Source organism: Myotis nattereri, assembly GCF_964212035.1.
Source record: "Myotis nattereri genome assembly, chromosome: X".
In the NCBI taxonomy this organism is placed as follows: Eukaryota; Metazoa; Chordata; class Mammalia; order Chiroptera; family Vespertilionidae; genus Myotis; species Myotis nattereri.
Window position 1 is genome coordinate 103,648,655 of NC_138078.1, and position 144,179 is coordinate 103,792,833.

General features: G+C 41.0%; 1 protein-coding gene and 1 pseudogene across 2 annotated transcripts; one reads left to right on the forward strand and one right to left on the reverse strand.

Annotated features, from left to right (window-relative positions):
- Positions 1 to 11,430: 11,430 nt before the first annotated feature.
- On the forward strand, positions 11,431 to 11,908 carry LOC308511779 (large ribosomal subunit protein uL23-like; annotated as a pseudogene). Its single transcript has one exon. The product of its transcript is annotated as a large ribosomal subunit protein uL23-like (transcript).
- Positions 11,909 to 22,259: 10,351 nt separating this feature from the next.
- Positions 22,260 to 71,128, reverse strand: AMOT (angiomotin; the record flags this gene model as incomplete). Its single annotated transcript, XM_081081974.1, has 11 exons — positions 22,260 to 22,357; positions 22,713 to 23,357; positions 24,454 to 24,686; positions 25,522 to 25,644; positions 32,181 to 32,371; positions 33,120 to 33,269; positions 50,270 to 50,415; positions 52,888 to 52,980; positions 53,672 to 53,816; positions 57,887 to 58,376; positions 70,260 to 71,128. 11 exons carry the CDS (start codon positions 71,126 to 71,128, stop codon positions 22,260 to 22,262), a joined length of 3,183 nt encoding a protein of 1,060 aa, XP_080938100.1.
- Between the last annotated feature and the right edge of the window lie 73,051 nt (positions 71,129 to 144,179).

The window sequence follows — 144,179 nt, forward strand, 5'->3', positions numbered from 1 at the left end:
ACATGGCACTTAAATGCAATATGCAAATGGCATATTCCATTTCATTTAGCTCAATATACTGCCTCATTGTTCTAAACCTGAAAGCAAGTACACGAAATTATTCATTTCACCTTAAATATCAAGCTTCTGCATGAAATAGCTGCCTTTTTTTCAAATCATGGCAGCCTGAGGGTCTAGAACTGAACTAGGTAAAGAAAGCTGTGATTGGCTCTGGTATAGCTATGTTCACCTCTTAATTTTTGAGGCCTTCTAAGGCAAAGGTTTTCAATGCTTACAGTGCATCAGAATAACTTATGTTTATTAGATATACAGATACCTAGGTCCCTTAAAAGACCTACTCAATCATATCCTTTGGCAACATAGTTCCAAGACTGTATTTTTAGACATCTGCCCAAAGGTATCTAAAGCAGTGCCTTAAGGATAGTCAAGATTGGCCAGTAGATGTCACTGAATCCTTCCCAGCCTACCTGCCTGTTGTCCAACCTTTACACACTTGTTGAAAAACTGTCTATAGCAAGCAGCTCTGACCATATCCCAGATGCATCCATAGCTCAGGTCACATGGAGCATGAAAGAGAACAAGGGTCCTGTCATACATAACATCTGGCAACCAAATGTTTTCCTGGGCAGCTTGGTGAAGCCTATGCAGGAAGCAGTCCCCAAGCTTGTGGTGTTTTTCATTCCAACTTGATGCATTGACTGCTAAAGTGATATAGTCTGAAGGAGCCACTGTTCCTTCGGATGTCTGGAAATAAACAGATCTGTTAAATGGAGCACAGAATCAGAAGCAGCAATACCAATACTTTTTTAAAAAAGGGAAAATAGTTTAATTTCTAAATCAACTCCAATTTTTAATTTACTTCTAGTTCTAAAGAAACAAGGAAAAAACATAGGAAAGAAGGTGCAGAAATAATCCCATCTGTTACAGAAGGCCTCTACAGAACTTGACCACTAAAAAAAGAAACACTGCTCCTTGCTTCAACAACTCAGCTTCTCACAGTTCAATCAAGCCAGCATTACCACAGAAGGATTCAGCAATTTGCTCAGAAATGTGGCTTATTTTAAAACACAAATGACCCCCTGCTGGAAAAACAGTTGTTAGTTCCACCAACCCAACATTGAATTTCAGTTCTTCTTGCCTGAGGATATAGGCATCACTCATTCACACACCATACACCAATGAAGCCAGCCCCACCCCCCATGTTTAGAGGCCTTAAATCAGGGTGGAGTCTCTGTTCTCTGATTTGTAGTCCTTTCCTCCATGGCCCCTGTGTGAAAATCTGTGGTGTGCCTGAAGTTTGATGACAAGTGTCGGGCAGCACAGGCTGCCATAATAAATAGTTATGCTTGCTTAAACAACAAAAAATTATTTTCTCATAGTTCTGGAGGCAGGGAAGTTTGGACTTCCAAGATCAAGGTTTAGCAGGTTTCGGCTTCTGGGGAGAGCTCTTTTTCTAGTTTGTTAGACAGCTGTCTTCTCACTGTGTGTTCACATGGCCTTTCTTATCATATTAAGAAATTAAGCCACAAATCTTATCATAGTAAGACACCATTCTTACAATCTCATTCAACTTTAACTACTTTCTAAAAGATCTACCTCCAAATTCAGTCATATTGGAGGTTTGGGTTTTTAAATATGCATTCAAAGGAGGGGGGGCACAATTCAGTCCATAGCAAGAAGGCAGTATAGAAAAACTAAAAGCAGACACCTAGGCCAGCCTGCAAACACCTTTTGGAAAGGCCCAACCAAGAAAGAGAAACACATGTCCTACAAGGGCAAGAGCCCAAACTTAGCTGCCAAAGAGCTAGTCTGCACTCCTCACCACTCACCCACCACCTCAACCCTCACCTCATTACCTTCCTCAATAGCTAGATGTGTACACTTTGTTAAGGTGTGTCCACTTTAACCCGCATTTCAACAGGTATCCCAGCAAGTAGATTTATGTTCTCTAAGGCTCAGTTATCCTCCCTCTAAGACGAAGCAGAAGGGGAAGCTGGAAAATTGGGTACCAATTATCATCATGACGAGTAAGGAAAATAAATATTAGCTATGTATCACAAGAGTAGAGATATGAAATGCTGGTATAATGATGATCATAACTGCATTTGTAGAATATGATTTCCTCTGACTAAATACATTTAGAACTTTATACCATTTGATCCTCAAAGTAAACCAGGGGTTATTATTCCCATTTGACAGATGAGAAAACAAATACAGATGAGCTATGTCAGTGCCCAAGGTCATAAATCAAGTTGCTGTTGGAATCAATAGTGAAGTTTTAAAGAATATCAGCAGTCACTAATAACATAAAAGGACTATACTGGCCTCCTAGACACGCAAAGTGCTGTTATGTAGATAGCACCAAAAAATTTAGCACTGAGTTTCTTTCCTATTATTTCAAATACATTTATTGGGTCTCCTTGAATTGTAGGTTTCTCAAAACCAGGGACTTAGGTTTGTATATTATTGAATTGCATATAAAGCCTAGCATAGCACTGGGCCAAGATTATGAACTCACTGATAATACTTAAATGTTGGTATAGCACTTTATAGTTTGCAAAATGCTTTCACGTATATTTTATTTCATCTTTATGGCAACTACCAGAATGCAATTTTAGGAAAAGTAATTTTGTCTTTTTCAGAATCATAGTGCTAATTACATTTTAATGTATTTATCTTATGGAACATTTACTGATAACTTACCATTATTTTTATTATTAATAACTAACAATGATTGGGCACATACTATGTAATAGGCATTGAACCAGGCACTGTGCCAAATGCTAAGAATACAAAAATAAATCATATGTTTCCGAGCCCTGAAGGAGCCTTGTGAATAAATAATTACAATGCAGTGTGGTGAATGTCTGTTAGTGATCATTTAGCCTCTAGACTATACATTAGATGAGGATCTAATGATCCTCTAATCAGATAGTTCTAATAGAAAGCTCTTCCTCACCTTCATAAATCTTCCCTTTGCTTCTGCCTCTTGCTCCTAGAACTAGCCCAGGGGAGACATAATGTAAACCTTCCTCTTCACTTAAAAACCCTTCAAATATTTAAAGGAACCATTATTATCAGTCACCCCTCCTTAACTTCCTTGTCTCTGCCTCTGCCACATCAACTCCCCCATAGCTGGACCCACTGATCTACTCCAAGGATTCAGCCCTATCCCAGTTTTCAGAGCAACCAAGACTTGGGTTTGGAAGCGTTCAAGTGGCTGGCCTCAGCCTCTTGCATTTCAAATTCCAATAATTGGGGATTTTCATTAGGGAACTCTACTTCATCTGTTAGTTTCTGAATTCCAACTTCTTTCCCCCAGCTCTGTCCTAGTTTGTAAAACAATAGATGAACCTGCAGCTTGAGCACATTAATTCAATCTGGAGGAGGAACCAGGGAGGAGGGGAAAGGTTGCAGATAAGGGAAAGAGGGGAGTTCATGTGTGGATCAAAGTGCCCAGAGAGATGAGGGTAAAGTCCAGAGAAAGGTGTAAGCAGTGGTGTCAATCTTGACGTGGAAAAAGGATGCCTTATCATCAGAGACTGGAAGAAAAAAGATGAGTTGAATAAAGCTGTAGGTAAGTTTGCTATTTGAAAAGGCTGGAAGTTAAGGTTGTTTCTAAGGGTGATTTTGAGCTGATTTTACAGACAGCTAAAATGATTTCTGAGTGGTAAGAAGCAGTGCTCTATCTATTGCTACATATATTCAGGGTGGGGGTCACTGCTGGGGTGCCTGGCCAGTCTGGGTGAGTGGCTGATGGCTGTTTGCAGGCTGGCCACTAGAGGCCTGGTGCACAATTTGTACACTTGGGAGGGTCCCTCGGCCTGGCCTGTGCCCTCTCGCAGTCTGGGACTCCTCGGGGAATGACTGCCTGCTGGTTTAGGCCCACTCCCCGGGGGATTAGCCCTAAGCTGGCAGTCAGACATCCCTCTGGCAGCCCGGGAGCCCTCGGGGGATGCCCACTTGCCAGCAGGGAGCAGGCCTACCTGCAGTCGGACATCCTTAGCGCTGCTGAGGAGGCAGGAGAGGCTCCCACCACCACCGCTGTACTGGCAGCCATCAACCTGGCTTGTGGCTGAGCAGAGCTCCCCCTGTGGGAGCACACTGACCACCAGGGGGCAGCTCCTGCATTGAGCATCTGCCCCCTGGTGGTCAGTGTGTGTCATAGTGACCAGTCATTCCCAGTCCTTCTGCTGTTAGGGTCAATTTGCATATTACCCTTTTATTATATAGGATAGAGGCCTGGTGCATGGATGGGGGCTGGCTGGTTTGCCTAAAGGGTGTCCTGGATCAGGGTTGGGGTCCCGCTGGGGTGCCTGGCCAGCCTGGGTGAGGGTCTGATGGCTGTTCGCAGGCTGTCCAAGCCCCTCAGCGGGAACCCTTACCCCATGAGGGTGTGGCCAGCCTGGGTGAGGGGCTGATGACTGTTTTCAGGCTGGCCACAGCCCCTTCAGGGTGGGGGTCCCCACTGGGGTGCCTTCCCAGCCTGGGTGAGGGGCTGAGGGCTGTTTTCAGACTGGTCATACCCCCTTTGGGGGGGGGGGGCGGGGGGGGTGATGCTAGGGTGCCTGGCCAGTTTGGGTGAGGGGCTGATGGCTGTTTGCTGCAGGCTGGCCAAGGCCCGCAGTTGGGACCCTCACCCCATGAGGGTGTAGCCATCCTAGGTGAGGGGCTGATGGCTGTTTGCAGGCTGGCCACAGCCCCTTCAGGGCGGAGGGTCCTGCTGGGGTCCCTGGCCAGTCTGGGTGAGGTGCTGATGGCTTTTTGCAGGCTGGCCGAGCCCCCAACAGGGACCCTCACCCCATCAGGGTGTGGCCATCCTAGGTGAGTGGCTGATGGCTGTTTGCAAGCTGGCCACAACCCCCAGCCACCCAAGCTCACAGTGGAGGCTGGCTGGAAGCAGGTATCTGGGATTTATTTAGCTTCTATAATTGAAACTTTGTTGCCTTTTGCGGAGGCCACAGCCGGCCAGAGCAGGCGGGAAGCTTGGCTTCCGCTATTGCCTGGGCAACCAAGCCTCCTGCTTGCTCCAGCTGCGTGGCTGCCAGCTGCCATCTTGATTGGGTTAATTTGCATATAGTCGCTCTGATTGGCTGGTGGGCATGGCTTGGGCATAGCGAAGGTATGGTCAATTAGCATCTTTGTCTTTTATTAGTGTAGATATATATATATGTATAAATATATAGATACAGGTAGATGATGAGAGATATAGATATAGATATAGATATAGATATAGATATAGATAGATGATAGAAATAGAAATAGAAATAGAAATAGAAATAGAAATAGAAATAGAAATAGAAATAGAAAGATATAGATATAGATATAGATATAGATATAGATATAGATATAGATATAGATATAGATATAGATATAGATATAGGTATAGGTATAGATATAGGTATAGGTATAGATAGATATAGATATAGATATAGATATAGATATAGATATAGATATAGATATAGGTATAGATATAGATAGATGATAGATAGATAAGTAGATAGATAGATAGATAGATAGATAGATAGATAGATAGATAGATGTTTTATATATATATTAATATGAACCTTGGGTTGCCAACTGAAAACTGCTTTCACATTGAAGTGGAGTTGAGGTTATCTGTGAGTGAGGGAGGTGAATATTTACAGGTTGTATGAGAAGAGAGCTCTGTGTGGAATACTTTCTGGGGAGGGGTAAGAAACTGGCCATGGACAAATACAGAAGTTCCCAGCTGAAACTGGAGCCTCTAGCATATTTAGCATCACCCATCTACTCATCTTTCTCCAGGAACCACAATAGCTCAGATACAGAAGTGGAGAATGCAGTTTGCTGGATTTATCACTCATTCATTTATCAAAACAAATAGTGAACACCTACTTTATATCAGACACTATTCTAGGCTGTGAGGCTATAATAATGAACAAATTTACATAAAAATGGCTGCATAAGTCAGCATTTTCCTTTTCACTTCTTAGAAATCATGTAAAAGCAATAAAGGGATTGAAAAAAGCCTACAAGCTTCATTCTATCTACTAAACAGAAAAAAATTTACAGACTCAAAAATAAACTTGCAGCTGCCAAAAGAATCTGAGATAGGGGAAGAATGGGAAAAGGGGATGGGAAGTGAAGAGACGAAGCACTGAGAGTGTAGAAAGGGCACAAGGATCTTAGGAAGCTTCAACAAAAATATACTTCCTGAAGGTGATGGGTACATCCTGAGGTGTCAAAGCTATTTCCCTAGTTTGGAACAACAGGACCAGGAATTGGGATGAGTAAAGCAGTAATTTTAGTCCAGATGTCATCCAGGACTAGGTTTGGCTCAGAGAGACTGATGAGGTGGGACTACACAAAGTACCACACAAAGGAGCCATATTTGCAGTAAACTGTATATCTCTCTGCCTGCAGGGGATAGAGTTTTTGGACAGTGGAGCATGGAAGAAGGCTACTCTGGCCCATTTTCCATCACTGGAATCTCCTTCAAATAGCTGAGACAAAATAATCCAAACCATTCAAAAATGGGTAATAAAAAGGAAATCAACATGGTACTAATAAAAGTACACTACATTTTACTTTCCTCACCCAATGATATACATTTTGTTTTGTTTTAGAGAGAGAGGAAGGGAGAGGGAGAGGTATAGAGAAAGAAAGAAACATTTATCAGCTGCCTCTGGCAATCAAACCCGTGACCTTTCGGCACACAGGATGATGCTTCAACCAACTCAGCCACACTGGCCAGGGCTAATGTACTATCTTTTAAAGGGTGGAAAAGTGCAACAAAAACAAACCCCATACAAAATATTGCTACTGAGTAGATGAAAATTGTATCCAAACATTCCTCCATAAAATTAAAAAAATAATGAGATAATAAACTCTGAATGAAAAACACAAAGCAGAGAATAAAATATGGAAGAGTTGGTGATACAACAGAGGACGGTGAAACTAACAGAACACAGTGGAAAAGATCAGATTCTGGGTATATTTTGAAGGTGAAACTAATGGGATTTGCTGATGATTTAGATGTGAAATATGAATTGCATGTGCCCATTGTCCATTTCATAGTAGTGTATTTCTATAATATTTACAAAATTAGAAGAGCTTAACTTACCGGTTAAGATTGGATAAGATTAGCCTAGCCAGCATTGCTCAGTGGTTGAGCATCAACCTATGAACCTGGAGGTCATTGTTCAATTCCCCGTGAGCGCACATGCCAGGGTTGAGGGCTCAATCCCCAGTGTGGAGCATGCAGGAGGCAGCTGATCAATGATTCTCTCTCATTGTTGATGTTTCTATCTCTCTCTCCCTCTGCCTTCCTATCTGAAATCAATAAAAATACATTAAAAATAAAATTGGTTAAGACTACTGTGATTGCTAGCTTTATGTGCCAAATAGGCTAGGCTTTGGGACCCAGTTGTTTGGTCAAACACCAGTCTAGTTGTTGCTACAGAGATATGTTTTAGATGTGATGAACATTTAAATCAGTAGACTCTGTGTAAAGCAGAGTATGGGTGGGCTCTACCCCATCAGTTGAAGGTCATAAGAGCTAACACTGAAGTTTCCCAGAGTAAAAGAAATACTGTCTCAAAGTGTCAGACATGCCAACTTCTATCCCCCAATCTGTCTATCTATCTATCTATCTATCTATCTACCTACCTAATTAATTGTTTCTCTGTAGAACTCTGATTAATGTAATTGCTATCTCTTTCCAATCTTATTTCTCTCCAGTACACTTTCTCTGATGTTTGAGATCCAGCACAGGGGGAGTTCAATAGGAGATATATTTCGTTTGTGTTTAGTGGCACATATATATGTGGTTTGCAGTCACTTCTGTGTATAGATAAATCATTGCTAAACTGTTCTGGTAAAGAAATGGCTTCCAGAAATACACCTAGCGCTCACTCTGCTGGCTTATTCAACATGGCTATGCAAATGTGCAAAGCCAGAGGTCTTATCACTATACGAATGTGTCTTATGGTACTTGGTACTGAAAGTATGTGGGTACTAAAATAAGGTTTGAAATGTATGGGCCCAGAAGCTAATCTGTGGAAAATTCCTTCAATAGCCTGATGTGCAAAATGTTATTCACAGTATTCAGTTCTCCCTAATGCCTAAACACAAAGTTCTCCTCGGCTAGTAATATACTCAGTAATATATTATAACTCAAAAATACTCAACTATGCATATATGTCTATTTATTTGGCGATGGGAATTGCATAAAATATAATTTATCAGAATTCTTATGTTTATACAGCACAAACCTGAATAAGTTCTACAAGCATCAGTTCTACTTCAAGTGTGTGAAGTTGCATACTTTCTCTTTCCAACTATCAGTAAGAAAAAATACATTTTAATCAGTCATGCTAGTGGAAAGACAAAACATTTGTCATTTAAAGAAGCAAGCAAACCACATATTAGGACACAGGCTAAGTCTCTATAAATTCAAGAAGATTGAAATAATATCAAACATCTTCTCAGATCACAATGGTATAAAATTAGAAATCAATTACAATAAAAACAATCAAACACTTGGAGACTAAATAGCATGCTATTAAACAATGATTGGGTTACCAAAGAGATTAAAGAAGAAATAAAAAGCAAATGACAATGAAAACACAACAATCCAAAATCTATGGGGCACAGTGAAAGCAATCCTGCGAGGGAAGTTCATAGCACTAAAGGCCTACCTAAAAAAAAATAAATAAATAAAACAAAAAAGCTGGTAATAAGCTATCTAACCCTGCAACTTAAAGAATTAGAAAGAGAGCAACAACCAAAAAAAAAGCCCAGAGTAAGTAGAAGGATGGATATCATAAAGATCAGGGTGGAAATAAATGATATAGAGCACAAAAACACAATACAAAAGATCAATAAAACCAAGAGCTGGTTCTTTGAAAGGATAAACAAGATTGATGAACCTCTAGACAGGCTCACCAAGAAGCAAAGAGAGAGGACCCAAATAGACAAAATCAGAAATGACAAAGGATTGTAAAAAAAAAAAATACTACAAACAACTCTATTCCAATAAACTGTACAAACTAGATGAAATGGACGTATTCCTAGAAAAATACAACCTTCCAAAACTCAATCAGGAAGAATCAGAAAACTTGAATACACTGATAACTACCAATGAAATTGAAGCAGTAATTTAAAAACCTCCAGGAAACAAAAGTCCTGGACTGGAGGCTTCACAGGGGAGTTTTACTAAGCATCCAAAGAAGAACTAAAACCTACCCTCCTCAGACTATTCCAAAAAATTCAAGAGGAAGGAATACTTCCAAGTCCTTGCTATGAAGCCAGCATTATCCTAATCCAAAAACCAGATAAAGACACCACAAAGAAAGAGAATTGCAGGCCAATACCCCCGATGAACATAGATGCTAAAATCCTCCACAAAATATTTGCAAATCACATCCAGCAATACATTAAAAAGATCATACACCATGACAAAGTGGGATTTATTCCAGGGATGCAAGGCTGGTACAATATCCACAAATCAATAAACGTGATATATCACATAAACAAATTGAAAGATAAAAATCACATGATCATATCAATTGATGCAGAAAAAAACATTTGACAAAATACAACACCCTTTTTTGATAAAAACTCTCAGCAAAGTGGGAATAGAGGGATCATACCTCAGAATAATAAAAGCATTATATTAAAAACCTACAGCCAACATCATACTCAATTGGCAAAAACTAAAACCATTTTCTCTAAGAACAGGAATAAGACAGAGATGCCCACTTTCGCCACTTCTGTTCAACAAAGTACTGGAAGTGCTAGCCATAATGATCAGACAAGACGAGTAAATAAAATTGGAAAAGAAGAAGTAAATGTCCTTATTCATAGATGACATGATATTGTACATAGAAAACCCTAAGGACTCCATCATAAAACTACTAGATTTAATAAATAAATTTGGCAAGGTAGCAGGATACAAAATTAACACTAAGAAATCTATGACTTTTTAATATATAATAATGAACTCACAGAAAGAGAAAATAAAGAAACAATTTCATTTACTATTGCAACAAAAATAATTAAGAGACCTAGGAATAAACTTAACTAAGGAGGTAAAAGACCTGTACTCAGAAAACTACAGGATGTTGAAAAGTGAGAAAGAGGAAGATAAAAACAAATGGAAGAATATATCGTGTTCATGAATTGGTATAATCAACATCATATAAATGTCCATACTACTCAAATCAATCTATAGATTCAATGCAATCCCCATTAAAATATTAACGGCATATTTCACAGACCTAGAACAAACTCTCCAAAAATTTATATGGAATAAAAAAGACCCCAAATAGCTGGAGCAATTCTGAGAAAGAAGAACAATATTGGAGGGATCATAATACCAGATATCAGGTAATATTACAAAGCCACTGTTCTCAAAACTGCTTGGTACTGGCACAAGAATAGACATATAGACCAATGGAACATAACAAAGAATCCAGAAATTGACCCCAGCCATTATGCTCAATTAATATTTGATAAAGGAGGCAAGAGCATACAATGGAGTCAAGACAGTCTCTTCAATAAATGGTGTTGGGAAAATTAGAAAGATACATGCAAAAAAAATAAAACTAGACCACCAACTTACACCATACACAAAAATAAACTCAAAATGGATAAAGGACTTAAATGTAAGTCATGAAACCATAAAAATCCTAGAAAAAAAACCACAGGGAGCAAAATCTTAGACATATCTCATAGCAATATGTTTACCAATACATTTCCTAGTACAATGGAAACAAAGGAGAAAATAAACAAATGGGACTACATTAAAATAAAAAGTTTCTGTACAGCAAAAGAAACCACCAACAAAATAACAAGGGAGCCCACTGCATGGGAAAACATATTTGCCAATGTTACATCTGATAAGAGTTTAATCTCCAAAATTTATAGGGAACTCATACTACTTAACAAAAGGAAGATAAACAATCCAATCAAAAAAGGGGCAAAGGACCTAGACACTTCTCAAAAGTGGACATACAGAAGGCCAATAGGTATATAAAAAATGTTCAAAGTCACTAATTATCTGACAAATGCAAATTAAAACAATAATGAGGTACCATCTCACATCTGTCAGAATGGCTATCATCAACAAATCAACAAATGACAAGTGCTGGAGAGGATATGGAGAAAAGGGAACCCTCGTGCACTGCTGGTGGGAATGCAGACTGGTACAGCCACTATGGAAGACAGTATGGAGTTTCCTCAAAAAACTAAAAATGGAACTCCCATTTGACCCAGTGATTCCTCTTCTAGGAATATATCACAGGAAATCAGAAACACGTCAAAAAGAATATATGCACCTCTATGTTCATAGCAGCACAATTTACAATAGCTAAGATTTGGATACAGCCTAAGTGCCCATCAGCAGATGAGTGGATTAAAAAAAATGTGGTACACCTTTTTATGAAAATGGTGCCAAAAGCTAAGAAGGAAGCCCCTCCTTCTCCCCAAGCAGAACCAAAGCAAAGGCTTTGAAGGCAAGAAAGCAGTGCTGAAAAGGCATCCACAGCCACAAAAAAAAAAAGAGAAGAAGATCCGCACTTCAGCCACATCCCAATGGCCAAAGACACTAAGGCTCCAAAGGGAGCCTAAATATTCTCAGAAGAGCACACCCAGGAGAAACAAGCTTGACCACTATGCCATCATCAACTTCCTCCTGACTACCAAGTCAGCCGTGAAGAAGACAGAAGGCAACAATACACTTGTGTTCATTGTGGATGCCAAGGCAAACAGGCACCAGATCAAACAGGCTGTAAGGAAGATCTATGACATTGATGTGGCCAAGGTCAACCCCCTGATCAGGCCTGATGGAGAGAAGAAGGCATATGTTCGACTGGCTCCTGACTATGATGCTTTGGATGTTGCCAACAAAATTGGGATCGTCTAAACTGAGTCCAGCTGCCTAATTCTAAATATAAAAATTTTACACTGTAAAAAAACAACAACAAAAACAACACTTGTGGTACATCTATGCAATGGAATACTATGCTGCTGTAAAAAAGAAAGAACTTTTACCATTCACAACAGCATGGATGGACCTGGAGAGCATTATGCTAAGCGAAATAAGCCAGTCAGAAAAAGATAAATATCACATGATCTCACTCATTTGTGAATATAATGAACATCATAAACTAATGCACAAAAATAGAGACATAGAAGCATCAAACAGACCATCGAACCTCAGAGGGAAGGCAGTGGGGGATTGGCAAGGGGAGGGGATAAGAGATTAACCAAAGACATTGTATGCATATAAGAATAACCAATGGATACAGACAATAGGGGGGTAAAGGCCTAGGCTGGGGTGGGGGTGGGGGAGGGCTGGGAGAGACAATAGAGGAAGAAGGGGACATTTATAATACTTTCAACAATAAATATTTTTTTAAAAAAGAAGCAAGCAAAAAATATGAAGCCAAAATGTAGAAAACAGGGAATATGGAGGTGTTTTGGGCAATTAATTAATAAAAAATACGGTTTCTCTAGTATTGTCATGTTTGTGTATTTGTAAGCTTTTCAAAATTCATAGTTAGTTGTGATATCTAAATCCTAAATAAACAGTTTAATATCTGGTTTTGTATTCATAATTTTTAAAAATTCTTTTTCATAAAGAGAGCCTTCTAAATTGTCAAGGCTTCAAGGCCCATAATATGTGGATCTGCCCCTGGATGTAAGAGAAAAACAAAAGTTTTAAAAAGCACATGCATTTTCTTTTTGATCTTTTACATTTGTTTTTTGGGAGGAATACATATGTAATGTGTTTATCACATAACTAGTTTCTAACACATAGCAGGTTGCAAAAATGTTATTTCCCTTTTCCTAGCTCTAGTTAGTACCATAGGTATCATGGTGGCTCAGCAACTGCCATTCTTTTTTGCCACCTACTGCAACATAATACATATCTTGATTATTTCCCATTTATCCTCCCTTGTTGGTGCTACTCAGACCAGTATAACTGGATAAATGCAAATAACCATAGATTCATGTTTTAAAAGAAATGTTAACTGTCCTTCCTTTCTCTATTTTTATCTCCTCATATTTTGGGGGGAAATTCATTTTTGGGGGGGCGGGGGGAGTGACATGCACTGTAGGAGAATGGAGTAGGTATTGCGAAGATAAGAGACTAAAATGTCAAGTGCAGGCAGAACCAGTTTGAAAATAATTGAAACTTGATGAGTAGATCTTAGGGTTGTAGAATATTTCAGTATATTGAGATTTTAAAAATATCTTTTATCTGTTCCACATAGCCAATTTTGGATCCATGTGAAAGAATTTCTGACCTCAGTGGTTGTATTTAGTATCATGGAATCAAAGAATGTAAGAGCCAGAAAGCATATTAGAGATCATAATCCAGTGACCTCATATTACAGAACAGTCATTAGAGCTAAATGAATTGGCCAAGATCATAAATATGGTAGTGGTCGTTTCAAGGACTATAAACCAAAAGTAACCAACATGTCTTGTTTGATCAGAGCATTAAATTCAACCACTTAAGAGTCATATCTGGATAAGGGAGAAAAAGTCCTATCTGTGGAGAAAAGGCATGTATTTTACCGTAAGTACTAAGGGTTAATGAAGAAAATAAAAATGGCTACCTACTGAAGTAAGGGTGTGTGAAAGCTAATGTCCAAACTGGACTTATGAAATTTACTATGTGCAGTTGGGAGTCTATTATGTTTTATGAGAAGTGAAGAACAAAAGTAAGATAAATGCCAGAAAATCCTTGGTCAGTGTGTCTCAAAGTATGTAGTCTCAGGATAAAGTGCATTAAAACTCCTGGGAAGTTTGTTAGAACGCAAATTTCTGGGTTTTACCCTAGAATTATAGGATAAACTTCTCTAGGGCAGTTGTCGGCAAACTCATTAGTCAACAGAGCCAAATATCAACAGTACAACGATTGGAATTTCTTTTGAGAGTCAAATTTTTAAAACTTAAACTATAGCCAGAACCGGTTTGGCTCAGTGGATAGAGCATCGGCCTGCGGACTGAAAGGTCCCAGGTTCGATTCCAGTCAAGGGCATGTACCTGGGTTGCGGGCACATCCCCAGTAGGAGATGTGCAGGAGGCAGCTGATCGATGTTTCTCTCTCATTGATGTTTCTAACTCTATCTCTCTCCCTTTCTCTCTGTAAAAAATCAATAAAATATATTAAAAAAAAAACTTAAACTATATAGGTAGGTACATTGTTATTAACTTAATTAGGGTACTCCTAAGGCTTAGGAAGAGCCACACTCAAAAGGTCAAAGAGCCTCATGTGGCTCGCGAGCCGCAGTTTGCCGACCATGGCTCTAGGGGCAAGGTAAGAGACTGCATCTTATATAATAAAGAGGGAATATGCAAATTGACCACCACTCTGCCACAAAGATGGTGGAGCCCACAGCAGAGGCAGGGATTTCCGTAACACAAGATGGCTGCACCCACATCGGAGGCCAAGTTCCCGTAATAAGCCTTAACAACAATCAGCAGGTACCTGAGGCTGTGTGACACTGCCCCCCCCCATGGGGCTTGACAGGGGACCTCAGGCCATGACCCCTACCTGGTGGGGCTTGACAGGGTACCTCAAGGTGTGCCCCCCACCCCAGTGCTGGGCTGGGGGACCTCAGGCTGCTCCCCTTGCCCTGGGCCAGGGGACCTCAGGCCATGCCCCCCACCCAGCTGGGCTGGACAGGGGACCTGAGGCTTTGCCCCCCTCCCAGCATCGGGCCAGGGGAGCTGAGGCTGCTCCCCCCAACAGGCAGAGCTTGATGGGGAACCTCAGGCCATGCCCCCCGCCCGGTGGGGCTTGACAGGGGATCTCAGGCCGCACCCCCACCCGGCGGGGCTTGATGGGTGACCTCAATCCATGCCCCCCACCCCAGCACTGGACCAGGGAACCTGAGGCTGCATCCTCCGCCTGGGGGGGCTTGACAAGGGTGGGACCGGCCGGGTCTGGATCTAGCCCAATGGGGCGGGGAGCTGGCCAGGTCTGGGTCTCATGTGATTTTGAGGCACATGAGGGTGGGTGGGGACTTGACTCTGGGTCCCATGGTGCGCTCCAGACTCTGACAGGATGAAGATTTTTATATACATTTTACTAATTTTCTTTCATCTCTGACACTCCTATTATAGAGAAAGGGCAAATAGCAATATTAAAATATTTCCTCTAATTAATCCCCTTTTAATGTGCATGAATTTCATGCAATGGGCCACTAGTATTATATAAATACCTGAGGTGATTCCAATACAGATGTTTTGAATAGGACTTCAAGAAGTACTGTTCTTGGTTAATAACAGAGAAAATAATGATTCCATGCCAATAATGTCTCTTAAGCATAAGAAAAATACTTAGAACAAGGCATGATAATGATTCTACTATAATAAGAATCCAAGATATCTGAGTTTTAGTTTCAAATCCACAATTATCAAATTTTGGGTTCATTGTTTTACCTCCTGTGTTCCCATTTTATCCTCATTCCAAGGGTAAGTTTGTAAGCAAGGGAATGACATGGTATTAATTATATTTGTTGCTGAATAAATATAATAAAAGCATAGACCAAGTTAGGGGCAGATCAAGTTAGGTGAATATGCTATTGAAACAGTCTAGGTAAAAGATAATGCTAACTTAAAATAGGCTGTTGACAGTAGAACTAGAAAGTAGTGAATGGGTTTTGTGATTTATTTTGATGGGATCAGTGACGGATAAACTATAAGGGAGAGGGAGGTGTCAAGGATGATTCATGAGTTTCTGACTTGTGATGAATGGTTGAGGTTTTAAGGGATATTAATGATTTGAGGGTTCAGGTATTTGAACATGAGGTCAGATCAGGTAGGTCAGGGCTAAATGAGTAGGAGGAAATGGTGCATTAAAAGACTAGAGGTCTCTCAGAAGTCAAAGGACAAATAGGGTCAGAGTAGGAGAACTGGGAGGATGGCAGACTGTGGCCAGACAGTGAGGTACTGGCATATCTGATTTCCATGGTGGAGCAATTCTATGTGATGGCCAGGTCTGGGTTAGCCCTGAGAACAGCAGGCTGATGTGGAAGTCAGTGGAGTTGGAGAGGTTGATGAACTTGATAGGTCAGGATGCTGATTGAGTCATTTGGGACTGGAGTGGACAACTGTGATTCAAAGGCCAAAAGTTTGGGATAGTGACCAAATCAGTCGATGAGAGAAAACAAGAAATAGTTGGATGACCAAATGGAAGAGGAAAAATAGCTTAGAGCCTGTACTGGAGTGCCTTTAAAGAAAATATCTTCCCCTTTGATATCTGGGTTGTGGGGGAATGAACCCCTCCATATTTGAGAAAATATGTTTTGGTTTAAGGCAAAAGATTAGGTTTTTAAAAAAAAGCCTTGTAAGCACCAGAGCACAAACATGCTGTTTGTTTGGTTGGTGAGTTATATATTTTTGGTTCCAGGAAGAGCACTTCAAATTTGTCATTATAAAAAATTTATATTCATGAATACTGAAATATGTCTGGATTAAATGCTATGATGTCGGAGATGTGCCTCAAAATAGTAGAGGGTGGATGGGTAGAGGTGATAAATGAAGCAAGATTGGCCAAGCATTGATCCATTGATAATAACTTGAAGCCCCCAGCAATGGACACATGGGGATGCCTTACACTATTCTGTTTTTGTGTATGTTTGAAGTTTTCTTTAATAAAAAAAAAAAAAAAGTTCATCTTTATAGATTTGGCCCATTGTTTGGACTGGCATCTTTTTATAGTCTCACTTTGTAAAGATCTCTTGTCCCCTCTCCATGAGGTCCATAGGGATATATATTTATCCTCATTTTATTGATAAAGCTCTTTGATCTTAAGGAACTTGTTCAGGAGTAAATGTCTGCTTAGAGGCTGACGTAGGACCAGAACTCCATGTTCTTTTGCCTTCTGGATCAGTATGTCAACCACCTGAGTGAGTTTGTAAGTTTCCATGATGAGGATGTTAAAATTCAGAGTAGTTCTCTAGGGTCTTTGATTTTGGAAACATAGTCTTCATTTGATTGCAACTCTGACATAATGAGATTGCCTTTGTACATATTATTCCTTTTGCAAGGAATGTTTGTTCCATCTCCTAGTTCACCATTTTAACTCCTACACATCCTTCAAACTCAGTCCCCCCACACATACTCTCTGTGCCATCCCAGCAATCATTCCCTTATTTGCATTTGTTCTGTATCTTGTTCAAACTTTTTCCATTCATCAATCACAATGAATTTTAAATGTGTGCATGTGCACGTGTGTGTGTGCAATTTTCTCTAATAAACTAGAATCATGGACGTATTTTTTTAAACTTCAGGGCCTTTTACATAATGACAACATGTAATATGCAGCTATTCAACAACTCACACATGCCTGAAACTATCGGTCCAAGGCAAAGGCAAGTGGAAAAAAAAAAAAAAAGGAACCAAAATAACTGCATCTGAGTGAGTACTTATGATGTGGTATGAAAATCTGGGGTTGTAAATGTTTTCCTTTTTGGAAACTAAGTCACTCAGAGGTCTTTATTCAAATATCAGGGTGAAGCCAATAAATGTAGAAAGTGTTCTAAGATTAAATCACTTAGAGTATTTTTCCTGTAATAAAAACCCTCCTGTAGGATAAGATGGAGGTGGAGAAGGTGGGAAGCAGGGGTTGTTTGTTTTTGAAGTTGTGCAATTCATAGACTGTGCAAATCACTTGTCACAGCAGAGTAGGCCCACAGGAAGGAAGATGAAGTCCCACACAGATAATCACATCAGTTATAAAGCTGGTTAATATCTAGAAAGGCTGATACAGAGTGATCTTTTGAAGGAACACTTGTTTATTAAGAACGGGGCACAATATGTATCTGAAAGGATTGCTTCACAAAGCTTTGTAAGAAGGTGTGCATTAACTTAAGACGATCTTCTTTGTCCTGAAGAAGAGGAGTGGGCTTTCACACATATAGTTTTCAAAGTGCTACTCGTAAGTATGCAGAGGAATGCAGCCCACCTTAATCAAAAAGTAAAATTTAGAATGAGTTCTATACCCTCTCCCCATTTATTTTGCAACACACATCAAGCTTATTTCACTGTGAAAGTGTCATTTCCAAGCCTGCAGGGCTCTTATCTCCCAGTTAGGCTGGGCATCAGTGGTAAACAGGAGGCACAAGGAGGGCAGTGGAAAGACAGCTTTAACATTTTCAGTGAAAAGAGCCAACTTGTATGTGGTACTGATTTGCTTTTAATAACAAGCTTCCGCAACCAAAACTGATTAATTGGCATAAGAACAAGGGTACAAAGGGAACATCAAGGGGCCTTCCAACATGCTAACCAAATGATGAATTCTCTGTTTTGGGTGGCCATCATTTTATCCCTTGGAACCAGGAGATAAAAAGATGCAAAGCTCTTAATATAAGCTGCCTGAATATATAAAGAAACCAATGCAGCCAGTGGTGTTGTCTTAATACTTTATAATTACATTCCATACTTTAAGCAAATGCAAATTCTGCATGCTGCCCTTGAAAGTCAATTTCACTGCATACTAAATTGAAAGCAATCACTGGTACAAGCTCAACTAAAACATCTGTCGGGTAAACACCAAAGCATTTTCCACACAGTACTGCATTTTAAAATAGCTAACTTTATTGTCAGTGAAAAGATAGGCACAGAGTGGATTCACACCTGCTTAATTTTACTGGAACTAGCTCCGTTGATTACAGAATGGGGTCTTAATCATTATAAGGCCAAATACATTTCAAACCAAAGGTGATTCTTCTCTAGCCATCTGCCAACCTCAGCTATTCATTTTACAAACACATGCCATTAATCACAAGGGAGGCCACAGAAGGAGGGTTGAAGGCTTCATATAACCCATCGTTGCTACCAGAAAAAAACAAACAAACTCCTGACACTGGTCAGACTGATGATGGATGGCACTTGGAAGATATATTCCAAGGATCATGCCAGGCTGAAATTGGTGGCAATTAGCCCATAGCTAATGCCTTCCTTTGAAAACATGTTCAGTAAGAATGCACACATTTTAAGTAACAAATTCCATATGTGAATGAGCAATTGAGATAACAGGAGATAACAGACATGAGAATATAATGTATAAGAGTTAGTGCATATGTATACACTTGAAGTTGCTACATTGTTAGTTTTTAGGCTCTTCATAAAAAGTAGTTTGCACAGTAAGTTTGTTCATTTTCCAATCGTTGTGCATAACCAACTGTGTAACAAGAAAAAGAGAATGTGATGGGTCTCCCAGTATGTTTCCCATGGCAGGTGATGGCAAATATTTCAGGTTCCTACTATCCTCTCAACCTAAAGCTCAAAAGCAGCACTGAAAACAAATCCTTCATTAAAACAACAATTAAGATACATGATTTTATAAGAAAGCTCAAGCTACTTTTATTTAATAAAAAAATGTTAATAAGAATTTCATATCAAGTAAAGTTTGTTCTAATGAAATTTTTCTGTACAAGGGACATTGAAGTACAACTGACTTAGAAGGTCCCCAGAGACCACCATGCAGTACAAGTTAAGACAACAAGGTCACCTTCCTGTTCTGAGGTGCCAGTAAAATGCATAGATAGCTGGGAGTCCAGAAACATCCCCCAAGTGTTACATTGACACAATTGTGAAAAGGTGGCTACCTTGACATTTCTCCCATAAACCTGAATTTTAAAATGTCATCTATTAGGGATCTTCTGAAAAGGCTGAATCAATCTTCTTCGTAAACATAATACACTGACATGGACTTATTCCATCTCTCAAATGTACAATGTATTTGAGTAAATTACCTGGGATTAAAAACTGAGCCAAAAGGGAACCCCGCTGGTGTGAGGGGGGGCAGAGATGTTGTGGAAAGTTCAAAATAATATTTAGCTAAGAACTTCCTCCTTTCCCAAAATACATGAGCCTAAAGAGATGGCTGCCACACAGTGTGGAATGTATGACATTTGTCACCTTACAAAATGTAATTAAAACCATGGCTCCCAGAGCTAGCAAAAATGCTGGCAATATGTTATAAACATGAAAGGAGTAAATGAAAGGTTTACTTTTCTATTTATTTATGAATTTATTTAGACAGGAAGTAGCAGTCCTGAAGTTTGCTACTTGTTGCTTTTACTATTTGAGTTTTTTTCTATGACTAAAGGGTAATATGAATGAGCATTAACACAACTGCACTTTTAGTTTCTATTTGGGATTCACTAAATAACTAAGTACTAATGTGTGTGATAATCACTTCATTATTAAAAATGTCAAGACTGCCTGAAAAAGCACATCACTTTCCCTCTTATCTCCTCCTTCCCCTCACACAAAATAATTCCTTTGGAAGGTCGCTGGGAATGACACAAGAATACTGTTAAGTAGGCCATTCCTGTACTTACAGAGGAACTCTGTAAGGTGACCTGAGACAGCCAATCTCATAGCAAGAGAAGAAGTGAGGTTGATATTTTAGGGCAGATGTCCCATGTGACTCCATACTGAAATCAGAATCAGGAAAGGAAAAACCTTGCAAAAGGCACTGCAGGAAAGGCAAGATAGGAACTCAGAACCCTGTACAAATTACTGAAGCCAGGGCTATTTTACAAAATACATATGCCCTGGACTGTGAAGATGCCTTTTCTTAAAATGGGGCTTTTTGTATATAAGTGTTTCCCAAAATAAGCACGGTATTTGGCAGAGTGGGAAGCTGTGTTGTATGATCTTGAAAAAGTCACTTAAAGTCTCCAGGTCTCAGATTCCTCATCACTAAAATGATGGGGTTGGGCTATTGTATTGCAAAAATTCCTTCCAGCCACTATGCCTCACAATGTAATATATCAGGCCTACTCTTCTATTAATCTGATTTCTAACTAGCATATCCCCAAACCTCTACCCCCCCCACCCTTACATAACACTCCCAATCCCCTCACCTCCCCCCAAACCCCTGAAAACTGATATTAATGACTTTGATTGTAGATTTATCATCTTAATGAAGGGTAGATAAGTGACACAGAGCAGGGACCTATGGCAATGAGCAGCCCTTCTGTGTTCCTGGAGGCAGCCCTTAGGCAAAACTTGGAGCCATGGCCTCCTTGGTCCCTGCCCACATGTACATTTCCTGCTGCTCTCCAAAAGCATTCCAAGATGGAGTCACTGGCCATGAAAAGAGGTAGCTGAGGACTCTGCTGCAGCCCACCTCTCCCCTGACTGCAGCATAGTACTTTGGGTTTCTCATGCTTTTCCCTTGGAGGTGATAGTCAAATACGTCTAAGAACTTGGGAAACAAAATGAGTTATTTCAAAGTAGTCACCAGAAATTCAAAGCATTCAACCTGTCACCACAAGTGCTTCCTCGTTTTGCAAGTAATTGACAATTTGAGAACTGGTGACACAGCCAGTGAATTTGTGCTGAGGAAGAATTAGACACTAAGCAGATTGGTCTCAGGAAAGGCAAGCAAGCTGTTCATGGCTAGACACAGACCACAAAGGTCTACATTCTGCAAGCACCTCGTGCAACTCTCCATCAAGGCCTCCGGTGGTCTAACTCTCTAAGAGAGCGGAAGTTTTAGCTAATTTAACTTTCTTAGTGGCTGAAAGCAATATATTAATTACCCAAATGCATAAATTATTCCAGAGTATATATATGAATGTATGAACCTCCAAGAGGGAACCAAAAGAATCAACTTCCAAAGCACCACTGAAATGAAAATAAAAACAATCCCCTGGCACAGGGTAGCTGGGAAGTTGGAAGGGAAAATTAGCTCCAGCACCCTTCCACACCCCACTACTCCCTACCTTCCCTCCAGTTTACATGGCTCCAAAAACTATCCCCTTTCACGAGCCCGAGGCAAGAGCTCTCTCTCTCTGGATGCTGCCTAGATGGTAACTCTGCAAAACATCACATGTGCAAATTCTCTCCAGCTTCCCATTTCTGAACTACCTTTTACACACTGTCTTCCAAACATACTGTGCTCTTCAATAAAAAATGATCTGGAATATGGAAATGCCAAAAATTTTTAAGCACATTATAAAACATTGGTGAATATCCAGCTATTAACAGTCCCAGTATTTGTAGAAATCCAATAACCTTTAGAGCACACTCTGATTGATTTGTCTTTAGAGGTACTCTCTAAGTGCACCAAAATAGACTGGAGTTCATATGGCATTATGTAAGTACTATAATGTCAAAATAAAAAGTCCCTTTAAAAAAACATTCCCCCAATCCCTTTTCCTCACCCTCAAAATAACAACAAAAGGGAAAAATGATTAAGAGCATTCTTGCTGATAAACTGCAGCTCTTGATTAGGCCGTTTAGATGAGATATTCCACCATTTCTGCATCAGGCTCTTGTCCCAGGATCTGAGCAGCAGCTTTTCGCTCCAGAGTATTGGAGTGGAAAACGGGACCATCTACATAGAAATAAGGGATTAGAAAACACTTAGGGATAACATAAAAACACAAATTTCTAGAAATGGACAGCTTTTAAAGCCCCTATGAAGTCAATGGCCAGGTGAGACTTGCTTGTCACCTGCCCTGTTCCTCTGAACATTTATTTACTTCTACTGGGAGAAAGGCCTGGACTCATTTCTGTTCCCATCTTAGTGTCAGATGTTATTTACAGACTCTCTGCCCTCATCTTGCCTGATTAATCCTTTTTAGAATATGAAAAATCTCCCTCCAAATGACCAACTGTGCCCAAACAGCAGGTACAAACAAATCTGTAATGAGGACAGAATCAAAAGCTACCTGGTAGAGCATTATTACCTGTCTTGTCTGGATTACAGGCCAAATTTGGTATAGACAAGCGCCGCGGTCCAGAAGCAGCGGCTGGAGTTGCAGGAGCATCAGCCTGAGCCAAAGATGGAGTTGGTGCTGGAGCTGGAGTAGCAGCTGCAACTGGAGATGGAGTCGGTGTCTGAGTCAGAGCTGGAACAGAAGCCTGAGCTGCTGCTGGAGCCGGAACCGGAGTTGGAGCCTGAGCTGGAACCGGAGCTGGAGCAGCTGGAGCAACCTGAACAGCAGCAGAAGCAGGAGCAACAATAGTAGCAGCAACAGCAGAGGCAGCGGCTGGAATCTGAATAGCAGCAGCTGGAGAAACAGCAGCAGCAAGAGCAGCAGCAGCTGCTGCTGGAGATGGGGCAGCGGCAGCAGCAACAGCCACTGGAGCAGCAGCTACCATGGTGGTGGTGTTGGTGGCAGCATTGGCAGTGATGGCGGCAGCAACTGTAGCAGGAATAGAGATTGGAGTAACAGCTGCAGTTTTGTTTGCTTCAGTTCCCCGTTCCGTTTGGGTGCTGCAGTCTCGGCTGCCCGTCTTAGAGTGAGCTGAGAGCAGGGGAGTCGAGGGCGGCACAGGTGAGGGTGTAGAAGAGACAGACTCTGCACGGTAGTCTCCACCCAGGAGAATGCCTACAAAGGGAAGCGGGAAAGAGGTTAGAAAACTATACTTTCTTCAAATGCAGGCATCTCGTTACCTCTTCTTTGTAGGAGGTTCAGGAGAAATATGAATGGGTCTAATTCTTTACTTTGTCCTCATTCGAACCCAGAAATCAGTTTGTCACGCACTTCCCGTCATGTCTAAAAGTTTCTTTCAGACTTGGTAGACCCCTTCTGGTTCTCATTCTCCAAGCCCCAGCACATCATATTAAACCTGAAGTGTCCTGGGTATGTGTTTTGATTTATTTGTCCAGTGGTGATTGATTCCCACCGAGCTATCAGAATGCTTCTACTTGTTTCCACCTGTAACCAACACCATCCATACTAGACAGCTGGAAAGGATCGGTGGAAGAAGTCTGTGGTCACAGATGAATGTGATAATAATTGTGTGATCTAAGGTTCTAATCATGACCATGGTCCCAAAAGTGCCTGCTCTAACTAAAGGGCACTGCTAGTGTCACAGAACCAAGAAAGTTATTAGAAGCAACAAAAACAGCTAAAATTAAAATATATACAGCTTGTGTCCTCAGGCTCTAACCAAGTGCCTCATGGTATCACAAATACTTCTGAGGTTTTGATTAGAAGGGAAGCAATGGACAGGGAAGAAGTGAAAAAGTACATTCTATTCTCATCTCAGAACATTATGGTAACAAAAACCTGTCACCCAGCTCCATTTAGCTTAATTAGAACTCTGAGTCCTTGAATTTTATGGGAGAAAAGAACACAGAAAAAGCTGAAATTTTAATTTTTTTAACGGCACAAAGGCTACATGGGCTGTGAACAAAAGGTCCCATGTGGTAAAGGCCAAATATGAGAATTTTTTAGAGGAAACAAGTTGTTTTCCTTCCCACCCAAATAGAACTCAGGATTCTTATCTTCTAAGGCCGTGGCTTCAACCAATGTTGTCTCCGTGAGACCTCACAGCTAGCCTCTCAGGAGGACCCAACCGGCGATATCTTCCTGTCTAGAATCGGGACCATCACTCTTTTCCCTTGCTGTGTGGGCACATAGCTAAGTCAGGGCTCTCCTTAAACATGTCACTTTAATCTTCCTTATTTATTGTCATTACCTAGGCTCCCTTTCCAGCTCTTATCATCCCGCTTCTCTTCCATGATGGGGGTGCCAGTCAGGGTGGAAGAGTGGGAGAGCAAGCCCGATCCAGCATTGGAAATGGACATCAGAGACTTTGCTGGCCGCATGGATGATAGCTGCTCTGTCTTACTAGGCTCCTTCCGGGAACGTTGCTGGAGTACTTTGATCATGGCATCCTTCTCAATAATTTGGGCATGGAGGGTCTTAATCCTAGGAGTCAAAGACAAAGAACATATAAAGATCTTGTTGCCATCTTCATGTTCTACTCTCACTGCCTACATGGACTTGAACTTCCATTACCTTTTTGACTAAGTGGTGGTCTAGTTATTTCTGAGTTGTGAGACAAGGGACAGTGCTACATTTTCAAAATGCCTTTTTGTACCTCCAAATGGGTAGAACAGAGCATGTAGGAGTTGTTGCTTAAGTTTTAGGAATCCAAAGTACAATACTGGTGGGGGGGGGGGGAAGGCCGTATATGAGAGTAAACCGATATAGTGAGTGTTATAGTGAAGAATCTGAGGCAACAGAAATGAAGTCAGTGAAAAGATGGGAACTTCTATACATGGGCCATAACCTTCAAGTAATAAGTAAATGATTATGAGTTTATAAGAGACATCAGGTACAGCATGACTAGATGTTCTTTTACTGAGCACTGTGCAGTATAACAGGGTTGTGGTACAGTGCTAGAAAGAATACCCCAGAGTGCAAATACCAAAGGGTCAGTTCTGGCAGAAGGCAGATGGAAAGCAATTACCAAGGCCAAAGGGGAAAGCAACACTACTGGAATTCCACAGTGAGTGGAATGATCAAGGTAAAAGTCATTGCATCTCATATCCTAAGTAACAGGCTGGCAGGAGTGTAGGGGTGGGAGAGGCTACATTATCAGGTTTCCCAGCTGTGAAGGAAGATGCTCACCCTTCCCTGCTGATCTATCTGGTCTCCACACCAACTCGGGGTCCAGATCAACATTTTTTTTTCTTTTTTTAAAATTAGTTTATTTATTTTTTGGTTAATCCTCCCCTGAGGATACAGATCAACATTTTACCTGCCCTCCATATCAAGGCAACGCTTGTTGGCCATCAAGATTTCTTCCTCCTCTTTCTGGATGCGAGCTTCGAGAGCTGTGTCATAGCTGGTGTTAGGAGAGTGGCTGATGACTGTTGTGTCCCTGGGAAGGAAATGACAGTATGATAATGAGAGGATAGCAAAATCAATAAATCCTATCCCCTTCCTAAGTAAAAGATATTGCTGGGAAAGCCCTAAATTGAAACTAAACTTATTAGGCAAGATTAGTTTCTGGGTGGCTAACTGATAAGAGCTTTCAAGATAAGAAACTCCAACTTTCAGAACTAGAAGAGGTGATTGGCCTGGAACTAGCTGCAAAAGTCAGTGAGAGATTCTATGAGAAGTGTGCACGGTTTGCCTTCAAAACTAAGTGGATATCCTTCCAAAACATTCTGGTTTTCACATTTTGGCCAGGCAATAGGTGGATATTTATATTTCCACTTTATATTATTTATATTATATATAAGATATTTTATATTTCCATTTTATTCTCATGACAGTCATAAAATGAAAAAAGTTAGATTTTTAATGTGACAGATGAACAGCATTAACTACACCTGAGTGCTAGAAACAAACTATAGACATGTCAACAGGTAGGCATGTGAGCTGAGTGAGAAGCAGGGTCTTTGAGTCAGTGCCACGTGAGTCCTATCTAACCTGCATCTGAAAGGTTCTGGTTCCAAACCATTGAGTCTTCCCCAACTAAATGACTGTTCTCTTGCCAGAATCCCAACTGCATGAGGGACCATCATGTTCCATCTGAAAGTGTCTCAGGCCATTGACTCAAAGACTAATTAATAAGAAACGTGTGTATGTGTGTGTGTGTGAGAGAGAGAGAGAGAGAGAGAGAGAGAGAGAGAGAGAGAGAGAGAGAGGAAAGAAAGAAGAGGGTCTAATGGGCATGGCTGATGTCTAATTAGCACAAGTCAAAAACAAGGGAATCCTTTATTCTGTTGATAAGTGAGGTCATTGCATCTTTCTTTAGTTCACTCACAACTAGCAGTAGAGAAAAAGGGAAATGGAACGAAGAAAACTGGATCTTATTTGAGTAACGTGGAGGGAAAGAAAAGAGATTAGGAAGAATATTGATGTAATTATATTGCACTTTAAGGAAATCAGACAATAGGCTGGGAAAACAATGAACTGGCACTGCTTCATTATATTTCCTATGAGAACACAGATCTGTGGGAGAACTCCAGACATATTTTCTGCTGGCAGCTCGCTCCAGCTGTGTTCTCTTAGCTTAGAGATTGTGACCAGTGCAGCTGGGAGCAAAGGGGCAATGGAATGAAGAGGCAGAAAGTTAGTATTAAAGTTGGGAAATTTTGGTGTGTTTTTGCAAAAAAATACTGTCCCCAAAACACTTGCACCTTCTATACAAGGCTGAAACAACTTATTTGAATAGGGAAATAATTGGAGAGCAAGGAAGGAATAGATTACAATGGCTCTCATCATTTGCTAAATTCAAAATATTTTAGTATCTCAGAATTCTACACTTGCTCTAGAGCAGTTCACTTGCTTGAAGTCCTACTGGGAATGGCTCCAGTGCTCCAAAGTACCTAAGAAGAAGTGGCACTGTACAGTGGTGAGAGCACCAGCTCTGACTATAGACCACACCAGGGTCAAGCCCCAGCCTTTCTAAGTTCACTGCCACTAACAAACTCTCTGAGCTCAAGAAGTCAGTTAACTGCTCTAGGTCTCAGCCTCTTCATATGCAAAATGGAAATAATTGTACCTATATCTCATGGGATCTTTAGGGGATAAAATTGAAGTATGCATGTAACATAGTGCCAGACTCAGTAAAAATACTCAACAAAGTTATCTATTATTAGGAGACAAAAGTATAGGTAGAAGGAGAATAACATTAAAGAGATTATGACTATAAAGAATTCCAGTTCTTGGTATAACCCCGGAGGCATTTCCTGCAGTACAGAGTTTCAGTGTGATGGCTGAGGCTTCAGAGCCAGACCTCTCTAAAAAGTGCATGGTATCTATGGACACTGGGAACTTGAGCATATTGGTTTGTCAGTAGGGGAGCCACTGCTGGCTTACTGCCACATCCACTGCATAAAAGACCTTTCGGGGGACTCAGAGCCCTGCCAGCTAATTGATATGGACACTGTGAGCTCCTCACAGGAATGGAGCCTGAAAATGTGGGGCACTTAGTGAATTCCTACAGAGCTGCCAGGACGGCCTTCAATATCAATCTTCTTTCTAGAAGCTGGGCTACTAAGCCCATGGTTTAGGCAAAAGCAAGCAAGCACAGTGTTTGAAGGAGCACCTTGACCTGTTAACTCCCAATTCTGTGAAACGATTCTTAAGCACATTCATAGAGAGATGCTGAGCTTGAAAACACAACCTGCAAATAACAAACCCTAAATCCATGAATTTGTCATGCCCCATCTCCAATTCTTAAGTTATCTGTTTCTGGCAATTGTCTTTTCGGCCATCTTCTCTCTCCTTCCTTTCTCCAACAAAGTTATCCCCATCACATTACTTACATTGCTTTCTAGAATACCACCCATGACCTCCAAATTAAAACATCAAGTGGCCTTTTAAACTTCAAGTCTATCTTTTCATATAGGTAGCATCCTTTTATTTGTTAATTATGTAAACTCAGCCATGAGTACAGCACTATGTTTGAAGTTACTACGAGGCTGTAGAGTGGCTAGATATCAGTAAGACTAGTTCCTGACTGCAGGAAACTTGTAAGGGGAAACAAAAAAGTTAATAATTAATGATTACAGAAATGAGTTTGGACTTTACTCCAATAGGCACTGAAAATAATTAGAGCTTTTCGAGAGGATTGCAATGATCCCAGCTGTGTGTTAGGACGATAGCGTTCTCTTACTGAAATGTGATGGAGGGATTAGAGGAGCATTAATACTAGACACAGGCAGACCAGTCAGAAAGGTTATATTGAAATAATCCCAGCAAGATATAATGAAAACAGGAACCAGTGAAATGGCAAGGGAAATGGAAACAGACTATAGAAGGCAGAATTGCTAGAACTTGGAGAATGCTTAAATCTGTGTTAAGGTGAGGGAAGAATGAATGAGAACTTTGTTGTTTCTGATTCAAATGACTAGAAGAGATGACATACCACTCATTTTCTAAGACAGAAAATGGAAGAGAGATTTTTTTCCCCAAAAACACAATATAATGGATTTTTATTTTAATTACATTGGAGGTAAAGTATTTTACAAATAGCCATATAACAATATCCAACAAGTTGTTGAAATTTCTAACTTTAATTTTAGAGATGTCGGAGTTACTACTTGAAGCTGTAATACAGAACAAAATAACTAAGACAATGTAGAATGGGAAGAAAATTGAGGCTGGAAACTGAGAAAGGCCTACAATGAAGGAAAAGGTAGACATATGTAATGTGTGTGGCCAGCTTCTATCTCCTGCTTCCCTTTCTTCCTTCTTTCCCAGATTTACTTTGCCCAAAATAAGAATGAAACTTGCACATTCTGAGAGGTTGATCAGGTGTTTTATCTTTTTATCCTTTCGCTGCTCTTCAGAAATAATTCACCAACTGCACTGCTAAATAGCTCTTCTGGGATTGAATTCCTAGGTGGTAATTTTCCTCATCTATATTAAGCATCTAGAGAGGAATCAATCTCTAGGGACACAAAAGTATGAAATTATAATATAGGCCCTATTAGTGTGATTATTTATAATACTTTTTAGTCCTCAACTGATAATGTCTTTTTATTGATTTTTAGAGAAAGGGGAAGGGAGAGGAAGAGAGAAACATTGATCAATTGCCCTGTATGCACCCTAACCGGGGATCAAACCCACAACCCAGGTGTGTGCCCTGACCGGGAACTGTACCAGTGACCCTTCAGGGCACTGGATGACACTCAACCAACTGAGCCACACTGGCCAGGGTTATTTATAATATTTCTAAGTGAGTAAATAATAAGCCTCAAATACTGGTAGTAACTCTTGAACAGGTAATAATCCCTATTTCATCATCTTTGAAATCATGATATCTGGGAGGTAGCAGAGTATAGTGGCTAGGTGTCAAAAATGTAGATTTAAATCCTGATTCTCCTGCCTCATAGTAGCTGTGTGTGATCTTGGGCAAACTATTTACACTGTGCCTCAGTTTCCTTATCTGTATAATGGATAATAGTACTTATCTGAAAGAATTATTGTGAGGATGATCAATAATTTTAAAGTGCTTAGAAGAGTATGTTATACATTAAATACTCAATGTGATTTCTTGCATTGACATCTTTCACTTTGACAAGAGGTGTTTCATAGAATCAAAATGCTGGAAGGAATATAAATAGAGGCACAGTATAAATAGTTTTCCCAAGATCACACACAGCTACTAAGAGGCAGAAGAAATCAGGATTTAATCTTCATTTTTGACACCTTAATCTCTGTACTCTGCTGCCTCCCAGATATCATGATTTCAAAGATGATGAAATAGGTATTATTACTTATTAAATATGTCTTCTAACTTGAGGAGAGATAGTTGTCTAGTCTTATGTTAAAATTCTGTATTTTATTTTTCACAAAGGCTAAACACTGGAAATAATCCAAATATCCATTATCAAGTGAATGGATAAACAACTGTGGTAAATCCATACCATGGAACGCTACTCAGTGACAACTTCCTTACTATCCTGCATCTTGACCTAGAGTCTTATTCTGAAGTCAGTTTCAGCAACGAACTTCCCAGTACCAAGAACCCTGGCTTTCTAACATTTTCCCACACTGCATACCTTCATGAGCTGTATCTTTCTAAGTTTATGCGCAAAGACAACAAAATTACCTTGCATCTCCCTTACAGTGCTAGGGTTTCCTGAATAAAATCTGAACAAGTGCTGGGCACAGGTGTTTTCTTGGGAGCGTGTAGCTAAATTTAGTATTAATTCTGCTTCTAATCTACAAAGTTCTCGGCCATCCGAGTAGCACAGCTGGAGTGTCTGTGCACTTTATCACTACACTGGCATGTACTGAGCAGACTTCTCAGAAAACAAAAACAAGTAAGCTTAAGCCCATGGGGAATTCAAAGTCCAAACACAGGCGATTCTAATCGCTTTAAGGCAGTGGTTCTCAACCTTTGGGTCGCGACCCCTTTGGCAGTCGAACGACCCTTTCACAGGGGTCGCCTAAGACCACCCTGCATATCAGATATTTACATTATGATTCATAACAGTAGCAACATTACAGTTATGAAGTAGCAACGACAATAATTTTATGGTTGGGTCACAACATGAGGAACTGTATTTAAAGGGCCAGAAGGTTGAGAACCACTGCTAAAGTTTATAGGGGACACCAGGAGGCAGGCAGAGAAACATAAGATGTCTTCCTAGAGAATTGGAAATAGGTTTACAAACCACCAGTCCAGCTCTTAAGCATTGAACTCCCTCTGATTTAGCAGGAGAAAGACTCAAAACTAAAGGTATCAACTGGCCCCTCCACACAAACACTCCAGCTCAAAGTGTGGCAAGCGCTTCCAGACTCTTCCAGTTCACCATGTTTAGGAGAATCTTAAAAACAACACTGTGGTTTTTAATGACTTTCTGGATAGAGACTGTGCTGGGTGCAATATGCTATAGGCCACCTTGAATACCCAGCTCCAGATCAAGGCTCTGCCTGTATCTCCACAACACATGTCATCTCATTATTTGAATTTAGTGTTTTTGAAATACGTTTTTATTGATTTTTAGAGAGATAGGAAGGGAGATGGATAGAGAGGTAGAAACATTGATGAGAGAAACATCATCGATCGGCTGCTTTCTGCATGCCCCCTACTGGGGATTGAGCCCGAAACCTGAGCATGTGCCCCAACAAGGAATAGAACCAGTGACCTCTTGGTTCATGGGTCAATACTCAACCATTGAATCACACCAGCCAAGCACGAATTTAGTTTTGTCATTGTTTCATTCTTTCCCAAATGATGAGTATGACTAGCAGAGAGCCAACAAACTGGATAAGAACAGTTTCCTCCAAAGATCAAAAAATTACTGTTTATAATGTGAAAAGGGGAACAAATAAGCTGAAACATTTTTAAAATCCTCCAGCCACGTTCCTTTATCAAGTAGAACGTGACTGCTTACATGTGATAGACTCATGGACATAGAGAATGTATCCTTCAAATATAGACCTTCGCAAAGGGCAGGGTGGATTCATGTTAAGCATAGCCTTTGGCATACCTTGGACAAGCCAGAGGTATCAAATGGCAGCAGCCACTCCTGAGTGACATTTAGTTTCGGAGTGCATTTTGCTGGAGAGTCTTTCACTCCAGCGTGGGGGCTGAACAAAGAAACCTACACATCTGGCTGAAAGACACTGTGGCTCTGGCGATGTAGGTGTGCAAATGGTTCAGTTGATTCCATCTGTGATTGTTCTGGCTTCTGAGGAAAGCTGAACTATGATTCCAATAAGTTTATAAATAACTTTCATTTTCAAATCCCTGATCCTCTGCCCCCACAGTCATTCAGTCCCTGCATAACCAGATGAAAGAAAACACACTTAAGTAGAAAGTAGGAGGGGTGGAGAACATTAGAGAAGAAAAAAGAACACACTGGAAAATCTATTAATTAGTCACCTTTTTGTTCTCCTACCCCCAGCCCCATGCCCTTCAAGGAGTGACTGTACCAGCCAAGGAGTTACCTCTGAGCAGCTACAGTTGCAGCAGCATCCAGAGCAAAATGTCTCATCACGTTCTCCTCTAAGTACTTTTGTTCCCACTTAGTCATATCAGCTTCGAGGGCCAGAATCCGTTCCTCCTTTTCACGAAGGAGCTCCATCAGTGCAGCAGCATTGTATTCCGAAACGTTGGTGGGCTGAGAGCTGCCCTGGCGCTGTTGGGGGAGATGCCGACACCCCTCAGATTAGTAGGAAAAGAAGTGTGGTAGCCAAGTCCCATTTGAAGAGTCTCTATATTTGGAAAGAATTATTGCCCAAGCCACTTCAGTTTGGATTCTGATTCTGAAGCAAAAAGGAATTCAGATTTCCTCCTACGGCCACAGGATTGTCTATTTTGGGCTTGAATCTGAGACTCCCTTGATTAAGAAAGGAGCGTGCCATATCCAATTGTCATGCTGCTCAGAAAGTGGATAAATGTTTTACAAACCACCATGCTTGCCTGCCTGCATGGTAGATGATTAAAATTGGAATCACAAATCTAGGCTTTGGTTTTTACCTTGCCCCTAACTTGTTGTTTGGCTTTCAATAAGTCATGCAACTTTTTCTAGGTCTTGATTTACTTTCATGTAAAAATGAGGGGTATGGTCTGATAATTCTAAAGACCATTTCCAATTCGAAAATGATTAGGAATCTACTTTTATAGCATCTTCACTTCTTGTTGGGTCTACTGTTTCTGGGGTTCATGTGAAAAATAAAAGGTGCAAGATAATAGGCATTAAGGATTTTGCTGTGATAGGAAGCTAAGTAAGCAAGCTTTGCCTTTACAATTAAGAGGTACTCTGGAGTAAGATCGGGTGAGGCAAAAATCCTAAAAATGAGCATGAGTCTGTTTTTGTCTTCATGTCAAACACCAAGGGAAAAATAAGCAGTCAGGAATACTCCTTTTCTTTTAAGTTCACCAACCTGTTGAATTCTGAGGGATTCCAGTTCTCTCTCCAGTCGTGTCCGGAGACGGTGTTCCAGCTGCTCACGCTTTTCACATGCTGCCTGGAGCTGTACAAGGGCCTGCTGCATCTTCTCCACCTTATCTACATACACCTGCTTCTTTTTCAGCTGAAAAATCAGGTTGAGACAGGTTGAAGGAAAGATAACAAGATCAATTATGCACTCCCCCACAAACCAGCCCTGTTTAGCTCTCTTCCAACTTTAAAAATGAGTACATTGTGAGAAGGTTCTTCATGATGAATAGCAGGCTGCCTGGCATTTATCATACTGAGAATGCAATAAATGACAGGAATGAGAAGCCTTTTGTAATCTCCTTCCCCCCTCCTTATCTCTAGGTCTTCCCCAAATCTATTTCCATGAGTAAAATCAGACAGACTACGATGGAAGTAACAGTAGATGGCAAACTCTTAAAATTCCTGTTTTTGGATGTCTTCACCTCTGCTCTTCTTCACTCTAAACTGGAAAATACTGGGGGAAGGTATATCTCACTTTGGTCATTACAATAGAGAAATGCTAAAAAATGCAGGGGCTCTCCAGGGGAAAAAAAGCTTAATTTGGCATGGAAAGGAAGCGGTCTCCCTTTATGCAGGTCAATTGCTGAAGGTACAAGGAGTTCATAATTGTCTGTTTGAAGCCCACAGTCCTGGAAATTACCTTTTATTAAAGGAACAGAGAGTGCGTGCAATTTCTGCATCACTCAAGAGTTTGAATTGATAATATTGGACTGTAATCTCTCAACTTTTGGAGGGGAGACCTTTAAAGATCCCTAAACACTCAAACTAATGAATCAAATATAAAACTAAATAAGTCAAACGCCTCTTCCTCTCTGAAAGGCTATGAGCCATATCCCAAAGCAAAGGTAGGAGTAGGCTGGGACTAACAAATTTAAATTCTTGTACCCTTGCAACTTACAAGTCAAGTCCTGGCACCATGGGAATGAAGGAATGAGGAAATACTCTCTTTAAAGAAGGTATACATACCCTCAAGAACTAAAAAAATTGGAAAAGTACATCCTTCCAAATTTGTTAGTAAATGAGCAGATAATGCTTTTCATACTACTTGTAGAATGCCTTTCTTGCTAATAAAATCAACCTATAGACTCTCTATAAAGCAGAATTTTTTTTCCAAATTGTCCATCATTTTCATGGAGGCTGAGGTTAGGGATACTTTCATTATTATTATTTAAATCTGAAAAAATTAATAACTTGGTCAAAAGAAAATTCAAGAATTCAACTAAACTAACTTCTCAACAAATTCCCAAGCCCTTGAGCTACCTAGGCAGACAGTTTCAATGTAAGAAGTTACCCATTCTACCGGCATTGCTCGTACCCACTTAGCTGGGGCCAAGCGAGCATAACCTGACTATCCCATTGTAGAAGCCAGGTAATTCCTTAATGGTAATGAGTCCAAATCATTGCTATCTGAAATTTCCAGTCAGATGCCAATGGCTTGTGCTAGTGGGGAAATTCTCCTGTCTTATAACAGCCTTTTCTACAAATTGGAATTGAACTTTCTCTAGGTAGAAAAAAACCCAAACATGTTATATTTTCCTACCAGACACATAGTATGTTTTGCCTCAGTAAATAAGACTAAATTTTTTTTCTATATGTTCTTGACATTTCCTTTTATTCCAAGGCCTGGTTCAATCTAACCTTATAAACCAGATGACGCAAGCTATAAATCTAGATGTGTGTATTCATTAGACCTTTGCCTAAGAAATAAAAGAAACAAAAATCATCATTCTCTTTGCCTCAATAAGCTTAAACCTTTCTTTCCTTGGATACATGACTATTTACTTATAACAACACTGACTAGACTAGGGCAATGAAGACCTTTAAGCCATGGGTGCCCTGCCTTCTTATTTGCTAAGCTTTGAATAATTGGGAAACAGAAAATATCCTCTATACTTCACCTTTTGGGTTCTATAATCCTCATGAGCTACTTAAAGTTGAATGCATTTATTTGTGAACTGCTCTGAAAACCTTAGGGAAGCAATGCAATGTTAATGCAGAGAATGTTAACTATAATTACTGAGGCTTACAGCAGTTATACTTAAAGGCAATTAAAGTTAGATAGCATGCAGTTCTTGTATTAATGGTAAAGTACAGCAATGTAAATGCAGAGAACTGAAAAATAAGCAGTCCATGGACAGGTGAATTTCTCCATGCTCTGTCTTTCTTGAGAAAGAAAACCTCAATATTTTACCAAAGGCATTCCCAGCAATTTCTATTGCTGAGCCACCCTTCTGAAATGGAAAGACAATAAAGAAGCAGAGAGTTTTCTGAGTTGGCTGAAGATAGACATGCAGATCAGACAACTTCCACAAAGCAGGCCAAGAAAAATCCCATTATGCTTTCTTTGCCACTGGGATGATTTCCCAAAAGGTACAAGGACCTCTGTTGCTGGAATAATTCTACCTCTTTTTTAAAAAGAAAGAGTGCAGTTCACCCATAAGCATATGATCACGTAGTAAATACTTAATCTCTAAATAAGTAAGGATAGAAAAAGACAGCTTTTGGATGCTATAAATGCAAACAACAAAGTCAACTATCTTCTAAGTCACATACTCTGTTTTCTAGATCTCTTCAATAAGTAGAAACAAAGGCCTATGTGGTTTATTAAACCCTCCACTATCCCACATGTTACATGCTTCACTTTTACCTTCATCATGATAAACCCCCTCTTCTGCCTCTCTTCTACAAACTCATCTCCATTGCTAGGCTTCTGAAATGTTATATAAGTATCTAGGACATCCTGGGCCCTCAACTACACCTCCCAATGCCATCAGAAGTGTCCGTGGTTCCTTCTTAGGTAAAGAGAGAGGCCATATAGTAAAATGGTAAAAGGTCATGAGCTCCGGCCTCAGACTGCTAAAGTCCAAATCTTGGCTCTCCCACTCACTAGGCATGCAACCTTAGGCAAGCTACTTTTATCTCCCCAAGCTTCCTTTTTACTCATTCATCAATAATATAGAGGTGATAATACCATACACCTTTATAAAGGTCAAAGGAGATAACATATGAAGTGTTTAGTGGAGTGTTTGGCAAAAAAAAATACTCAGTTGCCAAAACCGGTTTGGCTCAGTGGATAGAGCGTCGGCCTGCGGACTGAAAGGTCCCAGGTTCAATTCCGGTCAAGGGCATGTACCTGGGTTGCAGGCATATCCCCAGTAGGAGATGTGCAGGAGGCAGCTGATTGATGTTTCTCTCTCATCGATGTTTCTAACTCTCTATCTCTCTCCCTTCCTCTCTGTAAAAAATCAATAAAATATATTTAAAAAAAAATACTCAGTTATTTTTCTTTTTTTAAAGGAAAAGTTATTGCCAAGTCACGCATGCTCTAGTCCAGTGATGGCGAACCTTCTGAGCTCGGCATGCCAGCATTTTGAAAAACCCTAACCTAACTCTGGTGCCGTGTCACATATAGAAATTTTTTGATATTTGCAACCATAGTAAAACAAAGATTTATATTTTTGATATTTATTTTATATATTTAAATGCCATTTAACAAAGAAAAATCAACCAAAAAAATGAGTTCGCGTGTCACCTCTGACACACGTGTCATAGGTTCGCCATCACTGCTCTAGTCCTTTCAACTTTGAACATTCACTCCAGATAGCCTTGATATGGTTCTCATCATCTCAGTAGCTCTAATTTTCACATCAATGTCTAATTAATACATTAAAACACGGCAATTTTGCCCAGAAGCACATATAAAATTAGGCCTCAAACACTTTATGAAATACAGCTTCAGATATCCTTACAGAGCAGGGCCCTTCATTGGTGATACAATTAAAACCAAGCAATGAGTAGCTGCCAGGATACCATATTCTCTCAAAATGATATGACTTAGGAGCACCTCCACTTTATGAGAAATAAATACTTTACCTATGGTTGAAGGTATTGTTTAACTAAAGACCCTTATGCAGAGCACATACCACACCACACACACACACACACACACATACACAGATATAGTGTGTGTATGTGTGTGTGTGTGTGTATATATATATATCAGAAATCTGATATATATATATCAGAAATTTCTATTTGACAGCAAAATGAAAGGAACAAGGTGGTAATCAGGAGACTTGTATACTAGTTCTGGCTCTGCTCTTATTGGTAATTTGCTTACCTGTTTTCAGCCTCAGAGTCCCTATTTATTTTTTAAAAATTATGGGGCTTTTAGAAGTCAGCAAACTGAAATGGTCAGCAGTGGGCCAAATCAAGCCAAATGCCCACTCATTTATGCATTGGCTATAGCAACCTTCGTGCAATAATGGCAGAGTTGACCAGGTGTAGTTGCAAAAGAAACTATGGTCCATAGAACTGAAAATATTTACTCTCTGGTCCTTTGCAGATAAAGTGCCAGCACCTGGAGTGATTTTCAAACCGTGTTTCAGAGGCCTAGTGTATTGTTGAGTGTTTCAGAGGCCACTAGTGTGTGAGTTGTATCATATGGTTTTTATATGTTTTTTATATATTAGCGTTTTACATAAAACTTCATTTCAAAAAAAGATTGCTGCCCTGGTCGGTGTTTCTCCATGGTTACTGTGTTGGCCTGTGCACCGAAGGGTCTCCATGGGTTAAATTCCCAGTCAAGGGCACATACCTGGGTTGCAGGTTTGATCGCCACCCTGATTGGGGCATGTGCAAGATGCAACCGATTGATGTGTCTCTCTCTCACATCGATGTTTCTCTCTCTCTCTCTCTCTCTCTCTCTCTCTCTCTCTCTCTCTCCCTCTCCCTCCCTCCCTCCCTCCCTCCCTCCCTCCCTCCCTCTCTCCCTCCCTCTCTCCTTCCACTCTCTCTAAAAAGCAATTAGAAAAAAAATCCCCAGGTGAGGATTAACAAACAAACAAAAAAAGATTCCTAAGGATCCCATGGTATTTCTCCCCTCAGTACCATTGGATATATCATTTTATCTCTTAGGAACACCCTGTGCACTAGGTCTTATGAGGTTAAAACAACAATACTGGGCTAGACAGATGCTCTCAGATGTTCTCTAATAATCTTTTAATTCACAAATATTTTATGAATATAAGCTTCCCCTTTTCACCTTCAACACTGACAAATAAGAGGGTTAGGCAAAATAAGATCCTAGAATTCCTTACAGGAACATTCTTGGAGATAAAAGCAAAAGTCCTGCCTTAGTTTGTGTGCATGTACATGCACGCCAGAGACAGAACATAAATGTGTGTAGTCTCCATAGGATCTTAGATGATTTATTTTTCTATATTTTCAGTGTTCAAGGAAGTAAAAGTCCATTTGGAAGGTTTCCAAAGCCAAGGTAGAAACTCCAGTCTAGAGATGAGTACCCATGGGTCCTTAGATGCCCATCATTTAAACCCATCATTTAAACCAAATTCCCTTCAGATAGTCAGCAAATGGGGGAAATCATCCCATCCATTCACGTTTTCTTACCAAATGCCAATTTTCAAAAAGCTGTCAAAGTCCCCTTTCCCTTGCTTTTCCTAATTCTATGTTCTCCTAATATGATTCCTTAAATCACTCTTGCTTTCTGTCTTAATCATTTAGACTCACCTTCCCTTCTAAACCCAACCCCCACCTTCTGCTATACCCCAAGGTCCAATCTGTGGTAGTTTATTCTTTTGCCTCTACACCAGTGCTTCCTATCTGGGGATAATTTTCCCTCCCGGGAACATTTAGCTATGTGTAGAGACATTTTGGGTAGTTACAGCTGGGGGTAGGTTGCTACTGGCACCTCATGAGTAGAAGCCAGTAATGTTGCTAAATATCCCACAGCGGACAGGACAGCTCCTCCACCACTACCACCAAAGAATTATCTGGCACCAAATGTCAACAACACTGAACTTGTGAAACTTTGCTCTACACCTCGGCACTACTGGAAATCTCCTTCATGCCGCACTTTCAACAGCTACTTATATGCCTATTTTTAAGGTTATCATGCTCTCTTTCATCACAGACCTCTGCAAGATTTCTCACTCTGACACTTAATAAGCCCCAGACTGCTTTCATCTTCACCCAAAATGCTTTCCTTCGGTTAGTTCAGTCATTATCATTACTTATCCTATTTTTCCAGTCTCAAAATTTTGGAATTGCTACTCTCACTTTCCTTTGTCTACCATGTCCTATCACTATGTCTTAATTCTGACTATTATCTCTCAGATTATTTTATTTCTTTATATTTTTATAGCTTATATAGTTTAAGTCCTTATTTCACAGCTAAATTATAATAACCTAACATATCTCCTTATTTGCAGTTACCTTCTCCCATCTGCACACAAGCACACATGTCCACACACACAAACACACACACACAATCAGTCCATCCTACATATAGTTGCTATAACAGACATCCCCAAGTAGTACATTATAAAACTGCTTTATTTAAGAACAAAAGCAATCTACTACTAGCATAGCCATTCAAGCAGTATTGATTAGGTACCTACTATATCCAATGCACTTTTACACCTCCTCTCTTATTTCTTTAGATAAGAGCTCTTCTCTCTCATCTATATCTCAAACCACTTAATGCTTTTCAATTCACCCACAGTCTACTGTCAAATTGTCTCCTGTCCAGCCTAAATATGGCTCTTAAAAATGCCTTTATCAATATTCTAGGCTGCTACTGCCTTAAAATTCAACCAGGCTTACAATGCAAGTGATCAACTTTTATATCAGTCTGATCACTTCTTCATCTTTCCTTAACATATCAATAAACTCTCCAGTTCTTCCGTGAATAATCCTACCTGACCCTGACTGTTACTCTTCCCTAGAGTCTCTCATCCATTATGTGTACTCTATTAGCAATCATTTGATAAGATTTCATTCATGTATATATTCATTCATTCATTCAACAGATATTTACTGAATGCTTATCACATGCCAGGCCCTATTTTACATCTGAGAGCAGTAGTGACCCAATGGGAAACAAGACGAAGTCCCTGCCCCATTTGAGGGCAGTATTCCATAAGCTACTTAAGGGTAGGGCCCTTCTATTTCCAATTCATTGTTCACTATACTCTTGGTGACCAGTTAATATTAAATAACTATCAAGTACAAAAACAAATATGACCATAGCATAGCTTGGTTAACTGCAAATATACAAACAATAAACACATATTGTTAAATATATTTACTTTGCTTGGCAAGTCAAGATAAGAGTTTCAAATAATTCTTGTTATGAGATAAGTTTTTAAAAGGGGAAAACTGGGAGAAAGAACAGCAGGAAAGCAACCTATTGAAGAATAGAATAAATACTCTTGAGCTCAATCAATCATACTTTTCCATTGCACTTTTGAAACAATTTGAACCCATTCCCAAGCATTTGGCAAATCTCTTAACCCCCTTCTGACTCAGGAAAATCTGATCCCTGCAAATGAGCACCATGTGATGGCATCTTTCCCTCCTTCCAACAACTATGGATGTCTTTCAAATTTAATTTTTAAAGGATGGCTATGTACAAAATTACTTCTAGGTCCCCTAAAGCTACCCATTTGCCTCAGCCATTTGCAAGGAAGTGATTAATCATTAACCTTCTCCATTTATTCATCAGTGGACAAAGGTTAAGATGGGATATTTTGGAATTAAGAGATCTGGGTTTTCTACTAGATTTATCACTAACTATATGATCTGTGTCCACTTTAATTTCATAATTTGTCTAAAGAAGATAAAACTTGAAATATTTGTAAAGTGGGATACAATAATATATTTGGAAATATTTTCAAAATGTTAAAAAGTGTATTGGGAGTCGAAATAAACAGGTAGAACACAGAGGATTTTTAGGGCATTGAAAATAGCATGTATGATGCCATATTGATGGATATATGTCATTATAAACAGGGGTGGGCAAAAGTAGGTTTGAAGTTGTGAGTATGCAAAACAGTTTATTCTTGTATTATTATTTGTTAAATATTGTGTTATTTTCCATACAAACAACTGTAGACCTACTTTTGCCCACCCCTGTATTTATTCAAGCCCATAGAATGTACAACTCCAAGATGAACCATAATGTAAACTATGAACTTTGGGTGATTGTGATGTGTCAAATAGATTCAATTGTAACAAATGTACTGCTCTGATGGGAAATGTTGACAATGGTGGAGGCTATCCATGTGTGGGAAGCAGTGGGAATATGGAAAATCTCTGTACTTTCCCCTTAATTTTGCTGTGAACCTACAACTGCTCTAAAAAAAAGCCTTAATAAATCATGAAGAAATATACAGATGGATAGGTAGAGGGGGTGGACTATTATTACTAGCTGGATGAACACCAACATATACAAACATTCTATTGGCTAAAGGACATTGAGACTAATAACACAGAACTAAGTCCAGTGGCACAGAGAACATCATTCATTATGTCTGATTTTCATCTTCCCATCTATTGCCTACACCTCCAAACACTCATTGTATCACAAATATGACAACTGACATTTATACAACTAGTCATATGCTACTTCATGAACTTTATACAACTAGTTATATGCTACTCCATGAACTTTCAGTGATTTCTATTTTATTTAATTTAGCCTTACCCAGGAGTCCCTGGTTCCAAGTAAGAGTTCCCTCTGAAGCAATTTGGAAATACTACCCTGGTATTAGCAAGCTGCCTCTGTCCGTTACCAAAAGACTGTGGTCCACTGGTGGATATTAAAATAATTAAAGAGTAGAAACCATCTCTAGAAACTTGTTACCAAGGGAATGAAGTTCATTCTGTTAAAGAGGCAAAAGAAAGATACAAAGGGCTTCAAATTTGGGAATTTCAAAAGCCAAAATCATCAGGAAAAACTGAGAAAATCAAGCTCTGAGAAGTCAATCCACCTCTATTTGGGGTGGGGACATAATTTCTTAACATATTGGGTGAAGCAAGACCTATTTCAAAGAAAATATGCTGCCATAAATATGGGAAATTTCATCCTTAGATGAAATGTCCTTCATGTAATTCAAAAATTCATCAGAACGTTATATACTTTATCTGAATTCCTATCAACACCCTCAATGCATACATAATCCACACCCTTGGATATTCCATCTGCATTTAGAATCCATAATAATCATTGTATGAGTTTTACCTACACCAATAAAATCTTATTGTTTGAAAAGTATTTTGGGTTAGACATATAAATGTCTATGCCGATAACATCCTCTTTTAATACGGAGAAACGAGGAGACTCGTTATGGTACTGTGTGGAATGGTATGATAGCAGGAAATTATGCATCGCTAAAACCAAAAAAGATAAACCAAATAAGTGGCAAGAGATCTGGAAATAATAGAAAATATTGGCCATAAATAGTTAATGGTGGAAATGTAGTGAAACAATATGGATTTAGTTTGGTGAATTGAGTGGAGTGTCAAAAGGGCTCTGGAGCCGAAACCGGTTTGGCTCAGTGGATAGAGCGTCGGCCTGCGGACTGAAAGGTCCCAGGTTCGATTCCGGTCAAGGGCATGTACCTGGGTTGCGGGCATATCCCCAGTAGGAGATGTGCAGGAGGCAGCTGATCGATGTTTCTCTCTCATCGATGTTTCTAACTCTCTATCTCTCTCCCTTCCTCTCTGTAAAAAATTAATAAAATATATTTTAAAAAAAAAAGGGCTCTGGAAAATGCACTGCTACTAAGAGCTATCACTGTGATGTCTGAATCATAACCAGCCATTGCAGTTCAGTAAAGGTTAACATTTGGACCCCTTTTTCCTGAATCTCTGTGGCTGTCATTCTCGCCTAAAGTTAAAGAACAAGACTCACTGGATCTTTCTGCCAGCCCTCCCACATTCCACTCTGTTTCTTCCTGTGCACTTTGCTCAGTAAGCAGCCCACCCGCAGCATCTTCCCTCTTTGATCTTGCCAGTGCCTCTTTCCCACCATCCCTAAAACAATTACCCAAGTGGTGGCTCAGCTCTGGATCATAAGACAGCAACCAGCCAGAAGCCTGGGCTGTCTTGAGTCTTCTGAGTGAATATGCCAGGCATCTGTCGAAACCCTCCAGTGAGGTCAAATTAGTGGGGGCAGGGGAAGGTCTCTATGAATGGGCGAATACCATGGTTGCTGTAGAACACAAAGTTCTTTTGACTTAGAGTTTAATGAGCTGCCACTTTAATAGCACCTACGTGTCCTGAAAGATAAGGGCAAGGATGGAAAGGCACCTTTTGCCTCGGCTGGCTGCCTGCTGCAAAGGCTGAAGATTGTGGCAAGACCTGGATAATAATGACTCACAAAAAGAAAAGATCAGCTCTTTAGCTAGAGTGCTAACCCCTTCCTGGCAAGATACTCCTTCCATGCCAGCAGAACAGGGTCCATGAGAGAATATGTGCTGAAATGCACAGGGGAAGCTGTGATTGCAAGAGAAAGTTTCCTGTAAGCCTGAGGCACCATTTCTGTGTAGAGCTTAGAACACAGTGAATAGAGTATCATGGGGAAGAGACTTAATGGGATTAGAAAGGTGGAATGGATTTCAGGAAAAGCATCTAAATGATGACTTTGTAGAGAGACATAAATGCATGCAAGGGTCCTCAGAACATGAAAGTAGTCATGATATTCCCCTGATCATCTTTTTAAAATCCTATATAATTAAGAGGTGATATGCAAATTGACCTCCATGCCCTCACAAGATGGCTGCTTATGACCAGGCCAGCAGGGGGGTTAGTGAGGGATGACCAAATGACTGAACAGCAGGCTGGGTGGAGTGACCTGGCTGGCAAGGGGTTAGTTAGGGACGACCACACAACTGAACAGCAGGCTGTGTGGGGTGGCCAGGCCAGCGGGGGAGGGGGCCATGAGGGATGACCAGGCCAGCAAGGGGGGAAGTTGGGGGCGACCAGGCCAGCAGGGGGGGCAGTTGGGGTTGATTAGGCTGGCAGGGGGCAGTGAGGGGTGACTAGGCCAGTGGGGGGGCAGTTGGGGCTGATTAGGCTGGCAGGGGGCAGTGAGGGGTGACTAGGCCGGTGGGGGGGCAGTTGGGGGCAACCAGGCCAGCAGGGGGAGGCAGTAAGGGGTGACCAGGCTGGCAGGGGGGGCAGTTAGGGGCGATTAGGGTAGCGGGGGGGAGCATTTAGAAGCAACCAGGCATGCAGGTGAGTGATTAAGAGCCAGCGGTCCAGGATTGTGAAAGGAATGTCTGACTGCTGGTTTAAGCCCAATAATGGGGATTGGACATCCCCCAAGGGGTCCCGGATTGGAGAGGGTGCAAGCTGGGCTGAGGGGACCCCCCCACCCATGCACAAATTTTGTGCACCTGGCCTCTAGTTGAGATATAATAGACATGTAACATTATATTAGTTTTAGGTGTATGATATAGTGATTCAACATATATATTGATCTGACCATCTTGATGCAGTGCAAAATTATTACCTGAGTGACCTTGTACTTAGTAGTCTAACAAAATATTTCTTAGACAAAAGGCTTAATTTGGGTAAATTCCCCTATTTCTCACTTACTAAGTAGACTAAGTTTTTTTTTTTGGAAGAACTTCTAAGGAAAATCCAAATTACTTGTTTATATGAGACATAGGTAGGCATCTGACATATCACTCTGTCTTCAAATATGACCTTACTTGAGCCATCTCAGAGATAGGAATACATTTTCTATTCATGATACCCTTCTTGATTTTGAAATGTTTACTAATTTTGTTAAAGAATCACAATAAGGATTCCTTACTAGATTAGTTACAGAGCTACCTATTCACCTTAAATAGCTCCCTAATGTTCCATACTTAAAACTTTTACCCCAAGAAGAACAAGGCCTAATGGGGGTTGAGTCACAGCAGAAAAGCAAAACTTCAATGATCAATTTCTGTATTTGAGGATAAGGGAAGAGATGTTTTCCTTTGCATATTATAGAGGAGCTAGGACTAACACCACCTATGTGCAAATCTTGCTCTGATAGGCTGCTAAAACAAAAAGGGAAATAAGAATCATTGTATGTTCCCTGAGATGTGATTTCAAGCCTCTCTGTGTGCTAGAGGTGGTCTCATTTGAGAGTCTAAGAGACATTACATGGCCTCCACCTCTGGATTCTGTCAGGGAAAAGGTTCCCAGCCTGCTCTCCCCATCAAATGTTCCACCCCCTTTAGCAACAGCAACTTACATTTTCCCAAGATCTAGGCCCCATGAAAAAGTATAAGTGAGCTTAGGACTAAAAAATTAACAATAATTGATTAGCTCATTTGAGATATCTGGCCACTAGATGCCATCATTTAATCCTAGTCCAATATTTAGGACTTCTCCTTTAAATTATAAACTGTAAATCCATGTATTTGGGGGGCAGGGCCCTGGAAAACAACTAAAAACCTCTGAAACAAGTGACCAGGAAAGCCTCAGAAGTTTGAAAGCAGAAATATATTTCAGGCAACTGTTTCAGTGAGGGCTGCCCAGTGGGAACTACATATTAACATGCTCCCCATACATGTATATTACTTTCATAATTAATAACCAGTTACCACCGAGCCTTCAGACACTGCAAACCAAGATGCTTGCAGAATCTTTGTCCCCATTTATCTCCAGCTAGATGGACACCCTTCCTGGAGGGGCAGAGCAAGATTTTTTTGTACACCCCAACTTCAGAGCAGTGTGGATGAGCTTCTCATAGTCTGCTGAAAAAGAGGGGCCCAATAGGTACAGCAATTATTTTAAATTAAAAGATGCAGAAGTTACTAAATCTGAACAAGCGCCCACATTTTCTTTTTGGGAGTGGAACCAAAGGATGATTCAGACAGGGAGAAAGGCAGCAGGGTCTAGGGAATGAAGAGTCATGAGATTCCAGTTTTATTCCTGGCTCTAACCAAGACTTGCCATGTGACCACCAGCAAGCTACTTCTTCTCAGCAGGTCTCTCAGTTTTCCCTTCTTTAAAAGGATACAGTCTTATCCTCATCCTGTAATTTACTCTGTGATTTCCTTGTAAGAAGCGGGAGGAAGGGTATATATGAAGTACAGCAAAAGGCTAAAGGCTGTGCTAAGCTCCTTAGACTGGGACACCAGAAATATATAAGTACTCCTCATTTACAATAAAGCATCTTAGTGGTATTTCTGATGCAGACAACTCATGAAGCAGGACATTAGCCTAATTTTATACAACCTGAAGTTTAATAGTTAATCAATTCAGGCTCAAGGACATCATAGGTTAGGTGGTATTACCTACTGAAAAAGTATAAACCCACAATCCAGCTCCAACAAGCATTTTAATACCCAAGAAAGGAAGCAAAGTATACCTGTAAATAAGATCTCTAGGAACTAGAACCATTCTTACTGAGAGGGAGAAGAACAGGTAATGAATGAAGGTAGGAAAGATATCTCACTTATAATAGTTAGAAAGCTGTGTTTGCAGTGTCTGAGGGCTTCGTCACTAAATACTTTGGTTTCAAGTTTATAAAGCTTTCAGCTAATTTTAATGGAGGCTACTTTTTTTCTTAAAACAATTTCATTTTAGCCTGACCAGTGCTGCTCAGTGGTTGGGCATCGACTTATGAATCAGGGGTTTACGGTTCAATTCCCAGTCACAGCATATGCCCGGGGTTGTGGGCTTGATCCCGGGGGGGGGGGGGGGGGGCATGCAGAAGGCAGCCAATCAATGATTCTCTCTCATCATTGAAGTTTCTCTCTCCCTCCCTCTCTCTGAAATCAATAAAAATATATTTTTAAAAAACAATTTAATTTTAGAATAGATAAGTCAGTGAGAAGTGAAATTTTCTTTACAAAGTTGTACTTTAGCACCAATTTTTTCTGGAACATACCAACTCCCACAAGTGCAAAACATCTAAGAGTTAGTAGTACAGTGGGGCCTTGACTTACGAGTGTCCTGACTAACGAGTTTTTCGAGATACGAGCCATCTCTCTGCCGATTTTTTGCTTTGAATTGCGAGCTAAAATTCAGGTTATAAGCCAGCTTCAGATACCCCACCGCTAGTTGGCACAGCGAACATCACAGTGAACGCCACAACATCAGCCCAGCATCACGTGTCTCACTCGTTCACTTTTTGATTTGACATACGAGTAATTTGAGTTACGAGCTCCATCACAGAACGAATTAAACTCGTAAGTCAAGGCCCCACTGTACTCCAATACAATGACAACTGACATCCAAGATCAATTAACGGCAAACCAGCAGCAAAGTTCCCTCTATTTCACAGAAACACAGCTTAGTGTGGAGATCTAGTAACATCTAGATGAAGACTAATCAGATACATATTAATCATATGCTTAGTAGTTTTGGGGGGGCCCTTGCATTTGTCAATGGAAGACTCCATCCTTGCACACAAATAACTGACAACTTCACCCCACTACATACCTACATTCCAGAACCTGGCCAGTAAGAGCAAGGACACAACTTTTGGCCCGCCATAAAATGTAAACTGTCCCTGGGTCTTATCCTGTTGGAAACACCCCAGATTGTTTTCATCCTAAAATAAATCTGCATAATAAGTCCAATTACAAGCAGCAGATCCATTAAGATTCATTTTTTACCTGAGGGGACAAACATCCCACTAAGCTTGGGGAGACAAGAACCATTCCGATTTCAAGATTCTAGGAGTACTTTAAATTATTTGAAATCATTTTCTAACTCTTCCAAAATAAAGCACTGTAAGGGCAGGAATTCATATATATCTCCTAGAGGCCCAATGCACGAAATTTGTGCAAGAGTAAGCCTTCCTTCCCCCAGCTGCCAGCACCAGCTTCCCTCCAGCACCCGGGACCCAGGCTTCCCTCACAGCCCCAGCTTCATCTGGAAGGACATCCGGAAGGACGTCTGGACTAATTAGAATATTATGCCTTTATTATTATAGATTATATATGATATATATACATATATATTACTTATATATATGATTTAGATATATGATTTATAGATATATAAATTATCCTATCTAGTAAAGAGGGAATATGCAAATTGACTGTCATACCATAACAAAACTGGCTGTGCCCACAGTGGAGGCAGGAATTCCATAACACAAGATGGCTGCGCCCATAGCAGAGGCTGAGTTCCCGAAATGAGCCTTAATGAGCAATCAGCAGGGACCTGAGGCTGCGTGGCACTGGGCAGGAGCAGGGGACCTGAGGCTGCACCCTCCGCCTGGTGGGGCTTGACAGGGGAGCTCAGGCCACGCCCCCTTCCCCGGACCAGGGGACCTCAGGTGGCGCCCCCCACCTGGCAAGGCTTGACGGGGGTGGGGCCGGCTGGGTCTGGGTCTTGCACAATTTTGAGGCACACGTGAGTGGGCAAAGACTTGACTCTGGTTTCTGGGCGTGCCCCAGACTTTGACAGCAGGAAGATTTTCATATACATTTTACTAATTTTCTTTCATCTCTGACACTTCTATTATAGAGAAAGGGCAAATAGCAATATTAAAAATATTTCCTCTAATTAATTCCCTTTTAATGTGAACAAATTTCATGCACCAGGTCAGTAGTAAAATAATCTACACTAATAAAAGAGAAAAATGGTAATTGGCGTACGACCGATACCCTTTTCATTGGCTAATCAGCGAGATATGCAAATTAACTGCCAACTAAGATGGCAGTTAACCGCCAACAAATATGGCGGCTAATTTGCATATTGCAGGCAGGATGGTACAGCGCCATCCGAGAGCGGGTTGGGGGTGTGAGTGCCAGCAGTCGCCGGAGACCCGATCCCGCCAGCAGACCCAGACGTGGGCCGGCGGGGCGGCTGCGGCATCTGCCTGCACTCATGCCCCCAACCCGGATCCGATCCCGCCGGCAGACCCGGACGCGGGCCAGCGGGGCGGCTGCGGCGTCCGCCCGCACTCACGCCCTCAACCCGCAAGAGCGGGTTGAGGGCGTGAGTGCCGGCAGTCGCCCAGAACCCAATCCCGCCAGCAGACCCGGACGCGGGGGCATGAGTGCCGGCGGTCGCCCAAGACCCGATCCCACTGGCAGACCCGGATGTGGGCCGGTGGGGCAGCTGCGGTGTCAAACCGCACTCACGCCCTCAACCGGCGAGGTTCAACTCCTCTGGCCAAGGCATCAGGCCTGGGCGGGGGGCGGAGCCAGCAATCAGAGAGGGCTGGGGTCCCCTGCCCAGGCTTGATGCCTGGGCCAGAGGCATCAGGCCTGTGTGGGGGGCGGAGCCGGGGACTGCGGGGATATGATGGTCCCCTTGCCCAGGCCTGAAGCATGGGTCAGAGGCATCAGGCTTGGGTGGGGGGGTGGAGCAAGCGATCAGAGGGAGATGGGGGTCCCCTGCCCAGGCATGATTCCTGGGCCAGAGGCATCAGGCCTGGGAAAGGGGCTGATCAGGCGATCGGAGGGTGATGGGGGTCGACCCCTCTGGCCGAGGCATCAGGCCTGGGCAAGGGCGGAGCCAGTGATGGGGGGGAGAGGGGGGTCCCCTGCCCAGGCCTGAATCCTGGGCCAGAGGCATCAGGTCTGGGCCAGGGGCAGAGCCAGCAATCGGAGGGGGCTGGGGGTTCCCTGCCCAGGCCTGATGCCTGGGCCAGAGGCATCAGGCCTGGGCTGGGGGCAGAACTAGTGATGGGGGGAAATGAGGGTCCCCTGCCCAGGCCTGAATCCTGGGCCAGAGGCATCAGGCCTGGGCCAGAGGCAGAGCCAGCAATCGGCGGGGGCTGGGGGCAGAACTAGTGATGGGGGGAAATGACGATCCCCTGCCCAGGCCTGACACCTCTGGCAGAGGTGTCAGGCCTGGGCAAGGGGCCGATCCTGAGATTGGAGGGTGATGGGGGTCAATGCCTGAGGGCTCCCAGTATGTGAGAGGGGGCAGGCTGGGCTGAGGGACACCCCCACACACACACCCAGTGCACGAATTTCGTGCACCGGGCCCCTAGTAATAAAATAAAATTATTGTTACAAGTCACAAGCCTAAGGCAGGGCTAGGTGCATAGTAAGAACTTGGGTGGAAGGTGTTAGCTTACTATATGAATGAGCAAATGGAAACTTCTCTTTGACTTTGGTGGTTTTCCATTCTGGAGCAAAAGGAAAGAACTTGCAGAGAAGAGAAATCAAAGCCACACAAATCAGCACAGCTATAACTAGAAGTAGCAGGTGGGACCTTTCTGTTGGAGGACTGTACAACTGCCAGTTCACCAAAATGGGGAGCCCCCAGTGCCCTTGATCTTCCAGTTCCTCCACCTCGGCTATCTGAGGAAACTACACATACCTCTTCCTCCAGCTTTACCACCTTGGCCTGAGCATTGCTCAGGGCCTGGTCTCGGATTTCAATGTGTCTTCTTTGGTCCTCGTTGGTAGAACGGGCAGTGGCCAGCTCGGTTTCCAGCTTCTCCTTCTCCCGCATGCTCTCCTTATCTATAAGTACATGAAATGTCAACACTACCATTCTGAAGCTGGCTCAAAACCTTACCTGAGAATAACTGTCAATCATACCCATTACTAAACATTGCAGTGTTCTAGCACACAGATAAATGAACCAGATAGACCCAGACTCTATCACTGGCTTTACCACTAACTTGCAGTGTAAATTAAGAACAGTCACTTAACAGTGGCTGTTGAGCAGAAGCAATGAGAAAGTAGAAATAAAAATTGTTATGAAATTTTATATTTTCAAATGGTCTTGTATTGGTTAAAAAAAAGAAGCAGCCCCCGCCCCATTTTCCCCATTATTGCCTCATGAAAGTATATTTAATCAATCTAAAAATTATATTTCACAAAATGCACAAAAAACTCAAATCCCACCCTGTATTAATATTATTTTTTAACTGAGATCAATCTATAATTGCATTGTATCTACAGATGACAGTGACACATCTGGTTATTCTCCATGCCTTTCTAGGTCTTTCCCCTTCTAACTAGGACAGACTTCGTACCAGAAGCTCAAATGAGCAGTTCTGATTCTCATTTGGAGGTAGAGTACTCTTCCTCTCAAGACCTTAATACTTAAGTTGGTAGGAGAAACTTTAATAGGACAGCCTCACCTTCCTTCCTATTCTGACTTTACATATCTATTCATGTGCACCTTGAAAAGAAATGAATATTTGTTGAGTACTTATTGTATACCTATATTACACAAACTTTATCCTCAGAACAACCATATTAGGCAGGCATTATTCTCCTCTTCTCCATTTTGCATATGAGACTCAGAGGAGTTAGTAACTTGCACAAAGTCCGACAATTGGTAATATAAGTAATGGAGATCATAATTAAGGTCAAGTTGTTCTAAACTCTTTCTAGCGAAACAGGCTGCCTTAGCCCAGGGTCCAGTTGGTTTGGCCCCTACAGTAGTTTGAGCACATTCTCCAGGGAGGCTTTTCAAGAGGGCTTTCTTGGCTCCTGCCACAGTTCCAACCAAAAGCAAAGTCCACAGGCAAAAGAAATTAAAGGGCCACAAGTCATGCCCTCTTCCCTGCCTATAACATGGAGTCCACTTTTCCCTTCTAGAACCATTTAACAGTCTTTCACTCTGCTGTTAGTACAGTTTAATCTGCTAAATCATCACATATTCTAAATCAGTAACGGAACTACAAGGACACCTGAAATACCAACTCCACATAGAGAGGAGTGCCAACTAGCAGAACCAGGGCAAGAAACCATACATTTTTCTGTTTTGTTTTTTCCTGGGAGGCTGCCACCCTGTCCACCAGTGAACTAGCTTCTAGAGTAAACGTGACACTGGGAAAGCAACCTCAAAATGATTTACAGTAGGCACTGATGACACCAGAAAAACCACATTCCTTACTTCAAGACATACTGACAAAGGAACAGCAGATTCAGGGAAATGATGAAGAAAAATTCCCAGTTCTGAAGCCAGAGCACAATGGAGCAACCATTAAGGGAGGGGGGTATTGCAAGAGGAGATCAAACACACTTGTAAAAGCTGACTGGAAGCTGCATGGAATGACTTGAAAGGGTCATGTGCAGGCCCAGCAAAGATGAGGCCTGACAAGTCCCACCAAGCACTACTCCAGCTGGGAGCCATACTGAGGGAGGCTGGGGGTAGGGACACCCACTAAGGACATCTGCAGAAGTGGGGGTAGTTCATGTTTCCCCCGAACTCATTCTCCCTATGGACTCAATCCACTGTGTAGTTTTTATTGCTGGTTTTATTGTGGCAATTGGAAAGAATAAGGCATTGTCTTGCTGGGTGGAGTCCATTGGGGACCGATAAAGAAGAGGATTAATTCATTGTCCTGGTCTTGGGAGTATTTCCAGACAAAGGAAACACTATTTTAAGGAAGACATAGCTCTGCCCTCCCCCATACCCTCCATCTCTGTAGTCAGAGTCACTAGTTCAGGCCATAGCAATGGTCCCCCTCTAGCGACCCTTGTAATCCACCAAGGTATGATGATGATGTGACAATATAAGGTGTTTTAACTAAGGGAGCCCCAGGAGCAGGTGGTTTTTCAAACACTAATCATCAATCCTGCAAGCTAATCCCATCTCCACCAGCACATGGAGCTTTCAACAACAAATCCCATCAATATTAAAAGACCCTATGGTCACTAAGGTTCTTTTCAGATAGCCACGCGACAAATGCAGGGACTTCAGGGGACTTTTCTGGTTTTATACAGAAGGAGCCATGTGCATATCACTAAATGTTGTGGCAAGCAGCCTTCTTGGCCTAGGAAACACACACACACACACACACACACACACACACACACACACAAATTCTCCTAACTTCATGCTTGAACAGGAAAAAATACTTCCTAGATGACATCCACTCTGCCCTGACTTTTCAAGCTAAATAGAACTGTGTGCCCTTTCCCACACCTCATTCCCATCCGCACATTATTATCTGCTGCAAAAGCTTTCAGACTTACTTTTTGCAAAGAGCTGAGAGATGGTTTTTCTGGTATCCTCTGTCCCCTCATATTCTTTCTCCGCAAGCTGTTTGTTGGCAGTCTCCAGACGCTCTGTGGAATTCGGACACAATCAACAGAGCCCCATACACAAACTTCCATGCACATGCTGTTGGCTCTCTCAATACTGAACTTGGGCAAACAAGCCGACTTCTTCTTGTTACACAAAAATGGGTGACACAGACATACGTTTGTAAGTGTAGATCCCCAAACAAAACTAGAACATCGCAGGGAAAGAGGAGTTGAGTACTTAACACTTTTGGTCCACGCTGACAAAACCTAAGTGCAGAATTCTACATTTCAACAAAGGAATCTATCCCTGAATATGTATCTTTCATTCACCTAAAGAAAAAGCATCAGAGTTATTATAAAGTCTTTAAAACCCTGTCCTGTCAAAACTGGAAGGGACCATAGGCAGCATCTATGGAGGACATCACTATTTCAAGCTTGCTCTGCCAAAAGACTTGGCCTCTGCAAAACCTATAAAGGAAGAGAAACAGCACCAATTGTGGGGGCGAGCCGGGTGAGTCCAGGACTCCCAGGATAGGTACCAACTGATTAATATATCAGCTCATCCCACTTTGATTATGCAATCTTGGGACCAAGTACTATTGTAGTCACAAAAAATATGCCCTGCAATTTATTAATCCTACCAGTGGACTGAACTAACCTAAGAGCCTCAACATGTGCTCCATAGCCCTTGCCTTCTACATCTCCTCTGATGCTTCAGAAGTGATTCCCTCACCTCTCAGATCCCTGTTAAAGTCATGCATCCTACGGATCTCCCCCTCAAGCTTGTTTCTCATGGCTTTCTCCAAGGCTTCTCTTTTGGAGGATGACTTCACAAGGTTCTCATATGCCTCTGAGACACGCTGGATTTCTGTCTCCACCTGAAAACAAAACCAAAGGAAAGATAGTGGGGAAGATTGGAGCTCAATGGAAAGATGGTCTGAAAACATACATGCAAATCCTTAATGACAGCTTCCCCCAGAGCTTTATTGATGTCCAGGAGGCATAACACAGATTAGGAAAGTTTCCCAGAAGGACAATTATCTCACTGGCTCAGGACAATTCCACAGGTTAAAAAAAAAAATACAGTGTCTGTCTTCAGAGAAGGTAGTAGGAGAGAATAAATATAACAGTATAAAATGATTACCATATCTTAATTAAGAATTTTTTTAAATCTGAAAATAATAATGTATATAGTATGTAGGTAATGTTACTCTAGAGCAGTGGTTCTCAACCTTGGCTTCACATTAGAATCACCTGGGAATCTTTTTAAAATCCTGATTTCTGGGCCTCATCCTCTGGAAATTCTGTTTCTTTGTTATGGGGTGGGGCCACAACATTAGTAACAAAGAAACAGAATTTCCAGAGGATGAGGCCCAGAAATCAGAATTTTAAAAAGATTCCCAGGTGATTCTAATGTGCAGCCAAGGTTGAGAACCACTGCTCTAGAGTGCTCAAAGGGCTTTCACGTGTTTACTAGTATTTGGATTCGCCTTGATATCTGCCTTCACAAGGACTCCTGTCCCCATTTTAGTAGAGAGAAGAGCGAAATTGCCTTTTCGAACGTGACAGTAGTGGCAGAAGCAAACTGTAAAAACTCTAAGCCTCAGACTCATGCAGTAGTTCCGTTCAATTTAACAAATACTTACCAATGGCCAAATAAGGGACTATGGGGTATCTAAAAATGAGTGAAGATATTATCATTGGCCTCAAGGAGCTTTTTAGCTAATCAAGTAAAAGAATATAGAGAAAAAAAAAGAGACAGTAAGAGTAGTCCTATTAAGTGTAAGGAAGGAAGAGGTTATTCCTGGTTGGGGGTGAGGGGAGAGGAGGACAATTTCAGGGAGGAGGTGGCATTTAAAGTTAGATCCTAAAAGCTGGATCAGATTTCAATGAGCATAGGTGAGTGGAAGGGTATTCTATTCTGAGTTTGTGAATGCATTCCCAGAGTGACCAGTAGTTCTATTTGGCTGGACACTGTGGGGTACACAGAGGGAAGCTGATGAGATCTGGCTGCAAAGATAGACTGGAGTCAGATCATAAAAGGGCTTTAATGTCAGGCATTTGGACTTTATCCCATAGTCAGTGGGAAACCAGTACAGATTTTTTAACAGAAATTCATAATCAGAGTTGTGTTTTATGGCACTCTGGCAAATCTTGTAAAATGGAAAAAACAACAACACAAAACATCAAAGAGAAAGAGTTTTGCCCTGAATCAGCCCGAACAGCAAGAAAATAAGAAATTAGACTCCAAAGTCTTTCTGTAACCAGTATAGCTTCATTGCACATATAATAACCACAGGACTATTTGCATATAATTTGAATAAGACAAATAAGTCCCATGGTGTATTAAGCAATTTTCAAAATAAATGTGATTCTTGCAACCGTTCTACATTCCCTCTCAGTTTTCCACTATCCTCCTTAACAAAGCTCAGGGTGCTTTATGGGGAGAAATCTCAGGCTGAAAGCCTGGGGGAAAGGTGTGGTTACCAAACAACTCGGATTCCACCTGCCCCAGCTCCAAAATTATGCCTGATGCAGGACTTCCTGCAAACAAATGAGGCTTACACCACAGAAAAGAGCAGACTTGAGAATGTTTTTCTCCTTGCAGATGGCACCAAGATAACAGCACAGAAGGGAAAAACTGGTGAATGGCATTTAGAGACATGATCTGCAAGGCTTGGGCCTGATAAAGCTTCTGCGTGAAATTCAAGTGCTGAGTAGAGAAAATAAACATTTCCATTTGAAAGAGCAGCTTGGTGTTGGTCTGCTCTGGGAAGCCTTAACAAAGCTTTCCAGTTCTCCACAGAATGCCACACCTGGAAGGCAGTCCCTCTACTCAAGTTGTTCAGAGTACTATTTCAAGATCTTGCACCAATCCTTTCCCTGCCCCCCCCCCTGTATAGATACTGTACCCTCCAAAAGGGCAAGTTGTACGTCTGTAAACAGAACCTTCCAGGAAAAGAAGTCACAGGAGGGCATATCCACTAGTCTGATCTACGCAACGGTGGCGGCTGGGGAGAGGGCAAGTGGTGGTGAGTTTCCAGACTTATTCTATCTACTTATACCCCTCAGAAACCTTGGGCCTCCTTATTCGTTCTAGACCAGCTGGTATCTACACCTCATTCTCCTCACTTTTCTTTTCCTCTTCTACCTCACCTGTGCTTCTCATCCACTGCAGCACTGGGTTGGCTTCACTTCCCCCAACACTCAAGGTGTGTCAATTACACTCAGTTGAGGCAACCTTACCCATACTTGGGAACAAACACCACAAATCCTATTCTGCCCCTCTTCCTTCCACCCACCTCCCCCTCAAAAAAAATCAACATGAATCCATAGGTGAAGAGGGACTACAGAAGATCTGGGTCTACCCTTCAGTTACTACATCAAAGATGTGGCTGGGGCCACCCTGAATAGAGAGTTTGGGGAAGGGTATCAACTGTTAAACCTAATCAGCCAAACTGGACCAGTCTGCCTCTAGGGTGTGAATATGATCCATTTAGTGAACCAATGTGATGGGGTGGGGGTGGGGGTATTGTTCAATGAATGAACGGGGAAATTTTAAAATTGGGGGCAAAGTCAGGGAGAAAAAGTTCTCACTTGACCCCACCAACACCCATCCTGACTTGGGAACATTGGGGGGAAATGTTTTTACTACATAAAAATACTTAGCTGACAGTAAGTCTTCCTCTCTCCCTTAAGACCCAGATTTGGTGTTTACAAATTCTCAGCTTGATTCAGGCCCCTGAAATTTCCACTTGCGGGTGTCTCCTAAGGACAGAGTTGAACAATACCAGGCAACATCCCTTCCCTCCCCCACCTTCACCCTGACCTCCCTAAACAGTTTGCATTGTCGGGAGATCAAACCACAGGAGCTCTACAATGACAAAAGCTGCAAAGTGGCTGCCAAAGGCATAACCCTATTCACCAACAGCCACTGGAAGCCAAAAGCTAATGTTCCTAGCTTAGAGCACTCAAGAGCTCAAGTCCCAGCTGCAGAAGACAGGAGGGGCCCAGGAAAGAATGTGAACTGGGGACATACATTCCTTTTTCTACTTCTTCAGCCTAGGGCTGTCACCTGTCACCCAGCTGTGGTGCTAAGCCCCTCCAGCACTCTTCCACACACACCAGAGAGAGAAAGAGCAGATGTTGAATATGAGCTGCAGGGAAGGACCAAAGGAAAAAAAAGGATAAGGAAGCGGGTGTTGAAAAAGAGTTACCATGGGAACTTCCACTTGGAAAAGTGCTCTAAGCCTTTTCCAGAACAAGGCAGGGCAGGATCTAACTTCAGTGGTGATATTTTTCTAGAAACTATGATTTTGTACTTAGGATTCAACTTCAGTATTAACTATAATCAAGACAAAAAGTCTTTATGCTGGTAGGTTCTTCATACGCAGACATCACCAGTGTTCTTGACTTTATGAAGAAGTTTCTCTGCCTATTGGGATTCTAAAACAATCAATCAAGTTTTCTTAAGGCTATGGTGTCTAGGAAAACTTCCTCCTCGCATAAATATAAAATGTTACTTCTCCTAGAAAGAAAGGTAGAGGCTTTTTCCAAAGTTTCATCTATATCTAACCTTCAGATATAAGAATCCTTACCCTAGTCGGCTTGTGGACCAAAGGGTCCCAGGTTCGATTTCAGCCAAGGGCACGTACTTTGGTTGCAGGCTCCTCCCGGCCCAGGCCTTGAGCAGGGCTCCTGCAGGAGGCAACCAATCAATGTGTTTCTCTCACACCGATGTTTCTCTCTGTCTTTCCCTCTCTCTTCCACTCTCTCTAAAAGATCAATGGAAAAATATTCTCAGGTGAGGATTACCAAAAATAAAGATATAAGAATCCTTAAGACCTGCACATAAGTGATGCAGACTCCCACAAATGGAGACTTTTACATCGATATTAAACATATAAGATCTAAAGGAGACTCTAATATCCCAATACTGGGGCCTCACCTTCTGCAGTCTTGCCACCTTCTCGTAGCATCCTTCCAACTCTTGCCGCAAGTTCCGGTTCTCATCTGAGAGGATCTCAACCATCTGCTGGGCTCTGGAAACAATGGCAAAAGGGTCTGCCGGCATTGGATGATAAGAAGCAGAAGACTGCTGAGCCCTAGGCATAGCTGAATAAGCTTCTCCTGGCTGTGGCTGCTGCTGCTGGTGATGGTGGTGGTGGTGTTGCTGCTGCTGCTGACTCAGGCCCGGCTGGGTGAGACGGTAAAGATCACTCTGGTGAGACTGATTAGGAAGGAAATGTTGCTGCTGCCTAGGTAGGTGAGCCGAGTGGTCTCCTTGGTTTGGGACCAATGGATGTTGAGCAGGAGATAATCTAGTGGATGGTGGAGACTGCAGCAAGGACAAGGAACCCCCAGATGTGAGGGAAGAAGTAGGGCTGTGAAGCTGAGAGTTCCTGGTCGACAACGGCAATGAGATGTCCTGTGTTGGCCTGTAAAACATGGAGGGTATATTAAGGTTAAGCTCTTTCTGAAGGCACTGGGGGAGAAGGGCACAAGAAAGTGACATGAGGAGGCTTTCAGTCCCCCCCAGGACAGCTGCAACCTGAGAAGCAGGCAGTATTAGACTATGGAGTCTCTGCAAAGACCTCCACAGTCCTTTCTAGGTCTGACCTTCTATGACTGCCTGACAGACAGACACGTCATCCCATAGATTGAGGATTGAACCAGATGATCTCAAAAGTCGCTTTGTGAAAATTAAAGTGATGTATGCCTATACACTTGGCCCAAGTAGGAGCATTTTAAATGAGTCTTCTTCAAGTTAATTTTTCGCCTCATTTTAAACTAAACCTTTTCTGACATTCTATATGTGGTCTGGCACACGTAAAGAGTCAAATTTAGAAAATATGTTCCACTTGCCCAAAAGGAAATAGTGAACAGCAGTCAAAAACATCCCTCATCTTGCTATCTGCAACTCTCTTGATACTAATACATATATTCACAAAAATGAGGATAAGTAGATACTTTTTAGAGATACCAAATAATTGTTATTGATTACAGTTATTAATAACTGACTGAGGGAGAAACCAAGATGGCGGCATAGGTAATCACCTATATTTGCGGCCTCTCACAACCACATCAAAATTACAACTAAACAGCAGAACAACTACCACCCAGAACCACAGGAAAGCTGGCTGAGTGGAAATTCTACAACTAGAGAGGTGAAGAAAGTGCATTGAGACCGGTAAGAGGTGCAGAGACTCAGAAAGTGCTGGCACCTAGATGTGCTGTTTTTTAAACCGGGAGGGCGATAGAAGCTCCCGCTTGCTCTGAATTCCAGTTACAGGCGAGACTCTGGGGGACCCAGACATATACGGGGAGAAACTGGACAGTCTGGCATTGGGACAGGAACTGAGGGCGGCTTACTCTTAGAGGTGCTCGCAGCCTGCATTCATTGTTCCTGCACGGGTGCACTGGACGCAGAGAACCAGGGACTTCTCCGGTTCAGGGAAGCCATTGCTGTCTGCTCTGACCTGGTGATTCCAAGGGACCCCGCCCCACCCAATTTACAACCCCACCCATGCTGTGCTTATGGGCTTTTGCATATGAATGGCCTGTCCTTTCACCTAAAACAAACTGCAGCTGGGTCAGAAAGCCCCAGAGATTCCAAAAGAAGGCCCACTACCTGGCAGCAGTGACCTTGCTTCACAGCTGGGCCTCCTCTGGGTACTTCCAAACCCCATACAAAGAGGAGGAATCTGCAGGTGTCTCTGTAGCTCCTGCTGAGCAGCCCCAGACAGTGGCTGACCTTGCACCTCCTTGGAGATGATAATGAATTACAACTCTTCACATCCATAAGAGACACACTCAAGGGGCAGACTCAGTGAGCACCAAAGCCCTACTGAAGCAAGTCCTGCCCATAAGAGTGTCGCCTGCACAACAGATCTTCCAGTGTAGACATAGCTGGTCACCACAGCCATTTGGCCTGGAGGTCAATTCCTCCCAGTGATACCAACAGCAATTAAGGGTTAGCTACAACAAGACTGTACAAAGATCCCACAAAGGAGTGCACCAAGAGCATCCACCTCAGGTGACTGGAGAGACTGAACCATGGGCCCTATAGGACACCAACCACGCAAGGCCACTCTATCAACTCAAGGAGACTTAGCAGCTAACCAGTACATAGAAAAAAACATAGGGATGTAGCCAAAATGCGGAGACAAAGAAATAAGTCACAAATGAAAGAAATGGATGAAAGCAAACTACTGGATATAGAGTTCAAAATCACAGTTGTAAGGTTACTCAAGAATCTTCTAGAAACCTCTGAGAAATTTAGTGAGACCCTCAAGGATATGAAAAAGGAGCAATCAGAAATTAAGCATACACTGACTGAAATAAAGAATAATATACAGAGATCCAGCCCTAACTGGTTTGGCTCAGTGGATAGAGCGTGGGTCTGTGGACTGAAGGGTCCCAGGTTTGATTTCAGTCAAGGGCATGTACCTTGGTTGTGGGCACATCCACAGTAGGGGGTGTGCAGAGGCAACTGATCGATGTTTCTCTCTCATTGATGTTTCTAACTCTCTATACCTCTCCCTTCCTCTCTGTAATACATCAATAAAAATATATAAAAAATATATATACAGAGATCCAACAGCAGATGAGAAGATCCCAAGAATCAAGTCAAAGATTTGAAATATGAAGAAGCAAAAAACACCCAACAGGAAAAGCAAAAAGAAAAAAAAGAATCCAAAAATATGAAGATAGTGCAAGGAGCCTCTGGGACAACTTCAAGCGTACCAACATCCGAATTATGGGGGTGCCCAAAGAAGAGAGAGAGCAAGATGTTGAAAACCTATTTGAAGAAATAGTGACAGAAAACTTCCCCTACATGGTGAAAGAAATAGACTTACAAGTCCAGGAAGCACAGAGAACCCCAAACAAAAGGAATCCAAAGAGGACCACACCAAGACACATCATAATTAAAATGCCAAGAGCAAAAGACAAAGAGAGAATCTTAAAAGCAGCATGAGAAAAACAGTTAGTTACCTACAAGGGAGTACCCATACAACTGTCAGCTGATTTCTCAACAGAAACTATCCAGGCCAGAAGGGAGTGGCAAGAAATATACAAAGTGATGAATAGCAAGAACCTACAACCAAGATTACTTTACCCAACAAAGCTATCATTCAGAATTGAAGGTCAGATAGAGAGCTTCACAGACAAGAAAAGGCTAAAGGAGTTCATCAACACCAAACCAGTATTATATGACATGCTGAAGGGTATTCTCTAAGAAGAGGAAGAAAAAGATAAAAGATAAAAATTATAAACAACAAAGTGACAACAAATACATATCTATCAACAAGTGAATCTAAAAATCAAGTGAATAAAAAATCTGAAGAACAGAATAAACTGGTGAATATAATAGAATCAGGGGCACAGAAAGTGAGTGGACTGACAATTCTCAGGGGGAAAGGGGCTGTACAGGAAGAGGTTGGACAAAAATCTTACACCTATGGACGAGGACAATGAGGGGGGTGTAAGGGCATGGGGTGGGGTGGGAACCGGGTGAAGGGGAGCTATGGGGGGAAAAAAGAAGAACAACTGTAATAATCTGAATAAAGATTTATTAAAAAAAACTAACTGATACTTATTAGGTAGCATTTAGAGTTAGTTCCTATAGTTAGTAGGATCTAACTCTATTTGTAGATAGTAGTAATAATACTATGGCCTCAAGGGGATTATAGGCAACACTATTGTACTGATTTTTGATGTACTGAATCACAAAATGTAAGGACTGTACAGGCCTCAATGAAATAATTTAGTCCAACTCTGTCAATGGACAGAGGGGGAAAATGAGGTCCAGAAAGAGGAAGCAAAATGCCAAATATTACAGAGTGAGTTATGGTGGTATCAGGGTAGAACCCTTGTTTCCCAATTCCCATTTCCAGGCTCTACCCAATACCATAATATATTGATTTCCTCATGCTGATGTTCAGATTCGTAGCCTATTGCTTACAGAAAGTTCCAGGAAGAGAACTTTGGTACATTGTTCAATGTGGTTCTCTCATTTTTATATCTAAAACTGGACTACTGGCCATTAAGAGAAACAATCAGAATATGTGAATGGATCATTTCTGTCATCATCACCACAAGGAAGAACATCTATCAATGTACACACAAAAGCTTATACACCCCACCCCAAGCCCATGCCCAATGCACCTCATATGCTCCCACATTCTGTGGATGCTTACCTTACAATTGATATTTCTCAATCCAGGGAAAACAGATGGCTAAGAGCATGAGATTTGGATCCCAACAGAATTTAGAGACCTTTTTTACTGCTTACTAGCTGTATAACATCACTCAAGTTACTTTATCTACAAGAGCCTGTTTCCTTCCTGAGGTTGCAATTTAATTACAAAAATACTGGACTCTTCTCATTTTGGAGCTCAATGGGAATTACAAGAGTCTCTTATCTACCTCCCAGAGAGATAGGTTGACCCTGTTAGTGATTTCACTTATTGGATATTCATTTAATCTTTGCACTGAATTGCGTGCAGTTCATGGTGGAACTGGGACAAATCACCAGGAGCAATTAACTTTTAACTGGTATTCCAAATGCTAAAGCACATCTCTCCCACATACACTCCAGTTATCATTATTGTTCATTTATATAACCCAACAAGAGATCCTCACTATGAGGGATTTTTACTGCTACAAAATCATTCCAACCACTTGCTCATGGACACCCAATTACCTGGATGTTCGCCAGAGCCCTCCAACCTGCTCCCTAGTTTCTGTCTCTCAGCCCCATCTAAGCCTCTGGTGTACCCGTATTCTTCCAACTTCATACATATGTCACTATAAACAATTACTAAATATTGAAGAGGGCATGAGAACTATTTGTGGATAGAAGAATTTACATGGTTCTGATTACAACTGGAAAGTTACTACCTTCACATGACCTTTCTTTCCAAGAGCTCAAAGCACTCCTCCAATCAAAGGCCTGAGAGCTGTTTACAAGTATATATGTGCATATGTGTATATGTGTATATGCATATGTATAAGATGACATAATATACTAGGGGCCCAGTGCACAAATTCGTGCACCTTGAAAGGAACTGTGGGCCACAAGGCTGTGGTTGGCCCAAGGGCGGGTGTTGGCCCATCCTCTGCACCCCTGCCTGGCCCCTCCCACCGCAGTTCCCAGTCCCCTGTCTGCCAGCAGCCCCACTCCCCCCACTGCCCCTCCCACACTGACAGCACTGGCCCCACTCACACCTGCTGACAGCACAGAGCAATTGGGGCCAGCTCCAACAGTGGGTGTGAGTGGGGCTGGAGCCATCAATGGTTGCGAGCGGTGGCTGCTGCCCTGATCGCCCCTCAGGAGCAGGGGGAGGTGGAGAAGCCCTCAGGGGCTAACAGGGCTGGCAGCCATCACTCACACCCGCTGACAACGCCAAGCAATCGGGACGGGTGCCAGCCACCATCAGCGGGTGCAAGCTGCAGCTCCGTTGCCAGCTGTGGGAGCGAGTGGAGCTGGCACCAGCAGGGGGAATGAGCAGCAGGTCCAGCACCGGCAGTGGGTGCAAGTGGGGCTGTCACCAACAGCGGGTGCGAGAGGGGGCTGTCAGCCACAATCGCCCCTCAGGAGCAGGTGGAGGTGGAGAGGCCCTGAGGGGTGATTGGGGCTGGCAGCCGCTGCTCGCATCTGCTGATGGCGCAGAGTGATCAGGGCCGGCACCGGCAGCAGGTGCAAGCACCTGGCAGGACCGCAGTGCATGGAAGCAAAGAATTTTCAGTAACCACCAGAGGCTTGCTCCAATGATAGAGACCAGCGCCCCACCTTGGTCTGGTGCCTGTGCTCACCTGCTCCACCATCCCACCACAGCCGACGCCCGCCATGTTCTGCATGCGCCCCCTGGTGGTCAGCACACATCATAGTGACTGGTTGTTCAGTTGTTTGGTTGTTCTGCCATTTAGTCTATTTGCATATTAGGGTTTTATATATATAGATATGTGTGTGTGTATATATATATATGTCTATATACATATAGATAGATGATAGATGATAGATAGATAGATAGATAGATAGATAGATAGATAGATAGATACTAGAGGCCTGGTGCATGAAATTTGTGCATGGGGATGGGGGGGTTCCTCAGCTGGCCTGCACCCTCTCCAATCCAGGACCCCTCAGGGGATGTCCGACTGCAGGGATCAGGCCTAAACTGGCAGTCAGATATTCCTCTCACATATCCGGGACCGCTGGCTCCTAACTGCTCACCTGCCTGCCTGCCTGATTACCCCTAACCACTTCTGGCTGCCGGCCTGATGCCCCTAACTGCTCCCCTGCCCACGTGATCACCCCTAACCACCTCTGTCTGCTGACCTGATTGCCCCTAACTGCCTCTGCCTGCCAGCCTGATTGCCCCCTAACTGCTCCCCGCTGTTGGCCTGATCGCCCTCTAACTGCCTCTGCCTTGGCTCCTGCCACCATGGCTTTATCCAGAAGATGTCCAGTCTGATTAGCATATTACCCTTTTATTAGTATAGAATAGTGGCCTGGTGCACAAAATTCATGCACATTAAAAGGGAATTAATTAGAGGAAATATTTTATATTGCTATTTGCCCTTTCTCTATAATAGAAGTGTCAGAGATGAAAGAAAATTAGTAAAATGTATATGAAAATCTTCTTCCTGTCAGAGTCTGGGGCATGCTGCGGGACAGAGTCAAGTCCCTGCCCAACCGCACACGTGCCTCGAAATCACATGAGGCCCAGACCTGGCTGGCCCCAATCCCACTGGGCAAGATCCAGAACTGTCAAGCCCCGCCGGGTGGGGGGTGCAGCCTAAGGTCCCCTGGCCCAGCACCAGGGTGGGGGCATGCCTTGAGGTCCCCTGTCAAGTCCCACCAGGTGGGGGGCGCAGCCTGAGGTCCTCCATCAAGCCCCGCCAGGTGGGGGGCACGGCATCAGGTCCCCTGCCCTGGCCCAGCACCATGCAGCCTCAGGTCCCTGCTGATTGCTCATTAAGGCTCATTACAGGAACTCAACCTCTACTGTGGGCACAGCCATCTTGTGTTATGGAATCCCTGCTTCCGCTGTGGGCGCAGCCATCTTTATTATTACATATACCCTCTTTATTAGATAAGATGATAATCTTAAATTTATATATAAATTTAATGTCCTGGAATTTGTTGGGGCTATTGGATATCCTGGGTAGAAAAGAGGGGCTTATATTTCATGTTCTCCCATCCAACTCTCAAAATTTATGGGAAAAACAAGCATATTAACCTCCATCCTCATTGTCAGGATTTGGAAACCCAAGGCCTGGGATGTGTTCTCTTTTAAAGACTGAATGCCCATGTGCTGGGGGGTAGGGAAGGCTGGGGGAAGGTCAATTGGAAAAAAAGGAGACATATGTACTACTATTTGTAATACTTTAAACAATAAAAAAAATTTAAAAAATAAAAATTTTCAAAAAAAAATATAAAAGACTGAATGCCCAGTTCTGAACGGGGCTTCCTCCTCCCAGCTCCCCTGGGTGCCATCAGCAACCCGGGCCTCTCCTTTAAACAGAATGTCCACTGGTCCCCCTCCTGTCTGGAAGCTGAAAGGCCCCTCCTTGCCCTGAACAGCTCATGGCCTCCTGGGGGCCTCAGAAAGGAGAAGACCACAAGATCTGTGAAAAGCAGTCACCAGAGTCAAATAAGTCCAGGACTGTAGTGGCCCTGGCCACAACTCTGGGCACTGCCTACGAGATAAGGCAGTTGCCCCTCAAGTTCCCCAGGCTGGAAACAGAAGCAGATTTCAGTGCACTGTGATGTTGGGAAGACCAAGGCAGTCCATCCCTGGCAGGTTTGCAAACATGAAGCAAGGCTTGGGCAGTCGCAAGGAGAGAGAAAGCCCTCCAGCCAACGAACTCCATCTGGGCTCCAGCATCCATCCACCACAAAAAAAGCAGGACAGTATTAACACTCTTGTGAAGTTTCCATTGAGAGGAAGGGACTGAGGAATGACAGGGGTAGGGGAGAGCTGGGAGGATGTCAGAGGAAGCAAAAACACACTTGAGACTAAATAATACGCGTAATAGCAATAATAAAGGTGCTAGTTGGGTAAGCGGCACTCACCCCAGCACCGCAGCATGAATCACTCCCCACTGACATATTAACCAGGAATAAGCTGCCAGCAGACAATAGAATCACATGATCTCATGGAAGCCCTGACCTGCATCCCTGCCCCTTCCCTCCTTTCATTCTGCCCCTTCCTAAGACAACCTGGTTCTAGTGTTCTGTGGAAAAGGGGAAAGAGTATATATGCAGGACAGAGGCCAATGGCCAAAATCAGCATCCCCCCAAGCAGGCAGCACTCCCTCCCAGAGACAGACAGTTTTGCAAAGACACAAAAGAAAAGCAAAAACCGGTCCATTGAGTTGACATACCACCTTCCACCCTGATACCTCACTGACTGGAAGCCCCTGCCCTCCCCTGCCACATACTACACACACACACACACACACACACACACACACACACACACACACATACTGCACACTCCTGGCCCACACGTGTGCAAGCCCACACTTATACTCTCACCAGAGCAGGTGCCACCAACAGCCTGGAACCCAATTTAGTCTCCCCACAGAAACGGTGCCTTTCCCAGGCTCCGTGGTAGTGAAGCTGTGAATCCTGGACTGTGCTGCAAATTCTTGATTGTTTCTCTTGCACAACCAGCTCTGCTCTGAACTACAGAGTTAGGTCACCCTTAGATTCCACTAAACAAGGATTTCAAGAAACCTCAGATCTGGGCACAATTTCAACAATTAAAAGGAGGTGGCTGCTTTACAAACAGAGAAGATTTAATTTTTAAAAGCAGTTGATAAATGTATAAACCCCAAATTCAGAAAAGGCTCAGCACTTACAAAGACAAAAGATTCAGAGAATTTTTAATTCTTCACATGCCATGGCTTTGTTTCCCATCTGGAGTTCTGAGCATTCAGGATATTTATTTTTTAAGTGGGGAGGAGGGCATAGGGAAGATGAAGTAATAAAAAGATTGTTTATAATATTTTGTTCATTTTAACAGCAAATCTTTAGCATTTTACTGCACCTTGAAAGGCAAACAAAGGTTTTTTGAACAGCAATTTGTTCAAAGAGCTTGCTTTGCATCCCTATCTGTAATTTGTGGATTAAAAACTAGGAATTTAGTCTTCTAATTGTTTGGTGCTAACAGCAGTTACTTGGAAAGGTATTCACAAACTGTTAAAGCAAATAAGGAGGACAAATGTGTTACCACTTGAAAGTGTACACTTCAGGAAAGCAATTCAACTACCTCCCCCCTGCCAGCAATTTGTCAATAGGTGCCACTCCTTAGTCCCATGCCCTGCAAACATTTTATTGCCTGCATTTTTCTGATGCAGACCCAAACTTCACACAGAGCATCTTTTAAGTTTTGTTATTTACTCATTGAGCATATCAAGCACCCTGTTCCTATCCCATAGAGAAAAAGAAAAAAAATGTTAGAACAAACCTGTCTCTTAAAATACTGTTCAAAAGAGGGTAAGCAGCATGAACTCTACTGCTTTTGGTGACAGGAAGATAGAACCACAGATAATGTAGGAGGGAGGAGAAAATACAAGTATCTTCCTGTAAAACAGATGCAGCTACATTTTTCTGGTGGTTTAATCAGTATGGGAAGAACAAAAATCCCTCTTTGGGTTCCTTATTATTTATTTTGGCAGATCAAAGGTCTTTTCCATCTAGCTTGAAACACTGTGGGAGCCATTTCAGATCACGAACAATACTGGTGAATGAGTTCTGAAAATAGCTTTCCTGGGGAGGCGGGCCATGTGCTGAGTGGGGCTTTGGATTCTGCTCCACACTCCAGCCAACACACTACCCTCCCACAAGGCGACCAACGTCAGCCCATCCACATACGGTAGGGAGTCCCACAGACTCTTTCCATACTAATGGGAAGAACAAAACAAAAACCCTGGCTTCATTGACATTTTGCTGGCTTGGACGGGTTTCCACTAAGCTAAGCAGTCCAACAGACCAACCCCTCCCTGGGTCTTCCGCTTCATTGAACAGATGGGAATTGGGTTCTTGATCTCATTTAAACCGGAAGGGCCCTGTCCGTTACCCCATTTCCTGTTCCAAGCCACTTATCAGAACTTAGGCTCCTGCCCTCTAAAAGCTGCACGGAAGAGTTAAGGGAAAAAAATCCTAAACTGGCAAAGTTAGGGGTGGAGCCCAAAGTGAATTGTCTCTGGCTAAAAAATGAACCTGGAAGGGGAAAATAATGAAATACCAGGAAATGCCAGGTGCATTCTCTCACCTTACCTCTAACTCCACACCTTGACTGCCTTGTCTCCACAGTCATCCAATGAAGAACTTTAAGCCAAGAGGCTTTTTCCCAAAGCAGTAAGAAGGAGACAGGAGGCAAAGAGTTAGACATCAAAGAGATTCACAAGCCTAGTGTGGGGGCCCCCTAAGGAAAAGGCCACCCTAGGTCCAGGCACTTCAAACCACAAGGCCACCCATAATTACCCATGGTAACAGGGCAGGAATACCGTGTAACTTCCATCACTGTTGCCCATATACTGAAATACTACTAATCAGAGACATTATTCCAATAGCAATAACAGAAATAATGAATTGCATAATGAAATCATAATATCTGGTTGATACAATGGGCCCTTGAATAAATCAAAACTATACGTGATTGGGCAAAAATAGGTTTATAGTTATAATACAAATAAATAATACAATAATTAATAAATAATAATAAAAGAATAAACTATGTGTTTCGAGTACTCACAACTATAAACCTACCTTTGCCCACCTGAGTATTTAAGAAGAACTGAATATATAAAACAATACTCCTGAACTAAGGTCAAATGGTAGAGAAGTCATGGGTGTATTTTGCCTTCTACATTTTAGCATCTGACCAAAACTTATATATAATACTAGTGGCCCGGTGCACAAAATTCGTGCATGGAGGGGGTGGTTCCCTCAGCCCAGCTTGCACCCTCTCCAATCGGGAACCCCTTGAGGGATGTCCGACTGTCGGACATCCCTCTCACAATCTGGGACTGCTGGCTCCTAACTGCTCACCTGCCTGCCTGCCTGATTGCCCCTAATCCCTCTGCCTGCCTGCCTGATCACCTGTAACTACCCTCCCCTGCTTGCCTGATCTCGCCCCCAACTGCTTCTGCCTGCCTGATCTCGCCCCCAACGGCTTTCCCCTGCAGGCCTGATGTCACCCCCAACTGCCCTCCTCTGCCAGCCAATTTGGTTCTAATTGGTCGGTTTCTATGCCAGTCTACGTCAAAAGCTCGGCCTCCTAGGCAGCCATTGGCTCCTCACAGTTGACCCAGATTTTGTTCTGATTGGTTGGTTTCTACGCCAGTCAGCATCTCTGGACCTATCAATGGGGCCTGATCAGAAAGGTGGGGCTAATCAGCAGCCCTGGTTGAGGCCTGGAGAGAAATGGAAGCGTGGCTGCTGGCCAGACTGGGAGAGAAAGAGAGAGGCAAGTGCTGATCAAAAGCTGCCACAGAGGGAACGGATCAGTCCCTGCTTCTCTCTTCAGGCCTCTCTCTGGTCCTGATTCGCAGTCCCCTCAGCAGTCAGTGCAACCCATCGCTGACTGCAGGACTGACTTCCAGTTGGTCTAGCCTTGGTCCTTACCAGTCATTTGGACCCAGGGTTTTATATATTAGGATGACGTGAATTTAAATTACATGCTTAAAAACACAACAGGTAACTAACAAAGTCTCTACAGAAGAAAGATGAAGCAATCCAGATTTCATAAACTGAAAGGAAGTACAAGACAAGTTCTATTCTGAACCTGCATGTTCCCCCACAATAACATTTTGGTGTTTGTTTAGTGTCCAAAAGAATCACAGTAATTCCTCCGAAAGATGTGTTCACAAAAATATGTGATGAGAGTTTTGCAGAGGAGGATAAGTAGAAGTGATAGGATATTCCAGACTAACTTTAAGTCCAAGATAACTTGCTTCTGCTCCTAAAGGAAGGGCTTAAAACTCACAAGATGAACCCTGACACTTCTTTCAATATCCTAGAAGACAGGACAGCAAATAGCTGCTGAAATCAAGATTTGTGCTCCTGTTCATCCACTAGGCAGTTGAGGCCATATTCAACCTATAAAGTTCAGGGAATGTTAATACAGTACTAATTATGGCTAGAAATTCAGGTTGACAGAAAATTTACTAAGTCAGGGGCCAGCCATGCATTGCAGAGTCTGTTATACCAAACACTGGCCCACTCCTTCCCTTAAGATTTCTAACACACAGCAGAAGCTGGCTGGGGGAGGAGGTCAGAAATCATAGAAAGGGAACTCTCTTACCTGGCTGCTCCATACTCAGGGGGATGCTGATACCTCATCAGTTGCCCCTCTGTTCTCCCTGGCTGGTTCAGACGATGCTCACTATAGAAGTGCCCTGGCTCTTGGGGCTTGCACACTACGGACTGGGGTGGCATGCCCTTGAAGGGATACTCTGGTGGGGGGCCTCGGTGTTCCACGCCCTTCAGGCTATGCTGGCCGGGAGGTCCTTGGGCCTTGTAGAATTCACTGGAACTTGTGGGATTCTTGTAGAGGTCATTGGGTTGTGGTGGAGAGAGTGGAGCGCTGGTAACAGGTGGATGGGCCTTAACTCCACTGGTGGCCAATGACATCTGCATTAGTCGTTCACTCAAAGAGCGGACATGTCCTTGCTTAAGGTCTCTGAGTCCTTCATCCTGGTGCATCTTCCCAGGATTGAGACGCTGAACTGATGGGCGTCCCTCCGTCCTCATCTTCTGGTTGGTGACTCCAGTGACATAGAAGGCAGCTCCAACACTGGCATGCTGTTGGCCCCGAAAGTACTGGGACTGGACCTTGGCTTCTTCATAGGTCGGGAGTTCTTCATTATTCTGCATTCGAGGGGAAAGTTGCTTCTCCATCATAATATTTTCTGACTGAATTTCCTGCCCTTGGGGTTCTTGTCTAGCAGCATGTGCCACAAGCTGTTGGTGATGGTCTTGGGGACTCAACATATCATTCTGAGGACCTGGGTTTCCACTGCCACTGGGGAAAGGAGGGACAGTCCCTGTGGCTTGCTGGTGTATGGCAAGCAGGTTGCGATTCTCATTAGGATTGCCATAGCGAAGCTGCTCTTGTAGCAGACGCTGCAACACCGTGGTTCCTCCACTTGGCTGATCTTCAGAATTTCTCATCTCTATTGCTGGTGGTGCCTTGTGAAGAGAGAGAGAAATTGGGCACCTGGGCTGCCCTTGACCTAGGAAGGGGAAACAGGAAGCTTAACACCCAATTGATGGATAAATCATTCCTCTAAAGGGGAAAAATGAGTATTGGGGGAGAGGGGGTGAGGATTCCATTGCAGATACAAAGTAGAGAATTTAATCTAGAATTAATAGATTAATTGTTGGTGACTCCTGACTCTAGCATTGATATGAGGAGGAACTTGGAGGCATAAGAGCTCTCTGTTTCCTCTTTCACTTTTAGCATTGGTTAAATATTTAATCTTGACTTAACTCTGAAGAGGACAGGACAAATCTGGAGCAGTCAAGTAGGGTGATCAGAGAGGGCAATTTTCCTAGGACCTTACTTACAAGGTTCATCTCTCTGTTTTCTATTTCAATGAAAAATACAGATATGGCAGTGGGGGCAAGACAGTGGAGAGAAGTTGTCCCGTAGACAGGATCTGTAAAGCAGTTCAGCATGTGAAGGGAGTTATAAAATGCCAAATAATAAGTAAATACATAAAAGGTGATGAGAGCTTGGCTTGCACCAGATAGAAATGATCCCTGCTCGATGGATATTATTTTCTGTGATCTCATAAAACTCTGAAACATATTTTTTTTAAAGGAATCCTTTCTGTATTGTCCATTTTGGATGCTCCCTGGCTTAGTAAGAGAAGGCTTGGAATCATTGTTATTGATAAGTTTTTCTTTCAGCCATCCAGGAATTGTCTTTGAGATTTTGTTGTTGTTGTTGTTGGGTGCTTAAGGGAAAACCCTCTTTCATTTAAGAGGGCCTCTGACAGCATTTAGAAATTGAAAATTTAAAAGGTTATCCTTCTGGAAATGGTATAATTATAATACTCCCCCCCCAACTAATTCTTCTTAAGGAAGTAATATGGATTCAGTGGAACATCAGTAGTAAGACAGCTCAAGATTCGAATTCTAAGCATGACATGGTTTTACAGGGTAATCTAAACAACTGATTCCTCTTTTCTTATCTTCTAGTCCCCAACCTAAAAAATAATATAGGTGACCTCTTACATTGTCTCTCTCTTTGCACAGTAAAGTAAGTAATGCATATAAACTCATTACAGGCTCAAAAAATCTTTGGACAGAATCTGTCTCTCATGTTATATACTATAATTTAATACTAATGCTCAATAATGAAACTTTCACTCTAAGGATCTTAAGTAGTGTTGGATAATGGACATGATGTCACACAAAAAGTTACAATAAAGGTCAACCTAATCCACCCTTGGGTTCCTAGATGAGAACTCTGAAATCCTGGTTACAAGGCCCTGATTTCTATATTAAATAGCCTCTGAAAACATGGCCCCCTTTCCCTTAGTCTTACAGGGAGTGACCTAAAGACGTGTATGATAGAGAACAGTCATCTTCTCTCCTGTCACACTTCTTGCATCATTATGCTACCTGGTTTCTAATTATTATATAGAGTAGCTAACCTTCCAAAGGCCCTTCTTAAATCTCATTAATCATATTTTGGGGGAAGAGCACACCAAGGGGCTGAGCAAACTGCCCTCAAGTTCCCTTTCCCTCCCTCCCTCCCAGTGACCCACTGGGACTCTTGTCTTTAAACTGTCAGATTGGGATTTTTCTGATAGGCTGAGAAATATAACATATAAATCTCTGTTAGTGCCTGAAACTTGAAAAATGACTGCCAAACTACTTTTCCTTTCTCAAAAAATGGAAACAGGAGTATGTATGATCACAGAAAAATCACTTATAAACCCCTCTTGCAAGGCAATGAAATCCAGACATTGAGCTACCCCAGATCCTGAAGAGTAAGTACACCACCCCCTCCCATTCCACACCCACCCCACCCTGCACACACACAGGCTTGCACACACACAGGCACACATACACATTGGTGATCCATACCTATTTCTGCTTTCTTTTAGGCTTAAAGCCTTGATCAGGATAGGGAATTCTTGCTTATGAGCAGCTCCAGAAACCGCAACGGCAGATTCCCTCTCCCCTAACACTCAGGTTCAGGTTAAGCGCCGCCAAGAGTCCAACCAGTGGTCACTCTGAAATGTTCAGGAGGGGGAGGGAGGAGAAATAAAAACGTCGTTTCTATTTTGCCACCAATGGCCAACTGTTAACCAAACCAGTCCTTCCAAGGGAATGACTTGTCCTCCCATGTGCTTGCCTTTTATATGAGTGGCAGGATCCATTTCCACCAAGACAGAAAGAAATGTCACCATACAGCAATATGTTCAGGAGATCGGCCAGTCTCCAGGAGATGGAAATGTCCAGGTCTGAGACTGGGAGATTGCTCTGCTCTAGCCCAGGGGTGGGCAAACTTTTTGACTCGAGGGCCACATGGGTTCTTAAACTGGACCGGAGGGCCGGAACAAAAGCATGGATGGAGTGTTTGTGTGAACTAATATAAATTCAAAGTAAACATTATTACATAAAAGGGTACGGTCTCTTTTTTTTTTTTTTTTTTTTTTTAGTTTTATTCATTTCAAACGGGCCGTAGTTTGCCCACGGCTGCTCTAGCCTCACAGCCCCAAAAGCCGCTGCTTCGATTCTGAGTTGAAATGATGGGTGATGACAGAAGCCATAACCACAGTCACCTTTAGGGTGTTTCCTTTTGATTGCTATCAGTAGCAGGACAGGTGAATGAGGCCCCGCATCCCAGAAAAAAGGCGGTCATCAGAGGGCAGGTTTTTGGTCAAATATAAATGTGCAGTGGAACTCCCAATTCAACTGCTACAGACTCAGCTGGGCAGAAGCAATCCCAAACTCCTTTTTACCCAAGTCATTAAGTATTTATTGCATACTCGCTATTCCAGATACTCTCCAGCCTCCTGCTAGAGGAATACAACAGACACACAACATATTGTTCCTGCCCTCACAGAGCTTACAATCTGATCGATGGCCCATTCATGCTTCCTGGAGCAGCAAAGGCAACTGCCCTTCTCAATGCATAGCAGAAACCCCTCTCCCTCAAGAAGATGCCTCCACTTGCTTTCTCAGCACTTCCACAGCCCCGGTGTCTCCGAAAAGGAAAGGCAAGACTAACTGCAAACACCCACCAGGTAAGGGTTTGAGATAGTCCCCATTTCTAATTACTGCTTTGACCCTCAGAAAAGGCCCTGCAGGTCCAACCAAAATGGTTATCAAACTGAAGAGTTTGTGTTTAGGTGGCATGCAGATGATCCACATTCTTATTTTCTGTCCTGCCTTCGGCATGACTCACTCATATCACTTAAAGGAAAGGCTTTCATCTGTGCCAGAGACACCCGTTCGTGGAGCAGGGCAATGCAAAAGAAGCACACAAGCATCTCTGTATTTCGGGAGCATGTCCAAAACATCTGAGTTTTTTAAAAATCCACAAAACCGCACAGTGATTAATTTAACATTATTTCCTTGCCATGTTGCCAAAAATAAAATGAACAGATATAGAGTGAGAAAACATGGAAATTTGCCTTTCCATCTTGTTTTGGCCCAACGTGTAATCACAGTCAAAAGCAAAAGCATCTCCCATCTGCAAGGTAATTATTTTGGGGTGTCTCCCCTAATTTCAAAGAGAGGAACAACTTCTAATTGGAATCAAAGCTGGACTATTAACAGAGCTATGGTAAATAACCCCTGTGCTTCTGTTGTCCAATTCTGAACAAAAAAGTTGTCTTTTTTTTTTTTTTTAACTGAAACACGCAGAAAACAGCCCAAGGCTTCTAAACTTGGACCCCTGGAGAGAAACCACCATACAATTCTTTGCCAGTACTATTTAGATTCTTCATGCCAATCTTGACTGGCTTGCTTCTAATGCCCAGCTCCTCACCACAAAAACTTTACTTGTCCAAAGTCTTACTCTTGTTCCTCAATTTTGTCCTCTCTCTTACATATCCTTTTCAAAACTCAAATCATTTTAAGTCAACCGGACACAGACTGTCCCTCCCCCTGGACTTTTTTGTTTCTGTTTAAAGGAGGAAAAGAACTCAGCCTAAGAAAAAAAGCTTTGCTGATTTCTCTCCAGTTTGCTGATTGCTTCTTAAAGAACTTATGTTCATCTACATATTAAGAGTCACATAAAAAGGAAAACACTACTCCATTTATTTATTAGAGAAAGGAAAGGAAAATATTATTGTCTCATGTGCAAGAACTAAAATAGTATGAACTCTTAAATCTTTAATCTGCCCACAGATTTAATCACCCCAACTGTCAGGGGTCTGACATCATCTTCAATCAATAAAATAACCTTGTTTCTCCTGGACAAGCAGACTGTCCCTGAGGATATTTGATAGGGGAAGAAAGGACATCCGTGGTTCTCTCTTTAAAAAATGCAATTTGAATCTATATATTCAACTCTTCTGTAATAACAACAGGTCAGCAAGGCCAAGCTAAATTCTTACTCCATTTGCAGTCGTTGGCCTCTCCCCGTATACCTGGGAGACTGAGCCAAAATACATTAGTGAGAGCCCAGATGTTTCCCAACCCAACCCAAGTCCCAGAAAATCAACATGACAAGGTGGCCAAATTCCCACCCTTCAAATAAATTTTAAAATATGCCTATAAGATCTTCTCTTTGTCCCTTCTAACTCCTCCTATTCTGCCCCCACCCCTCACTCCACCAACCACAATGAAGAATCAAGTCTAGGAAACCTGTTTCTCTGCTAAATCTTGGTCAACTTGTTCATACAATTTTACTTCCAGTTCTCTGGAAATAAGCCAGTTCAAAGTTTTCCGTGTACCTGCATGCACATATTTGTGCATAAAACACACATGCACACGCACACATGCACACACCCTCCCATACAAAGAGAGGAAAAATGGCCCACTGAATTCTCTCATGTCCTCTCTGGTTTGTCCATATTGTGGCCTGAGGTGTCCTAGGGGACACCTTTCCCAATAATCTTGCAACTCAGGATACTAATTCACTTCCTCTGGGCGGTAAGAAACAATGGTCCCTTTGCAGGTTAGCCCTAAACTTTCGATGGATAATGGGCAGGCAGTATAAACACCATGCTTAAGAACCAGGGCCTAGAGTTACTCTATCCAAGTTCAAATTCTGGATCTATGGTTTACTAACTTACCTCATACATGTCTCTTGACATCCCCAAGTTTCAAATTTCATCATTTGCAAAATAGGAATAACAGTGTTCATGCCTCATAGAGTTTTATAAAGCTGAAGGGAGGTAATCCATGTAAAGTATAAACACAGAGCCTGGTACACAGTAAAGACTCAGTAAAAGTTAGCTATTAATATTATTATTTCAAACTGGCTATTTTTTTCTAGAAGGCTCTGCAATTTTATAAAGTAAGGTTGGTTTTGTAAAATCTTTATTTGCAACTCAGTTTGTGTGCAGAGGTCCTTAAATCAGTGAATGTTGGAAGAAAGACTCCTGGGAGACCATCCAGTGGTCCAACCCTCCCTTTTTATAGATGAAGATGCCAGAGCTTAAAAGGGGTCAGAGCCAGGGCCAGAATACAGGTTTTATTACTCCAAAGGGAACAGTCCTTCCACTAAAATATATTATCTAGCATATTAGTTTATACATAGAAGATGCTTAATAAATATTTATGAAATTGAATTGACTCTAGTTTTAAAAGACTATGAATGGGGCTTAATGCTACCACCAATTTTTCAACTCCATTACAAGTAAAATGATAATGGGGCAATCCAAACAGGTGAGAGGGTTGTGTTTAGTTAGAAGTATGGTGGAAGGACCTTACACAATAGCTCCTCTGTAGGCCAAGATATGCAGATAGGTCGGGGAGTAGCAGGAACCTCCACTGATCAATATTTCCAGGCCCCTGTTGTAGGTCTTGTCAACATCATAATGACTTGGTACTTACTGTTACTTAAGTCTAGTACTAGCTTAAGAAAAGGCTTTGAGTCAGCCCCACTTCTTTGCTCCTAGCTCTTCCTCAATCTAGATTAGGTTAGAAATTTATTTTAAGAACCACAGTAAGACCTTGGCATTTCCAAATCTTACTGAGGATCAGTATCAGTTATCTGTTTCTGAGACGGCAACTCAAAGGTGTGGTCAATTTGGTCCCAGTTTTATGTTTCTGTACTATAAATCAATTAAGTTGAACATGTGAACAGCCAACAAAAGCGATTAACCCTAAAATGTACATGAGCAGTGAAATACTGGGTAACAAGAAAAATATTGTTGCCACCACCCCTCCACCTTGCTCCACACATAGCCATTTCAAGGGAGGAATAAATATATCACACCATCACATCCCATTTCTTCTTGCCTCAGAAAGAATATAAGCAATCCATAAAATCATATTGAGTATAAACTGAGAAAAGTTTAAAAATATACCCAGAAGCTATCTACTTTACCAATATCCTATTTTCAATGGCATACTACTCACTTTTATTTTTACTTATTTTACAAGTAATATAAGCACAACACACAAATATTTATAACAGAAAAAAAATCACTCATAATCCTAGCAACTCAACCCACACATTGGTAATATTATAGAATATTTCCTTTCGTTTTTTTTCTTTGTATACTTGTGTTTTTGCAAAGCAATGAAATATGAATGTACATGTAATTTTGGATGCTACATTTCACTTTATCATAAGCACTTTCTCCATGTTGAAGCATAGACTTCATAACAAACACTGCAATGACTGTGTAATAGTCCATTAAATGAGTGTATCAAAATTCACTTACCCATTTTCCAATTATTCAGACATTTAAACTGCTTTCAATTTTGTTCTAGTCTAAATAATGTTATAAAAACATCTTTTGATTTGGCCTTTTTCAATATTTTGGATTGTTTCCTAATGATAGAATCCCAAAAGTAAAATTAATGGTCAAGGAGCATGAATGTTTTTAGACAACCCACTAAACAAAAATAAAACTAGCAAAACTTCAAAGTCCCATGAAATCTCTCCTTCATTTAATGAAAAGTTATCCTGCTCCCACTTCTCCATCAGGGCAGAGCAGGACGCCTGGGAGGGAAAAAAGCCAAGAGAAGCAGTGTAGTATCCCAGTGACTTTCAAAATGGCAGAGTGGAATGTGGACTCCCTTGTGAATCCAGCTTGCATGCACTTGTCCCAAATTGCCACCCAGTCAAGAAGCTCATTAGTAAAAGTATCAGGTGGATGAGAATAGGTTCATGGCCTGTAATGGCTTATATCATGTTTCATTTTTTGCCCTTGGAAAGATCTGACAGTCAGCTTGAAGACATTCAGTTCTAGTGACCCCATGTGCTAAATTCTCAGAATTAAATTGGTTAGCTTTCCAATGTCAATATTCAATATATTTGACAGGGTATTGTGCTATATAGAACTAAGCATAGATAACCAATGTGACTGTGTGCCCCTAATTTTCAGCCACAGTTAAGGTGGCACATTTAGGGTCAGCCCTGTTTAATATTATATGGCTAAGTGGCATCTGTCTTAAATGGCCAAGGTGTTATGTAGTCAGAGGTTTATTTGCAGACTCGACCATAAAAGTCATCCAGTCCTAAGGCAGGGAAGGAAACAGGCCAGAGATGCCTTAGCAAGAGCAGACACAACAGTCATCTTTCCTGGGCTGCTTAGTGAAAATTCTCAAAAGAGAACAGTGCTTTCCACCTCCTTGAAGGTTTTCCCCTAATCTTTGTCCATTTTCCCCTTGCCCCCAACTCTGCTCAATATGGAAAATTAATTCTCTCTCCTCACAGTTTCTACTGTACTTCGTATATATCTCTATTAGAACACTTATCAAACCATATTTTCCACAAACATTTATTAAGCACTTAACTATAGCCAGAAACTGCAAAAGTCCTAGGGTGAAGAGAGAGAGAGAGAGAGAGAGAGAGAGAGAGAGAGAGAGAGAGAGAAAACAGTCGAGTCCTCAAGGAGCTCCCACTCAAGCATTGGGGCACAATCCAACAGGAAACCAGAGGTATAAGCAGGTAACTCTGGTAACACAGAGAACCCTGCAAAAACCTCTGAGCCACCTGAGCAAAGCTTCACAGAGGAACAGACCTATGAGCTGAGTAGGAAACATGTAATCTGATAACCGACTTGCTTATAGAGAAGTTGGAAAGGGAGGAGTCAAAGATAAGTTGAGATATATCTTTGGGAGTCATTAGCATATGGATAACAGCTAAGGTCAAAGAGTGGGCTGGATCACATAGAGTAGGAGCAGACTAGAATCAAAGATGAAACTAAGTTAGGCTCCTGAAAAAAGTGAGCAAGGGTCAGGTACTTGGCAACTGTGCGCATGCGAAAGAAATTCCTTTATTTACCTATGGCTCCCCCTCCTTCCCCTTACACCTTCAATCTAAACCTTGGAATACACTGCTCCAGGAATGGAAGTCCCCATTTGCAATGCGAAGAAAAAAGAAGTTCATTCATGTCCTTTAAGTTTCTAAGTACCGACACAGAAATCACTTAATAAGTTGAGCCAGAAATGGAAGTTGTTAGACTGCAAGATCTTAGAGGGCATGGGCTGAGTGCAAGCTTTTCTTCTGTGTCATTCTTAACACCTAAAACTTTAATTGGTACATAAATTATGCTTAAGAATTGCATAGTGAGTAAATAACTTCCCAAAGACTTTGCTAGAGACAACAAAAAAAAGAAAAGGAATGAAAGATATACTAGCAATAACAATAATACTATTACCTTTAGTTTCTCAGCCTTTCTTCTAAGGAGACAAAAGCTCTTTCACTTCTGTTATCTTATTTGTCCTTCTCAGCAGCTCTGTGAGGAAATAAAGGCAGATGTGATTAATTCTATTTTACAACTGCAGAAGCTTAGGTCCAGGACAGATAGCTAATGACAACTAATTTGACCAAGGTTTCACTGTGGCCCACTGGTGGGACCAGGATAAGAATCCAGGTATTGTGACTTCCTGCCCTGTGTTGGGTTACTAGACACAAACCTCTACAGAACTGACTCTTCAGTTTTTAAGAGGACAGTTCACAAGAGAAATTCATTAGGAAAGCAGATTCCCTCAGGGCTCCAACAGTATCTTGAGCAAGCTAGTGCACTGCACCTACAAGAAAATATCTAAGACGTTTCCCCTTACCAATGCTGGAACAGCTAAATATAATGTGCAGTGGTGCTCCACTAACATAATTAGGAACTCCCTGTTTTGCTGTACCCCTTTGGAAGGGAGCCCCGTCTGCCTTGTGTCTGAGTGGGGCTCAGGTGCTGACTACAGGTGTGGCATCCAGCAGGTGCATGAACAGGAGCCAGCGTTTGATATCTTCATACCAAAGGGCCTGAGTCACTCCCCAGAGTCAGCCCCTCCTCCTCATGCTGACTTGCAAGTCCCAAGAACCTGTCCTGACTGAGTTGCCATTGCGAAACTAAATCTCGTCCCTGCCTTCCCAGGAAGAAGTCCGGTGAAATCAGTTCAACTACAAATCATATAATGCAACCAACTTGCCCACCCTCCAAAACTCTAGGACAGGCATATGCTGCAGGTATAGCATCAGGGAATACAGGGTGGTAAAAAAAAAAGTAGGCTGTGAGCATGTGAATCAGTTTATTCTTGTATTATTATTTAGTAACTAGAGGCCCGGTGCAAATTCGTGCACAGGTAGGGTCCCTAGGCCTGGCTGGCAATCAGGGCCCATAGAGGTCTTCCAGCTGCTGGCCAGGGCCTCCCTTACCTGGCTGCTGGCTGCTGGCCAGGGCCTTCCTTTGTTCCACACCACCCCCTGGTGGTCAGCGCACATCATAGCGAGCGATCGAACTCCCGGTCTCCCAAACTCCAGAGGGGACACTTTGCATATTAGCCATATATATATATATATATATATATATATATATATATATATATATATATACATATATATATACATATATATACATATATATACATATATATGTATATATATATAGTTGATTGTATTATTTTCCATGCGAACTGTAAACCTACTTTTGCCCAACATTGTAATGACTTTCCCCTGCTAGTTAGGGGGAAAAGGAGTGCCACCAGACACACATTACATATTTAGCTACTGAGCACTTATTCTATTTCAAATGGCCCTGAAACCTCAGGAGCAAGTATTCATTCTCTTAAAAAAGGCGGAGTACAGAAGAAAGAACGTGCTAGGAATCCAGCACTCCAGTTCCCATCATAAACACTCTCCTTCAGGCTGCCAAGGGAGAACTACTAGCCTAGTCACAAAAAGTACCAGGTCAGAAAAATCATCACATTGCCCTAATGGAAGCCTAACTGAGATCCTGAGGCAGACAGAATGTTCTTGGGGGTAAAGGGGGTCATCAAAATTTTCTTAGCACCAAAAATTGTTTTCTTTTAAAAAAACAGTTTGCCTCTCCCAAACACACACACACACACACACACACACACACACACACACAGAGAGAGAGAGAGAGAGAGAGAGACAGAGAGAGAGAAGAGAAACTAATTATAGAAGAAAAAAACAAATGTTACCTTAATAAAGTGTTTTTTTTTTATCATTTGTCATATTTTTCCAATTCATACGGGAAACTCAAATTAATAGGCGGTGGTTTACAGCCCATGATCCAGAAAGTAAAACTGGCTACTAAACTAAAATGTGATCACTGTATATAAACAGAGTGAAACAAGAATCTGAACTGAAAACCTAAATGTAATGAGGAGAAAATTAGATTTCTTCAATATAGGCAATCTAAATAATTTTCCCCATATGTGATTTTTATCTTAGTTTCCTATCACATAAAAAAATGTCATTAATTCAATGCAAATCTATGCCCCTTGAAAACAACCCAAATGATTAAGTAATATACTAATTAGCTTCCTAATGGGGAAGGTTTTAATTGAACTATTCTATAATCTTCATCAAAGTTTCCAGGGCAACTTCATAAAAGGATGTCAAACCTGGCCCATATTTTTATCCCCTCAAAAATAATTCTCAATGCACAGAAACACAGAAAGCTTATTTCTCTTCAATGCTGTTAACACTCAGGCCACTAAATTTTCTGATGTCAGCAATCCCCTTCCCACAAATATTCCAAGTATGCACCACCGTCATTCTCCTTTCAATTATGTGGTTTCTCTGCTCCTTTACTGATTGAGTCCAGGCCTCTCGGATAATGAGAAGCATGTGCAAGGAAAATATGCTCTTAAAAAACACATACATCAGTTTCATCTGCATTATGAAGGGAGGGTAGATCATTTGTCCATATCAAAAGGATAAAAAATATAAAGTTTTCTATGGGTTATGTAAAGGGGAAAAAAAAAGATTGGCATCAGTGCCTAAATTGGGGGGCAGTTATTGTTATCTGAAGCAACACCAATAAGAATAAGAGAGGCCCCCCCAAAACACACCCTTTCCAGCTTGGCCACATTTATATTTAATGTTATCTTAATGTTGCTTTTGGGGGTATTTAAGTCCTGACATACACATGGAAATGAGCCATGAAGTGTACAGCAAGCATAAATATTCCATCATTAATAAAAACCAGCTGTGTATAAAACACTACAATGGCTGGGTTTCAGTTACTGGCTATCATCAGTATGTGTCACAAGCAAATATTACTCAAAACTTTCTCCTTTAAAACACACACACACACTCACACACACATACACACACACACACACAGAAATTTGCTTCACTCTTTTTAATCTTCTGGAAGAGCTTTGAAGAACTCACTAAACTGTATGGCACATTCCAACTAATGTGTCTTTTTGAAGCTATTTTCATCATCCTGTGAGATGCTACAGTCCTCCTACTAGAGCTTCAACTTACCACATAGACTGAAAATGTTTAATTCATTATTTTAAGAGCCAAGAGGGTCAATAATACAAATGATGGTACAATCAATTATCTATATATATATAAAAGGCTAATAGGCAAAGTGTCCCCTCAGGAGTTCAATGGCTCGCTATGATGTGTGCTGACCACCAGGGGGCAGTGCAGAACAAAGGAAGGCGCTGGCCAGCAGCTAGAAGGCCCCGATCCGCCCTGATCCCTGGCCAGGCCTAGGGACCCTACCCACGCATGAATTTTGTGCACCAGGCCTCTAGTAGCCAATAAGGTAATGAAGCAAAGGACACTGTAAGAGAGCAAAGCTCATTAAAAGTCAACACCTGCTCAGGACCCTACAATAAGCCTGCTCTGCCATCATGCAAACACCTTTCCTCTAATGACCTCAAAGCTTGTGCCCAATATGAAGCATGTCTAAACACCTCTGTGAAGTATTATTATCCTTGCTTCCCAGAAGGGAAACTGAAGCTCAGAGCAGCTAATTCATTTACCCTTGGCCACATGGCAAGTCGGAGAGGGTTGGGCAGAGAAACCCAGAGCCTAGCTTCAAGTCACACAGTCTAATGATATTTCATGGAGTGGGGACAATAGTAAAAGTGACTTTACAAATGTGAAGGACAGTCAATAGAGTTAAAAAATGTTTTTAAAAATGACCTTAGGAGATTTAGCAAATATATCCATCTGCATTTTCCCATGAACACATATCATTTTAAAATGTCCCTGCACTGAACTTGGTACTAAGTACTAAAAACTCATACTTTACCTTCCTGTTGTGGTTAAAGAAATCTAATCTATGATGAGCCACTGGTTTTCAGGAATGAGTCTATTCAAAACTGGAGATCATACATATATTATAACTTTGCTATCAAAGGAAAATTAAAGGAGCCTGTAACTGAACTTTCACTATATGGTGAAGGTCTCAGATGAAGAACCCATAATGTGTGGGTTACCTCGCTGCACCTACATACCTTATATTTAATTGTATAAAGTCCTTAGTTTCCTTACTATTTTTAGTCTAATTTAAATGTATTATTTTCAAAGCTATAAAACAAAAAGTTTGTGCTTTTTTTTACTTCCCTTTCTCACTCAGGAAATTTCATAGTCTACTCAAATTTGTACCCTCTTGGTGGGATATCATGATACAGTGATTTGAGGAACATTAGTGATTTAGACAAAACAGTAAACCCTCATTTTATTTTTGCTTTAAATGAATGATGGAGGAGTAACAGAAGGTCAAGGGAGTAGAATTAACAGTTTTGCTCGATACATGAGCACCCCTAAATCGCACCTAGTCTCTCAAACAACGAATTTGGGATTCTTCATGTAAATTCAGTCAGGTTCTGACTTCATTCCTCCACACAGGTTTACAAAGATAAGTCTTAGGTGGGTCATTTATTTAAAAGCAACAGGGGATATTTCTATGACTCTATGTAAAATCCATGTAAATTGAGAAATAAGGACTGAAAGGAACTAGAAAAAATGAACGCAGGTGAACTGTTAGGATGATGGGATACTTGAACAAGTTTTGGGCAGAGTCTTAGTTTTTAAATTAGATATGTTATTTAAATACAAAACAGAATGCATTTATATTAATATATCCTTACAGACTTTTAAAAATTATCCAGATGACTACATGATTGTATTTCTAACAACTGTTGCACCCCATTCTAATAGGACTCATTCATATTCACACCAGAAACTGAAGCCTAGGAAAAGAACCATAAACTTTTTATTTTTATTTATTTTTTAAATCCTCACCCGGGGATATTTTTTCCATTGATTTTTAGGGAGAGTGGAAGGGAGAAAGAAAGGGAGAGAAAAATTGATGTGAGCAAGACATCAATTGGTTGTCTCCCACATGCGCCCAACCAGGGCCAGGGATCGATCGAATCTGCAACCTTGACTGGAATCAAACCTGGGGTCCCTCAGTCTGTAGGCTGACGCTCTGTCCACTGAGCCAAACCGGCTAGGGCTGAGAACCATAAGCTTTCGAGGACTGGTTCTCAAAATCACCCTGTCTGACCCTTACAATTTTCAGAGGAGAAAACTTGCCAAGGGTGATAAACTGAGTTAGCGGTGGGTCAAGAGCCCAGGTCCTTCTCACCAATAAGCTTGCTAGGAAAGCTTATCATGCGTAGCTTCTTAAAGTCACTGATATTTACCTGAAGTCATTTTCTGTGCCTTTGAGGTATTTCAATACAGTAACTGGAATTAAAATATTTCAGCTATATGGTGTAGAGAGTCCATCCTTACAATTATCAAAATCTGTAAAGTCTGATTTATTTCCATCAAGTCATACTGGCTCCCTTCTACAAGTGGTTGTAGGCTATGGCTAAAGGTGGCCAGCATTATTACAAGCCAAAATGATTTAGACAATTAACTCCATCCTATACAACAAAAAGATTTCAAAGGCCAACTAATGTTCTCACTTAAGTCAAACAATAATTATTACAACAGAAGCCTAATGTCTTCCTTTCTGCAATAAGTATATTTTAGAGAAGGCTCAGCTATAGTGAATTTTTATATATTAAGTAATTGTTCAAAGGCACTAACTAGGAAAGCTAGTTCTTTCAAAAAAAAAAAAAAACAACCAAAAAACTGTAGTAGATTCTTTTATAAAGCAAATGACCTTTTTTCTTGTCTTTAAATGTTCAGATTTTGTATGTTGTGAGTGGAAGGGGCGACATCCCTCCTTTCTCTGGGTTAAAAGGTGTCCAACACCCACCACAGAGCACAGTAATACAGTACGGACTGCCTGTTTAATGTTGTCTTCATTCCTGGGACCAAATTCTAACCTTTGACTTGGGATGGGACCCTAAATTTTGAACCAAAGTCTACATAAGGCAGCAAGGAATGAAGAAGTAAGCAAGACTAAAGCCAATGTGTCATAGTAACCCACCAACAAAAATTCTTGGGGACAGGAAATCAATGGAGCACAATTCTAAACAAATTGGTTTAGTCCCAACCTAATTAACTTGTCAAGCAGATCTCCAAACCCAATGAATCCAATGGGGGTAAGAGGTGATATAATAGATTTGAGAACATTTACCTACCCATTTACCATCCTAAAAGGCTTGGCCACAACTACACACACCTCCTCCACTCCTTTCAGTGGTTTTAAGCTGGGCTTAATGGGTGCAAAGGACAATTTCTTCCAGACAGTACCTAATACACTGTTCTCATGCATTCCAAATGCTCAGTCTCCATGGAGGAGGCTACCTGGTCACAAGCATTTCCAAAGAGGGAATATATCCTCTACTCATCCTCATTGGTAACTCCCACTACCAACAAAACAACTTCTAACCATCCTGAGAATTCTGGGGGACTTTTTAGGGGGGAAAGGAAAAGAAACCTTAAGAGGGGAGTAGACGAGTGTGGGAAATTCCTCTTGTCTCCAAATGGGAAAAAAAAAAGCCTTAAAGAGCTGGATCAAAGGAAGAAAGGGGGATGGGGGAGAAGTGCTGCTTAATTACAAAGACACCCTTTTAAAGAAGGCGCAGGCCCTGGGAGAGCTCTTAGGAGAGGCGCAGAAGCAGATGTACCCACTTAGAATTCTGGCACTCAATGGGACCTCAAGGTCATAGCATCCATCTCTCTGCTTTCTGAATTGACTGTTCTTAAGGCATTCAAGAAAGTCTGATTCATTCTTTACAAAACCTCAGATAACGAAACTCCATAAAAAGCTTTGGCTGTGCATTAGTCTAATAAATCATACTTCATAAACCAGAAATGACATTTCAACTTCCAAATCCAAAAGAGTATTGAATATGATTTTTTAACTCTCATCTAAAACCTTTTAAATAGGTAAATAGATCTACAACTTCTACATAAAAGTTACTCTCCATACAAGTATGGTCAGAGGTTTGCTTCATATCTAGACTATGAAGTTAGGATAAGCACTTTCAACTTACAGAACCAGACTTTTCCAAAGAAAGAAGTATCTTAAAATTAAGTATGATGTAGTGCCATAAAGTGTCTGTAAATGACACTGGATAAACCCATACAGAATAGCTGGGACCTGAGTTATCATCTGTAAATAGATGCAACTACTCTAAACCACCTGGCTATTAAAATATCCCAGGCTAGTTATAAAATGTGGTTTGGTCAGGCCAACTTTTCCCTCCCAGCTGATCTGAAACATGATAGCCTTTAAAATTGTCACCCTGTAGCGTTCCTTCTCTCCTTTCCTGCTTTCCTTTCCCCCATTAAAATCAACCAACAAAATTATTTTAAAATATGTCAATAGTTTGTTCCCGAATAAGCAATGAGTTTGGGACATCTTGGTAATAGGTCTTTGAACACCACCATTCTTGTAAGTTTGCTGTGCTTGGCCAACTGGAGATAGGTAGGAGATGGGTGAAGATTTATCCCGCATCCAAAATGGTATCTCAAACTATTCTTAGCTACTAAATGAGGGTGCTGAAAGGTCTAACTGAGAAGGCTTCACAAAGGCTGGCCTGAGAAAGAAGTATTCACAAGCCTAGTTCAAGGAGACTTAAATAACCTTAGCCCTCCATTATTGAAGATCATGGTGACTATCTTTCTCTCTGAGTGGGAGAAGAGGATTATATTCAGAAAAGTTTTAAAATGTCTCCCAATTTCCACTCTTCCTCAGGGGGAGGGGGAGAGGAGGATGAAGAACTAAATTAGACACTCCAAGGGGTCAGAAAATTCTTTCTAAAATACATGCTAGAGATCAGAAATGCTGTTTCTCACAACCTTTCCCTTGCCTCTTTCATTTGATTGTATTTAGTCCCTTGCTGCAAATTATTATTACATTATTATTAGTGTGAATTTCTCAGGGATTGCTCACAGCCTACAAAGACTGTCACTTTCCATCTCACTTTTCTTTCTCTTCAGTTTCATAAGTAGATAAGTCCATCTTGCTGTTGAAGCAGCAACATAGTGTCCCAGGCTTGGGGCCCTCAAGACACCTGCATGATCCTGCAAAACTAGTCACTGACATATATAATGCAGACAAGGGGCAAGTCCTTCTCACCAACACACACCCACATACACACACACACACACTTGAGAGTGTATCATTGTAGGTTACTACGTGACTTTAAGACTTCAAGAATTCAAGGCCCCCAGGGGATGGGAGTGTAAGCCCCCACCCCAACCGTAAGCATTTAGAAGGAATGCATCTAGCAATCTGAGATAAGCACGTACTTTCCTGCTGAGCTAAATGTAGACCTCAAGTTCCCTCAGGTCTTTAATTTCTTTTGTGCTTAATTACCTAGAGACCTACCTACAAGGACCCCAGGAGGCAATGAAGTAAAAGTACCATCAACTTGTGGTACCCACTAGCATCTCCACAGGACGGGAAAGGAGCACACACTTTTTAACCGATTTAACTTGCTGCACATGTCGGAAAACTCATGGCCAGCTGCAAAGAAAGTAGAACACACGGGTATCCCCACACGCATGTAGATCGACTCACGCGAGGGCACGATCAAGTTCATGCCACCATGGATTCTGCCCCAGTTCCCCGCGAAAATTAACCAGGCGTCTCCTACCCCTGAATGCAACGAAGACAAGGTGACGACTCTCTGCTCGTTCAAGTGGCTTCGGTCCCGGGCCAAAAGCCAGGGATGGGCAGGGGAGAAGCCCGGACTCCCGGCTGCTCCCCTCTTCGCTGCTCCCTCTGGGTTTTCCTTGGTGGCAGTGGACAGGCAGGATACCGGGCCGGAGGGTGGAGCAGCGGATGGTCGGAGGCGAGACAGATTGGAGGTGGGGGTGGAGGGAGCGGTGAGAACTAAAAAGAGATGAAGCGAAAGAGAGAGGAGATGGAGGAATAAATCTGGGGTCTACCAGCTTGGGCAGTCAGAAATCTCCTCGGAAGGAAGGGGCGTGACTGCGATGAAGGCAGCTCCTGGGCAAAGGATGGGAGGTAGGGGAGGGGGACGAATGGGTGGCTTTTCTTCTTGTGGTAAGCGGCTGGGACCGCCCAGGAGCGGGAGGGGGCGGGGGGCGGAGTGGACTACAGAGGGGGCGGAGTAGAGGGCGGGAAAAAAAGGGAGGGCGTTTGCCTGGACCCTGGAGCGGAGGTCCGGGGAGCGGGGGAGGGGGGGAGGGAGGCGGGGCCAGAGGGCGGGGAAGTTTCAAACAATTGAACTGGGGTGTCCAGCCCCTCAGGCTAGAGCTCTGGGCCCTCGCTGTCCTTCACTCATTAACGTGGCACAACTTGGTTACAGTGTCCCTAAGCGTCTACGCAAGGACTGAGTGGGAGGAAGGAAAGGGTTCTGCAAAGAGTACAGTAATTATTTACAGCAACAGCGGAGCGGAGTCGCGTGGGAGAGCCAGTACAGCTCCCCGCCCCACAGCAAAAGGAAGAAAAAGAACTAAAAATGCTGAAAAGCAGCTTCTCGCAAAGGCTACTTTAAAAAATGCAGGAAGGAGAGCGCTCTGCTCCTTCGTTTGCCTGCCCCTCTGGTTTCCTATTATCAGCAGGCCCCCACCCAGGTCGCATCTCTGAGAGGCACCCTCTTTTCTTCCTACGCTCCCCCTAGCCACCCCCCTACCTCCCACCACCCCACGTCCCGTCCCCGTCCCCCTCCCTGTGGCCGGCAGCTCCACCGGCCGGGGCGGCGGGGGGTGGGGGCGGGGCTCCGTGGAGACTCCGCCTCTAGGGCGGGCTGGGAGGACCGACCCGGGTGGAGGCTGAAGAAGTGCAAGTCCCACCCACCATTCTCTTGCAGCTACCGGTTGGTGAATCCTGGCCTAGGACTCGCTTTCGATTGGTGACTTCCGCGGTCGATCGGATTCTTTTGTCCCACCCGCCCTCAAAATTAATAAAACTAAACAAGAGGCTATTGTCTAGCTCTCCGTTCTCCCCCAGCTACTGCTGAGAAGAGAAAGATGAGACGCTTGGCTTCTCAGTCTCCTAAGAGAGTGTGTTGGCCGGCTCCTGTACACCTTTATGGCGCTGTCCGGCCCTCTGGGAATAGGTAACTTTTCTTTCCCTTTAATTCATTAGGCCACGAGGAGGGAAGGTACCTGAAGTGTCAATGTGGTGTTCACAGTTGCGAAAAACTGATATTGTCTAAGAACACTGGATTCAGTACAGCATCCTGGGGCACTGAAAATCTGCCACTTTACACCTGGGAAATGAAAACACAAAGAAACAATGTAGGGGGTAGCAGAATAACATGCAATTTGGAACTAAAGGAAGAACTCATCTGGCTCTAGTACTTAGCTGCCAGTTGTGTGACTTAAGTCGCTTAACATCTCTGAGCCTTAATTTGCCTATGTAAATAAAGGCTATAAGACATACCCTATTACTTTAATGGCACTGGTATATGAAAATAAAATGAACTGTGTGTTAAAACCCTGTAAACCACAAAGCACCTCACATTAGTATCTGTTTCAACTTGTATGTGTCACATGGTGGAGAGTCTCACCTGTGTCTGAGAATCAAATATTTTGCTCATCTGTTTTAAGCATTTACATCCAAGGTGTGTAGGTCTTGTGACTATATTTTTTAAAGTCAACCCTTTTCCTACAGTTTTCAGGGTGGATATGAAGTTGGCTCCCTGCAGTTAGAATAATAAATCACCCCTTTTCTAACCAGGGTGGGTGAGATTTCTTTTTTAAACAGCTTTGCAGTGGCGCCACAACTTAAATCTATTGTGGTGCTGGTACTGAAAAAGGAAATCATGCTGTGTATATCAGAAGTGAACTTGAGAAAACAAATATGAGGGAACATTTACCATGGAAACCACCATTCTCTACAGGTCCATATTTCCTAGAAAATGTTGGGAGGAGGAAGCAAGTCTAAATGTAAAGAAAGGCCTTGACAGCACCAAGCTATTATAATGAATTCATGCCAATGAAAAATTGACCTCCAAATCAAGCCTGTCTAACTGGGAGTTTTCTGAAGGGCCATGGATCAAGGCATGCAAGAGAAAGTGTGCACTTAGGAAACACGGTCTCACCGTGAACAGGGTCACAGAATATAACTGAGTTCAGGAAAAGTAGTGGGCCCCTGCCATGCTGTGGGGTAGCCTCAGTATGCAAAACACTCCGCTAGGACTGCTGAAAGATTCAGAAGTAGAAGTATGGGCAGAATGTATTCTTGGTATGATTCTGTTTATGCGTGAGGGGAAGTTATTTGGATGATTTTTCATGAGCAAGGTGAATTATTTTTTTGAGTGTTAAAGACATGGAGATACCTGGTTTGTAAATCAAGGGAAGATTATTCTTGCCTCGTTGAGGAAGATACACATAAGTGGAAACATATACTGTGCTCATGGATTGAAAGAATTAATATCATGAAAATGCCCATACTACACAAAACAATCTATATATTAAATGCAATTCCTATTAAAATACCAATTGCACCTAACCAGTTTGGCTCAGTGGATAGAGTGTCGGCCTGCGGACTGAAAGGTCCCAGGGTTGATTCCGGCCAGGGGCATATACCTTGGTTGCGGGCACATCCCCGGTAGGAAGTGTGCAGGAGGCAGCTGGTCAATGTTTCTCTCTCATCAATGTTTCTAACTCTCTATCCCTCTCCCTTCCTCTCTGTGAAAAATCAATATAATATATTTTTTAAAAAAATAAAAAATAAATAAAATACCAATTGCATATTCTACAGATCTGGAATATTCCAAAAATGTATGAGAAACCAAAAAAGGACCCAAATTGCCTCAGCAATCTTGAGAAAGAAGAACAAAGTTGGTAATATCACAATACCTGATATCAAACTGTACTACAAAGCCATTGCAATCAAAACAGCCTGGTACTGGCATAAAAACTGGCATATAGAAAAACCAAGATGGTGACATAAGTAAACACCGGAAATTGCTGCCTCCCACAACAAATTCAAAAATACAACTAAAAGACAAAACAGACAGCATCCAGAACCACAGGAAGGCTGGCTGAGTGAAAATTCTACAACTAGAAGGAAGGAGAAAGGCACACTGAGACTCAGAGGAGGTGCGGAAGTGCAGAGAAACTTTGCAGGCCAGAAGGGAGTGGCAAGAAATATTCAAAGTGATGAATGCCAAGAACCTACAACCAAGATTACTTTATCCAGCAAAGCTACCATTCAGAATTGAAGGTCAGATAAAGAGCTTCACAGATAAGGAAAAGCTAAAGGAGTTCATCACCACCAAACCAGTATTATATGAAATGCTGAAAGGTATCCTTTAAGAAGAGGAAGAAGAAGAAAAAGGTAAAGATACAAATTATGAACAACAAATACACATCTATCAACAAGTGAATCTAAAAATCAAGTGAATAAATAATCTGATGAACAGAATAAACTGGTGATTATAATAGAATCAGGGGCATTGAAAGGGAGTGGACTGACTATTCTTGGGGGGGGGGAGGGGTGTGGGGGATGCGGGAAGAGACTGAACAAAAATCATGCACTTATGCATGAGGACAGTGGGGGGGGGGTGAGGGCGGAGGGTGGGTGGGAACCGGGTGGAGGGGCGTTATGGGGGGGGAAAGAAGAACAACTGTAATAATCTGAACAATAAAGATTTAATTTAAAAAAAAACTGGCATATAAATCAATGGAACAGAAGAGCCCAGAAATCAATCCACCCCTATATGGTCAAGTAATATTTGACAAAGGAGGCAAGAACATACAATGAGGAAAAGAAACTCTCTTCAATAAATGGTGTTGGGAAAATTGGACAGGTACATGCAAAAACAATTAAACTAGAAGACTTAAATGTAAGTCTCAAAACCACAAAAATACTAGAAGAAAACATAGGCAGTAAAATCTCAAACACCTCTTGTAGCATTATTTTTGCCAATATGTACAGAGCAAGGGAAATAAAGGAAAAAATAAGCAAATGGAACTATATCAAGCTAAAAACCTTCTGCACAGCAAAAGAAAACATCAACAAAATAAAAAGGAACACATTGTATGGCAGAACATGTTCCCCAATGATACATCTGATAAGGGGTTAATATCCAAAATATATAAAGAACTGATACAGCTCAACACCAGGAAGACAAACAATCCAATAAAAATGGGCAAAGGACCTAAATAGACACTTCTCCAAAGAGGACATACAGATGGCCAATAGACATGCAAAAATGCTCAAAGTCACTAATAATCAGAGAGTTGAAAATTAAAGCCACAATGAGATATCACCTCACACCTGTCAGAAAAGTTACCACCAGTAAATCAGCAAACAGTTCTGGTGAGGATGTGGAGAAAAGGGAGCCCTTGCGCACTGCTGGTGGGAATGCAGACTGGTGCAGCCACTGTGGAGAACAGTATGGAGTTTTCTCAAATTTAAAAATGGAACTGCATTTTGATCCAGCAATCCCACTTCTGGGAATATATACTAAGAATTCCCAAACACCAATCAGAAATAATATATGCACCCTTATGTTCATAGCAGCGTTATTTACTATAGCTAAGATCTAGAAACAGCCCAAGTGCCCATCAGTAGATGAGTGGATAAAAATAGCTGTGGTACATTTACATAATGGGAATACTACACAGCCATGAAAAGAAGGAACTCTTACCCTTTGCAACAACATGCATGGACCTAGAGAGTATTATGCTAATTGAAATAAACTAGTCAGAGAAAGACAAATACCATATGATCTCACTTATACACAGAATCTAATGAACAAACCAAACTGACGAACAAAATAGAAGCAGAGGCATGGACACAGGAAACAGACTGACAGCTGTCAAAGGGGATTTGGAAGGGGGGGGGGAGACTAACCAAAGAACATCCTATATAATAAAAGCCTAATATGCAAATTGTCCCCTTGGGCGGTCATTTGTCCAGGAGTTCCACTGGGAGACCAGGAGTTTGATCATTCACTATGATGTGCGCTGACCACCAGGGGGTGTCGTGGGACGTGGTAGGCATCAGCAATGCGATGCCCAGGCAGGGGGCTGCGACCTCTTGCTGGCTGTCTGGGGGTGGTGGTGATGGGGATGGAGGTGCAGTGAGAATGCGGGGTGTCCACCAAGCTCACTCTCACTCCCCCATCTACCCTCCCCCAGGACGCCAGGGCTCATGTGCTAGGGAAGCCCCACCCTCAGGTACCAGCTGCCTGTGAGGAGCCCCGCCCCGCACCCTTGCAGCCTCTTTTGGGTGAGCAGGGCCACTGGTCAGGTTCCCTGTGGGTTCACGCAGGAGCCAGTCTGTGAGGCAGGCCAGGAGAGAGCGCACAGCCCACCCAGCTTCCATGTGGTTGCCCAGAGGCCCACGCTGCACCCCAGCCCACGGTGCCCAGCCACGCTCACCACATCTCCGCATGAGGACTCGGGTACTGTGACTCAGGCAGATGGGTGCGCAGGGGCCCGAGGGCCCAGGTGTTGCCCAGGGCCCAGAGGTCAGCTGGGACCTGCCCTTCCATGCCCGATGCTCATGCTTCGATCGCCAGCCAGGCCTAGGGACTGCACCCATGCATGAATTTCATGCACTAGGCCTCTAGTATAGACATAATCCATAGACACAGACAACAGTATAGTGATGGCCAGAGGAAGGGGGATTGGGGTTGGGTGGAGGTGGGCAAAGTCGGGGGGAAGGGGAAATGGGGACATATGTAATAGTGTCAATAATAAAAAAAAAATTAGGCCATAAACACCTATTATTCCTGCCAGGTTATTTGGGAAGGGGGAGATGGACAGCAGCAGAGCTAGGCAGAGTAGTTATATGCTACAGACTACTACTAGTCACAATGACAACAGGATACTTGTTAAAATTAACAATGCTGTTAAAATGGTAAAAGTAAAAAAATATGGACATGGTATAATAAAAATTGTACTAAAAGGAGTAAAGAGTTCCTTTCTACCACTCCATTCTCATAGTCCTTTTCTTTCTTTCTCTCCATGCCTGTGTGTAATCTTCAAAATATATTATGTCTTTTAAATAACCTTCCCTCAGGATAACTTCCTTTACCTCATTCTTTGTCATGATAGCTCAGTGTTCCATTGCATAGATGTGCCAAAATTCTTTTTCTCATCCCCCTATTGAGCGGTGATTTTGGCAATTTCCCATCTTTTGCCATTACAGAAAATGCTGGGAAACAAACATTTGTAGCAAAGGCCTGGTAGGATGCCTGCCCCCAGCCTTGAAGTTGACCTCAAAAGACTTTTTCCAATCTGCCTTCCCCTCAGCGAAGGGGCCTTAATACAATGGAAACTCCTAAAGCACTTAATTCCTTAATACTCCCTCCTCAAATCCTGCCTTGAGCATTACTCTTCTTTTCCAATTTTAAATTTTGATAGAGCAGACTGAGCACAGCTCTAAAATTAATGGTGGATCGGGTTGTGTGAGAGTCACTTCTCAGCTTGTGGCCTACAACAGGTTTTTTGGCACCTCAGCCTTACCCAGGTCTCTAAGATGTTCCTTGTCTCCTGCTACTCAAGACTTCCTTTTGTTTTTACCCTGAAAACCCTTTAGTTTGTTTTAACTGAGTTTGAATTCAAAGCTAGCTTTGCCAGTTCTACTTAAAAGGAAGGGGGAGGGGAGGCCAACATCAACAAACATTGAGTTGCTATTATGGACAAGACTGAAAAAACAAAGAGGGATGAGACTTGGCTCCTGCCTTCAAGGTTATATACAAAAAAAGACAACTAACAATCCTATGCTAAGTGCTAAATGAATGGGATTGACAGTAAAATCTGTGGAAGTTGAAAGCAGGGAGTGAAAACTAGTTCCAGAGAGTGAGTTTACACAGCAAAGGATGCCACACACATTTAACTAATCCCCAGAGCATCCCTATGTAAAATATTGAGAAACCTCTGGGGGACACCAGGAGAATTAGCCAATAACTGTAAAAAACCTGTGTAAAGACACTGATTTGCCTAAGAACATTTTAAGAACCTCCATATATTGGTAATATATATAATGACCATTTTAAGCTTAAAAGTCAAGAGTCTCCATCCCCAATAACCCGTCAAATGGCCTTCTAGTTTTTTTGTGTTGTTGTTTTTTTCAATAAAACACAACTCCTCCTTTAACATGCAATACAAGTCAATGTCTATGTGCTAAAAAAATCAGTCTCCCTTAAAAACTTTATGCTAAGTAAAGAAGCCAGAAACAAAAGGACAACTATTGTATGATTCCACTTGTATGAGGTACCTAGAATAGGCAAATTCATAGAGACAGAAAGTACTAGTAGCAGAGTGATTCTGAGGACCTAAGGGAGGGAGGAATGGGAACTTATTTAATGAGCACAGTTTCTGTTTGGGATGATGAAAAACTCTGGAAATAGTGGTGATACTTGTACAACGTTTTGAATGTACCTAATGCCACTGAATTGTACACTTAAAATGATTCAAAAGTGTCAGGAGGCAAAGCCAATGATGAAGGCTGCCGAAGAAGGCAGGGCCCATGTAAAAGGGGCAGCTTTCCCATAGTCAACACCATGAAAATGTAGGCCTAATGTGGTTAGGACTTCTGATTTTTCATGAGAAACCAGGAATCAAATGTTTTAATGTAAAATCTCCTGGTTCTTAATTTTAGCAACTAATAAATGTTTTGATTTTAAAAGTTTGCCCTGTGCATCCAATATTTTTGCCCAATGTACAGGAAAAATAGGAAGGAGAACACAGCTCACAGTCTATTCCGCAGTCCCTGGCTCAGTTCTTCTAAAGACCACAAAATCATAGTGTTTTGTATTGAATGACATTCTCACCCACCCACCAAGTCAACTGTGAGTGTGAAATGAGCACATCTTCCTCTAATTGCCTGGTGAACAACTAAATCATTTAAATGCATTTAGAAACAAAAGCAGAGGCAAGCACATATACCAGAGAAAATAAATCCTAAGGATTTATGGCTCTACCTAGCTCTCCCCTCCCCCCGCCGCACAAATACCCTACAAATATATCAGACAACTGCTGACAAGCAGCCTTCTCTAGGACACCTCCTAAAGTCAGTCTCCTATTTATTCAGGAGGATACTAGCCCTGCTCACGCGGAAGCTAGTTGATCAGAAAGTAGCAGTTCTATCTGAATGCGAAAGGAACAAAGGGATACATATGCAGTACAAACACTGAGGTAAATGCTCTTCCTTTTGGATCCCCTGCCCTCTCCCCACCCTTTCCATGCATATATAAACACACACACGTACACACACACACACACACGTACACACACACACACACACACACACACAGTCCAGACACAGGAAGTTTGAAGCCTGATCCATGTGTGGAAAACAGCAATGTTGGAATTCAGGAAACAGCACCAGAACTGTGCTCCAAGGCCAAGACCTGCTGCAGCATTTGGGAGCCAAGTTACTCCTGGGGAACTTGTGGGCCCCAGCATTTTGGAAATAAATCGGCTGTAGGAAAATAAAGCTGCCTGCAAGCCTATTCCCCAAGCACCTCCTAGGGTCCTGTTTGAGTAACCTGGGTTCACCTCTTTATGATTTATGCAGGGCTCCACTTCAGCTTAACTAAATACCATATCTCCTTCAGCAGCTTGAGTTTCTGTAAAGGGCCAGACTGGCCATACGTCTCAGTTTGCAAAGTCCTAGGTTAGCTGGAGCAAGAGGGAGGTAGGGAGACGGAGGACACACATCAAAGTCTGCACTCTAAAAGGTGGTGGGATGAGAGGGAGAATGTGATTTAGTCAATGATAAAAAAGAAATTACTGAAAGTGAGTCCAAGAGAAATCAAATTCCTGAGCCAGAAACTGTAAATATACAACGTTTGCAGGATTGAAAGGAAGGTCATACTCTGACATTACCCTTTGCAAATAAACTCTTGATTGATTTGGTGCTCTCTCTGTTTCTATAGTTGCCAAAGTGTCTGACGGTTGTTATCCCAACTGGAGGAGAAGAAGGCTGTTACTGGAGTAGAGATTTATCTCCTCTGGCACGCTGCCCAACTTCAGGAACTGCAGGCAGAAGGTAGGTCAATGTCATTCCTGTGTGATTTAAAGCCCACCTTGCAGACCCCAATCAGCCTTCTCTTCAGGTCTGCCACGGTTCTGTGATATTCACACAGGAAAAACCCTTGTTAAAGTGCAAATATGTAACTTGGGAAGTGTTAAATATTAAACCATCTTTGGTGTGCTCTGATGGAAAGAGTATAGACTTTTGGAGTCACTAAAGCCTGGATTCCAGTCGCAGCTCCAGTACTTACCAAATGAGGTAAATTACTTAACCACCCTGGACTACAGTTCCCTCATCTGTAAAATTAGAATAATAATTTCTCCTCCATGAGGGACTGCTGTGAGGATTCAATGAAATAACATTTAGAGACCCTATCCTGGTGCTTGGCATTTAGTAGCCACTTAACACAGTTTATTCCTTTGTGTGCCCCTCCATTCAGTCTTTTTTATTCTTATTAGTCCTCACCCAAGGATATTTTTTCCTTGATTTTTAGAGAGAGTGGAAAGGAAGAAAGGGGAGGGGAGAAAAGAGAGAAGTATTGATGTGAGAAAGACACATCAATTGGTTAACTCCCACATGAACCTCTATTGGGACTGGGGTTCAAACCTGCCCTTGATGGGGAATTGAACCCTTGACCTTTTGGTGCCAGGGCGAACACTCTAATCCCTGAGCCACAGCGGTCACGACCCTCCATTCAGTTTTCTTTTAGTGAATTTCAGGGTGTAGGACAATGGGTTTGCTTAGTGGCCTACGGGGATCAAGGCCCACATAATTACTCTTCCCTACTAACCCTGCTCAGTGGTGCAATGTGATACTAAGTGTTAGGCCTGATCAAATAATTGAATGAATATTCCCTCCCCTGGGAACTGGCTTTTAGACCACTTCACAACTGACATTCCCTTTTGCTTAGACCACATTCCACTTGCTAAGACCATTTCTCCTTAGGACTTTCCCAGGATCCAGACCTGCCCAGAAAGTTCCTTGCCCAAAAAGCCCGCCTAGAGTCCTTTAAAACCTCTGACACCCCATCCCTGGGTGCTGATGCCATTTGGGGGCTCAGCCCATCTGGTTCTACAGATGACCTAATTCCTATATAATAAAAGGGTAATATGCAAATTGACCCTAACGGTGGAACCTCCAGCACGACCGCTGGACCAGTCACTATGAGGCGCACTGACTACCTCTCAGTCTCTTCCCCTGGTTGGCAGGCTCTGATCGCCTGATGGCAAATGGGGAACCAGGGGTGGGTGGTGGTAGGGGGATGGGGCAGGGCCGGCTGCAGGCAGCAAGGGAAGATGGCCCTGATTGCAGGCCAGACCTAGGGACTGTACCTGCCATGAATTTCGTACCCCGGGCCTCTAGTGAATTTATAATCCCTTACCACTTTTGGCCTTGTGAGTACCTCCTTTGGCAACCCTAACACAAGCTTATGGGGCTTTAGTACCAAAAGGACCTAGTGTCACAATCTTTGTTCTGTTGCTCACTAGCTATGTGAATTTGGGCACATTTGGAGCCTGTTTCCTCATTTGTAAAATAACTTATTTTTAGAGGGTGGTGGTGAAGATAAAACAACAGTCATATATAAATATTATCTGATATTGTAATTTGTGATGTGTTGTGCAATGGGCTGACTAGAGTTTACTTTTTTTATACCAAGCAGTTTCTAAACTAGTAAATGGTTTTAGCAAGAGTGTTGAAAATCCTTAAGCAATGATAGCTATGTGATCCTGGTTTCCTGGTCTTGGCTAAGGAATCTGGGGTGGTACTGAAGCATCTGCAGACATCTCAGCCCCAGTTTGTTGAACTTCCCCCTGCGAAGATTTTCACAGTGTTTGGCAGGATGTGGTCAAAAAGAGGGACTCCTTTGGAGGTGCTAAAGAGATTTGGGGGTAATAGACCATCTCACTGTGGAGTGTGGGCCTGAGATACTCAGGCCCTAGCTCTTCGAATCCCACATTTTCCCCTGCCTTAGAACCCTTGTGTGTATTATTTTTTCTGACAGTGACATTGCACATACCCACCCCCCCACACACACACACACTGCACTCCACTCTTTTCCCACTCTTCACTTGCTAACTCAATCTTATTTCTCAGGCCTTAACTTAAATGTCACTTCTTCAGGCAGATATCCCCTGAGCAGTAACCTCTATCCCAGTCTCATGTTTATCTTTAAACATTCACATGAATTGCATATTCTTTATACTATCAGAAGTAGTTTTAACATATAAGTGATATTTAAATTATTCAATCCTTAAGTTATTTAAGTCTATCTCCCAATATAGAAAATTATTGGTTGAGGAAGAAGCGGTAGGCTTACCCTGTAGCATTATGCGCCCATAGCACCTTCTTGCCTACTTCCTTAGGGATATCCATGGGATGGCCTGAGCTAGTAATTTTTATAGTTATTCCTGCCCTTGGTGGGAATATTGAACTAGATGATCTTTAGGGTTCCTTGTAGCTCTTGACTGCTGACAGTTTTCAGAATGCTGATGAAATGGGGAGCTGTATCAGAAGTGTCAGCCACATCCTCCTGCCTCCCAGTTTCTTGATCTTAGTGTATAACAGGGAGTTTTAAAGTGTGGTGAGGAAATGTGGGTGTGAACTGTTTAAGCAGAAGGTGGTATGTTTATTTGGTGCCTAGCAAATAAGTGAGATCAGAAGACAGTGCAGGCATGAGCAGTAGGGAGCAGATTAATTAGAGTGTGACTGGCTGGCTCCGTGCCTTTGATGGCAAGAAGATAGTTCCAGATAACTTTATGGATGATGTTGTTTCCTGTACCCCAATCCAAAATGTAAAAAGGAATCAATTTATTAAAAGGCAGCCTCATATAGTTGCAAAAACACAGAAATTTCTTATTTAGGTAGAACTGGGATAAGATCCCCGCATTCAACTGGTTATGTGACCTTAATCACTTAACCTCTGAAGTCTCAATTTTATAATGTATTGGTTGAACAAATACGTATTGAGTATTCACTGTGTGTTCAACACTGTTCTAAGCACTTGGGATACACTAATGAACAAAATAGGCAAAATCCCTGCCTTATGGAGCTTACATTTTGGAGAGATGTAGGAATGGTGTGTAAGTATTTAAAGACTAGAGGCCCAGTGCATGGATTCATGCATCGGTGGGGTCCCTTGGCCTGGCCTGCGGGGATAGGGCTGAAACTGGCTCTCCGACATCCCCCGAGGGGTCCCAGATTGTGAGAGGGTGCAGGCCAGGCCAAGGGGCCCCACCAAAGCACGATCAGGGCCAGGGAGGGACCATAGGACGGCCCTAGGGCATGTCCAGCCCATCTTGCCCAGTCCCAATCTGCTGGACCCCAGCAGCAAGTTAACCTACAGGTTGGAGTGCATGCCCCCTGGTGGCCAGTGCACATCATAGCAACTGGTTGAACAGTGGAACGAACAGTCAGACACTTAGCGTATTAAGCTTTTATTATATAGGATCTTTGAGGATTTGTGATGTTGGCCACATAGTCCTCGGACATGGTAGATACTCAATAAATAGTATCTATGTATAATAATTATTATTGTTACTGTAGTAGTAGTAGTAGTACTACATTTTTACAAAGCAATCACTATTTGTGAAGCCCGATAATTTCTATACAAACTCAAATTTCTATCCAAAGCATTGCTAAATAGAAACAAAGAGGAAAACTCAGGTGAAGTCAAGTAATTTCCATACAAGAGACAATAGGTGACTTGAATAAAGTTCTTGCAAAACACTGATAGCAAGTGGCTTGTATGAGTGTTTCCATCCTACATAGTAAATTTTTCTACTATGATTTCCTCAGTATAAGTTCCATCTGAAACAAAATTTAGCCCAGGGTGGCCCTAAGCAGAAGGTTTAACCCCCATTTGGATAAACTTTCCTCCTTCATTATCTCCAGGAGATCAAAGAGCATAAATCTGTGATCATGACATTATTCTACAACCAATCCTGTCATGCTCCTACCCAGGTGGCATTAACCAACTTTTAACATAAGTTCAATGTCCCACCCCTCTAGTCCCATAGTCCCCTTTCTAGAAGCATAGTATCTGAAGAGAGCAAGAAAGGGAATGTGCTCATAGTTTTTCATGGTTCATAGTTTCTAGCTTGATAAAAAGTTCAGTTTTTACCTTGTTACAGAACAATAGAACCATGCCTTGTTTCACAATGTATGTAGTTCACAAGGTGTCATGTTTCATGTACTATTAAATTTCTAGCGGAGTGCGGCAGGCATTGATCAGGTGTTAGGGAAACGTGTTGCACTGTGGACTAGCAGCACCCTCAATTCTTCTTCCCCCTTTCCTTAGTTCTCATCCTGTTTCCTCTCTCTATCAAATTACTTATCACATTATTTTTGTCATTATTTATTCTCTGGATTCCCAACCAGACTTTAGGTTTCCCAGAAGTCACAGATAGTGTCTTATTTGCTGTCATGTCCCATCACCTAGCACATGCTATATCTGGCACAAATTTGGTGCTCGGGAAATATTTGTTGGGTGAAAGAAACATGTACTTCATGACATAGGTTTTTGTATAAATGAGTCATGTATAGTCCTTTTCAATTCCCCACCCTACTTGTTGTTTAAATCCAAAATCAAAGTTATTTTTCTCAGCATACGTGATGAACTGGGCAGGTACATTCATTGCTCTGGTGTATCTTTCTACCCCAGGTGGAAATCCTTTGAAGCCATCCCAATCCCATCTTACTTGCTTTCCCAGGTTACCCTGAACATTTAAGGAAGTCATCACACTGCCCTGGCCAGTGTTGTTGAATGGTTAGAGCGTTAGCCTGCAAACCAAAGGGGTCTTAGGTTTGATTCCCAGTCAAGGACACCACCTGGGTTGCAGGTTCAATCCCCTCCCGGTTGGGATGTGATCAGGGAGGCAACCAATCACTGTCTCTCTCCCCCATGGATCTCTCTCTCTCTCTCTCTCTCTCTCTCTCTCTCTCTCTCTCTCTTTCTCTCTCTCTCCCTCCCTCCCCCCTCCCTTCTTCTCTTCCACTCTCTCTCTAAAAATCAATGGGAAAAAATATCCTCGGTTGAGGATTAACAAAACCAGCAGCAACAAAAAAACCATTTCCTTGGGACACAGATTCCAGATTCAGAACTGTTTCAATTTAAAAGCCTTTTTCATTCCCAGCCTTCTGAAAGCCTGAAATTTTTCACAACTCCACTATCCTTACCTTCTAATTTCTTTCTGCTCCACCCGCTCTAGCTCCCAACTGAGTCAACTCTCCCAGTGATGTACACCTTTGCCAGCCATTTGTCACCTTGGTGTTTCTCACTGGCAGTAGTGTAAAAGTGGCATTGGGTTTGGAATCTTGAGAGATTTGAGTGTAATGCTGCTATTTGCAAGCTGTGAGGACTTGGACAAGTCTCTCAATCCTTTTGACCCTCAATTTCTTTGTAAAAATGGAGAGAATAATCTGTCCTGTTTTAAGACCACACTGCCTTTTGTGAGCTTCAGATGAAACAATGTTTGTGAAAACACCTTGGAAACTGAAATATATGGTTATTTTTAGGAGACCTGTGGTTAGTGTGCTTGCCACCCACACTAAACCTTTCTCCTCTCAATTAGGCAGCAAGCACTTATTCAGTCTTAAAGGCTCTAGCCCCGGGGTACAGTGGGTGAGGGAAAGCATTGTTCTTCCTAGCTTTTTGACAAGTTGATAGAAGCTTAAGCCTTATGGCCCTCAGGTCTTTTCAGTCAGCATCAGGGGGAGCCCCTCCTTTGGTTTCTCAAAAGCATATGTATTTGTCAGGTGCTCTTTAGATACTCTGTAGTTTGTACCTTCAGGCCTGCCTTCCCCTCCCTAGGGAAAAGTGGTTCCTGTGGGGGAAGGGAGAGGGGGGACATTTCTAAATTCTTCCTCTCTTGCATCAGAACAGCCACGGTCCCCAGACTCCAATTTTTCAGGCATAATTTCTTTACATCCTTAAGGGTCTACCCCATAAGGTGTTTTAGACTGATCTCAGGCAGGTAAGTTACATTTTGCAGAGATTTCACTTATTCCCAAAGTGCAGTCTTGGCTGCTTGGTACAAAGCCCAGGACTTCCCCCCTGCCTCTGTGGTCAAAAAACACCCTGAGGGTTTGCCTCTCCTTGACCCTAGCTTCCAGATTGCATTTGGGTCTGCTCTGAAAGCTCCTGGGGGAGTCCCCCAGCTTCAATTTGGCCAGATGCTCAATGTCCTGATCAAATCACACTCCCCCATTATTTTTTTTCACTTTAAATAGGTTTTGCACAGACGTTTATATTCACTCAAAGCAGGCCTCCTCCTCCAGTTAGTTCATGCTCAGAGTAGTTGCCCTATTTGCAGGCTGAGGAGCCCTGGGTAATTATTCTTGAGTTTAGTCTTTCCCGCATTCAAAATCCTCCTCACATTTATCCTAGGGGGTTTTCACCCTCTGACTTTGCAGAGTTGATTTTACCACAACAAGTATTGTTCAAGTGGAAATCAAATTGAAATTTACACACACATCATCTTCTAGAGCAGGGGTGGATAAACTGCTACGAAGAACTTTTTTTTTTGCATTTTTAAAGAGTTGTTCAAAGAAACAAAGAAGAATGTGTATCTGAGACTAGGTTTGTAGCCTGCAAAGCCTAATATATTTACTGTCTACAATTTTCCAAAACAGAGTTTGAAGCACTTTTGACCTTATCACCTTCTCTCTACAGGAAATTCCTGACTTATTTATTGCTACATTTTACCATCTCATCTATCTCTTCCATCCAATTTCTAGTCTAGCTCCGAAGAGTTTAAAAGGTTTCTGTTGTACCTTATGAACTCACATTTCATTTCTTTCCCAGAGAATAAATTCACTTCCTTTGGTGAGACCAGCTTCCTGTTCCCTTCCCTTCTGTCTCTAATTAATATCCCTTTGGCTTTGGTGGACACTTGGAAAGTGAAAGATTCTTGTTTATTTTGACCTAGTCTTAGAAAAATGCGCAAGGTAATTTGAAGATGGAGCAGATGTTAAATAAGGAGAAATTTTTGTGGAGGACTAAACCATGGAGACACTTAAAATACCCCTGCAAATGGAGACTAACTCTGTTTCACCCACCAGGTGATTTATTTCCATAGCTCTTTGGAGAAGGCAGGATCAGTTTACTGGGGCTCAGCTTACTCAGCAGAAGAGCTAATCTCCTCTGTTAAAATGTATTTGTTGCTGGAATTTAATCTTACTCATTGGTTTTCCTTGTGCACTTCCTTCATAGTTACTGAGGGTGGGCCACACCTAAAGACTATTGTCTGACTCAAGCAAGAACTTCAGCAAGTTAGTCCAAACACAAATGCTTACTGAACAACTATTAGATACCTAGCATGTGACTGGTGCCATTTGGAATACAAAGAAGTCTAAACTTGGACTCGGCTTCCAAAATCTCCAGCGTAGCTGGAGAGGCAAATGCTAAAATAACTATACCAAAGGTTCTCTAATACATTTCAGATGAGGGAATAACCTCAGTTTTAAACAGTCTCTCCTGATTGTCCCACAGCACACATATATTTGTCAAACTGTCATTTTATTCTGAATATATGCTTATTGTAACCATGCTTGCTGTAACTGGGAAGAGAGCTATGTGAACTTTGATTGGCAAAAAAGGTATATAGTATGTGTTCAATGAAGATTCCTTGAATGACTGTAGGTAGACAAGTATAGAGGACATTCCAAGCTCAAGGAATAATAGCATTATCAAGGTTTACAATCTGAAAAACTCTGGTTTATTTTCAGTACAAGTGAGTAGACAGTTTGTGTAGAGGCTAGGAAAAGTTCAGTCCAGCTATGTAATTAATGTTGACCTGGAGAAGGAATATACTTGTCAAAAAGGACTCCTGTGGTTAACTGGATCCAAATTTATAATCGGAGTATAGCAGTGGATGTTTTCAGGGGGCCTCTCATTCATATTGCATTTCACGGAAAAGCCACAGACTGGGATGCCAAGCCTCCTACAAAATATTCCTGCTGACTGAGCCTACCTTTATAAAGAAGTTCATGGAACTGTATTTCTACCAAAGGGCTGAGAACTGCCCCATGCAATTGGAGCTGTGCAGCTATATCCTCATTTGCATCTTTACCAACCAATCAGAGAAATTCCATAAGGACCAATCAGAGCAATGCTATTTGGACTAATCAAACTGTGCAAATTTGGATTCTTCATTTGCATAAAAATAGACCAATCATGGATTAGGGCAGGCACTTCTTCTATATCTATATATAAAAGGCTAATATGCTAAGTGTCCCTTCCTCAGTCCGACCGGTCTCTCTCTTTTTTTTTTTTTAAATATATTTTATTGATTTTTTACAGAGAGGAAGGGAGAGGGATAGAGAGTTAGAAACATCAATGAGAGAGAAACATTGATCAGCTGCTTCCTGCACACTCCCTACTGGGGATGTGCCTGCAACCAAGGTACATGCCCTTGACCAGAATCGAACCTGGAACCCTTGAGTCCACAGGCTGATGCTCTATCCACTGAGCCAAACCGGTTAGGGCCAGACCGGTCTCTATGACGCCCACTGACCACCAGGGGGCAGATGCTCAATGCAGGAGCTGCCAAGCTGCAGTGACTTGGTAGTGGCAGTTCTCAGGTGACACACCCCAAAACCAGAGAGGAGGGAACCAGATTCCTCATGGGGCTGTGCGATTCCACCTTTGGCTGTGGGTTATGTTGTTGCTGGGGTACTGTCACCCTGATTCTGATTCACTGCACACTTGCATTTGCGTTCCGCACCCTATACAACAGCAAATTTGCAGAGTGCCCTCTCACACTCTGGAACCCCTCAGGGGATGTCGAAGACCCAGTTTCAGCCAATCCCTGCAGGCCAGGCAGAGGGACCCCATCAGCCAGAGGGACCCCCACTCACTCCACAGAGGCCTTTCAAGTCACAGCACCACCCCAAGTGCAGCTGGCTGGGGAGGTACTGTGGGAGGGTGGCTCCAGGGTGTGTCTGGGCCCTCTGACCCAGTCCTGCCCCACCAGCCATCTTCTAATTAATTTCCTTTCAATGTGCATGAATTCATGCACCAGGCCACTAGTAAACATATAAGTAGTCCTCCCCTTTGTCTTTGGGAGCACACTTTCAGTTTCCACAGGAGGCTGTGTTTCCCTGGTTTATAAGCTATTCTCCTGAATAAAGTCTCTCCTTTTACTGCACCCCCAATTGGCAACTCTTGTTGACATTGGATTGATGGCAGCATCCTTTTTATGACAGTATGGTAGGACCAGATATTTGAGGAACTTGAATGCCAACTAGAATAATCAGAATCTTTTCAGGGGGGGAGGCTTGGGAGACTGATGAAATTGTTGCTTTATGAAATGTAACCTGGTGGTGGTACAGAATGGTTTAGAGGGTGTATAAACTAGAGGTCAGACAGACATTACAAAGCATTAAGAACAAAGAAGACTAAAGCCAGGAATATACAATGTCTTCTTTATTCCATCCTGTTCTCCTTGATGTATAAATGCTATTTTGTGAGGGAACATGACTATCAGGTGCCAAGTTTGACTTTATTGTGTCTTTCACTCCCTGAAAAATACCTAAATTATTGCATACATCATATTTCACAACCAAAGTCCACAAACCTATCCTGGGTCCAGGGCAGCTAGACTGAGCTGGAAGGGCAAGGCCAGCAAGTGGCCACAGCCAGAAAAGTGTTTCAATGATATCTGGAAGTTTTTTCCTAATAAAAATATCTTTTCTACCTGCCGTTGAGGATTCAGAAGCCAAAGGCATTTTTATGATCTCACAGAAAACCAAGGGGACATGTTGACTCCATGATGATTCCAAAATCAATGCCACCTGCCACAATCCTTATAAGATCCATGTATCAACCTGCCTGCTAAAATCTCCTGAATATTACACAGACATCTTTAAATTAACATACGAAATCAAACCTATCATCTGCCTCCATTCCTACCCATACTTCTCTTCTATTGCCCATCTCCATGAATGACACCACCATTTACCTTATTGCCTAATTACCCAAACCAGAATCACAGGAGACCTACAAATTTCTTTCATTCTCACTCTCACTCTCTCTGAAAATCCTTACCTTCTGTGTGCTTATTATTTACTACTTTATTCTTGGCGACTCAGCTTAGTCATTACCGTCTTGAGAAACTATTCTTCAATTCTCCTAGTGTGGGTTAGATGTTTCCCTGTCTCAGATGGTACTATGGTCATGCTTTGAATATAAAACTAATGCTATTCTACTATATTGACTTGATCTGTCTATTTTTCCCACTAGAAAATGAGTTCTTTAAGGGAAAGTGTTTATTTATTTTTTTCTATTTGTCTACATAGAGTATCATTCAGAGTATTTGTTACTGTATTGGATGAATGAATTTGAACATATTCACATGATATGTAAAAGGTTGAGACCTGATCCCTTCTGGAGAGCAGGTTTTCTAGGTACAGATAAGGGAAAGCATGATGGCGACAGAGGATTGAAAATATGGGGGCAAGGGGGATATTGGTATGTAGAGCTTTAGGGGATACTATGAGCAGAGAAAAAGTTATACTGAAGGGACCACAGAAACTGCCCATCCTTGGAGACAGCAAGTCTTGATGATATAGGAATTTGTGTTTCAACAGAGGAAACAATGCAACCTATTTAGGAGAGTCAGCTGACTCCTGGGAGGCAGGAAGTTAGCAAGATACTGGAGATTAACAGGAGACTACTATGTACCCAGGGAGAAACAGTGTTTATAGAAGGAAGGCTTTCAGACTTTTGGTTACAAGAAAGCATCTGCCTTAACAAAGTGCCACAAACTGGATGGCTTAAAAGAACAGAAATGTATTCTCTCACATTTCTGAAGACCAGAAGTCCAAAATCAAGGTATTGACAGTGTTAGGCTAGGTGGCTCAGGAGGCGGCGTAGGAAATAAAGAGAGTCCAGTTAATCAGAAAAGAAAGAAAGGAAAGGCTTTATTCTGCGTCCGTGGGCGATCCACGGACCCCAAAGACAGGGCACGTGGATCCCCACCAACAGGGAGGGGGGCCCTTTTTTTTATACAGCTGCTCAGTGAGGGCGGGGGAGCATGAGCTGTGGGAGTTCCCGCTGCGGGTGTCACCAATGTTTCCAGGTGTCGTCATCTGCCAGGTAGCTGACACGTTAGGAATTCTAGGGCAAGACCAGTATCTGCGTCACCATTTACCTGGTGCACTGGCCTGTTACGGATTCAAGGAAGGGCCCAGTATCTGTGTCACCATCTGCCTGGCGGAGGCATGCATCAGCTGCTGGACCCCCTTACGACCTAACAGACAGGACCACACTGCCTCTGAAGCTTCTAGGGGAGAACCTTTCTTTGCCATTACCAGCTTCTGGTAGCCACGGATGTTCTTTGACTTCTGGCAGTATAACTCCAATCTCTGCCTTCATCTTCACATAGCTATCTTTCTTCGGTGCATTTCTGTGTCACCACATAGTGTTTTTATCTTGTATCTCTTGCTTTTCTTCTCTACTTATAAGAATGACAATCATATTAGATTAGGGCTTACTCTAATGACCTCCTTTCTTTTTTGTTGTTGTTAATCCTCACCAGGAGATATTTTTCCATTGATTTTTTTTTAAAAGAGAGAGAATGGAAGGGAGAGGAAGAGACAGAGAGAGAGAGAGTGAAACATCCATCTGAGAGAGCCACGTCAATTGGTTGCCTCTTGCATGCACCCTAACCAGGGATGGGGATCGAGCCTGCAACTAAGGTATATGCCCTTGACTGGAATTCAACCCGGGACCCTTCAATCCTCCTGCTGACACTCTATCCACTGAGCCAAACTGGCCAGGGCTCTAATGACTTCATGTTAACTTCATTGCACCTGCAAAGACCCTACTTCCAAAGTCTTATTTCCAAGTAGTGGGGGTTAGGACTTCAACATATCTTTTTGGGGACACAATTCAACCTACAACAGGGTCCAAATGAGCCCAGGTCCCTAAAAGCATTTCCTGATTATTAAGATTGGAGGACATAATCTTTCTTTAAACCTAGCTTCAGGCTTGACCTCTACCATGCCAAGTTTTCATTTTCTCTGTCTAATGTTCTTTTTTAGGGGAAAATATATGTACAATCTTTTTTGAATGGCTGTGTTTTTAATATCTTAATTTACTTGGATAAATGGTATGTCCTTCCACATTGTGTTAGGTTTGCTTACTTTCTTCTTTTAAGTGTTCTTTGTTCAAATTATTTCAATGTGGCCACATGTTTATTTTCTCTAGCTTGCAAATATTGGGAATGGGTCAAGGAGAGCTTTCTCAGAAGAAGGAAGAACCGAGATGTTGATGAAGTACACAGAAAAAATTCCAGGCCTACTCCTTGATTTGCTAAGCCCAGATATCATGGCCTTGTTCCTTGAGATTCTTCCATATCCTGTCCCACATCAGATACTTTGAGTTTCCACAGTCAGCCCTCCCTTCTGCTAGTAATCAGTGATGGCGAACCTTTTGAGCTCGGTGTGTCAGCATTTTGAAAAACCCTAACTTAACTCTGGTGCCGTGTCACATATAGAAATTTTTTGATATTTGCAACCATAGTAAAACAAAGATTTATATTTTTGATATTTATTTTATATATTTAAATGTCATTTAACAAGGAAAAATCAACCAAAAAAATGAGTTCACGTGTCACCTCTGACACACGTGTCATAGGTTCACCATCACTGTGACCTAGTTCAATACCTTGCTTTGGGTCCTACCTGAGTTCATGGTTCCTGATCCATAAATGAGAAAGGATAAGAACAGGGTTTCTCACCCTACATGGCTTGGCTCAGTGGATAGAGTATCAGCCTGCAGACTGAAGGGTCCCAGGTTCGATTCCAGTCAAGGGCACATGCCCAAGTTGTGGGCTCGATCCCAAGTAGAAGGCATGCACGAGGAGACCAATCAATGATTATTTCCCATCATTGATGTTTCTATCTCTCTCTCCCTCTCCCTTCCTCTCTGAAAAATTGGATTGGTGGCAGCATCCTTTTTATGACAGTATGGTAGGACCAGATATTTGAGGAACTTGAATGCCAACTAGAATAATCAGAACCTTTTCAGGGGGGAGGCTATTTGGACTAATCAAACTGCATATATATATGCAGGGTTTCTCAACCTGGGTTTCACAGATTAATTGAGATCTATAAGATTGTGTGTTTCTGTTAGTTTGATGAAACGCATTATCACAAACTTGGTGACTTAAAACAACAGTTTATTAAAACAACAGAAGTTTATAATCTCACAGTTCTGGAGGCCAGAAGTCTGAAATCAAGGTGTCAGCAGGGCCATGTTCCCTCCAAAGTCTCTAGAGGAGATTCTGTTCTTGTCTCTTTCAGCTTCCGGTGGCTTGCAGCATTAAATGACTTTTGGCTACATCTCTGCCTCTCCCTTCACATTACCTCCTCGTCGCCTATGTCTTCTGTGTGTTTCTTATAAGAACACCTCTCATTGAATTTAGGTCCCACTTGGATAATCCAGGATGATCTCCTTACCTCAAACTCCTTAATTTAATTACAGCTGCAAAGACGCTTTTTAAAAATGTCATATTCACAGGTTGTGGGGATTAGGACATGAACATAATTTTAGGAAGCCACCTTTCATTTCTTCTCTTACTGCCTTTAAGATTCTCTCTTTGTCTTTAACTTTTTGGCATTTTAATTATGATGGGACTGGCCGTGGTCCTGTTTGGGTTCTTCTTGCTTGGAATTCTCTGTGCCTCCTGAACTTGTATGACTTTTTCCTTTACCAGTTAGGGAAGTTTTCTGCCATTATTTCTTCAAACATGTTCTCTATCTCTTTCCCCCTTTCTGCCTCTTCTGGCACACCTGCTATTCTAATATTGTTATGTTTCAAGTTGTCCCACAGCTCCCTTAAGCTGTACTCCTGTTTTTAAATTGTTTTTTCTTTTTGGTTCTCCGATTCATCTTTTCAACCCTATCTTCTAATTCACTGATTTGATCCTCACCTTCCCCTAATCCACTGTGTATTCCTTCCAATGTGTTCTTTATTTGTGCTATGTCATTCTTTATTTCTGTTTTCATAGTTGCTATATCTTTTCTCATGCTATTGAGCATTTTTAACATCATTACTCTGAACCCTTTATCAGATAAATTTCTTATTTTCATTTCATTTATCTCTTCTTCTGGAGAAAATCTCTTGTTCTTTCATTTGGTGGTTGTTTCTTTGTCTCCTCATTTTGGCTGTCTGTTTGGGTTTGTGACTATGTATTACTTAGATCCTCTATGCCTCTCAATCTCTAGTGCAGGAGAGTGTCAAACGCTGTTTCTGACTGATTACATCAGGCAAAGACTCAAAGCCTCTAGAGCAGCAATTTTCAACCTGTGGGTCGCGACCCCTTTGGTGGTCGAACGACCCTTTCACAGGGGTCGCCTAAGACCATCCTGCATATCAGATATTTACATTATGATTCATAACAGTAGCAACATTACAGTTATGAAGTAGCAACAAAAATAATTTTATGGTTGGGTCACAACTTGAGGAACTGTATTGAAAGGGCCAGAAGGTTGAGAACCACTGCTCTAGAGACTGCCTCTGCTTACAGACTAATAAGATTCCAACTTGAATGGCCCCAGGCAATCATCCTCCAGTGTGGCAAGAGTTATTTTCAACAGGGTGAGGCAGTCTTCTGCCTGAAGACTAATTGTTATTGTAGTCTCTTAAGTGGCCTCAGGACAAGGCGTTTTCCAATAGGGTGGGTCAACTGTCTTCCCCCCTGCCCCAGGCAAGGCAAATGTCTGTGTGGGGAAGATGTCCTCCACTGCATGAAGGAATGACCCAGCACAGGAAACAGAGGTGTCTGCCTTCTGAGGTCTAATCCTCAAGTCCCCAATCCTGGCTTCTGCTCACATAGCTCCAGTCCACTCTTCCATCTCTCTGCCAGAGCACAAAGTGGGTGGCTCCACAGGGAATTTTGTGTGTTGGCCCTTTAAGAGGGTGCCTTCAGCCATCTCTTCCTGGCAGACAGCAACCCCGCTGCTTTTCATAGCCAGATGTTATGTAGTACCCTTCTAAATTGTGGTGCTCTCTGCTGGGGGGCAAAGCTTGGGGATTAGATCTCAGAATTCTCAGTGGTAACCCTCCGCAGCTGGGATATCTCTATGGGACTTCAGTTGCTGTCTGTGGGCACATGGCCAGCCCTTTTGCACCTCTGCCTCTCCTACCAGTCTCTATGAGGTCTCCACTTTCAGTCCTCGATTATCAGGGTTCTCTCCTGCAAGTCTTGTGTTGATTATCCAGGGCGTTTTTCTGCATTTTAGTTGTAATTCCAGTTTGTTCCTGAAAGCATGTCCATGCAGCACCCACTTACTCTGTTGCCATTTTTAATCTCGGGGAGCCACATTTCAAATCACTACAGTGTTGTTGTTGTTTTCCCTTGGGGGAAGGTAGTTACTTAGAATTTACCAGATTCTCAAGGGTCTGTGATACAGGGATGTTTCTCTCTCTTTCTCCCTCTCTCTTCCTTTCTCTCTAAAAGTCAATAAAAACATATTTTTTTAAAGAATCAATGATCTTTAAGGACTTTTGGAGTGCAATATTTTATAATTCTGTAAATGGTAAAGTAAATGTGACTTGATCTTAGTAAAATATCTTGCAAGTCAAAGGTACTCAGTGAATTTAAATACATTTGATTTGGCATTGGAATCATAGGGAAATTGATATATCTAACATTACTGAGCAGTTATCATATACTAAGTGCTACTCAGTGTAATGTATGTATATCAATTCTGAGCTAAGAATTGGTTAAGTTGCCCTGACCGGTTTGGCTCAGTGGATAGAGCGTCGGCCTACGGACTGAAGGGTCCCGGGTTCGATTCTAGTCAAGGGCATGTACCTTGGTTGCGGGCACATCCCCACTGGGGGGTTGTGCAGGAGGCAGCTGATTAATGTTTCTCTCTCATCGATGTTTCTAACTCTCTATCCCTCTCCCTTCCTCTCTATAAAAAAATCAATAAAATATATTTTTTTTAAAAAAGAATTGGTTAAGTTTATTCCTACATATCTTAATTTTTTGGATGTAATGGTAAATGGGATTTTTTTGTTTCTCTTTCTTTTTCTAATATGTTTTTATTGATTATAGAGAGAAAGGGAGAGGGAGAGAGAGATGGAAACATCAATGATGATAGAGAATCATTGATCAGCTGCCTCCTGCATGACCCACAATGGGGATTGAGCCTGCAACCTAGGTATGTGCCCTTGACTGGAATGGAACCCCAGGACCCTTCAGGCCACAGGTTGATGCTCTATCCACTGAGCTAGACTGGCTAGGGCTAGTTTCTCTTTCTGAGAATTCATTATTGATGTATAAAAATGCCATGATTTCTGACTGTTAATTCTGTATCCTGCTACATTGCTGAATTCATTGATTAAAAAAACAAAATAAACTGATGAACAAAATAGATCCAGAGAAATGAAAGCATGACACAGACCGTTGAATACAAGAGTAAAGGGGGTGGGTGGGAAGAGATTAACCAAAGAACTTGTATGCATATATGTATAACACATGGGCACAGACAATAGTGTGGTGAAGGCCTGGGGTGGGGGTGGGTGGAGGGTGGGTGTGGGCTGGAAGGGGTCAATGGAGGAGGGGGAGGAAGGGGACATCTGAAATACTTTCAACAATAAAGATAAATTTTTTTAAAAAGAAAGGCCTACCAGTAGTTTTCAAACTAAAAAAAAAAATGTTTTGAACCAATATTTTACATAATCAAAGCAGTGTTTGTAGAAGTCCTGCAGTTGTGAGTAAAATGGAATAAGTACTAGTTCTCAACTTGGATGCACAATAAAACCAACTGGGGCTTTACAAAATACTGATACATTGGTTATAACCCCAGAGGTTCTGATTTAATGAATGGGATATTACCTGTGCCTTAGGATTTTAAAAAGATCCCTAGTTATTCCTAATATGCCTCAAAGTTTGAGAAACACTGCAATGCAGAAAGGAGATACTACCATGGAGAAAAGCTAGAAGACTATTACAAAGCAAGCTTATAATCTTGAGTTCTGAGACTCTGGAGTGGATGGCAAAGGGCATAGAGAAGGAGGTTTGCATATGGGTGACATTTCAAAGGAAGAACTTATTGAGCTTCAAGATAGACTAAAGACAGAGAAGGAGAGGGGATATTTAGAAGGAAGTTTTAAAGATGCCAGTATGCTTTCTGGGCTCATTATATTGTTCATGGTGAGCACCCAATTAATATTTGTTTAAATAAACTACATTTAATGGAACTATTTGGAGAATTATGACCCATTGACCCATTAGCAGAAATCTGTATATCAGAGAGCAAAAGTAAATTTGGGAAGTATAGGGGGATTTGGTTCCTAGGCCAAGTATGAGACCGCAGCAGGTTATCTAAGTCATCAGTCACTTTTGAGAGGTAGGACAGGTATTCTGGGGTAAAATAAGAGCTGAAGACAGCCTTCATAATTGGTATTTGAAATCCTGAGGTTGGATAATATCACCTAAGGACAAGAACATAGGATGAAGAGAGACAGGTTGACGATAAAATCTTAAGAAAGGCAGAGTCATGTTTTCATGGTTATTGTTTTGCCAGTCAGAAGGTCCTGTGGTTGCTGGTAAACAAAGAAAAAAGCAAGTTAAAACATCTAGTAAGAGGTGTAAGACAAGCATTATACAGCTATTTTAAGAAGTAGACATCAAGATCCCTCTCTTCTCATAGATTATAATTCTTATATGTGGACAAGTCACGGTACTGGCTGCGTTAGTCAGTAGAGCTGTCCATACTAAATGTGACAGTAAGTGCAAGAAATGTTCATAGGAAGGCAGGAAGGTTGAGCTTGGACAATGACAAGATGCACGTATTGTTTTGAAATTGGAGGGAATGATGAAACATGGATTCAGAGATAGAGAGAAACAAAGGTAAAGAGGCCGAGTTTACTCCAATTAAAAAGCAGGACCCGAAGCCCATATCTTCTGTCGCCTTCCCTGAACACGTAAGCCTATTGCCTACCCCTTCCACCCTCCACAGGCCCCACCCTTAATCTATGTATTCCTTTGAATCCAGAGAAATCCCCTTAATTTGCCTAAAATGTCTCTGGGAGAACACATAAGAAAATATTGTATGTCTCAGTAGGTGATTCCTTTAAATAAGTATGAATCGGGTGGTTAAAATAGGAAAAAAAAAAGTGACTTTAGTCCATCTTACAAAGACCTGAGAGCCTTTTCTTAAGGTTCATTCACTTAAATATTTAGCGAATGAATGTGTTCTACATGTTCAGTACTGTGTATCCAAAGGGGCTGTGAGAGGGTGACCCAGACAATTTCACAACTTCAGTGTTGCTATGGGGCAGGCTTGACGGTGCTTCTCAGAATTATTTCAAGTTGCCAACCTATGGTGCAGGCACGACCTGAGACACTCCACAGGTTACTGAATCAGCTCATTATTTGTTTAGTGCTCTACCATTTGTTTGACATTATGTAGACACAAAGCTCTATTGAATGAGGAGAGTGTGTTCACTGGTAGGGTCATACATAACTGGGGCCTTGGAATTACAATCCAAACAACCTGTCACACATTTCATTCACACATAGCAGCAATATAATTCTGTTGCTTTGGAATAGTTAAAAGCTAGTTTTACAATAAGGAGGCAAGCTCTTGAAAACAGGGAGGGGCGGAGTTGGGGTGTGATTGACAGACTGTCATTAGTATTTGACAGATATCCATGATTGTTTTTTCTAACAAGAAAATGGTGATTCTTTAAAGCAGTTTTAGATTCCTGCTTCTATTTTTTTTTAAGAAGAAAGCCTCTTTCTTCAACTCTTCTGTGTAGTGTCAGTAAATGAACTGTTTCCTCTCAAATCATGCATAGTGCCTTGCAGACTTCAACTGCACAGACATTTGCATGTGGGAAGGGGGATGGCCAGAAATAACCATTTAGGTCACATAGGCTTTCAAATGCATCTGTTTATGCACAGAGGGTCCCTACCTAGAATACTTTTATTTCAGGGAATATTTTACCCTAATGATGAACTGTAAGTCAGTGAGTCATTTTCATGGTCTGACATTTTGCTGTGAAAGTGCTTGAGAGAGGGTGCGTCACTTTTACAGGCTGTTTGTGTCCTGAAGCAAGGTTGCAGGCATTGTGTGTGGGTTAAATGGACACCTGCATTTTTCAACCTTATTTTAATTACCTTTTCAAATATACTAGTTGCAATAATGTATATTTTGAAAACTACAGAATAAGATTGGTATAATATAGTCATAATACTTAATCTGTCACTTAAATATAGCCATGGTCACTTTTCCCCTGATTAAAACTCTTCATTTTCACATATCTCTAGATTCCTATTGAGATACTCACTGTACTTCCAAAAAGAATTCAGGAAGTCTCCAAGTTCCAAAGGTTTGTTTTTTTTGAACTCAGAAACAATTTTTCCCATATAAACAATGTTATAAATTATGGGCATATTCCCAAAACAGTCCACCCAAGGTTACTTAACCCATAATGTGCCTGAAGTAAAGTAGTGTGTACAATACTTACAGTAGCATTTCTAAAAAAAAAGTCACTTCCAACATTGAAAGACCAGAATAAAGTTTCCTTTCCTCAGTAACTCCTCTCTATCGCTTCCCCCTTCCCCAACTTTTAATCCCTTTATCAGTCAGGCAGTGTGAAAGGCAAGCACCCTTGGCTCCAAGACTGATGTGGTTTCTTTAGGGGCAGGAAAGAAGTATAGCATAGACTTTAGGCCTTTGAGGCTGGCTACCCCTTTTCTTTTTCATCATTAGGTTTTGGTCTGCCTGCTGCCCTAACAATACAGAATCTCTTTAAGGATTTTTTAAAAAGGATTTTAATTGATAGCAGTGGTGGAAATGGGGATAAAAATAAACAAATCTATGCTTCCAATTTTCTATATTCATTCACTCACTCAACAATGTATTAATCAATTCCTCTGTAGCAGGCACTGTGCTCTAAACCCTGAAGATGCAACACTAATGAACCCTTGAGGTCCTCCCAGTCTAGTGAGGGATACAGACATATAAACAAACAGTTGCAATGTAGCGTGCTACCTGTAGTGATAGAGTGCTGTATGAGGTAGAGTGTGAGTACAAAAGAGGCAGTGTTCTGTTTGGCCTTAGGTAGGGTGTGTCAAGGAAGGCTCCATAAAGCAGACACTGAACCTAGTCTTGAATAAGGAGATGTTCATCAGGTAGATAAGGGACTCTGAGAAGGCATTTTAGACAGAGACAAGAAGTTATTAAATACCACATATTTGGAAAAATAAGAGAAATTTGGTATGGCTTGACCAGAGATACAAAATAGGGCAGTATTGGGAGATGGGGCTAAGCAGGGACTTTAGATGAAGAGCCTTTCATGTCAAACTGAACACTGCATTTTATCCTATATTAGTTAATAGGGAGTGTTGTGGTCAGATTCAACATTTTAGTGGCATTATGGAAAATAAGTTGAATGGAAGACAAAAGGGAAGCAGAAATCTTCTAAGAAGGACACAAGAAGGCAGAGAAATATTTTCATTTAGTTATTTTAATTAAAAAATTAAGTTGTGGTAAGATACAGCCAACACAAAATGTACCATCTTAACCAGTTTTAAGTATACAACTCAGTGATATTAAGCACATTCATATTGTGTGCAACTATCAGCACCATCACTCTTCATAAATTTTTCCTCTTCCCAATAACTCCTTACCCATTAAAAAAATAACTCCAGGTGCTCTCCCTCCCTAGAGCACCCCCCCCCACCCCCTGCTGAAGTGCTTTTCCCTTTCTCCTCCCCCTTCTCAGGCACATTAGCTTCCCCACTGCCAAGCTCCAAGGGCCCTTCCTTTACCTCCATAACTTGTTTCCTAAGCCCATTTCTTCTAGGAATTACTTCTTCCACCTCTTTAATTTACCAAATAAATGTTCTCTTACAAAAAAAATAACTCCCCGTTTCCCCCTTACCTCAAACCCCTGGCAACCAACTTTTGACTTTCTGTCTCTATGAATTTGACTACTCAAGGTACCTCATATAAGTGGAATCATATATACTTATCATTTTCTGGCTGCTAATTTCATTATTTTATTTCTTTAAAATAAGGGAAATTCATGTTGTGGTTTTTAAAAAGTACAAATAATATCAAAATGTACAAAACCAAAAGTAAAAGCCTGGAATGGATGTCAGATTTTGTTAGAGATGTTCAGTACCCACTTAGGAACTAACATGTGCTGGGTGTATGCCATATAACACTGTGTTGGGTGCTTTATATGTGTAATTTAATTTATCTCTTAAGACATATGCCATTTCATTTACTCATCATACTTTGTCATTTCATTATTTACAGTTTCCAGGGAAAGGGGTCTGACAAGAACTAGGCAAGCAATCAAGGTTCATGCCATAAAGACTGCAATGTAGAGAAGAGTGTCTGTGCCAGTGAGGAAAGTAGAATATACTCTGGAAATCATGGAAGCCCAGCCTTCAACACTGAACAGAGTAGACCAAGGCAGGGAGAGTGTCTATAGCAGAGATGGGCCTGGAGTTCACAGGATCCTCCTCAGACACACTGGTTCTTGAGCTTGAAAGAGTAGTCAGACATGGGGATATCACTCTTATCAAGCTTTGTTTGGGTTGACTTAAGAACTTTTAGGTTGCCTGCCTCAAACTTCTGACAGTGCTTTGGCCCTCAGGTATAGATATCAATTGATATATGTCATAGCTATTGCTACACTAGCCTAACCTAGGATTTCTTAAACTGTATTTCATAGAAACATACTAGTTTTCTATACAATGTTAGTATGTAGTAATAATAATGAAAGGGTAATATGCTAATTAGACCAAATGTCTTTCGGACGTCATTCCAGACATCCTTCCTGACGAAGCTGGGACAGAGGGAAGCCAGCGGGGACCCAGGCACCTGCGGGCAGCCGGAGGAGGGAAGCAGCCTGGGTCCTGGGTGCTGGAGGGTAGCCAATGCCAGCAGCCGGGGAAGGAAGGCCTATTCTTGCACGAATTTTCATGCAGCGGGCCTCTAGTGTAGTAATACAATATAAAGAAACAAACAAAATTCCCCGGTCAAATACATTTGTACAACAGTTCACACTAGGTGCTTCTCCTAAAGATTTATAGCACAAATGAACTATTAAGACCTCTGAGAAGTGTGTAATAAATAATAAACCTGTTGAACATTTAAATCACTATTTCCCAAATATTTTGAACACTATACTTTTTTTCTTTTCTCCCTATCAACATCAATATATATGTGGTGGGACCCTAGTGTTCTACAGAGCCCAGAAGCAAAGTGGTAGGTAGCATCCATCTTGGCTAGGCTGTATCAGTTATCCATGAATTGACAAAGGCTGCTCTGAGGCAGCATCCCAGATATGCAAGATTCAGAACTGGGCTCAATAAACAAGAAATCAAGGACATATCCTCAACTTCAAGTGAGATTAGACTATCTCCAAAATGCATTGGGTGATGATTTCTGCCAAATGGTTTAGCTAAATTTTAAACCCATAAGTTCAAATTCTTTAATACTGCTTTATACAGAGCCAGCCTACCACTTCCTAGTTCCCACTCCAGTTCTATAACTATTATTGAGGCTTAGTGACATCACTGTCCAAGATTGATGACTGAACCTTCTTATTCATGACTTCCTAGGCTACATTTTCTCTTATCTAGGTCTCTGACATACATACACATTGATGTGAATTTGGAAGGAAGATGTAAAGAAAACCACCTTCCAACTGAATGCAAACAATGTGCTTACTAGTTCATGTTTCTCTGAGTAATAGCTCTGAAGTCTCCCAGAGATTTATGAACATTAGATTTCAATACGGACTAGCACAGAATGGTATTATCAGCCTACTTCTGCAGTTATGTGATGTACTCTAATGTCCTTGCTTGTGTGACTAGAACACCTCATTCTGGACAGATATGGCAACAATATCAATTCTATTAAAAAAAAACAACCTCCAGAAATGTCAATTCAGTCTTCTAAACACCAAGTTTTTTGTCCAGTGAGAAATAAAGATGCTAACTATAACGTCCACATTGTTCTTTACACATCAGTAATACTCTAAATTGCCTAGTATTTCTAGGTTTCAGGGCTATCACTAACATTCCATGGGAAGCCTGTGATATAGTGTTAAGAACACAAATCTTAACACTGGAGTCAGATAGAATAAGTTTAAATTCCAAATCTTCAAATGAACATTTATGTTATCTTAGCAAATTATTTTAAATAGACTAGCAATACCTATCTAAGTAGGGTTATTGTCACATAATGTATAAAAATACCCAGCATAATTCCATGAACATAGTAAAAATAATTATAGAAACATTAACTGTAATATGTGTTCATTGTGCTAAGTACTTTATGTACATTATATAATTTAATATACCCAATACTGTTTTATGCATGGACCTTTATAATTCTGGATTTGATCACAGATGTCTCTTAACTTTGGAGCTATGATACGATCCATTCTTTTGAAACTGGATTTTCTCAAAAATATGCATGAATCAATGCATCCTTAGACAAATGTTTTGCTTCCTATCTTTCCTTGACTATTAAATCTCCAACTGGGGCTCAAATTCACCTTCTGGATCTGGAGGGTTCATCTTTGACACCTTACTCATTGTATCATACTCCTCTTCTGTAAACCATCTCCAGATCTTTTAGCAATGACTCCATTTCTACACATGTTATAGCAAAATATGCAGGTTGCATAACTGCCCTCACAGGACTTCTGATAAGATCACATATTTTGCAGATGACGTATTTACCAAGGATATTCCATTATACATCACATGCTGTTTTCACCATTATATCTTCCAATTCTAACCATGTCCACTGCTGTCTTCAGTAGACATAACTACTTGATAAATATTATAACATCACAAATATTCTTCAGCACAGCAACATCCTAGAAAAAAAAACGTAATTCTAATCTGTGTCAAACCCCTGGAGAACATGTAAATAATATTTTGAATCTGGACTCTTCTATCAGAAAATTAGATTACAAGTGCTTACATCCTGTAGTGGTTATATCTTGGTTTTTCTGTCTAGTACCCCTATTTCCTTTAGGGAACTGTTTCTCCTCCTGGCCAACCATATGATTCTTGTGAGAAAGCTGCTGATCATAATGCCCTACCTCACTGGCCACAAAGGTGGGCTTCTGACTCAGCCCCCTCCAAACATAAAACTCCATTCCTCTAACCACACTGTTCTTGGTTGAGCATGTGGCAGAACTTAGCCAATCCGTGTTCTTTCTTGAGGTTTCCAATTTTGAGCTAGAAGAAAAAAAAAAAAAAGACCTTGTTTTTTAGGTCATAAATATAGAAGAAGAAAAAGAGCTAAAAGCAATCCTATTCTTGCCATTAGGAAAAACCAGTCTTATTAGATGAGAATGAGTCCAAAAATGAAGGAAAGCAAAGACAAATGATGGACAGAGATATTCCTGATGGCATTATCTCAGTGTCTGGTCCAGATACTCCAGATATACATCATATTTCCCAGTTATATGGACAAATAATGTCTTTTTATCCTTGAAGTAACTTTGATTTGGGATTATGTCATTTGCAAATATACTTTCTAATACCTGCCATTGTTTATCTGGTTTCTTGACTCTCTCTACATCTCATATATATTGTGTCCCAGCAACTCCTTCTCCTTCTGTGTAAACAGGACCCCACTCCATACCTGGCTCTTTGTAACCCACTACCATTGAGCACCAATCCAGCAATATTAGATTCCAACTGAAAATGGAGCAAACTTTTAAGACATAGGCATCCAGTCAAGAATTTGGTCATCAACATCAAGTAGTATGAAGTAGTAGCACATAGAGTTTACAGTGAAACAATGGGGACATGTTATAATAATGAAGAAATCCAGAGGTGGATAACACTCAGAACATGAGAATAAGAAGTTACAGATGAAAAGTGGATGCATATACTATGTTCATGGATTGAAAGAATTAACATAATTAAAATATCCATACTACCCAGAGCAATCTATAGATTCAATGCAATCCTTATTAAAATACTAACCAAATATTTCACAGACCTAGAAAAAACATTTCAAAAATATATATAGAACCAAAAAAGATGCTGAATAGCCATAGCAAACTTGAAAAAGAAAAACAAAGTTGGAGGGATCACAATACCAGATATCAAACTATAAATCAAAATCATTGTAATCAAAACAGCCTGGTACTAGGAGAAGAACAGGAATATAGACCAATGGAATAGAACAGAGACCCCAGAAACCAACCCATGCCATTATGACCAATTAATATTTGACAAAGAAGGTAAGAGCATACAATGGAGTAAAAATAATCTCTACAATAAATTGTGTTGGGAAAATTAGACAGGTACATGCAAAAATATGAAACTAGACTCCCAATGTACACCATATACAAGACTCCCAATATGAAACTAGACTCCCAATTTACACCATAAATTCAAAATTGATAAAATACTTAAATGTAAGTCATGAAACCATAAAAATCCTAGAAGAAAACATAGGCAGTAAAATCTGAGACTCCTCACGTAGCAGTAGTTTCACTGATACATTGCCTAGGGTAAGGGAAACAAAGGAAAATATTACCAAGTTGAATTATATCACACTAAAAAACTTCTGCACAGCAAAAGAAATTATCAACAAAATGAAAAGGGGACTTACTGTATGGGAAAACGTATTCACCAATGATACATCTGATAAGGGTTTAATTTCCAAAACATATAAAGAACTCATATAACTCAACACCGGGAAGGCAAACAATTCAATTTAAAAAATGGGAAAGGACATGAATAGACAATTCTCCAAAGAGGAATATGCAGATAGCCAATAGACACATGAAAAAATACTCCAAGTCACTAATCCTGAGAGAGATGCAAATTAATAGTACAATGAGATATCACCTCACACCTGCCAGAATGGCTACCATCAATAAATCTACAAACAAGTGTTGGCAAGGATGTGGAGAAAAGGGACCCCTGGTAAACTGCTAGTGGGAATGTAAACTGGTATAGCCACTGTGAAAACAGTATGACGTTTCCTCAAAAAAAATAAATAAATAAAAAACGGAACTGCCATTTGACCCAGTGATTCCACTTCTAAAAATATATACTAAGAATCCCAGAACACCAATCAGGAAGAATATATGCACCCCTATGTTTATAGCAGCATTATTTATAATAGCTAAGATCTGGAAACAGCCCAGGTGCTCATCAGTAGATGAGTGGATAAAAAAATCTGTGGTACATTTACACAATAAAATACTATGCAGCTATAAAAAAGAAGATTCTCTTACACTTTGAGACAGCATGTAGGGACCTGGAGACTATTATGCTAAGCTAAATAAGCCTGTTAGAGAAAGACAAATATCACATGATCTCATTTATAAGTGGAATCTAAAAAGCAAAATAAACTGATGAACAAAATAGGTCTAGAGCAGCCGTGGGCAAACTACGTCCCGCGGGCCAGATCCGGCCCATTTGAAATGAATAAAACTAAAAAAAAAAGAGACCGTACCCTTTTATGTAATGATGTTTACTTTGAATTTATATTAGTTCACACAAACACTCCATCCATGCTTTTGTTCCGGCCCTCCAGTCCAGTTTAAGAACCCATTGTGGCCCTTGAGTCAAAAAGTTTGCCCATCCCTGGTCTAGAGGTATGGCTGCATGGAATGGAATAACAGATCTCAATGGGGAGGGGGAGAATATTGGGGATAAGGGGACAGGAAGAAATTAACCAAAGAACATATATTCATATATGCATAACCCATGGATACAGACAGTAATAGCATAGGAAAGGCCTGGGATGGGTATTAGGTGGAGGAGGCAAAAAAAAGAGAAAATGAGAGACATCTGTAATACTGCCAACAATAAAATAAAATTAGAAAGAGAGAAAGAGAAAAAAAATAAGTTAAAGATAAGAGGTATGTGATTTTTACTTTGTTGGTTCTCAACCTGTGGGTCGAGACCCCTGAAAATACATCCTGCATATCAGATATTTACATTACAATTCATAGCAGTAGCAAAATTACAGTTATGAACTAGCAATGAAAATAATTTTTATGGTTGGGGGTCACCACAACATGAGGAACTGTATTAAAGGGTCAAGGCATTAGGAAGGTTGAGAACCACTGCTAGTTATTCTACTTATATCTAGTTAACTATTTATCTGGTTACCAGTAGTTATATCTAGTAACCCCTAGTTATTCAAATAAGAAACGGGACATTAGAATTGAATAGAATATGTTTTTCTGATCCTCTTGGCTTACTCCAGTTATTTGTCTATAGTATGTAAGTATTAGTTACTTGTTACCAGTTAAGTAATTATATAATTTCTCTGTCTCTAGTTTTCTATAGTTCTTACTCACTATTCTAATAAGTTAGATTTGAAAGGAATTAATTTTTTATCTTTTTAGTTTAGTTATTCTAATTATCTATAGTTAGCTAGTTTCATGATCAGCACCAGTTAGATCTAGTTATCAATAGTTATTCAAGAAAAAAATGAGAACTTAGAATTGAAAATATCATTCTGATTCTCTTGGCTCACTCGTTATTCCGGTTATCTATCTATTTATTACTTAGTTACTTATACTTAACTTTCTTCTCTATTTTTTCTAACATTCTCATTTATTCTAACAAGAAATAAGAAGTTATATTTTAGAGGAATTTTTTCTTAGTTTCTTGACTTCCTCTATTTATCTCTAGTTAACTTATAGCAAACGAGTTATCTAGTTACCTCTTGTTACATCAACTTATCAATAGGTGCTCACAAAGCTTCTTTCCTTTTTTTAGGGACACAGTTGAACTACTTTTCCCAGCTCTCCTTTGTCTTTGTAGAGCCATCTGAGTTGTTCTTGCCTATGCAATGTGAGCAGAAGTGATGTGTCTCTTCTGAGCTGAGGTAGGTAACAGTGGGTGTGTTTTCTACACATTCTCTTTTTTTACTCTCCATCATGACCTTAAAGGCCACATGTTGAAGATGGTGGTATTATAAGATTGAAGAGGTCTGAGTGAATGAAAAGACCCCTCTGCCTCTTTCTGACCCCGATGGACCTTGACTTGAATAAGTAAAAACACCTTTATTGAGTTAAGCCACTGATACCTTGAGTTGTGAATTATTTTTTTGTACAGTATTTAGCCTATCCTGACAAATACATCCTATCATAGTTCTGATCGTACGCTATTGTAAATTGCCTCTTTTATTTTTCTATCTCCTTCATTAGACTGTGAGATCCTGGAGGGAAGAGCCAGTATCAATGTATTTGTCATTGTATCTAGTGCTTAGTGTTTGGTACAATAATGGGTATTATTGTAAGAAAACGATAAATGAAGGCCTATGCACTTACTGACAGGATCCCCTTGCCCCCTTATTGTCTCACTACTAAGAATCACTCTTCATTAAAGAGATGGTAATTCTTCACTAACAGAAACTCAGTGCCTCTCAAGTATTGATTGTAACTAGATAGGAAAGCCTTGTAATGTTTTTGATCTAAGTGATAATATTCAAAGATCAACCAGTGGCTCACTCACAATAGATTTGAGACCCTTAGTCTACACTACATAATCAAGTCACATTTTAAATTGCTTATAAGCAGCCAACAGAATTTTTCTGAAAAGCTGAATTTCTCTTATGGAGTCCATAGATGTCAGTATAACATAAAACAAATATACTGAAAACTGGCTTCATGGGATATAAAGTGTGTGTAGCAAGGATATTTTGAAATTCATGTCTATGGGGTCTATGAAATGGCATTTTGTTGAATCATTCTGCATGAAAATCCAACCAACCAAGCAAACACAATTAGCCAAGCTGGTATTTGGCAATACACAACCAAAAGGAAATCTGATTGAAAGAATTTTTCACTTTTACAGGTTGAGCAATCGTATATAGAAATAAGCCTAGTGCTTTTAAAATGAGTGCTTATAATCATCAAGCAAATATAAGTAAAATATCATGAATCTCTAGCACATGTTTTTAAATGTGGCAGGCATTTTTTTTTTTAAGCTTTTAGGAAAAAAAAAACTTGCAGTGTTTGGTGGAAACATTTTTTCTTAGGTCTTAAAAAAGGTCATTGAAAGGATTTCTGAGAAACTTCTAGAACATTCAGGCTATGCTACTTCCTGGATAGGTTTGTCCAGTTGAAAAGGAAACTGAATATAAAAAAAAAAAGAACAAAAAAAAAACAACAACCCAAAAAACCTAGGGATTATCTCAAGGTCTACTTCATGTCAAATAACCATTTTGCTTTTATTTTTCAACTATCCTTTTAGCTTTGTTTGATGCAATCTGAGTCCTTGCAGTATTACAGATTGCCCCGGGGCACTGATTGACTGCTATAATTCAATATACTGGGTATACTTTTTATTTCTTACTGCTCTACACATATTCTTATAACAGATCTCCTAAGCAAAGTGCAGAGTGACAGGCAGCTATTGTGCTACTTAAAAGACAATGAAGATAAGGTTGCAATTTTCCAAATGAAAGTTTTTAGTTATAATTGTATGCATGACACATTCCTTAACCCACTTACATAGAAGACATTGACAATTACTTCTGAGATTCAAAAAGGGACAATTAGATCCATATTCATACGCTAATAAGCACTGCATTATTTAAACCTGTTTTTCTTCTTAAACTATGAAAATGAGAACTGAACAATGGCAATGGAAACATAACAGTAGTAATTAGTTTCTTCAAAATGCAGCTTTTCACATAAACATATTTCAGCTAGGAGGGCTAGTAGCTATTTTCAACAATAAAATTTGGTGAACAAACCTCATTTTCCCTTGTAGAAATCGCCTTTAAAATACAGACTATCAAGATACGTAAAAAACATCTGTAAGTAAAGCAGTTTGCTACAAATACTGCAAACTTCCCATTTCTTATTTTTAAAGACCTGCCTTTGTGAAATATACTAGAACCTCCATTTCATTGTTTTTCTTTTTGGGAAAAGATTGGGCAGGAAGAGGAGCAAAAGTATCCCCGTGTTCTCGTTATGTGTTATTTGTTAAGAGAAGCCAGAGAGATGGGGGATCCTGGCTATTTTAGGTCTTGGAAATTAACCCCAATAGGTCTCGAGAATACCTCAGTTTTGAGATGTGACTCTCACAGTGCATATTCAACAGGTTAATGTTTGACATTTGTTAGGTGGGCTGGCTGATGGGTAATAAAAATCAAGCCATAAGAAAATTACTCCTTCACTTGCTTGAGGGGTATATTTTAATTTTCCAGGTTTATTGGGAAATAAACAATCATGAAATCCAAACAAATTCACACCTTAATCGGGGTGTTTTATGGTGTTCAGGTCACACTGCACATTGATTATTTGGCACATAATGTGGAGCATTAGCTCCTTATTGAACATTAGCTATCACACCTGCATCATGCCACTTTCACTGAGCAACCTGCATGCCTGCCACTTCAGCACAGCTTTTAAACATACTGAAAACATTAATTGAAGTAAAGATGAGCATGCCACACACTGCTGTGAGATTTTTATCTCAATCAGCATTTACAAGGGACAGAATTGTGAGTTCTTCAGATACCTCCATTCCTAATTTATCTAGAACAAAAAACAACAGATCCTTACACATACCAACTCACAGTGCAACCTTACCTTAACCTTTCAGTGCCTGAATTTTTTCATCTGTCAAATGCCTATAATAATGAACACCTGTCCCACAGTATTGGTGTGGGTATCAAATGAGATAATGGAGTGTAAAATGCTTTGTATATCATCAAGTGCTGTACAAGTGCAATGTTTTAATAATAATAATAATAATAATAATAATAATAATTTATTAAAAATGGATGTGGCGTTTGTTTCTGTTGCTGCCTTTTTTGCCTTAGAGAAGCTAGACATTTGCTTGCTCTCTTGCCCTTTAAAAAATTCAGACATTCTGAATCAATTTATCTGCCTACTCTGTGTTTATGAGCTTGTTCCAAGGCGAATTGCCTTTCAGCGAATTGCACACAGTTCAATCAGAAATAAGCTCGAAGGTATGCTCTGTGGCATTTGAAGTCTGGTTAAGAGTTCTTTCTATACAGGACAGGAGAACACGGTGAAAGCAGAACTGCACATGTGGATTCTGCATAATTGTGCTATGTAAGCAGGAAAACCAAACAAAGAAACAATCACGTTTTGAGTCTAATAAGTAGTTTGAGTGAATGAAAAGGGATATTTTTCATTTTTGCTTTTTCCCTTGAAATAATCCTAGATATTTCTAGATTCTGTAGTGAAATCCAGATGTTGTATAAAAATCCTTTTAATTAATAGAAGAATTAAAAACATATAATATGCTATCTATATATATAAAAGCCCAGCAACCTGAATGGCAGAATGACCAGAACGACCAGTGACTATGATGCGCACTGCAGCAGCCAATGGGCCTGATCCGGACCCCTATCAGCCCCCCACACCCCGATTTGGGGAAGGACCTGCCGGACCCCACCCATGCATGAATTTGTGCAGTGGGCCTCTTGTGTTATATAAAAAAGCATATAAGGCTTTGTAATCCACGAAGTCTTGATGTGCAATATAGTGTCAGGTCTGCATGAGAACATTCCTTTGGAAAGCTGGTCTAACAGCTCATCCAAATGCTCTAACTCCCCAGGTGCCATTTGAAACTGCTTCCCTAAGAAATGTGTCTGTCCACTACTTGACTGCAATTCAGCTGGCGCTTCATTCCAGGACCTTAAAGTTTTACTTTTATAATTTGTCTTACGAATGTCTCGCAAATATTTGTGTTTTATTTAAAATTATAGAAAACAGCCCTATTATTTAAAATTGAAAGCTTTTTTTTAAAAAAGATGATCTCTTGACAGTTACCCCTTCGACTAAGGGGCTTCAAATCCTTTTGTGAGAGCAGGGATGGATCATGAAAAATCATTTGGGGAAAGAGAGTCTGAGGTTATCACGTGTCCTGTGGAAGGGGTAAAAGTTCATCTAAAGGGGCCTCACCTACTTTAGCATTTTCCTCTTGTAGACATATTCAAAAGAGACATTTTATGACTGCAGTGACCTTGGAAGATAAATTGCACAATTACACACACCTGTTACATTGGCAGTTTTTAGAAGTTTGCTGCTATCACGCATCTGGCCAGCTTAAAAGAATTTTAATCAAGAAGAGGTTTATGAGGTAACATCACTTGGACTCCCCTCTCTGAAGCCCTTTTGATACCAAGTAAAAGGTTGTTCAGTCAATCAGTTGCTGATCAGGCCTATCTTAATTATACCTTGGAAATCAGTATGCAAGTTAAATTGTTGTTAAGCTGTTACTATACTGTCTTAGAATGTGTGCGCTCTAACTGCGCTCATTTCTGAAAAGAGATTTTCTTCATCTTGAGAGTCACAGTTGGAGCATGACTAAACCTAACACAGCCAGGAAGCCTCCTGCTGTGTGCATTTTTCTAGCTTTCAGCATAATTATGCAAATCCATCTTTGACATTAGAGAAAGGCCAGTGACAATGTCAGGCAAATGTTATCCAATTTTCACTGAGCCCCATTTTAGGTATTCACAGAGCTGATGTTCAAGTGCTAAAATATGAGCGTCATTTAAATGTCTAAGAGAATTTCAGTTTGGTTCCTGCTACTGGAGTGGTTTAATTAAAAGGAGAAACTCCTCTATACAGAGATCTCTCCATTCCTATCTCCTCAACCTGCCGTGGTAGTTTCAGTTTCCTGGTGATTCTTATAACATTCCCAGGTGGCAGTTTCCATGACACTGACTACTGCAAACTCTGCTATTCTGGAATTTGGTTGTGTCTGAATGTAAAACCAAAGTATCTGCAGCCAGGGTTTAATCCTTACCTTTTTTTTTTATTAGTTTGTTTTCATAAAGTTCTATTCACAATGATCTAGGAAACTACAAACATTATCTGGCTCTTCAAATAGAGTAAGCTACAGAAATCATTCTTATTGGTCACAGTGGCTACAGGAATAGATTTGTGGATATAATTATCTGGAAGCAACCATAATATGACCTAGAATGGCTTCTACAGTCTACATTTGAATTACCAGAAAGAAGCCCATGCAAAGGGCTTTTCAATCTCTAAGTAAATCAGTGGCATAGCAAAGGGGAAATCCCAGATTTTCTGACATCCAATCCAGTGTTCATTCTACTATATTACATTGGTTTCACGGGATGTTTGAGGACAGGGTACAGGCATCTATAGACAATATAGGGATTTTTTATGCCCTGAAATTTGGGAGGTTTCTAAAACCTCTTAGAGAGGACCAGAATCCAAAGCCTTACCTTTACCAAAGAAGGAGGTTTAAACATTTGCCAAACAATAATGTAACCATGAAAATCAAGTGGCTCAGAGGATGGTATTTTTAAGAAGGTTGACTACTGCAGAAGATTCCCACATTCCAAAGTAGATCAGTTGGCTTTGAGAGACTATGACGACTTCACTGAAGTAGTTTCTTTGGTTGGGCAAGCTGGATTCCATGATAGCTATGTCAGCCTTGTGATCTAGGAAGTCTGAAAAATATGCACAGTCCATTAGAGAATGTGTTATGGATTTTCAAGCCTTATCATAGAGTGATTTGGGAGATTACCAGTATAAATTACTAGGATTTTTAAAGGGTGAAGGCCAGAGGACGAAGAGGGTGAAGCCAGAGGGATGGAAGGGGAAAATGAGATCAATATGGATTAGAAGATAATAGAACAAAAGAGAGATGTAAGAGCAGGAATTAGGTGAAAGGAAGCAGGGATCTTTTCTTAGTTTCCATAATGGGCTTGCAGACCAGTCAGGCTCCTACTGCTGAGGTAGAAATAGCACAGTCAGATTGGCAGGTTCTGTGACTATTATAGACAAGATACAGGATGTCAAAGACTGGATGGCAAATAAAAGTAGAGTTAGTGATGAACCAAATTCTGATACCCAAGTTAAAAAAATGTGTCCAAATTTGAGCAAGAGCAAACAAAAATCAGAATTGAAAGGGACAAATCTACTATAAAAACTATTAATGTGGATCTATGACACTTATCTCCTAGCCAATTTGTAGTGTTCTTTGTTAGTCATGGAGCAAGCCCCAATTAAGGAAGGCACTATGTGATTCTGTAAACAATTTCATTTCCAAATTCTAGCACATAGTAGGAGTTTTATACATGTTTGTTGAGTTAATGAATTATTGAAATGTGTTCTCTCTTAAAGACCTATTTTTCTGAGCTGGGTGATTGGCCATAGTGATAGAAAAAAAATTCAGAAGATATATAGAATGAGAAGAACGTGGGAGAAGGGTGTGGGGGTAGAGCTTAAGGGTATAACTTGTTGGGCCTGGACAGATGCCTAAAAGGTAGACTTACTATAGTTTCTTATTTTGCTGAAGGCAAACTTTGTGTTTCCTTTTATATAAAATAAGATGATGTCTCTTTGTGAGCATACTTTGAAGTTTGGAGTGTCAATGTAAACATGAATTATTATCATCATTGTGTACCTTGAGCCAAACTATGTTTGTTCTTCCCGATCCGTTCCCTTGGGGCTTGTGTGAATACAGAATGGGTGTGGGATATGCATAGATTGGATAAATCTCAATGTATTTCTTTTATTCCCCATATGAAAAGGACTAATGTGAAGACGTTTCTTGTTAGGCTCATATATTACTACGTGTATTGACATAAAAAGGGAGTCTTTACTGCTCTGATGATCAAAAGGTACAAGCAGAGTCACTGAGTTACCCTGCCAAGTATTTATTGGTCATAAAAATTCAAAAGGATTCTGTTCATAAAAGAGTCTCCCAACCCTTTGGTTGTTCGTTTCTCTCTGTTTTCATGGCAAATTGCAGATTGCCCTTAAATTCTAGTTCAATTTATGCTCATAGGAGCTACCTAACAAATCTGCAATAAAGAAATGGATGCCTGAATGAACTCAGAGGTAATTATATTGTACAATAAAGGAGATGTTTAAATGTCTCATTGGTGCCCATTAAAAAAGAAAACAGTATTATAACCTTCCTTTCTTCAGTCAGCTTCTTATAACCCTAACTGCTGGGTCATGATGTCCTTGGCATTGAGCAAAATGGACTATTTGAAAATGAATCATTACAGAAGATTATTTTTTAAAAAATCCGCATTCCTGCTGTTTGGATTACTGGTCCTTAATAGTTTAGCCTAGTATGTTTGAGTTTAAATTCTGCTGTCCTCACTTACTTGCTATTAACTTTGTGCAAATTATTTAACCTTTAGCATCTCACTTTTTTTTCTGTAAAATTATGATAATGTATATTCTGTAAGGTTATTATGAGGTATGTATGATGTTAAATGCAAATGATTTTATAATAGTGCTTGACACTTAAATGTACCCAATAAATGTTTTTCTGTTATTATTTTTTCATTATTATAACTTTCAAAGATTTTTATTAGCAGATAGAAGCCTGGAAGAAGAGCCGCTAGTTTGCTAGGAAAGATGATGGGATTTCTTTTTTACACATTGAGTTTAATGTGCTGGTAAATATTCTGTAATGCTATCCTGCAATTTGTTTTAAAAGTACAATAATGTCTTAGGATAGTAATTGATTGTAGAGAAGGAGACTAAGGAGAAAGCTGCATAGTGGTGAGAGCTGAGGCTAAAAGAGGAAAGAGAATACCTTGGGAGAGAGTGTAGAAAGAGAAAAGGACAACAGGCCTGAACCCTGGTTAAAACCTAAAGGGTGTCCCAAAATTCACGCAAGAAATAATTTTAATACAAAACACAGGTTTATAATTAAAAATTGTAATTTTTTTTATTGATTCTTAAAGTACACAGCATAGGGTTATGTATGGAATAGCATATTGGGTAAATGGCCTCCACAGCTTTGCTGGCACACATGCACTCTTTTGTTATTGCCTGAGCAGCTGCATTTTCGAAGAAGAATGGTCCGATGATGCCTCCAACCCAAAATCCGCACCAAACAGTGACACATTGTGGGTGCATTTGTTTCTCAACAATCACTCATGGATTTTCTGAACCCCAAATGTGACAATTTTGTCGATTAACCAAGCCATCAAGATGAAAATGAGCCTCATCAAAATTCAGCCACATTTATGCAAATCGGTCATGGAAAATTTCAACAAAAGAGTGTGTATGTGCCAGGAAAGCCGTGGAAGCCATTTACCCGATATGCTATTCCATACATAACCCTATACTGTATAATTTATGAATCAATAATAAATTTACAATTTTAAATTACAAACCTGTGTTTTCTGTCAAAATTACTTCTTGTGTGAATTTTGGGACACACTTTACAATTATGGAGTCAGAAAAGGAGCTGGCAAAGCCAACAAGGGGGAAAGGGTTAGAGCAGTAGAACTATAATACCTCCATAAAACGCAAGGGAGAAGATATATTTTAGGAGGGATAGTCAAGAGTTTCAAATACTTATGCAGGGAAATCAAGGATGATTAGGTTGAGAAGTCTTCATTTTTGTTCTATTGCTTCTTGATAGTGAGTTTTATCAATGTTTACATTCATTTTCTTAGCATAGCACCTTGCTCATGGTAAGCGGTCAGTGTATATTTATTAAATGAATGAATCAAAGGATGTTGAAAAGAGAAATTTCCATGGAGGTTTTATGGCAGAAATCAGATTGCAAAAAGTAAAATAAATTGGATGATGAGAAGATGAGAGGCACTGTTTGAGAAAATGGTTCTAACACAGATGGGAGAATTAGAATGGTAGCTTGAAGAAGTCACAGAATAAATAAAATGTGAAGGTAATGGGGGAACTGGGGATATTTTAATGTAGAGAGAAGAGGCCTGCAGAAAGAGAGAGATTGAAGATGCCTCAAGACAAGGAATGAATGATGCAAGAAGGATGGATGGAGAAATATGATGTCAAGAAGATAATATAATTGGATTACCTCATCCTCTGAGAGAGAGGAAGAAGATGGGTGGCAATATTAAAATATTGTCATTTAGAAAAGGAGTATGTCAAAGGTGCAGTTTGGAGATAATAAGAAAGTGAACATGAGATATTTCACTTCAAGTGGTCTTAGTATCCTTGGTGTTGGAAATTATGGGTAGTACTAGAAATTTGAACAGAAAAATAATGGTAGCTACTCTACAGAATCCTCTATCTCTGATCTATGGGATGGAGGAGTAGACTAAGGGTATCATATATTCCTTGGGTTCTGAAATTATTTCCTAAGAATATTTTACATACTTATAAGAATTTAATTTATTAATGCTAAAGTAGAGGAAATATAAATAAGTATTTTAAGAACCAAGCAGCACTTTGTAAAAATGGTGTAAAATCATGTCAAGTTCTAAGAATGTGCATTATTACCATTAGTCACTTTGGCAGAGTGTAATTAATTTTATTTAATTTACTCTTTCGACATTAAGGCAATAACATTTTAAATCTAGGAGAAAAGATGGTTTAGTGTTTTCATGACAATAATTCAAATGTGTAAATTACTGTTTTATAGGCACACACCTTGCAAATATCACTATCACATTTGTAGCCCTGTGGATTCCAAGGTTTTTATTTAATCAGCCTTTTAAAAAGTTTTCTTTGTGTGTGTATTTAAATTTTATGCCTCATCATTTGTTTCCCCAGAAGAGGATTAACTATATGTCTGCACGGGAGCAACTGTATGAATCTGAGCCCAAAAACTCCAGCTTTATTTGATCCATTTTCCTTAGACTTTTGGGATTCTTTTAGTAGGAAGAAGCTGAGCTGGCTTCAGCAAAGATTCTACTATAGCTAAGAACTGCACAATCATGCAGTCCCCATCTCCTGTAGCATACAAACTATACTAGGTTTCTAAAATACACAACACTCATTCTATCCTGACAACACTCTTCTATAATAAGCAAGAGTGTGTATGTGGGGGGGTGGGGGGGAGGGAAAGGGGTATCCTAGTGTAAGAATGTTTCTGTTAGAAGAGGTTGCTTTGAATTTCTAGGTGTTTCTACTTCTGCAGCTGTAGTAGCACTTTGTTTTATTTGTGGCATTGGAAAATTGTTAGCAAGTATAATGGAGAGTTAAATGGATTTTTACACCTAGATTTTATCCTCAGGATCTCTTTCCTATTGTTTCAGTGGAGCAATTTTTGTGAATCCTGTCCATTTAGGCCTAGATCAAATTTAATATTGGTGGTTCGTTCAATTCTGCGATACCTGTAACTTTTGTATTGACCAGTTTATAACAAAAGCTATTTTTTCCCTTTGCAGTTGTTACTGATTTTTACCTTACATCCTGCTCTTTGGCAGCAAAAGAAATGTTAAAAATTTCCATGTATGGCTTAAAACCTGAATTTTTATTTCCAAACATTTTTCTTTTGTTTTTTTTGTAGGGCAAGATGTTTTGTTTTTCTTAATATATTTTACTGATTTTTTTACAGAGAGGAAGGGAGAGGGATAGAGAGTTAGAAACATCGATGAGAGAGAAACATCAATCAGCTGCCTCCTGCACACCCGCTACTGCAGATGTGCCCGCAACCAAGGTACATGCCCTTGACTGGAATTGAACCTGGGACCCTTGAGTGAGCAGGCTGATGCTCTATCCACTGAGCCAAACTGGTAAGGGCAAGGCAAGATGTTTTGTTGTGTTTTGTTTTTTTTTAAATTTTGTTTTATTGCTTAAAGTATTATAAAGAGTATTATACATGTCTCCTTTTTCTTTTCCCCCCTTGACATTTCCCCGGCCTCCCCTACCCCCCAGTGTCTTGTGTCCATTGGTTATGCTTATATGCATGCATACAAGTCCTTCAGTTGATCTCGTACCCCCACGCCCCACCCCCAACCTTCCCCGGCCTTCCTGCTGTAGTTTGATAGTCTGTTTGATGTTGCTCTGTCTCTGTATCTATTTTTGTTCATCAGTTTATAATGGGCTTCATTATCCATAAATGAGTGAGATCATGTGGTATTATTCTTTCATTGACTGGCTTATTTCACTTAGCATAATGCTCTCCAGTTCCATCCATGCTGTTGTAAATGGTAAGAGTTCCTTCTTCCTTACAGCAACATAGTATTCCATTGTGTAGATGTACCACAGTTTTCTAATCCATTCATCTGCTGATGGGCACTTAGGCTGTTTCCAGATCTTAGCTATGGTAAATTGTGCTGCTATGAACATAGGGATGCATATATCCTTTCTGATTGATGTTTCTGGTTTCTTGGGATATATTCCTAGAAGTGGGATCACTGGGTCAAATGGGAGTTCCATTTTTAACTTTTTGAGTTAACTCCATACTGTCTTCCATAGTGGCTGTCAGAAGAAGAATTCAGAATAAGGGTCCTAGAGTGCGTAAACCGGATGGAGGAAAAAAAAATCAACAACTTATGTAAGAATCAAGAAGAAATTGATGAAAAAGTCAATATCTTATGTAAGAATCAAGAAGAAATGAAGAGTGATATAGCTGCAAGAAAAAACACTATGGAAAGTTTCAACAGTAGACTAGGAGAAGCGGAGGACCAAATTAGGGAATTAGAAGACATGGAAGCAAAACACACCCAAACTGAACTGCAATTGGAGAGAAAAAAAAAAAAGACAGGAGGAGAGCCTAAGGGAGCTATGGGACAGCATGAAATGAAGCAACATATGAATAATAGGAGTGCCAGAACAACAAGAAGAGGAACAAGGATTAGAAAACCTATTTGAAGAAATAATGTCAGAAAACTTCCCTGAGGTGGGAAAGAAAAAAGTCACACAAGCACAGATAGTCCCAAACAAAATAAACCCGAAAAGACCCACACCAAGACACATCATAATTACCATGGCAAATGTTCAGGACAAAGAGAGAATCTTAAAGGCTGCAAGAGAGAGACGGAAAGTTACATACAAGGGATCTCCCATTAGATTATCAAATGATTTCTCAACAGAAACACATCAGGCCAGAAAAGAATGGACGGAAATTTACAAAGTGATGCAAAGCAAGGGACTGAATCCAAGGATACTCTATCCAGCAAGGTTATCATTCAAAATTGAAGGGGAAATAAGAAGCTTCACAGACAAAAAAAGGCTAAGGGAGTTTATCACCACCAAGCCAGCAATGCAAGAAATGCTAAAGGGACTGGTGTAAAAAGAAGAAATAAAAAGCTCAGAAAGAAAACAGCCACACAAAAAAGAAATGGCCGCAAACAAGTACCTTTCAATAATAACTTTAAACATAAATGGACTAAATGGTCCAATCAAAAGACATCAGTGGCTGAATGGATAAAAAACATGACCCATACATTTGCTGTCTACAAGAGACCCACCTCGGAATAAGGGACTCAAACAGACTGAAAGTGAAGGGATGGAAAAATATCTTTCAGGCAAATAGAAATGAAAAAAAAGTTGGGGTAGCAATACTTATATAGGACAAAATAGACATCAAAGTGAAGGCCATAACAAGAGATAAGGAAGGCCACTTCATAATACTAAAGGGATCGATATAACAAGAGGATATAACCCTGATAAACATATATGCACCCAATGCAGGAGCACCTAAATACATAAAAGAACTCCTGGAAGATATCAAGGGAGATATCGACAACAAGACAATCATCGTAGGGGACTTTAATACACAACTGACATCACTGGATAAATCCTCTAGACAAGATGTTTTGATATTTGAGAATTCATTCAACTATCAAGTTTATTTTTCATAGATTTTAGATTAATTTTTGTCTTTTGTATTCAGTGCATTTAGGATGGATAATATTTTTTTATTTAAATTCTTTATTGTTTAAACTATTACATAAGTCTTCTTTTCCCCCCCATTGACCTCTCCCAAGCCGCTCCCACCCTCCAGCACATGCCCTCACCCCCCCCCCTCCATAGTCTGTGTCCACTGGTTATGCTCATATGCATGCATACAAGTCCTTTGGTTGATCTCTTAGCGCCCACCCCTTTCCTGTGCCTTCCCTCTGAGGTTTGATGGTCTGATCAATGCTTCTATGACTCTGGCTCTATTTTGGTTCATCAGTTTATGTTGTTCATTATATTCCACAAATGAGTGAGATCATGTGATATTTATCTTTCTCCAACTGGCTTATTTCACTTAGCATAATGCTCTCCAAGTCGATCCATTGCAAATGGTAAGAGTTCCTTCACTTTAACAGCAGCATAATATATCATTGTGTAGATGTATCACTGGTTTTTAATCCACTCATCTGCTGATGGTCACTTAGGCTGTTTCCAAATCTTAGCTATTGTAAATTGTGCTACTATGAACATAGGGGTGCATATATCCTTTCTGATTGGTGTTTCTGGTTTCTTGGGATATATTCCTAGAAGTGGGATTACTGGGTCAAATGGGAGTTCCATTTTTAATTTTTTTGAGGAAATTTCATAATGTTTTCCACAGTGACTGCACCAGTCTGCATTCCCACCAGCAGTGCATAAGGGTTCCTTTTTTTCCACATCCTCGCCAGCACTTGCCATTTGTTGATTTGTTGATGATAGCCATTCTGACAGGTATTAAATGGTACCTCATTGTCATTTTAATTTGCATCTCTGGATGATTAGCAATGTTGAGCATGTTTTCATATGTCTCTTGGCTTTCTGTACGTCCTCTTTAGAAAAGTGTCTATTTAGGTCCTTAGCCCATTTTTTGATCAGATTATCTTCCTTTTCTTAAATTGTATGAGATTAAACCCATATCAGAAACAACATTGGTAAATATATACTCACATGCAGTGGGCTTTCTCGTTGTTTTGTTGATAGTTTCATTTGCTGTCCAGAAGCCTTTTATTTTGATGTAGTCCCATTTGTTTATTTTCTCCTTAGTTTCCATTGTTCTAGGAGCTGTATTGGTAAAGCTATTGCTATGACGTATGTATGATATTTTGCTGCCTATGGAGTCTTCTAAGATTTTTATGATTTCCCATCTTACATTTAAGTCCTTTATCCATTTTGAGTTTATTTTTGTGTATGGTGTAAGTTGGTGGTCTAGTTTCATTTTTTTTTTGCATGTATCTGTCCAATTTCCCCAACACCATTTATTGAAGAGACTGTCTTGAATCCATTGTATGCTCTTGCCTCCTTTGTCAAATATTAATTGAGCATAATGGCTTTGGTTGATTTCTGAGTTCTTTGTTCTGTTCCATTGGCCTATATGTCTGTTCTTGTGCCAGTACCAGGCTGTTTTGGGAATAGTGGATTGTAACATAGCTAATGTCTGGTATTGTGATCCTTCCAACTTTGTTCTTCTTTCTCAAGATTGCTGTGGCTATTCGTGGTGTTTTTTATATTCCAGATGAATTTTTGGAGAGTTTGTTCTAGGTCTGTGAAATATGCCATTGGTACTTTAATGGGATTGCATTGAATCTATAGATTGCTTTGGGTAATATGGACATTTTAATGATGTTGATTCTACCAATCCATGAACACCATATATTCTTCCATTTGTTTATGTCTTCCTTTATTTCTTTTTTCAGTGTCCTGTAGTTTTCCAAGGACAGGTCTTTTACCTCCTTAGTTAAATTTATTCCTAGGTATCTTAATTTTTTTGTTGCAATGGTACATGGGATTGTTTTTTGTTTTTTGTTTTTTTGTTTTTTAGTTTCTCTTCTGTGAGTTTATTATTGCATAAGAAAGCCATAGATTTCTGGGTGTTAATTTTGTATCCTGCTACATTGCCAAATTCATTTTTTAAGTCTAGTAGTTTTTTGATGGAGTCCTTAGGATTTTCTATGTACAGTGTCATGTCATCTGCCAATAAGGGCATTTTTACATCTTTTCCAATTTGGATGCCTTTTATTTCTTCTTTTTGTCTGACCACTGTGGATAGCACTTCCAGTACTCTGTCAAACAGGAGTGATGAAAGTGGAAATCCCTGTCTTTTTCTTGTTCTTAAGGGAAATGGTTTTAGTTTTTGCCCATTGAGTATGATGTTGGCTGTAGGTTTGTCATATAAGGCTCTTATTATTTTGAGGTATGATCCCTCTATTCCCACTTTGCTGAGAGTTTTTATCAGGAAAGGGTGTTGTATTTTATCAAATGCTTTTTTTTCTGAATCAATTGATACGATTATGTGATTTTTGTATCTCACTTTGTTTATGGGATGTATAACATTTATTGATTTGTGGATATTGTACCATTCTTGCATCCCTGTAATACATCCCACTTGGTCATGGTGTATGATCTTTCTAATGTAATGCTGAATCTGATTTGCTAGAATTTTGTTGAGGATTTTAGCATCTATGTTAATCAGGGATATTGGCCTGTAATTCTCTTTCTTTGTATTGTCTTTGTCTGGTTTTGGGATTAGGGTAATGCTGGGAGTGTGCCTTCCTCTTGAATTTTTTGCAATAGTCTGAGAAGCATTGCTTTTAGTTCTTCTTTGAATGTTTGGTAAAACTCTTCTGTGAAGCCATTTGATATAGGGCTATTGTTTGCTGGAATATTTTTGATTACTGCTTCAATTTCTTCGGTAGTTATCAGCTTATTCGGGTTTTTTTTTTATTCTTCCTGATTGAATTTTGGAATCTTGTATTTGTCTAAGAATATGTCCATTTTGTCTAGGTTGTCCAGTTTGTTGGAATAGAGTTGTTCATAGTATTTTTTCATAATCCTTTGTATTTATGTGGGTCTGTTGTTTCTTCACTTCTTTCATTTCTGATTTTGTTTATTTGGGTCCTCTCTCTTTGCTTCTTGATGGCCTGGTTAGAGGTTCATCAATCTTGTTTATCCTTTCAATGAACCAGCTCTTGGTTTTATTGATCTTCTGTATTGTGTTTTTGGTCTCTATGTCACTTATTTTCACTCTGATCTTTATTATTTCCTTCTTTCTGCTCACTCTGGGCTTTTCTTGTTGCTCTCTTTCTAATTATTTGAGTTGTAGGGTTAGACAACTTACCATTTCTTACTGTTTTTTGAGGTAGGCCTGTAGAGCTATGAACTTCCCTCTCAAGACTGCTTTTGCTATGTCCCATAGATTTTGGATTGTTATGTTTTCATTGTCGTTTGTTACTATTATGCTTTTTATTTTTTCTTTGATCTCTTTGGTAACTCAATCATTGTTTAATACCATGCTATTTAGTTTCCAAGTGTTTCATTTTTTTTGTTTTGTTTTTTATTATAGTTGACTTCTAATTTTATGCCATTGTGATCTGAGAAGACGCTTGTTATGATTTCTATTTTCTTGAATTTGAAGAGACTTTGCCTATGTCTTAATATGTAGTCTATTTTTGAAAATGCCCCATGTGCACTTGAAAAGAATGAACATTCTATAGCTTTGGGGTGAAATGTTCTAAAGAAGTCAATTTATTCCATCTGACCTAGTGAGTCATTTAGGATTGCTGTTTCTTGGCTGAATTTTTGGTTAGAGGATTTATTCAGTTGTGTCCATGGGGTATTAAAGTCCCCTCCTATGATTGTATTTCTGTCAGTCTCTCCCTTGATATCTTCCAAGAGTTTTTTTATGTATTTGAGTGCTCCTGCATTTGCTACATATATGTTTACCAGAGTTATATGCTCTTGTTGGATTGCTCCCTTTAGTATTTTGAAGTGGCCCTCTTTATCTCTTGTAATGACCTTCAATTTGAGGTTTATTTTGTCAGATATAAGTATTGGTACCTCGGGTTTGTTCTCATTTCCATTTGCCTGAAAAATTTTTTTTCATCCCTTCACTATCAGTCTATGTGAGTCCTTTGTTCTGAGGTGGGTCTCTTGTAGTCAGCAAATATATGGGTCATGTTTTCTTATCCATTCAGCTACCCTATGTATTTTGATTGGAGAATTTAATCCATTTACATTTAAGGTTACAAATAGGTATTTGTTTGTTGCCATTTTTATTCTTTATGCCTATGTTCCTTCTTCCCTTTCTATTTCTCCTTTTTACAGCAGTCCCTTTAGCATTTTTTGCATTGCTGGCTTGGTGGTAATAAACTCCGTTAGCCCTTCTTTGTCTGTGAAGCTCCTGATTTCCCCTTCAATTTTGAATGATAGTCTTGCTGGGTATAGTATTCTTGGATTCAATCCCTTGCTTTGCATCACTCGGTACATTTCATTCCATTACCTTCTGGCATGATGTTGAGAAATCAGTTGATAGTCTGATCTGATGGGAGATCCATTTCTGTCTCTCTCTTGCAGCCTTTAAGATTCTTACTTTGTTCATCGATGTTTGCCAATTTAATTATGATGTGTTTTGGTTTTGGTCCTTTTGGGTTCTTCTTGTTTGAGACTATGTGTGCTTCTTGGACTTGTGTGGCTTTTTCCTTCCCAACATCAGGGAAGTTTTCTGTCATTATTTCTTTGAACAGTTTTTCCATTCCTTATTTCTCTTCCTCTCCTTAGGCACCCCTATTATTCAGATTCTGTTTTGTTTCATGTTGTCCCACAGCTCCCTTATGCATTCCTCTTGCTTTTTAAGTTTTCTTTCCAGTTGTTGCTGTGCTTGGGTGTTTTTTCAACTTTGTCTTCTAACTCGCTGATGCAGTCCTCAGCTTCTTCTAATCTACTGTTGAAAATTCACATTGTGTTATTTTTAAATATATTTTTATTGATATCAGAGAGAAAGGGAGAGGGAGAGAGAGATAGAAACATCAAGGATGAGAGAGAATTACTGATTGGCTGCCTCTTGCACATCCCCTACTGGGAATCAAGCCCACAACCCAGGCATGTGCCCTTGACCGGAATTGAACCTGGGACCCTTTAGTCCTCAGGCCAATGCTCTATACACTGAGCCAAACCAGATAGGGCTCCATTGTGTTCTTTATTGCAACTATGTCATTCTTCATTTCTGCTTTATTCTTTTTCATTTACTCTTGATTCTTATACACGTTGTTAAATTTATCTTTCGACCTTTTCAGCATCCTTATAAGCATTGCACTGAATTCTTCTCTGACAAATTGCTTGCCTCCATTTTGTTTATTTCCTTTTCTGGTGCTTACTCCTTTTTTTTGAATGGGGATTTTTCTTTGTTTCCCCATTTTGTTGTTCCTTTGTGATTATTTCTATCAGATCAAACTGCTATGCCACCCAGATTTTTTGAGTTTGTCTTATATGGTAGATATTTTGTGGGACTCAGTGGTGCAATCTCTCCGGTCTTCTGGTCTGGGTAATCTAGGGATGCCCCCTACTTGGGATATTTGGGTTCTCTTGGTGTAGTTGGGTTTTGAGTGTTATGTGGATGGAGTCTCCTCTCAGGTTGTCTGGTTATGTGGCTCACTATCTACCACATTGACCAAACAGCCCAAAATATGACTCAACAAGACACAACACAAAGGGAACAAAACACACATATACTCACAACACCGATAACCCCAATATAAGTGACCACCAGAGAAAAGAGAATTAGGGGAAAGAAAAGAGAGTAAAAATGATATCAAGAAAAGAAAAAGAGGAAAAGGGAAGAAAAAATATTTGGTGAGAAAACAACACAGAACAAACAGATAAACCAAAGAATGCAAGTATCAAGCATCCAGAAAAAGGGGGGAGGGGGAACAATCTGTAGAGGCAGAGCTTATATACAGATAGTAAAGTTAAGGAATTGAATGAATGGGGGAAGAATTGGTTCAGTATAGAGGAAGTTGCAAGAGAATGAGTGGATAAGAAGAAAAGAACAAAAAAATAAATAAAAAATAAATAGAACAATAAAATAACAAAAAAT